At 48.2% G+C, this 143,847-nt stretch overlaps 2 protein-coding genes and 1 long non-coding RNA gene across 5 annotated transcripts; 1 reads left to right on the top strand and 2 right to left on the bottom strand.

Annotated features, from left to right (window-relative positions):
* Window positions 1-10,932: 10,932 nt before the first annotated feature.
* LOC125629406 (uncharacterized) lies at window positions 10,933-53,847 on the bottom strand. Its single transcript, XM_075122200.1, has 4 exons — window positions 53,731-53,847; window positions 46,765-46,882; window positions 17,928-18,033; window positions 10,933-17,556 (listed from the first exon to the last, which is right to left on the bottom strand). Exons 3-4 carry the CDS (start codon window positions 18,010-18,012, stop codon window positions 16,448-16,450), a joined length of 1,194 nt encoding a protein of 397 aa, XP_074978301.1. The 5' UTR covers window positions 18,013-18,033; window positions 46,765-46,882; window positions 53,731-53,847; the 3' UTR covers window positions 10,933-16,447.
* A 207-nt stretch (window positions 53,848-54,054) lies between these two features.
* On the top strand, window positions 54,055-65,758 carry LOC142069784 (uncharacterized). The gene is made up of 2 exons (XR_012665746.1): window positions 54,055-54,441; window positions 65,263-65,758. It is a non-coding gene; the product is annotated as an uncharacterized LOC142069784 (long non-coding RNA).
* Window positions 65,759-73,586: 7,828 nt separating this feature from the next.
* LOC125629405 (uncharacterized) lies at window positions 73,587-118,798 on the bottom strand. Of its 3 annotated transcripts, XM_048834852.2 has the most exons (6): window positions 118,649-118,740; window positions 113,925-114,064; window positions 112,393-112,481; window positions 111,575-111,701; window positions 78,314-78,427; window positions 73,587-75,857 (listed from the first exon to the last, which is right to left on the bottom strand). In XM_048834852.2, exons 2-6 carry the CDS (start codon window positions 113,935-113,937, stop codon window positions 74,896-74,898), a joined length of 1,305 nt encoding a protein of 434 aa, XP_048690809.2. In that variant the 5' UTR covers window positions 113,938-114,064; window positions 118,649-118,740; the 3' UTR covers window positions 73,587-74,895. The 3 variants fall into 3 exon arrangements, with proteins under 3 accessions (XP_048690809.2, XP_048690810.2, XP_074978300.1); XM_048834853.2 differs by lacking the exon at window positions 113,925-114,064 and having other exon boundaries at window positions 118,649-118,737; XM_075122199.1 differs by lacking the exons at window positions 112,393-112,481; window positions 113,925-114,064 and having other exon boundaries at window positions 118,649-118,798.
* Window positions 118,799-143,847: the final 25,049 nt, after the last annotated feature.

Below are 143,847 nucleotides of genomic sequence, written 5' to 3' on the forward strand. Positions count from 1 at the left end.
TGGTAGAATCTCCTTCCTTAGAAGTTTTTAAGGTCAGGCTTGACAAAGCCCTGGCTGGGATGATTTAATTGGGGTTGGTCCTGCTTTGAGCAGGGGGTTGGACTAGATGACCTCCTGAGGTCCCTTCCAACCCTGATATTCTATGATTCTATGACTCTATGATTCTCAGCAATAGAACACCTTGCTGATCCCCCCATATCCAGAGGAAGTCCAGCATGCCATCACCCAGACAAAAACATCACAAGGCTCCAGGCTCAGATGGCAAGCCAGCTGAGGTTTTTAAAGCTGGTAGAAATATGTTCCAGCACAAACTTTGCCAACTCCTCAAAAAATCTGGACCTGCAAAGAAATTCCACCTGACTTTAAGAACGCTAACATTATTACAATATTCAAGAAAGGGGACAAATCTTTGTGCAGGAACTATAGAGATATAGCTCTCCTCTCCATCGCAGGGAAGATTCTTGCCCGGATCCTACAAAACCACCTCCTCCCCCTTGCTGAGGAACTCCTCCCTGAATCACAGGGTGGCTTCAGGCCATCCATGGCACAACGGACATGATCTTTGTGGCGTGACAGATTCAGGAGAAGTGCAGAGAGCAACACCAGGAATTGTTCATGGTATTCATAGACCTAACCAAGGCCTTTGACTCTTATCAATCATGATGTCCTATGGAAGGTGTTGTATCTGTCCACAGAAATTCATTTCCATCATCAGATGACTCCATGATGGGATGACTGCCACCATTTTGTGCAACTGCTCAGAGACAGAATCATTCACCGTTTGAACCAGTGTCAAGCAGGGCTGTGTCACTGCTCCAACACTCTTCTCCATTTACCTTGCCACAACCCTGATTCTCATCCGTGACCGCCTTCCTGACGGAATTGGGATTGAGTGTCATATGGATGGTCAACTCCTCAATCTCCGTCTCTTATGAACAAACTCTAAAACCATGAGAATTAGATCACATTGTCATTCTTGCACACTCAGTGGCCAACCTGCAAAGCCCCCTAAATCTTTGTGCAGATGCCTATCACAGCCTGGGTCTCTCTCGCAACATCAGGAAAACCAAGGTACTCTACAAGCCCTCACCTGCACAAAGTACTCGTCATACTCCACAAATCACTATCAGTGGAGAACCCTTGTAAAATGTGGACCATTTTCCATACCTTGGCAGCCACCTCTCCCAAACAACCAACATTGACACAGAAATTGAATACAGGATCTGCTGTGCCAGGACATCTTTTGGAAGACTACTCAAACAAGTCTTCAATGATAGAGACCTACAAACAGGTATCAAAATTTTGGTTCACAAGGCAGTTGTCATCCCCACCCTTCCCCATGGCTCTGACACCTACAGACGTCATCTCAAGCGGCTGGAGTGGTTCCAGCAGTGCTGCCTTAGGAGGATTCTCAGGATCAGCTGGGGAGACCAATGAACTAACATCCGCATTATCTCTGCAGCCAGCATCAGCAATATAGAAGCGCAGGTCATGAAAGACCAACTCTGCTGGGCTGGCCACTGTGTACATAGGCCTGGCACTCAGCCCCTGAAGCAAGTAGTATTCTCTCAGTTAAGTCAGACTCAGTTAGGTGGAGGTGGGAAGGGAATGAAACATGCCTGGTGGAAAGTTTTACGCTCAGCCTTGAGGATTAAGCCCGAGCCTCCAGCATGGGTGCTGGTTTTCTCACTCTCATGCAGCACACTCTTCAGGCCTTAGCTGAAACCACTGAGTCCAAGGGGGATGGTTTTGAGGTTCTCATCAGGTTCTGAGGAACAAGAGGTTACCACCATCCCTGGGTGGGCTCAAACCACCATCTTTTTGGTTAACAGCCAAATGCACTGACCCATTGCACCACAGAGATACAAGTCCACTGTTACCAAGGCTGCTCCCCAGCAGCCTGGGGCTAGAGCTTGCAAGGCACTAGTGTGGATGCTGGAGACTGGGTGCTGGATGCTGTAGGGGAAGAGCCAGCAGCGTGGTGCAGCAGAAGCATGCTGGGCCCAGAGGTCGGTGGATCGAAACCATCCTCCGCTATTCATGTGATCTTTTCTTTTTGCTTTGGGCCTTCAAGTGAGGCGTCAACCAGCAGAGCACCAAGAGCCTAAGCCAGTCGTTCCCAACGCAGTGCCTGAGGGTGCCTTTTTGTGCGTCTGCAGGACACCCCGCCACCGAAATGCCACCAAGAAGCATTGCTGTTTCTCAGTGGCATTTTGGCAGCAACACTTCTTCCTGCTGCAGCTTTTGGCAGCACTCGGCAGTGGCATTTTGGCAGCAGGGTGTCCAGTGCCCACCACAGTCTTCCGAGAATAGCAATATGCTATTTCCACAGAAAGGTTGGGGACCACTGGCCTAAGCCAAGAGGTGGCTGAGGTGTCAGACTGCCAGAAAGCTCCCCGGGACATCTGGCTGCCTGGGCTGAAGGAAGAGGCAGGCCCATGTGTGATGAGGGCCTCCTGTCCTGGCTTTAGGCAGCAGTGCTTCCTCGTCTCCTTTTCCCACCCACACCAGCAGGCGGCTGCTGCGGGAGAACACGAGGGAGGCTTTCGGGACACTAGGCATCTCTGTGTAGCTGTCAGGGGAAAGAGCCGAGGTTCCCGACTCGACCTGCCGTTGACTTGCGTGGCTCTGCGCTCCATCATCAGGGGCGGGCCAGGCTGCGGACGTGACTCAGGTTTGGGCAGCATGGCCGCACTTCCCTGATGACGCATGAGGCAAGCCAAGAGCTTTGCGCAGCTGTAACGTTGCTGCCTTTGTTGGGACACTTCTGAGAATATCAATTCAGGACAAATTGCTTAAAGCAGGGCAGTTACAGCCCAAGGCTGGGGTTTCTATGCACACCACGGCAAACCAAACCAGCCAAACAGAGAAGACTTTGGTTTTACCCCACTGGCTAACCACAAGTCACACAAGCAATTTCCTTAGACACTCCAGTTTCCCAGTATCACCACCAGTGCCACTCGTTATGGGGATGACTGGTTATGAAAACCAATACCCCAATAAAAGAAAAAAAAAGATTCTCCCAATCCCAAAGGACCAAGCCAGGTCAATGTACAAGTCAGATCTCACCCACAAATCATGCTGATGCCAATCCCTTAGAATCTAAAATCTAAAGGTTTATTCATAAAAGGAAAAAGATATAGAGGAGAGCTAAAATGTGTTAAATGGAATCAATTACATACAGTAATGACAAAGTTCTTGGTTCAGGCTTGTCGCAGTGATGGAATGAACTGCAAGTTCAAATCAAGTCTCTGGAGTACATCCACAGCTGGGATGGGTCATTCAGACCATTGTTTACATGTTAGTTTGAATGTTCCCAGGAAAGCTCAGCTGTGGTTTGGCATCTCCCAAAGTCTAATGTCAGTTAAGTGTTTCTTGATTGGGCACCTACTGAGAATAGTCCTTTCTCAAGAAGCTGAGCAAATGCATCAAGGAGGCTACTTGGAATAAAATAAATTTGAGATACAAGTACATAGCCCATATTCATAACTTCAAATTCAAAAATGGTACACACTTACAGGCAGCATAATTATAACCAGCAAATCATAACCTTGTCATCGACACCTCACACGACAACCTTTGTACAATATTTGCTGCAAATATGGTGGTGTCAACAATGATATATACTGTTCCAGTTCATATTAATAACATCACAGCAGCCTACAGAGACGTCGTATGGAGGCAGTCTTCAAGCCCGTGTGTCTCGTCTGTTTCTCCCTTGTCACTTGGGCAGAGGTGGGAAGGGAGTGAAACGTGCCCAACTGAATATTTTGCACTTGGATTAAGCCGAAGTCCCCAGCGTGACTGCTCAGAAACGGGGTTTTGTGGCACGGCCCCCACACTCTTTCAGCCAGCACATGAACCCACTGGGTCCAAGAGGGAGCCTTTGAGGTGGCAAAAGGTGGACTTCATGGCTCCCAGCAGACCTTGAGGAACCCGCCTTCAGTGGCATCCCTGGGGGAGCATAAACCACCCTCCTTTCGATTAACAGCCAAACTCACTGATCCATGATACCACAGAGACACCTACCAGGGGCTGGTTTGCCAGGGCCACTGCCCAGCACCCTGCACCGCTTCCTGCCAGTGCCAGAGTTCACAAGGCACTAGCCTGGACCCAGGGCTGCTAGGTGCTGCTTACAAAAAGCCAGCAGAGTGACACAGTGGAAGTGTGCTGTGCCCATAACATAGAGGTTAATGAATCAAAACCCTCTTCTGCTAGCACCGGGCCTCCTTCTTCTTACACTGGGCCTTCAAGCGAGGGGGCGGCTGGAAGAACCGCAAGAATCTAACCTGTGAGGCAGGAGGTGGCTGACGCCCGCAGCCTGCTGGGGAGCTCCAGGAAGTTATTAAGGGACAGAGACTCCTAAATGCCCTGAGTAACAAGGGTTTGGGGTTCACCGAGGCAAGTAAGGGGTTCACTATTTCAGCCTTATAACCCTGGGTGTCAGGTTGCTGTGCAGCTTTGATCTAGAGTTCAGATCCCAACAACCAACCAGCAGCCCACAGCCTCACCCTGGGTATGCCCCACATAGTTACTTCTTACAGGCTTACCTTACCTGCCTTCCAGCCCTGGATTCGCCCCCTAATCATCCTACTGCCACTCAGAGCCACAGTCGTGGAGGTGCTGAAGGAGGGAGGTGTGACTCTAGGGTGGGATTCTTTTCTAAAGATGGCTGGCAGAAATGTGGTGCTCAGCTCTGTCAGCGACCTGTCCAGTTGCCTCGCTGACAGGGGATGCAGACAGTTATGTAAAGCACATAAAGGGGGTATTTAGATTCCAAGTGAATGTGAGCAATGTGCAATTATGAGAGGAAATTTCCATCCCTCCACCAGTTGAACAGCAGGGCCCCAGTGGACTAATGGATAAGGCATTGGCTTCCGGATTCTGGGTTCAAGTCCCACCTGGGGTGAAAAACTACTTTCCTCCTGTATATTGAAAGGAAATCGTGGTCTTATTTTCACCAAGGAAGCTGGGAGATGTTTGAACACAAAGTACTGGATCTTGGGAACAATCCCCCAGCAATGTCATCTTCCACTTGAAAAATACTTTCTAAATCCATCAGAATCAAAAAGTTAATACTAGTGTTTGTTTGAGAATAGAGTGAAGGGGAGTGTTTACTCCGACATGTCAATGAGTGAAACAGACAGAAAGAGCAAGGCGGTTCTGAAAGAGAATGGATCTGTCTGGAGACAAAGCAGACCCTGAGAATGAGCAATGGTGTGAAAAGAACAGCTTCAAATGTGTTAGATGTTAGTTAGTTTGGTCTGGCAAATTTAAAGAAAATACCAGTGTCCTTAACATGATGCAAACATTGGCTGTTTTTGATCTTTTATTGAGGATTCATTGAGAAATATTTTCCTTAATTATGTTATGGAATAAAGGGTGGGCTATGAAGGCACCATTCTTCCTGCTTTCACCCTTCGAGACAACATGGCTACATGGCATTGTACACTTCCCAGTCAATTGTACACTTCCCAATGCACACTTCCCAGTCAACCGCTAGAGAAGACAACAGCAACATAGCCAGGGATGGCAGCAGGACAGTTTGGAGCTCCAGGAATACGGTGGTACCAGGTCTCATCAACGGGGAGATGGCCACCCCAGCATGCACAAGGATGAGCCATCAAGTGTGGTGTGTGCTGCAGTGAGCCACTACTCACGTTTGCAACTGTGTTGCCCTGAGGACACTCATATGTCTCCTCGTTCTGTCATCTGCTACCACTGAGAACAGTCTAGATCCATACTCTTTGGAACCCCTTTTCACGTAGTTGAAAGCAGCTATCAAATCCCCCCTCATTCTTCTCTTCTGCAGACTAAACAATCCCAGTTTTCTCAGTCTCTCCTCAAAAGTCATGTGTTCCAGACCCCTAATCATTTTTGTTGCCCCCTGCTGGATGCTTTCCAATTTTTCCACCTCCTTCTTGTAGTGTGGGGCCCAAAAATGGACACAGTACTCCAGATGAGGCCTCACCAATGACAAATAGAGGGGAACGATCACGTCCCTTGATCTGTTGGCAATGCCCCTACTTATACATCCCAAAATGCCATTGGCCTTCTTGGCAACAAGGGCACACTGTTGACTCATATCCAGCTTCTCATCCACTGCAACCCCTAGATCCTTTTCTGCAGAACTGCTGCCTAGCCACTCGGTCCCCAGTCTGTAGCGGTGCATTGGGTTCTTCCGTCCTAGGTGCAGGACTCTGCACTTGTCCTTGTTGATCCACACCAGAATTCTCTTGGCCCAATCCTCCAATTTGTCTAGGTCCCTCTGTATCCTATCCCTACCCTCCAGCGTATCTATCTCTCCTCCCAGTTTAGTGTCATCTGCAAACTTGCTGAGGGTGCAATCCATGCCATCCTCCAGATCATTAATGAAGATGTTGAACAAAACTGGCCCGAGGACCGACCCTTGGGGCACTCCACTTGATGCCGGCTGCCAACTAGACATGGAGCCATTGATCACTACCCATTGAGTCCAACAATCTAGCCAGCTTTCTATCCACCTTATAGTCCATTCATCCAGCCCATACTTCTTTAACTTGCTGGCAAGAATAGTGTGGGAGGCCGTGTCAAAAGCTTTGCTAAAGTCAAGGAACAACACGTCCACTGCTTTCCCACTTAGAGGAGAGGAAAGTGATCAGGAACAGTCAGCATGGATTCACCAAGGGCATCATAGAACCATAGAATCATATTCTATGATTCTATGATTCCGCTCATCCACAGAGCCAGTTATCTCATCATAGAAGGCAATTAGATTAGTCAGGCATGACTTGCCCTTGATGAATCCATGCTGACTGTTCCTGATCACTTTCCTCTCCTCTAAGTGCTTCAGAATTGATTCCTTGGCTGGGATGATTTAGTTGGGGATTGGTTCTGCTTTGAGCAGGGGGTTGGACTAGATGACCTCCTGAGGTCCCTTCCAACCCTGCAGGTCCTCAAGAAATCAATTTAAGTGGTAAAACACTGGAATGCATTATCTAGGGAGGTGGTGGAATCTCCTTCCTTAGAAGTTTTTAAGGTCAGGCTTGACAAAGCCCTGGCTGGGATGGTTTAGTTGGGGATTGGTCCTGCTTTGAGCAGGGGATTGGACTAGATGACCTCCTGAGGTCCCTTCCAACCCTTATAGTTTATGATTCCCAGATCCATGAGGGGGATGCCGTCCTCTGCCAGAAGTCAGGTGACATGCTTCTTAGCCCCCCCCCCACCCCCCTCTTTTTCTCCAGGGCGTAGAAGAAGCAGGAGCCGTGGTCCATCTCCCAAAGGAGGTGGATGCAGGATTGAACAAAGGCACCCCGGACCCAATGGTTCTCAAGGGCCCGGAGCTCCTCCCACTTCTTCCAGCATGCTCCACCAAAGGATGGATCCACAGGGCTGGTGGCCAGATGCCTCTTCTACTCTAAGACCTCCCATTCCAACTGTTCTATCACCGTATCCCTCCACCGGCTGGTGTGCCAGGTGTAGTCATGACAGAAGAGCAGGCGTTCACCTTCCCCACATCCCACCACCACTGCGCCAAGGGAAAGGCACACCTCTGCCCTCACCAGGCCAGCCAGAACTCCTGGAGGGAATCCACAAAGCCCACATCCTCCAACAAGCTGTTATTAAAGTGCCAATAGGCTGGCCCCTGCCTCTCTGCGCTAAGAGAGACCGTCACAGTTGCCAGATGGAGATCTGAGAATGGGGTTGGCTGGATGCTGGAGGAGTGGGCCTGTGAAAGGTGACAGCATGATAAATAAATGTGGTCCCACCAGGAGTGGCATGACTGATGGGCCTCCACCCGGACAAAGGTGAACGTCAACCCGTCATCCAGGTGGTGGTCACGCCAGACATCCACCAGGGAGTGATGGTCCACAATTTCCCAGAAGATGTCCACAACAGCCGGGAACTGCTCGGTCCCCAAGCAGTCCTGTTCCTCGAGGACGGTGTTAAGTCCCTGTCCAGGACCAGGCACTCGTGAGGATCCAAGGAGCTGAGGAGGGCAGACGCCAGTTAAAAAAGGTGTACCTGCACTGGGCCCGATGTTGGGGCATAAACATTGATGAGATTGACCACCAGGCCTTTCATGCAGACCCAGAGGTGCAGCAGGTGGTCCAGCACAGCCTCAGTAACCCCCAGTATCTCGGGCCATAGGTCAGGGGAAAACAGGGTAACCACTCTAGCTGTATGAGCTGTGAGATGGCTAAAATGAACCCTGTCCCCCCACTCCAGCCACCAACTTGCTTCAGCTGTTGGATCCATATGGGTCTCCTGTAGGAAAACCACAGAGTACCCCCCCCCCCAAAAAGGAGAGCATCTGGCACCTGCAGAGACCCACCCTACAGCCCCAGGTGTTTAATGTAGTGAAGGTAATGGGCATCATAGGGAGGGCTGCGGGGGAATCCTTGCTGGCAGGGACACTGTTGGGCCATGCAGTAATAAGTGACCAGAGCCTGCAGAAGAGAAGAATGAGGGGGGATTTGATAGCTGCTTTCAACTACCTGAAAGGGGGTTCCAAAGAGGATGGCTCTAGACTGTTCTCAATGGTAGCAGATGACAGAACGAGGAGTAATGGTCTCAAGTTGCAGTGGGGGAGGTTTAGATTGGATATTAGGAAAAACTTTTTCACTAAGAGGGTGGTGAAACACTGGAATGCGTTACCTAGGGAGGTGGTAGAATCTCCTTCCTTAGAGGTTTTTAAGGTCAGGCTTGACAAAGCCCTGGCTGGGATGATTTAACTGGGAATCGAGCAGGGGGTTGGACTAGATGACCTTCTGGGGTCCCTTCCAACCCTTATATTCTATGATTCTATGATTCTATGACCAATCCCTTATGTAAGCTGGGAGTCACAGAAGCAGTGGGCCCTCTGGTAGGCCGAAGCAGCCAGCCCCTCTGTCCCTTCACTCTCCCCCAAAATGGTCCTCATGGCCTGGAGGATTTGATAAAATTCCCCTCAGAGCTGGAGAGCAAGCTGCACCTTGTTCCAGGACTGACAGGCATCCTGAGAAACTCTTGCAGCTCCTCTCGCAACCTATCAGGGGGTGGGGTCACAGGCCCCTGGCTGTCCTCTGGTGGGGCCCCTGTCAAAGCCCCATGGCCTACCACAATGGGCAGGCAGGGGGAAGACCTCCAGCATGGTGCCCAATGGGCCGGCCCCACACAGCCCTCCTCAGACCCTGGCTCAGTGGGCAGGAGGGAAAATAGTAGCCCTTAGGAGATCAGGACCAGGGAACATGAAGGCCATGCCCTGGGGGTCATCCACTGGTCAACCCCAGGGGCAGCAGCAGCTCGGGAGGTGGAGGGGGACAGGATCAGCATCAGGGGTTGGGGCAGGGATCAGGAACGGGGTCAGGGAGAGGGGTGGAAATGGGACCATGAGCCCCAGCAGCCGGGCAACCCAGGGAGGCATCTCTTGGCTGGGCTCAGGTGTTGGGGAATGGGAATGGGGCCCTCGGTGATGCCAGGCTCTTTCTCCATGGTGGGTGCTGCAGCCATGGCATCGATGGATGGAGAATTGGCAGCGGGGTCCCCACCCAGAAAGGAGGTTGGTTGCCCTGCAACAGCAAGAGGTGCCCCTGGTGACTCAGGGCCTGGCCACATGGCATGGGCTGTTGCCTTGATGGGCTTGGTGGCCTTCAGTGAGGTGTGCGCGACTGGGCAGGTGGAAGGGTCCAGGGGCTCCCCAGAAGTGAGAGTGGGAGCAGTGGTCATGGGGAGGGGAGGGTGGTGTAAAGTTACCAAGAGTGAGGCCTGCTGGCAGAGAATCATTCTTCCCCTGTGTGACCAGGGTCAGACCCTGGGCCTCAATCTCCTTGAATATGGAGGAGACGTCTCCCACCTCCCCAGGGACCTCCCCACCGGCACTTGAAGCGATACTTGCCTTGGAGCTTGCAGGGGGCTTAGGTAGCAAGAGGGTGGGAGGGGGACCACCAGAGGTCCCCTCAAGGAGGGACCCCAAAGGAGGAGCAGCGCTGCCCCCTATTCCTGCCACATCTTCCCCAGCCAGCTCCGGTGGAAGGAGGGCAAGGCAGAAGGTTTGGCATCTATGGCCCCCTTCCTGTTCTTACAGGAGCAGCAGAGGGGAGGAACTGAGCCTGAACCTTCCATTTGCCCTGCTTCCCCTGTACAAGGGCCCCAGCCCTCCATGTGTCATCTGTGGGCTGGCTAGCAGTGGCCAGGCCGGGGACAAGGGCGATGGCACAGGGACTCGGGGAGCTAGCAGTGGGATGGCACGAGGGAGGGAAAACTCTTCCTGGGGCAGGCCCTCTCTCATGCCCAGCTGCACCCTCACCGCACCCTCCTTCATAGGCCCTGCCAGACTGCACGCAGCAGAGGCAGGGCTCTCCCACTCATCTGGCAAGATTTTCCACTCCTCAGCTGGACAAAGACACCCCTCCTGAGGCCCCTCTTTTATGCACTGATATTAACAAGTTACGGATTGCCCTTCTCATGTGGTCAGTTACCACCCTTTACCTTGTACATGTTGGTTCAATCAAAACATCTCTATCCATCACGCTATCATCCTGACCTTTTCTTTAAGAGGGGCCAAATGTGTCTCTGTATCATCTTCGGGGTGTGTGTTTACACCATAACTTTGCATCAGCGTATTCTGATACTACACCTCTGGAATGTTTATGTGAATACTTAGGCTCGGAGTCCTTGTGTTTTTGCAATACCAGCCCTGTTTCTGCTGTAGGCCAAAAGCCTAATGGGAAGAAATTGTCTCATGTAAAATTGTACTCCATTTTGCTAATTTTGCTAAAATAAATTGTCGCCTTGAATTAGTAAGAAGAAATTGTTTTGAGTTTATTTTTTGCTGATTGGGTTAACAGTCAGAACATTGCTGACTGTTCTTAGATGGATAGAAGTTTTATGGCTGTAATTGCCTTATCTATTGTTTGGTGTGAGTAAAAAATGTATGGTAATTAACTAAGAAAGAACAACTGGGTCGGATGATCAAGAAGGGAGTGGAGGAGTCAAGAGACACCATCTTTATTATCAATCACCCGGATGGCAAATTGACAACCCTAAAGGCATACACCCCAAGGACAAGAGAAGGAGTTGAGCCATAAGGACAAGATAAGAAACAATTGTGGATCCTCCTGGTAACAACTCAAAATAATGCTAATTAAGAGCAACCTTGAATACCTCATGATTGACAGCTCTGGTATGACACAGCAAGGTCCAGAGACTTGTATGGGAACTTATCACCATAAAAGAAAGGTGTATTGCTGTGGGACTTTGGGTTCATTCTGCATCAACATCAGAGCTTTGAATGTGTTTGACAGAAGTCCAGCTCCCCTCCCTCGTGTGCAGTTTCAGCTGGCCACTGGAACTGACCAAGCAACACTATGGACTGGTAACTATAAGATCCAGTTGCAGAACCTTTTGGTGTGTGTGCATGTATGAAAGCATATGCTGATTTTAATGCTTAAACTGTACTCTCAATAAATGTAGCATATTGCCTTACCCTCTTTTTAAAAAATTGTGTATGCTTCTTATAAGCATAACACTGCTAGGTCCTGTGAACTTCCACATAAGCATGTTTTGTAACAGGGCCTGACTGCTGCTCATACCTTGACTCTTGCTAACTTTGCTTTCTCTCAGCAGGGCCTGAATTTAGTAGCAGCCTTAGGCCTTACACCAGGCCCCTTTTACCACACCTCATGTCTTAGGCTCTCTTTCTACTACACTTTATAGTGAGCCCTAACACACACACCCCAGTCCCAGATTTTCCCCAGAAATGTATGTCTTGTACTGCCCAGTACTCTCCTGGACACTACAAAATATTTGAAGTCCAATAAACCTTTAAAAGAATAATATACCATCTTATTATTTCAAATAGCTATTCAGAAACTTCAGTTTAAACACACTGTATTTAACACAGAAAACAAGTTTAACAACTACAAAGAGATTTTATGAGAGTACAGGTAATGTGGCTTAAAAGTCATAAATGGTTACAAAAAATAAAGATAAAATGCTTCCTAACACATACTTAAGAAATTCTTAGTTTCAAAGCAAATTTTTCTCAGCATGTGCTTCAGTAGTCTTACTCCTGAAGCACGTGCTGAGTAGAACACCTCAATCAAAGCTTAAGGGCTGTGTCATTTTGTCTTCACAGGTGCAGAGAATCCAATGAGCAGGGAGAGAAAAGGGGTGTTGGGGGGGGTGGGGTCTGCCCCTTTGTTTTATAGTCCTGTTCCCACTTTGAGAAGCATTCCCAGCTGGGAGCAAGACTACAGGTAATCTGTGTGAACAGGAACTCCATGTTTCTTTGCTAAAATGTAGAATTTTTTTGCCCAGCCCCTTTCCTGGCAAAGAATGGTCAATTCGCAGGCAATGGTCCATCACCCTTGTTTACACTTGGGTGAGGCATCAGCTGCCCTTTGCCTCTGAGGAATTGGTTTTGGCTACTCCCCAGCTTTATATGGATAACATACTATTAGTCATGATTGCAGCTTGTGTTTACTACTTCGCATATAACACTGCAGTTGTCAGATGTCTGCATGTGTGTGTTCTCTCTGTGTTGCACTGGCTCTGGCCAGATAGCCCATACATCAGGTTCTGATCAAACTGCCCCATCACCACAGACCTGTTTAGTAGCAAAGGCACCCAGCCAACTTTATTAATGAAGCACAGTCCTAGTATCCTGTAGACTCTACAGGACCACTACCACAAGTATGCTTGTCACAATGGACCAGCTCTGTCAGTGGTGGGACTTTCCACTTCCCCTAGGCTAGCCAAAGACACTTCCTCCAAGACTCTATTTTGTACACTGATACAAACAAATTTCATATTGCCCCTCTGATATGGTCAGTAACCACCCTTTACCTTGTACATGTTGGTACGATCAAAACATCTCTATCCATCACACTGTCATCCTGACCCCATCTTTAAGAGAAGTCAGGGGGTTCTGATACCATCCTTCTGGAATGTGTTTCTGTGAATGTCCTGAGCCTAACACTTCTCAGGAATGTGAATGTTTTTGCAATATGAGCCCTGTTGACAGATTCTGTGAGCCTCCATGCAGGCAGAGCTTGACTTCTGCTCACAGCCTGTCTTTTGCAAGGTTTCACCACTGTGACACTGCACCCCATATTCATCATACTGGTATCATTATGATATGATCATTATATGATGTACTATAATGCATCTTGTACAAATATGTCATGTAAGGTGTCCATTGAAAAGTTATGATTTGCTAAATATGATTATCCTATTTGTATGCCTGTATCATTTTTGTATCTGGAGGTATGAATATTGACTAGGTATCTGTATTTCAAATGTGCTTACTCTGGGTAACATCCAGAACTAGCCTTTCAGGTACAACAATGTAGAAGCTAGACAAGTGGTGATGGCTCATCAACAAAGACAATGGAGCATGGAAGAGCTCAGCCTTCTTGAGAACGCACCAGACAATCTGAGTAATGGCTGCTATGACTCAGCAAGGCAGGCAAGGGCATGTGACCAGACCACATGACACTGAGCTCCAGTTTGGTACCTAGATCTTTCCACAAACTGGGCTGTGAACTTAGTTTGAAACAAAGGGTTCCCATCACATGGAAAAACTACATAAAATGAGGAGTGACATCATCTCTGGGCCTCACTCCCCACCCAAGAGAACTCCTGGAAATATCTGAGGAACAAAGACTGAACTGGGGGAAGTGCTGGTCCCAGGCTAAAGAGATTTCGAACCTGTGTATGGAAACTTGGTGGACTGCTTGTATTATCAGTCAGGGTGAGAAATTGCTAATTCAAATTCTATTTACCTAGTATAGTAGGCTTAGTTTGCAGTTTCTTGTTTATTTGTTAGATCATAGCAGATTACCTGTTTGCTATCACTTAGTCACTTTATTAACTACAGAAAAATTGTGAGTATAAAACAGATCAAAGCAGATTACTAAGCAAATAAAACAAAACACACAAACTAAGCTTGATTCACTAAAGATACAGAATACCGAATGTAGTTTCTTACCCTAAATGTTGAATTAGGCAGAATGAAGAGTTTCTGTTGCTCAAAGTCCCAGTTATTTCTTCTTGCAGACCAGAACCCTGCCTCGGTCTGGACTCTCCCCTGCCTTTCCCTTCAGGTTAGTTCCTCTGTTCCTCCAGGTACTTTCAGCAGTCCTTCTTCTTGGGAAGACAATGGAGGAAAGTCTCGATTGCCCTCCTCCCCACCCTTCCCTAAGATTTACATAAGCTAGGAATCTTTTGCTTCCCAAACTTGACACTCCTTCTCCTTGTAGTGGAAAGTTACAAGAAGTCCAAGATAATGTTTAGTATCAGGAGACAAGACCACCTGATGTAGCTGTGACACTGCTAGATCCCAGGAAGGAGAGAGATTAGTATCTTTCCAGTCTTGTTGTGTCTTTCTGATGGCCCATCAAATCTGATGGCCTATCATCTGGTGGGTATCTTCCCAATACACTCTGAGTTGTAATTGTTACATAGCTGATATTCCAACTTTAGCTAAAGAAATGATACATGCAAATACATTGGATAATCACATTCAGTAAATCATAACCTGTCCAATGATATCTTACATGAGCCATCTTGCAGAAAGGATTTCTATTATGTCATATCCATACCATAAGCATATTTTCATAAAGGATATGGAGTGTAATCTCTCAATGCCTTGCACTAAAATTACTGCAAATGTGTGTAGGGTGTGAACACTGGGATATCGTCTGTCACGAGTCTGGGTCACAATTGCCTTGGGAAACAAACACATGCACCTTTTGCTTAGTTCCTAGTCACTTACTGTGGAATTCTCTCCCTGGATCATGTGATACAATATTGACCTAAACAACTGAACAACACTCTGATTGATTGTATCCAGTTTATTTCAGTTAGTTGTGCAATTTGGGGTGGGCTGCTGTTGACCATTTCAGATGCGAGACGTAAAAACAGTAAGTTTGGAGTATTCTCTCCTGTTTGATTAAACTGCACTTGAAGTTTCTCCATCTCATCATGGAGGGGGCAGGGAAAAGCAAAAATAAAATAAGAAAAGACTAACTAGAACGGGGTCCCCAACGCCCGCAGGACACTATGCTGCTGAAATGCCACCGCCGGGCACAGCCACCTGAGAATGGCCTGCCGAAATGCCATCGAGAAGCGTTGCCATTTCTCGGCGGTGAGGCTTCTTTCCACTGCCACTTCTCAGCAGCATTTCGGAGGTGGGGTGTTTGCTATTCCCAACAGACTGTGGCGGGCGCCAATGTGCTATTCCCACAGAAAGGTTGGGGACCGCTGAACTAGAAATTCCAGAGCAAGTTAAAGGTGATGACTCAGAATCAAAACAAGATATTCTCCCATTATGTTCTCTTCTGACTCATTGAAACCTGCTTCACTCATTACTATTGAGTGGTATCATTTACAAAACTTCCAGCATCATCATAACTGGAAAAAATCCCAGCCTCTCCATCTCCAAACAATCCCATCTCAATAGGAAAAATCCTAGAAAAGGCTTTCCAATTGTTGGAAACTGAGATTTGAACTCCAAATTATTATACTACAGTTGAGATTAATTAAATTCCCCTTCCAGGTATTTGACACTTTCATCTCAGGCCCTGAATTACTATGGTTTAGGATCAAATCCAAGTGTTATTCCCACGCAGAGGGCTGATAACACTGAATCATAAGACAACAGTGAGAGGTGGAGGTGTAGAAAGTGGAAAACTAATTCTACATAAATTCTGGATCAAAGAGAGAAACACTGCTGGAGTAATCCCTGCGACTCACCACTTCTTTTTCAGGTGTCACAGAGGTTGAAAAAACTTGTATTTTCCTATCCCTAATCCTGCTCCTTCTCTTTGTTATCTTTATATGTATTTAAAATGGTATAAAAACATTCAGCAGAACCCAGTGCAATGTGAAAACAACTGGGAATGAGACAATCTGTCCATAGCGAGGGAATGTGGTAACCAACAATTGCTTTGCAGTGGGAGGAAAAGTATAAATGTGATGCTCCGAATTTGTTTACACTAGGAAAAATGATGGATGTTATCTCAGGTCTTCACAAAATTTGATAGTCCATTTATAGTGGCCACGGTAATTTTTTTTTTTAATTGAAAAAAACCTTGTCTTTACATCAAGATTGCTAATTGAAGCTAGGTAAATCCTAGTGGAATCAAGGCTCCAGTACATTAAACTTCTGGAGTTGATGGACATTCTTGTTTGAGAGACACACTTCCATGACATAGAACAAAGCAGTTGATCATAAAGACTCTGGGATTCTCCCTAAGGGAAGATGTGCTACAGAAGGGAAAAGCAGACAACTCATCTAGGGGAACTGAAATATCACAGGGACACAAATGATGCCTTTAATTTCATTATGTGGGAATTAGCAAAAGGAAAACATTCTTTTCTAGACAGGGTTTATATGGTCTCCTACTCCCTTGCAGCATCTCTAATGATAAAGAAAGGCTGAGTTCGGATATAAGAACTTGCCATATTCATAAAATTCATAGGGTCACTCTCTTGTGTGGATCCTCTGATGTCTAATAAGTTTTGAGCTCTGAGCAAAGGTTTTCCCGCACTCACAACATGCATAGGGTTTCTCCCCTGTGTGGATTCTTTGATGTTGAATAAGGGCTGAGCTCTGAGAAAAGGTTTTCCTGCACTCACAGCATTCATAGGGTTTCTCCCCTGTGTGGATTCTCTGATGTTGAATAAGAGCTGAGCTCCAAGAGAAAGTTTTCCCACATTCACAGCATCGATAGGGTTTCTCTCTGGTGTGGATTCTCTGGTGACTAATAAGGGTTGAGCTATCAGTGAATGTTTTCCCACACTCACAGCATTCATAGGGTTTTTCCCCTGTGTGGATTCTCTGATGGCTAATAAGGTTTGAACTACCAGTGAAGGTTTTCCCGCATTCACAGCATTCATAGGGTTTCTCCCCTGTGTGGATCCGCTGATGTCTAATAAGCTGTGAGCTCTGAGCGAAGGTTTGCCCGCATTCACAGCATTCATAGGGTTTCTCCCCTGTGTGGATTCTCTGATGCTGAATAAGGTGTAAGCTCCGAGAGAAGCATTTCCCACAGTCACAGCATTCATAGGGTTTCTCCCCTGTGTGGATTCTCTGGTGACTAATAAGGGTTGAGTGATCAGTGAAGGATTTTTGACACTCACAGCATTCATAGGGTTTCTCTCCTGTGTGGATTCTCTGATGCGTAGTAAGGTTTGATCTCTGAGCGAAGGTTTTCCCACACTCACAGCATTCATAGGGTTTATCCCCTGTGTGGCTTCTCTGATGGATAATAAGGTGTGCTCGCTTACTGAACTTTTTCCCACACTCAATGCATGTTTTATTTCTTTCTCCCATGAGGATAATCTGCTGGGCCATGGTTTTCTTGTTGTCTTTCTGAGTTCCCTGATAATTAACAGATTGACCAGCTTTCTGTGTTGGCTGGTTTCTCTGCTGCTTCTCTGGCCTGTACTGATTCTCACAGGCTTTTTCCTGCTCACTACTCCTGGACACACTCCCTTTGCATCTTTGCAGTAACACCCCATGTGGTTCCACTTCCTCATCACCTTCCTGCTGAGGATCCTGCGCCATGGTCTCATTCACCATCCCATCACCTGGTGGTACAGAGAAAGAAAAACCCTCAGAAACCAGAATGGAAAAGGGGAGAACAAACCAAAAGAAGAGCTGGAGATGGGAAAAAATCAGGGACTGAATTTCCCCAAACTCTTCCCTAAATGGGAGAGAGTAGGGGATCAATTCTGCATCCAGCTCCCATCCAAACACTCAGGGAGAAGGAAGTTCAGGGAGGGAGCTACTGCCATGAGTTAGTCAGGGTGGGTAGGGAGCCATGAGCAATATTTGCCCTGAGCATAGGACACCTGCTGGGGACATTCCTGAATTCAGACAGCTCACAGGTCTTTGTTGGGAATCCCAGCTGTTTCCTTCAGGAACTGACAGTATTTGAATTGGCTTAATGATCACTCACCTGTACAGCAGTCTCTCAGAATCTCACTTTCCTCTGAGATCTGGGGAAAACGGCTCTTCCCTTTGCTCCTTCTGGGAGGTGACATCAGGTTTGGAAACTGGAAACCCTGATCAAGTGAGACAAGTGAGATAAGGTAAATTCATGGGACATTTTGTCACACACACAAAAACTTCTGTTATTTTAACCCCAGCCCATTTTCAAGCAGTAAAATCATGGGGCCAGCTCCCAGTGTTCTCAAAGGTGCAGACACTCTTCTTATGAGGGGTTCAACTGTGCCCATGCCTACTGGGAACACACAGCCAGACAGTCACGATCAAAGAGCACCTAACTCCATGTCACAGAAAGGGAAGACTCCAGGCAGAGGGTAAATCCCCCTGGAACTGCTTTTTTCTGACAGAGAGAAGCCCAGAGACAGTGCAGGAGGAGGAAAGGCACAAGGCCTGACAGCTGAGGGGAGACAGAGAGACAAAGAAGGGCACAGAGAGGGAGCTAGCCCTGCCAATCACTAGGACCTCCACGCACCATTCTCCAATTAATTTTGCCCTTCGCTGCCTCCTGGGACCCAAGGAACAGCCACTCCTTATGTTCTCCTCCCCTCCCATTACGCACAGCCCTCCTTGTTATCAGTACTCCCAAAGTCTCTGCTCCCCAACCATTTTCACCCCATAATCCCACTGTCTCAATTGTTCCATGGTCCTGATTCCCAAGAGATCCTGCCAAAAATGTGTACCATTTCTCCCTCCCGTTGCTAGCACCCCTTTTTCCTGGAGCACCCACTACCCAGCACCCATGCTCCCATTACTCTAATCAGCAGCAACCCTTCCAGATCCTTGAGTTCCATTTCTTCCAGCCCTCCACAGCATCCTAACTCCCTACAGCAGCTGTTCCATGGGATCTCCACCACTACCGCCTCCAGCACTCCTGACTCACAGGAGCTCTTTGCCCAAAGCCTTCCTCTCCCTACTTTCTGACACACACACCACTAACCACAACCTCCCCATTATTATCATTTATGATTTTTATTATCATAATACCTAGTAGTGCAAATAATGGACCAGGATCTTCTGGACATTCTACAAACACAGAACAAAAAACTCTTTGCCCCAAAATATGAGAATCTAAGAACAAGACAAGAGAAGGATGGATACAAATAGACATGGGTTTGACAGTGATGACAATTTTCTGCAATATCCTGGACCATCATTACTGAATTAACTCAAACCTTATTGAATTAAGTTTTCAGTGTCCTAGCAGTTTATTGTATTAAAAATAAGAGTGTGTATGTATTACTGTAGGATGGTCTGTAACATCTCTGGGGAGGGGACCTGGCTAACAAAAGTCCAAGAAAGTGTTATGAGCTTCAAAGGACTCTTTGAAACAATGTGCTAGACAAAGTTAAGTGGGATAGATCCCTAGGAAATACACAGTGGGAGAAGAAGGCAATGTCTCACCTCCACATCAAACCTATGGAAGCTTCACCCTGAGGAGAAACCATTGCCTGCTGATCACCTGTTACATGAACGTAAGTTCTACTCCTGGGAGCATTCTGTGCCAAAAAATTAAAAATTCTGCTCACAATATTTTAGAATTCTTTATATTTTATTTGTCAAAATAACACATTATAATCACACCAGTTTCAATTATTTTGGTAATTTATTTCAAAATACCTGTCAACAAGTATTTCTGTATCAATACAGAGCACAAAAAAGATTAAGGAAATGGTTTTTGACAAAAAGATTCATTACCGGGGATATTAATATAAAACTGAGTAATAATACATTTAAACTACAATACAGAACTGTATTTCCAGCATGCCCAGAAGCAGTGCAAAGGCTTGTGCGAGTCAGGGGTAACGGAGGAGAGGATGGAAGTAATTGCTGGGAAGGGGGCTGGATGTTAATCTGGAGGGTTTTTGGGGGTGGGTGGGAGAAGTATAGAACAGTTGTTGATGGGGAGGGCTGTTAGGGAGCCTCCCCAATGCAGACTCCGGCTGACCCCTAGCCTCTCTCTCATTCAGTCAGGCACATCTGCCTCTGTCCCCATGGGTCTCTGCACCCCCACTCAGCCACCCTCTCCCACACAGCCACCCTCTCCTTTACCCTAGGTGTCCCTGCACTCCCTCCCCCTTCCCCATATAGCCCCACTCAGCAACCCCATCCTCCCATCCCCACGTGTCCCTACACCCCCACTCAGCTACCCCTTCTCCTCCATTCCTATATGTCCCTGCAACCCCTCTGCCCTGTCCCCATGTGTCCCTAAACCCCTTCTCCCATTGAGACCCCACACCAATCTGTCCCTCCCCACTAGCTCTTCTGAACCTCAGTCTGACCACCCAGCAGCCCCATGTGCCCATGCTGTCCATCCCCTCATAGCCAGTGCCTCCTGACCTGGTCCCATGGTTAGGGCAGCATGATGAAACCAGCCTCTTCTCTTCCTTATCTGCAGCAGGAGCCGGTCGTGCCTGAGAGCAGCTGCTCTCTGTTCTGACACCACAACAGACCCAGGTGGGCAAAAGGTACAACTGCAGCACATCTCTGGCAGAATGCATTTTCTGCAGAGAAAAAAAATTCTGCACAGCACATGAATTCTGCACGTCTGCAGAATTCATCCAGGAGTAAAGTTTAGAGGCCCAAACTGGACAAAAGAGTGACTCTTAGATGCATGGGCATGTTTGTTCTGAGCTAAGAATTATTAGCTTGCGACCACAGAAAAAAAAACAACCTCTTGGTGGGGTTTGAAGTCTGTTCACCTGCCTCAGCCCTTGGTGGGGCTGCGGTGATCTCTGGTAAGCTTATTAGCATGCATATAGGTTCTATAATTCTTTTTAAAATATTCGTTCTGTAATCTTTTAACTTGAGAATCATTGTTTGCTGGGAAATGGCTGTGTGGTAAGTTAAGCAAGGGCAGTTACACTGTTCATAGCCTCTGAGGAAGAAAGGCAAAGCAGGCCTGCTGAGGGGATCTGCCTTGCTGGGAAATTCACAGGATAGGCAGGGAGCTGTACAGCCTGGATATACATCTCTCTCCCTCCTGACTGCTGTGGGTTTCTACCCAATAGAGGTACCGGCTGGGCAGCCTGAGAGGACAGCCTTGCTGGACTATAGAGGGGGAATACAGGTCCAATGAATACAGGACCTGAATAGTGATGGGGGAGCACAAGGAAACAATAAGACAGAATTTGTCACCCTGATAAACGGTGGGCTCAGCTCAACAGCAGCCTAACCATTGTCATATGTTTGAAGGCTTCATGGAACAGGGGAGTTGTACGGAGGGATGGGAAGGATGATAACGAGATAGGTCTGGGGATGCTTATGGGGAGTTCCTCCAAAAAGCAAGAAGCAGCATGAAGAAAGCACAGAACCATAGAAATGTCGGGCTGGAAGGGAGCTCAAGAAGTCATCAAGTCCAGACCCATGTACTATGACAGGACCCAGTAAACCTAGACCATCCCTCACAAACATTTATTTGTCCAATCTGTTTTTTAAAATTTTCAATTATTATTAGCCTTATTAAAATAAAGATATGTCACATCTACTGCTTCCCCCCATCCACTAGGCCAGTAACCCATTCAAAGACTGAAGTTAGGTTGGGTTGGCATGATTTCTTCTTGACAAATCCATGTTGACTATAACTTATGACACTATTATTCTCTAGATGCTAACAAACTGATTTTTTAATAATTTGTTTCAGAATCCTTCCAGGTATTGAAGTAAGGGTGGACTAGTTACAAAGTCCTTTTTGTTCCTGTTTTTAAAGACAGGTACTAAGTTTTCCTCCCCCGGGAGTACTTAGAGATAATTGCTAACAATTCCCAGATTGCTTCAGCAAGTTTCTTAAGTATCCTAAGATGAATTTCATCACGTCTGATAAGTTGAATGTATTCAAGTCATCTAAATATTCTTTAATCTGTTCTTTCCCTATTTTGGCTTGTCTTCCTTCCTCTTCATTGTTAATATTCATTGTGTTAAGTATCTGCTCACCATTTACCTTTTTAGTAAAGATGGAAGCAAAACAGGCATGAAATACCTGAGCTTTCTTGATGTTATTAGTTTTTCTTCCCTGCTAAGCAGAGGAGCTACACCTTCCTCCGTCTTTCTCTAGCTCAGTGGTTCTCAAACTTTTGTACTGGTGACCCCTTTCACATAGCAAGCCTCTGAGAGCGACCCCGCCTTATAAATTAAAAACACTTTTTAATATATTTAACACCATTATAAATGCTAGAGGCAACGTGGGGTTTAGGGTGAAGGCTGACAGCTCGTGACTTCCCTGTAATAACTTTGTGACCCCCCTAAAGTGTCCCGACCCCCAGTTTGAGAACCCCTGCTCTAGCTCCTAATGTATTTATAAAACCTTTTCTTGTTGCCTTTTCTATCCCTTGCTAGTTCCTTACCCTTTCTGATTTGTCCCTACATGTTTGTGCCCTCCTCCTATACTCGTCCCCACAATTTGTCCATGTTTCTATTTTTTGTAGGGTTCCATTTTGATATTCAGGTCATTAAAACACTCCTGTGGTACTATCTTGGCCTCTTACTATTCTCCCTTTCTTTCCTTCTGTAACGAGGCTGGTTCTGGTGGGACCCAACTGAGAGTGCCAATTCAGGACAAATTGCATAAAGCAGGGCAGTTACAGCCCAAGGCTGGGGTTTCTATGCACACCAAGGCAAACCAAACCAGCCAAACCAGAGAAGACTTTGGTTTTACCCCACTGGCTAACCACAAGTAACACAAGCAATTCCCTTAGACACTCCAGTTTCCCAGTATCACCACCAGTGCCCCTCATTATGGGGACAAATGGTTATGAAAATCAATACCCCAGTAAAAGAAAAAAGGTACTCTCAATCCCAAAGGACCAAGCCCCAGACCCAGGTCAATATACAAATCAGATCTTACCCACAAATCACGCTGTTGCCAATCCTTTAAAATCTAAACGTTTATTCATAAAAGGAAAGAAATATAGATGAGAGCTAGAATTGGTTAAATGGAATCAATTACACACAGTAAAGGCAAGTTCTTGGTTCAGGCTTGCAGCAGTGATAGAATAAACTGCAGGTTTAAATAAAGTCTCTGGAGTATATCCACAGCTGGGATGGGTCGTTCAGTCCTTTGTTCAAAGCTTCAGTGTAGCAAAGTTCTTCCAGAGGTAGGAAGCAGATTGAAGACAAGATGGAGAAGCTACAGCAGCTTTTTATACTCTCTTGCCAGGTGGTCTGTCTGTCTTTGTTCCAAAGACAAGCTGCCCATCACATGGCCTGGAAAAACCTCAGAGTTCTGTCCCTAGGCATGTCCCTGCATACCTTGCTGAGTCCCAAGGCATGTCTGCCTTCTCTTAATGGGTCAGTTGTATAGCTGATGATCCTTAACGGGCCATCAAGCAGGCTAGGCAGAGCTGACACCAATTTATCTGGCGTGTCCCCCAGAAGCATAGCACAGGTTTGAACTACAGACAGTATAGAGCCAATATTCATAACTTCAACTACAAAATTATACACACATATAGACAGCATAATCATAATCAGCAAACCATCACCTTGTCTTAGACACCTCATTTGACCCCCTTTATATAAAGATTTGGTGCCACTACAGGACTTTGGTTGCAACAATGATCTATACGGTCCTAGATTATGTCAATAACGACACACCTTCATATCAGGTTAGTTTGCAGTTATGCCGTGTTTCCTTGACAAACTGTCAGCTCTCCTGTACTCATTTTTCCCTTAGATTTTCTTCCCATGACTGTAGTTACCAGTTCTCTTAGTTTGTTGAAGTCTGAAGTCCTTATTCTGCTGCTCTCACTTCTTTTTTTCCTCAGAATCACAAAAATTTATCATTTCATGTTCACTTTCACCCAATTGCCTTCCACCTTCAGATTCGCTGCCAATTCCTTCATCTTGGCTATAAACAAATCTGAAATGGCTATCCTTCTAGTTACTTCTGCCATTTTTTGGAATAAAAGGGTTGTCCCCAAATCACTCCAAGAACTTATTGGACATTTTGTGTTTTACTGTATTACTTGTCCAACAGATGTTGGAGTAGTTAAAATCAGGCATGGATACTAGGTCTTGTCTTTTGATAGTTCTTTTATTTGCTCTAGAAATGCCTTGTCCACATTCTCTTCCTGATATCATGATCTATAGTAGACTCTGACCAGGAGCTCACCCCTATTTTTTTCTCCTGTTATCTTTATCTAATGAACTTCATTTGGTCTGCCTCCCACTTTGTTCTGGACCTGAGAACAAGAATATATATATTTTTGATCTAGAATGCAACATCTCCTCCCTTTTTACCCTGCTTGTCCTGCCTGAACAAGCTAGACTCCTCTATACCAATATTCCAGTTATGAGACTTGTTCAACCAAATCTTTGTGATGCTAATTAAGTCATAATTTAGGTTAAGTATTAATTCTTCCATCTTTTCCTCCTTCTTCCCCATACTCCTTGCATTTGTGTACAGATAACCAAGATGTTGAGCAGATTTCCCCATTGATTTTCCTCTTGTTGCTCCTTTGACTTTACTGTAATTTTCCTGTCCATGAAAAGGCTTGTCTGAAAACTTAGCATGATGGGCTGATCAAAAGTGGGATGAGAATGTTGCAGTGGGGGAGGTTTAGATTGGATATTAGGAAAAACTTTTTCACTAAGAGGGTGGTGAAACACTGGAATGCGTTACCTAGGGAGGTGGTAGAATCTCCTTCCTTAGAGGTTTTTAAGGTCAGGCTTGACAAAGCCCTGGCTGGGATGATTTAACTGGGAATTGGTCCTGCTTCGAGCAGGGGGTTGGACTAGATGACCTTCAGGGGTCCCTTCCAACCCTGATATTCTATGAGTCTATGAATGAGAGGTGACTGTGGCATTATCAGATTAAAATATGACCAAAATCATTGTTGCCTCCACTGTTATATAATTGTAACAAATCCTATAAAAAGTATGTCAAGTAAGATGTCATTAGAAAAGTTAATTTGCTGAATATGATCCTGCTATTTGTATACATGTATCATTTTTGTATCTGAAGTTAATATTAACTGTGTACCTGTATTTCAAATGTTTGCTCATGTGGTAACACCCACAAGGTATTTCGCCTGCACATCCTGAAGGGACTATTCACGTTAAATGGCCCATCCAGGAACTCAAAATGGACCATGGGATGTGCCTATCTATACTTAAAGGACTTTCCTGTGAACATTCTAACTAGAGTATGGGTGATGGCCTGTCCTATGACTAAGCAAAGCATGCATAGACATGTGACTTGCTCATGTGACTCCAAACACCATCTTGTTACCTGTAATTTTCCTCAATGAGAACAATGAGTTTCACTTCACTTGGCAAAAGCTATAAAAAGGACCTGGAAATATCTCCATTTGGCCTCTTTCCTGCTCAAACCTCTGCACTATGGACTTATACTAATGGGAGCATTCTAACCAAGGGTCTCAGGCCCTTCCAATGATTTGAAAGCAACCAGAGACTTAACAAGCCAGAAGTTTATTCCATCACTGCTACAAGCCTGATCTAAGAACTTTGCATTTATTGTATGTATTTGATTCCTTTAACCAATTTTAACTCTCACTTGCCTTTCTTTTTATAAATAAACCTTTAGATATTGGATACTAAAGGATTGGCAACAGCATGATTATTGGGTAAGATCTGAGTTATATATTGACCTTGGTATGTGACTGGTCCTTTGGGATCAGAAGAAAGATGAAACTGGTTTTAAATAACCACTCCTCATTAAGTCTAGCATCTGGGTGTTGAATCCAGGACTGGAATACCTAAGGAGGCTGCATTTCTGACTTCTTGTTAGCCAGTGTGGTGAGACAGAAGTTTACTTTTGTTGCTGGATTGGTATATCTCATGGAAGAATAACCACCAGTTTTGGGGTGTGTCTGCACTTTTTCCCAGCAGCTTGTCCTGAATTTGGTATTCTATGTTGTGACGCACGGAGACAGTGACATGTAAGGTAGTGATAGGCCATGAAAGACCTCGACAGTGAAGATAAGCGGCTTACACTTGATATGATGGAGATGGGGGATACAGGCTCTCCTGGCTCCGCTCCCGTTAGAGTATGTCTGCACAACATCAGCCGGGGTCCACAGACTTGTAGGCATGGCCGGCCGAGGTTGGTCACTCTCCGGGCCGGCGGGGAACCAGACCGCCTCGCTACTTCTGTCAGGTGTGTCAGGGAATTAGCCTGTCTGAGCAAAGAGTTCAATAGCAAGGCCCAGGCCCTGAGTCAGGGCAGGGCAACAAACAGTCAGTAGCTCAGGGCCCTCAGGCAGGGGCTGAGCAAAGGCAGAGCTCAATAGCAAACCCAGGCTTCTGGCTCCTAGTAGCCTGGGAGAGGGGGAGACTGCCACCTGCAAGGTGGGTGGCAGGGGGGACGCAGGCCCTCTCACTCCCCTGCATCCCAGCCCGGGGCCCTAGCAGCAGCAGAAGACCCGCTGCTGGGTCAGTGGGGATCCTGGCTTCAACATACTGACATTGGCTCTGGCAGTGTTGCAGCCTGACTACGGTCGGCTGCCCCAGGCTACTTCCTACCTCTCCCTCTAAAGGTACCTTGGTCTGGCCGGCATCCTCCAAGGGGTCACACACCATGGGCTCCTCGGGTAACTGGCACTCGGTTGGCTTGGAGGCTCCTCGGGGTAACTAGTGAACAGCAAGCTTGGCAGCATCTCTGGGCTTGGGCTATCAGGCATTGGCTTGGTCTGACCAGTCCTCGGGTTGGCCGTCGTGGTCTCATGGCTGGGAGCTCTGCCACAGGCGTCTGGCCTCTCCGGTGACTGTGTTTCAACTGAGCTCTGGGGTGGGGCTTTTATACTTCCGGTCCTACACCTTGACCTCTGAGGGGCGGGTGCAGGGTTTGCTGGCTCTGCCCACTTTGGCATCCAGAGAGGCTCGTCCCTCTCCGGGGTGGCGGGAAACCAGACCACCTCGCTACACTTGTGTTAATGATGCTCAGGCTAGCACATTAAAAATAGCTGTGTAGACATTGCAGCTCAGACTGGAGGCTCAGGCTCCCAAGCCTACCCCTGGTTTGAGAGACCAAGCTCAGCCCAACATCTACACAGTTACAAAAAGCCCACAAGCACAAGTGTGCAGACCCAGGCTGGGAGGATCTCCCCCAGAGGCAGTGTAGACATACCCATCATGTGCTACTTCTTAGGCTCTGCTTTTACCAAGGCTGATCCCCACAGCTCCACTACTCTGAGACAGACCTTCTGGAGACAGTACCCCTTTGTGTCATGATGGCACTTCAGTGAATCCAAATGATTTGAGACTCCTCCTAAACACCATCTCCTCTGGGGTGCTGAAGCCATAAAAAATGGTTACCTAGCTTTCGTAACTATTGTTCTTCAAGATGAATTGCTCATGTCCATTCCATTTTAGGTGTGCATGGTTGGAGATTATTGCCTTAGTGGTACCTGTAGAGTCAGCTGTGGTGCCCTCTGGAGTGCCGCACTCATGCAGCGGAATCAGGCGCAATCAGCCCTATGCCCTCTGAGTTCCTTCTTGCCGACAACTCCGACAGAGGGGCAGGAGGGAGGGTAATGGAATGGACATGAGGTACATATCTCGAAGAACAGTTATGAAAGGTAGGTAACCATTTTTCTTCTTTGAGTGCTTATTCAGATCGATTCCACTCTTGGTGACTCATGAGAAGTATCCTCAGAGGCAGGCTTGGAGTTCACAGTCTTGCAGCTTGCAGTATTGCCCTGCCACGCTTGCTGGGTAAGAGCGTAATGAAATGCAAACATGTGGACATACAACCAGGTTGCAGCTAGACAGATTTCTTGGATCAGCACATGCGCCAGGAAGGCTGCTGATGACACCTGTGCCCTAGTAGAGTGAGCTATCATGATAGTCGGCAGGGGCATCTATGCCAGTTCATAAGAGTAGTGGATGCAGGCCGTGATCCAAGACAAGATTCTCTGGGCAGACACTGGGCAACCCTTCATCCTGTCTGTTACAGCAACCAACAACTGTGTTGACTTTCAGAACTGCTTTGTTCTATCTATGTAGAAGGCCTGAGCCCATCTGACGTCCAGGGTATGCAGCCTGCATTCCTCATCCACCGCATGAGGCTTTGGACAAAAGACCGGTAAGTATATGTCTTGACCAGTATGAAACCGGGAGATGACCTTGGGCAGAAAAGCTGGGTGCGGACGCAGCTGGACCTTGTCTTTATAGAAGACTGTATAAGCTGCCTCCCACGTGAGCATGCTGATCTTAGACACCCTATGGGCCAAAGTTATAGCAACCAAGAAGGAGACCTTCCAGGAGAGAACCAGGAGTGAGCAGGAAGCAAAAGGTTCAAAAGCGGACCCACGAGCCTTGACAGCACAAGATTCAGGTCCCAAGGGGAGACCGGATCCCAGACATGAGGGTAGAGGTGCTCCAAACTTTTCAAGAACTGTGCCATTATGGTATGGGCGAAGACCGTCCTGCTTTGAAATGGAGGGTGGAACGATAAAATGGCCACCAGGTGTACCCTGAACAAAAGATAGTGACAGACCCTGGAGCTTAAGATGCAGCAAAAAGTCCAGGATGTGCTGCAGTGAGGCCTCTTCAGCAAAAATGTGTTGATCAAGACCCAACATGTGAACCGCTTCCACTTTGCCACGTAGGTAGCCATGGTGGAGGGTTTCCTGCTGCCCAGCGGGACCTGCTAGACACCAGCAGAGCACTCCCATTCATCCGTACTTAACCACACAGAAGCCAAGCTTTCAGGTGCAGTGTTGCCAGGTACAGATGCAGCAGATTGCCATGGTTCTGGGACAGCAGATCTAGCTGAAGAGGCAGTTGCAGTGGGATGGCTGCCAAAAGAGTCAACAGCATGCCAAAACAGTGTTGGCAAGGCTATGCGGGGGATACGAGGATGACATTCACTTTGTCTTGCCTCCTCTTTAGCAGGACCTTGTGGATTAAAGGCACCAACGTGAAGGCATACATCAGCGCTCCTGACCACTGAATCGAGACGGCGTCTCACAAGGAGCTTTTATCCCTTCCCTGCAGGGAACAGAACACGTGGTACTTTCTGTTCTGCCTGGATGCAAACAGGTCCACCTGCAGCATCCCCCACCTGTGGGGGATTAGGTTGTCCACCTCTGGATGGAGTGACCATTCATGGTGAGATGAGAAGGTCCTGCTGAGGTGATCTGCCAGGACTTTCTTGGTTCCAGGCAGGTGGGCGGCTACCAGATGAATGGCACGCCACACACAAAAGTCCCAGAGGCTGAGTGTCTCCCAACAAAGGGCTGAAGACCTGGCACTTCCCTGCCTGTTGATGTACTATATTGCAATGGTATTGTCCATCAGGACCTGCATGTCTGAGACCAGGATGAGTGACGGGGACAGGGTCATTAAGGGAACTCCTTGCAGCACCAATTTGGGATCCAGTCACCAGTCCAGGGATAAGAGGATGTGGCTCGGCACCATGACCACTCGGTCCAGGGCATGCCTGCTGGGGATATAGACTGAGGCCAGCCACGCTTGCAGAGGCCACAGATGAAATAGAGTATGGCTGACCACGTAAGTGCATGTGGCCATGTGGCCCATCAGTCACAGACATGTGTTGGCCATGGTGAGCAGATGGTTCTTTATGTGGGAAATCAGGTCCAACATGGCCCAAAAATGCACCTCCAGAAGGCAGGCCCTGGCCCACAAGGAATCAAGAACTGCTCCAATAAACTCTATGCATTGGATTGGCATCAACATGACTTTTCTGTTTTTATTAGCAGGCCCAGGTCACTGCAGTATGGAGCTCCACTGCAGGTGGAGCACACCAGATTGAGGCTCCTTTGCACAAGTCCTGGAGACTTGCCTTTGATGAGCCAGTCGTTGAGACACGGGAAGATCTGGGCTGCTCGACGTGTCAGGTAAGCTGCCACTGGCATCACACCAAAGGGCAGCACTGTGAACTGGAAGTGGCGCCTGGCCACCATGAAACATAGGAAATGCCTGTCTCCCAGGAATATGTAGACATGAAAATCTACATACCCACGCATATGTCTAAGACCTTTTATCTAGACCAACAGACAATGGAAGAATGACATACGGGGGTTTTCAATTTGTACCCACAGACTTAACAGGTACACCACAAGGAAACTTATGTGCGAATATACATGTCATCAATACACACAAACATACTAGCCTATGGAGTAAGCATACCCTAACATTTTGTGGGTGAGGAATGAAATTTGGGCATAGAAGGAAAGATTTCCAGCATTTGTGCCCTATAAAAGAGGTAACCCACCTCACTAGGGTATTCTTTTTCTATTCTATCTCTATTCCTCTTCCTCTTCTATCTACTATGACTACTACTATTAGTAGGCTACTCTTGTTCTTCTTAAACTTTAAGTTTCAAGGGAACTAGGCTAAGCCTGGTTTCCCTAAGTTTTATTCTTAGTTTGTTCATTAGGTTCTGATTTTAAGTTTAAGTTAGTCAAGTAAACCCTAAGTTAGTTTTGATAGATCTTAGTATTAGTTTTTCTAAGCATGGCATCCATCACTCAAGAACTGAGAAACCTGAACCACAAGGCTGGTCCTGTATCTGTTACAACCAGGTTATCAAGGAAGGGTGTGAGTATATTAACCAAAGCTTTGTTGCATATAATACGATATTATCATATGTATCTTTTGAATAGCAGTAATGCAATTGTAACTTTGTAACTCTGAGTATTTTACCATTTACTATTATTAATTTTAATAAAAAGTCTTTAAGGCTCTATCTGCCTCAGTGTGAGCTTCCTGTCATACCTCCGAGGGTCCTTTGTTAATTCTGTGGAGCCTGATTCGGGACAAGAACTTTTATCTTCTCAACAGACTGGCAAGCCTAAACCCCATAATATTAATAATTAATTATTAATATTATTAATTAAATTAAAATAACATTAATTTAAATCGATGAATTAAATTAATATTAGTACACCCTAAATCAGGTTACAAAACCCAGGAGACTGCAGAATGCCCCACCTGGGACAAAGTTCCTGCTGGGACCCTAACGACTAACTAACAAACACTTTACTACTACTTAACAACTTAACCACTATTGTATACAAACTATGTACAAAGGCCTTAAGACACAAAGTTCATAAAAGGAAAAAAATGCTAGCTCTTGCTAAGCAAGGAAGGCACTCCAACTAATCACCACGGGTGGTAAGAAAGAACTGAGAGGCCATAGCGCCAGCAGCACCTGATAGACCGCTGCATGAGTGTGGCACTCCAGAGGGCATGACAGACGACCCTACGGGTACCGCTAAGGCAAAAATCTCTGACGACCATGCATGTGGGCACGCACACACCTAGAAAGGAATCGACATGAGCAAGCTCTCGAAGAACACAGGATTTACAGATCCCATGGTTAGTTTGGTAAAGCAAAACTGAACTCCGAATTCATTTTGGCAGTCATCTGCCCAGCTTTTCCAAAGCCTCCTGGACTTCATTTCCTTCCCTCTCAGTCTCCTTGTCTAACTCTTTTTGCCCTTTGTCATAAATATAAAGGGAAGGGTAACCACCTTTCTGTCCACAGTGCTATAAAAATCCCTCCTGGCCAGAGGAAAACCCTTTCACCTGTAAAGGGTTAAGAAGATAACATAACCTCGCTGGCACCTGACCAAAATGACCAATGAGGAGACAAGATACTTTCAAAGCTAGAGGGGGGGAAAAAAAGGGTCTGTCTGTCTGGGTGATGCTTTTGCTGGGAACAGATCAGGAATGCAGCTTAGAACTCCTGTAAAAAGTTAGTAAGTAATCTAGCTAGAAATGTGTTAGATTTCCTTTTGTTTAATGGCTGGTAAAATAGCTGTGCTGAATGGCATGTATATTCCTGTTTGTGTGTCTTTTTGTAATTTAAGGTTTTGCCTAGAGCGATTCTCTATGTTTTGAATCCAATTACCCTGTAAGGTATTTACCATCCTGATTTTTACAGAGGTGATTCTTTTACCTTTTCTTAATTAAAATTCTTCTTTTAAGAACCTGATTGATTTTTCATTGTTCTTAAGATCCAAGGGTTTGGGTCTGTGTTCACCTGTACAAATTGGTGAGGATTTTTATCAAGCCTTCCCCAGGAAAGGGGGTGAAGGGCTTGGGGGAATATTTTGGGGGAAGACATCTCCAAGTGAGCTCTTTCCCTGTTCTTTGTTTAACACACTTGGTGGTGGCAGCATAGGGTTCAAGGACAAGGCAAAGTTTGTACCTTGGGGAAGTTTTTAACCAAAACTGGTAAGAATAAGCTCAGGGGGTCTTTCATGCAGGTCCCCACATCTGTACCTTAGAGTTCAGAGTGGGGAAGGAACCTTAACACCCTTGATGACAGCAAACTTATGGCTGACAGATATTTGTCTAACTAGTTTTTTAAAACCTCCAGTGACTGGGATTCCACAACCTCTCTCATGACCGATTCCAGTACTTATTGATTCTCAAGGTTGGAAAGGTTTTTCTAATATCCAACCTAAGCACCCCTTGCTGTAAATCAAGCCAATTACTTCTCCTACCCCAGTGCACATGGAGAAAAATTTATCACCATCCTCTGTATAGCAGTCTTTAACATAGCTGAAGACCAGCCCCCAAGTCATCTTTTCTCAAAACTAAACATGACCAATTCTTTTAACCTTTCCTCACAGGTCACAATTTAGAATAGTAAGGTAGCTTTGTGGATGTTGATTCTCAATGGATATGAGCAGGGCATGATTGCATTTGTCAAGGGAGAGAAAAGAATGGTGCATTAATTCAGACAGGAGATGATGAGAGCCTGGATAAGGGTTTTAGCTGTGTTGATGGATAGGAAAGCCTGTATCTTAGGGAGGTTATTGCAGAAAGAAAATACAAGATATAAGCTGCATGGGAGGACCTAGAAAGAGTCCTGTGTTGCAGCATATGTGCAGTGTACAGACTAAGTGACAGAAAGGATGGTGGTGGTGTCTGCAGTGATACAGAAAGGAGGTGCGGGGTGGCTTGGGGGAATATCAAGAGCTGTATTCTGGCCATTTTAGCTTTTGAACTTGAGCTGATAGCCAGACATCTCTGAGGAAGTGTCAGAGAGACAGGCTGAGATTTCAGTTTGGGGAGAAAGACAGGTCTGGAGCAGAGAGTTACATCTGTGAGTTGCCAGCAGAGATGGTAGCCAAATTTGTGTTTGTGGATGAGATTACCAGAGATAAAGTACACAGGAAAAAGAGAAGTGGACCAAGGACAGAGCTTGTGTAAGGCCTGTACTGGAGTGGGGATGAGGAGGATTGTCCAAGGACACACTGAAGGAGAGATCAGAGAAGTAGGAGGAGAAGCAGAAGAGGATAAGGGAAGATCATATTTCAAGAAGATGACCATGGTCAATAGTGTCAAAGAGGATGGAGGAGGAGGATGAAGGAGGAGGATGAAGTACTGGCTGAGCTTCATTAGAGACTTTGGCAAAAGCAGCCTCAGTGAAGTGCTGCAATCTCCGGCTCCCTGAAACCTGTAGTTCCTACCCCCACCAGACCTTCCTACTTCCTAGACCAACCACTCTCCAACCCCGTCACTCCCCTGTCCCTCTAACTGCAGTGTTCCCCACTCCCAGTTAACCCACTCCCTACCCAACCCTCCCTCAACAACAGCACCACTGCTGGGCCCTCCACCCCCTTTTCCCCATTCCCAGTCCCCCATTTGCTCAGCTCACATCATTACCAGCTCAAGGGAGCTCCTCTCCCTGACACCCTCCATCCACCTCCTTCCATTGTGTTGGGATATTTTAGGGTTAAGTATAAAAATAAGCTGCTAATGTGCTAACATGACATTGGGGACAAAGGCATATGTAGGCAGTATTTCTTTGTCTAATACATAAGTTGCAGATTCTTCCCTTCTCTGTTGCTTGTAAGCACTGATAAGGATAGGTTTCAGAGTAACAGCCGTGTTAGTCTGTCTTCGCAAAAAGAAAAGGAGTACTTGTGGCACCTTAGAGACTAACCAATTTATTTCAGCATGAGCTTTCGTGAGCTACGAAGTGAGCTGTAGCTCACGAAAGCTCATGCTCAAATAAATTGGTTAGTCTAAGGTGCCACAAGTACTCCTTTTCTTTTTACTGATAAGGATGCAGCTGCAAGAGAAATGTCCTTTGTGTAAATGAAGGTAAAAGGAATGTTATCTTCCCCTCCCCCCCTTTCCCAGCTACATAAACAAGCCCTGGCTCATGGCCTCTTCCTCCCTCCCTCTCCTAAGAACTGTTAATTAAGGAAATTTGTAGCAACAATCACTGCAAAGAAATGTATTTTCAAGGTAAAAATGTGTGTATAATATGCGTAATGCTGTAATCAGTCAATGGGGTGGGTATAATCATAGTATGGGTGTTTCTATTACCCCAAAAACCCGTATTAAGTGTTGTAACAGACGTAGGTGTGTATTTACTAACATAAACAAAAAGAGTGTGTTGTAACTAATTCAGTGCTTACTGGACAATTGGGTATCACAATAAAGGATTCCATCTACTCAATCCACCTCTGGGGCAACCTGCTCTTTTTCTTCTAACACATTGTACCCAAACATCCCTGATTTTCTCTAATGTTAGTCCTCCACACCCCATTCCCCTTCATCCCCTCTGCTCTCAGCCCTCCCACCTACATGTCACTCCATGAACACCAGCTCCCCATCATCTTTCTCCCCTCCTCATCCTCTCCCTTGTCTCAAAGACTCCTGAATGAGACCCTCACACTGTCTCCAGTCCACAGATGGGTGCACCTGATTGCCACATTCTCCATGCATTTAGAAAGTTATCATAACAGACCACCAGCTGCACTAGATTTAAGGTTCAGCATTACTTTCTGTTTAAAGGCCAACTATTCTAATTTCTCTAAAATGTACATGCTTACTCACATTGGCCTGAAATACACTGCTCATCATGTGGGTGCAGGACAGGGTTAGTATTCCAAAGATGGGGTTAATTGCTCCAGAGGTTCCTGAGCTACAGCCCTCTGAAAACAAGGTTTTGACCAAAATCACCTTGCTCTGATAACATTCTCTTGCACACAACTGAGGCTCAGAACTGTGGTTCTGATTATCCCCCAACTGCTAGACAGTTGGCATCTAGCTCAGCTGGTCTATGGTGCACAATGCCTGTTTGGGGGAGCAGTACCAAACAAGTTAATAACTATAGTGCTTGGAGCTTCAGATCAGCAAAAGCCAAATGGATAAGAACGTAAGAGGCCACACTGGGTCAGAACAATTGCCCATCTAGTGCAGTATCCTGTCTTCCGGTAGTAGCCAATGCCAGATGCTTCAGAGGGAATGAACAGAAGGAGCTTTTCAAGTGATCCATCTCCTGTCATCCACTCACAGCACGTGGCAGTTAGAGGCTTAGGGCCACCCAGAGCATAGGGTTGCATCTCTGACCATCTTGGCTAGTAGCAGTCGATGGACCTATCCTGCATGAATTTATCTAACTCTTTTTAACCCAGTTATAATTACAGACTTCACAACATCCCCTGGCAATGAGTTCCACAGGATGACTGTGCACTGTGTGAAGAAATACTTCCTTTTGTTTGTTATCAATCTGCTGCCTATTAACTTCATCACGTGACCCCTGACTCTTGTGCTATGCAAAGGGGTAAATAACACTTCCTTATCCATTTTCTCCACACCATAGTTCCACCCACCACACCCCATCACATGAGAGCAGACAGGAAGCATCAGGGTGAGGGGAGAAAAAAAGCCCCCCCCCCCAAGCAGAGTGAGGGGGCAGGAGTCTTCACATTCATCACTCATCTACCAGCCAGAGGCTGATACAGGAGATGGAGCCCCCAGCAGGGTCCAGGGACAACTCCCTGGTGTGAATCGCAACACCCTCCTCATTGCCAGCAGCTGGATAGGAGGGGATGGGGTGTCTTCCCTGAGCTTCACTGGTGGGTGCCCCTTTATATCTCACAGCAGCCTCTGGCCAGTAGGTTCAGGCTCCAGTATTGAAGCCTAGTAAATTTCCCTAACCCAGTCCAGGGGGTTGTTTCCTGCTTGGCCAATTAGGGAATTCCCACCCACAAACCATAGGGGTCTGTTGCTGAGATCTAGGCATCACAGTAAACAAATCTCTGCAGATTTATCACACCGTGTCCCACTCCCTTTCTCCACCCTGTGTATTTCCTGACCCCTCCCACTTCCAGACTAGCCCCCTCAGAAGTGCCCACCTCTTCTGTATTTACTGCCCTTCTCCCTCCAAAGAGAACCCACCAGCAACTCCCTGACAATCCCTACCTCAAATGGCTCCACTGCAGCCATTTCCTTTCCCTGGCCCCCAGGACAGAATGAGCTGGAGCAAAACATGGATGTTACGCTGCAGCCTGCTAGCGCAAAAAGGGCAATTGGGGACACGTCAGAACAGGAAATAATTTCACAGCACAATTCACTCCAGGCTCTTTCCCTGCACAGGGATGGGGCACAGAGCAGGGGCGGGCAAACATTTTGGCCTGAGGGACGCATCAGGTTTCTGAAATTGTATGGAGGGCCGGTTAGGGGAGGCTGTGCCTCCCCAAACAGCCAGGCATGGCATGGCCCCCACCCCCTATCCCCACCTGCTTCTTGACCCCAGATGCCCCCCCGGAACTCCTGCCCTATCCAACCCTCCTTGTTCCTGATGGCCCCCCGGGGACCCCTGCCCCATCCACCCCCACTGCTCTCAGTTCCCTGACCCCCTGCCCCTAACTGCCCCCCCTCTGCCCCATCCAACCCCCCGCTACTTCCTAATTGCCCCCCCTGGACCCCTGCCCCATCCAACCACCCCTTCTTCCTTACCGCCCCCAGACCCTTCGCCTCTAACTGCACCCCACCCCTAACTGTCCCCCACCATCCCATTCAACCCCACCTCTCCTTCCTGACTGCCCCCCTGGGACCCCTGCCCCCATTCAACCCCCCTGTTCCCCACCCTCCAACCACCCCATCCCATCCATACCCTTGACCACCCCCTAAACTCCCCTGCCCTCTATCCAAACCCCCCCACTCCCTGCCCCTTACCACACTGCTTGGAGCACCAGTGGCTGGCACCGCGGCTGCACCAGGACAGGTGGCGTGGCTTTGTGGGAGGGGGGACAGCAGGGGAGGGGCCGTGGGCTAGCCACCCAGACCAGGAGCTCAGGGCCCAGGCCAGATGTGGCCTGTGGGCTGTAGTTTGTCCACCTCTGGTCTAGAGTGTCATGCAAATAGAACAATTCAAAACACAGTAAGGGGGGGGGGGGGCTGTTATCTACCCAGACATCTGTTACAAAAGGAATTCAACCAGACATAAAGTGTCCAGTAACTTCTTGGAATGTACAGGGGACACCTGTTTTCTTTGAGAGGATGGAAGCAGTAACTGGAGGATGAAGGAATGCGTTAGGAAACTGAAGGGTAAAGTAATATAGGCAAAAGTGATGAGAAAATGATCAATGTCATGGTTCTATGAGAAGGAAGGCATGAGAGCAGCAGAATAAGGACAGTGGACATCCAAAAGGCAGACTACAACTGACACAAAGAACTGGTAGGTGAGGTCCCATGGGAATAAAATCTCAGAGGGAGAAAAGAGTTCAGGAGAGCTGGCTGGCAGTTCCTCAGAGACAATATTAAAGGAGCAGCAGCAAAGGATGTGAAGGAAAGACAGAAAGAGTAAGTGGCCAATATGGTTCTACCATAAGTTCTTTCATGACCAGAAAATAAAAAGGAATCCTATAAAAAGTGGAATCATGGAGAAATTTCTATGGATGAGTACAAAAGAATTGCACAAGCCTGAGGAGACAAAACTGGAAACATTAACTCACAAAATGAGTTAGACCTTGGAAGTGACACAAAGAAAGCAATAAGATAAATGTTCTATGAATATATTAGACAGAGGAAGGAAAATGTAGGTCTTCTACTTACCAGAGAAGAAGAAGAAGAATAGATGACATCAACAAGATGAAGATGTTTAATGCCTTTTTACATTCACTAAAAAAAATGTAATTGTGACTGGACACTTAATTATTTTTAACCAAGAGGGGGAAGGAACAGAAACCACAATGGGGAAATAAGAGGTTGAAAAAATATGTACATAAGTTAAATTTATTAAAGTCAGCAGGGCCTAATACAATTCATCCTGGGGTACCTATGGAATTAGCTGAACTAATCTTGGAACAGTTAACAATGAACTTGAACAACTCCAGGAGGATGGTTAGGTCCCACAAGACTGGAGAAGAGCAAGAATGAAGACCTGGGGAATAAAGGCCAGTCAAGCCTAATTAAGATACCCAGAAAGAAAACTGTATTAAACAATCAATGTATAAGCACCTAGAGGATAGTAAAGTGATAAGTTATAGCCAGCATAGATTATCGAATACAAACAATGCCAAACCAATCTAATTTCCTGTTTTAACAGGGGTAACAGGCCTTATGAATCTGGGACACACTGTAGACATGACATATCTTTATTTTTGTAAGGCTTTTGATAGAAAACCCCATGACATTCTCATCAGCAAACTAGGGAAATGTAGTGTACTTGAAAGTCTGTACTCAAAGAGTAATTACTAATGGCTCACTGACAAACTGGGAGGAAGTACCTAATGCTGTCCCACAGGAGCCAATCCTCCATCTGGTATGTCATAAATATAAAGGGAAGGGTAAACCCCTTTGAAATCCCTCCTGGCCAGGGGAAAGCTCCTCTCACCTGTAAAGGGTTAAGAAGCTAAAGGTAACCTCGCTGGCACCTGACCAAAATGACCAATGAGGAGACAAGATACTTTCAAAAGCTGGGAGGAGGGAGACAAACAAAGGGTTTGTGTCTGTCTGTGTGCTGCTCTTGCCAGGGACAGAACAGGAATGGAGTCTTAGAACTTTTAGTAAGTAATCTAGCTAGGTATGTGTTAGATTATGATTTCTTTAAATGGCTGAGAAAAGAATTGTGCTGAATAGAATAACTATTTCTGTCTGTATATCTTTTTTGTAACTTAAGGTTTTGCCTAGAGGGGTTCTCTATGTTTTTGAATCTAATTACCCTGTAAGATATCTACCATCCTGATTTTACAGGGGGGATTTCTTTATTTCTATTTACTTCTATTTTTACTAAAAGTCTTCTTGTAAAACACTGAATGCTTTTTCATTGTTCTCAGATCCAAGGGTTTGGGTCTGTGGTCACCTATGCAAATTGGTGAGGCTTTTTATCCAACATTTCCCAGGAAAGGGGGGGTGCAAGTGTTGGGAGGATTGTTCATTGTTCTTCAGATCCAAGGGTCTGGGTCTGTAGTCACCTAGGCAAATTGGTGAGGCTTTTACCAAACCTTGTCCAGGAAGTGGGGTGCAAGGTTTTGGGAAGTATTTTGGGGGGAAAGACGCGTCCAAACAGCTCTTCCCCAGTAACCAGTATTAGTTTGGTGGTGGTAGCGGCCATTCCAAGGATAACGGGTGTAATATTTTGTACCTTGGGGAAGTTTTGACCTAAGCTGGTAAAGATAAGCTTAGGAGGTTTTTCATGCAGGTCCCCACATCTGTACCCTAGAGTTCAGAGTGGGGGAGGAACCTTGACATGGTGGCACAGTGGTGGGATTAACCTGAAATCATTTGAGATCCAGTTGAGATTTTTTGAACTAGAAATACAGATTTTAAAAAGGAAATTTTTTTTCTTTGGAAAGAAAGTCCAGAAAGCAGCTTTGAAACTGAAAGCAGATTGGTTTCTCTCTGCTTTGTGGCCAAGCAGAGACAAAAGGGGATTATCTTGTGAATTGCAGGTTTTTTTGCCTGGAGGCAGGGTACTTAACTCCTGCAGGGAAATTCACAGTCTTCCAACCCATTGTTTTTTTTTTTCTTTTCTTCCTAAAAGTAAATAGGGGGTGTGTGTTCTACCCATTTGCTTTTTCTTTGGGCTGGGTAAGCAGGTTTCCAAGCAGTTGGAGGTTTTTTGCTTTAATTTGGGCCCAGAGCAGAGACAAGGGAATTGTCTTTTTCTGTAGGCTGACAATCACTATCAGAGAATAGGTATTCTATTGCAGCACAGCAAAATTTTACAGCCAAGTTTTGTTTGTTTATTTCTAAACCTCAGGTGTAAAGTTAGTTAAAAACAGAGAGGTTAGAATGACCAAATCCTCAGCTCAACTACAGCTGGAATTAGCCAAATTTCAGGCTGAGGAAAGACAAAGGGAACATGAAAGACAGATAGAACTCATGCGGCTGGAGAAGGAGGTACAGGAGGCTGCCCACAAGAGGGAAATGGAGGCAAGGAAGCATGTGGAGGAGGAGAAGGAAAAAGAGAGGAAGCATGTGGAGGAGGAGAAGGAAAAAGAGAGGAAGCATGTGGAGGAGGTGGAGAGGATAAAGGCCCAGCAGAATATACCAACAAACCCTAGCAATCCTTCTCCAGGTACCACTTCCCATCCCAGAAAGTTCCCCACCTACAAGGCAGGTGATGATACTGAGGCCTTCTTAGAGAACTTCGAAAGGGCCTGCCTTGGGTACAACATCTCTACTGACCAATACATGGTAGAGCTGAGGCCGCAGCTCAGTGGACCCTTAGCTGAGGTGGCAGCTGAAATGCCTAAAGAACACATGAACAAGTATGAACTGTTTAAATCCAAGGCGAGAGTCAGAATGGGGATAACACCCGAGCAGTCTCGTCGGAGGTTCAGAGCCCTAAGGTGGAAACCAGACATGTCATTTACCCGACATGCCTACCACATTGTGAAACATTGGGATGCCTGGATATCAGGAGCAAGTGTTGAATCTCCAGTAAATTTGCCCTTCCTAATGCAAATGGAACAATTCTTAGAGGGTGTTCCTGAGGAAATAGAAAGATACATCCTAGACGGGAAGCCCAAAACTGTAATCGAGGCAGGAGAGATTGGAGCCAGATGGGTGGAGGTGGCAGAGAAGAAGAAAACTGGTCGCAGGTGGAGTGGAGACCAGAAGGGACCACCCCAGACCACACCCTATTACCGGGGGCCGCCCAAAGCCCCACCTACCTCCCAAAGAACCCTCCAGACCCCTTATCGTCCCACCACCCCGTTCTCCAGCAACCCTCCTCGCCCCAGTGACCCGTCAGCTGGACGATGTTTTAAGTGTAACGAGCTGGGGCATGTAAAGGCCAACTGCCCCAAGAACCCCAACAGATTACAGTTCATTGCACCGGAATCACACCAGAGGTCCACAGGCCCAGATACCTCCCAGATACCCTTGGAGCGGAGGGAAGCTGTGAGTGTGGGCGGGAAGAAGGTCACCGCGTGGAGGGACACCGGAGCACAAGTGTCAGCTATCCATGCTTCCTTAGTGGACCCCAATTTAATCAACCCAGAGATCCAAGTGACGATTCAACCCTTCAAGTCCAACTCTTTCAATTTGCCTACAGCCAAGTTGCCTGTCCAGTACAAGGGCTGGTCAGGAATGTGGACTTTTGCAGTCTATGATGATTATCCCATCCCCATGCTGTTGGGGGAAGACTTGGCCAATCATGTGAAGCAGGCCAAGAGGGTGGGAATGGTCACCTGCAGCCAGGCTAAACAAGCCGTGAGGCCTAGCTCTGTTCCAGAAACTTCTATCAGGACCCAGTCAGAGGTGATGGACCTGGACCCCAGGCCAATGTCTGCAACAGCAGTAGTAGATCCAGTCCCAGAGACCCAGACGGAACCAGTCCCAGAACCGGAACCAGCCGAACAACCAACACCAGACCCCCTGTCAGCACTGAATCCAGTACTTGCAACCTCAACAACAGAGGGCCCCACCGAACCTGAACTGGCAGCAGCCGATAACCCGACCCAAGAGGCTCAGCCGGAGCCTGAATCCCAACATAGTGCACCAGCGGAGAGCGGTTCACAGTCACCAGAAACAGCTCCATCCCCTATATCGCTTCCAGAGGGACCAAGCCTAAGTCCACAATCCCATGAGGAACTGATGTCTCCAGCATCAAGGGAACAGTTCCAGACCGAACAGGAAGCAGATGAAAGCCTCCAGAGAGCTTGGACGGCGGCACGGAGCAACCCACCGCCTCTCAGCTCTTCTAATCGATCCAGGTTTGTTGTAGAAAGAGGACTTTTATACAAGGAAACTCTTTCTGGTGGACACCAGGAGGACTGGCATCCTCAGAGACAGTTGGTAGTTCCAACTAAATACCGGGCCAAGCTCTTGAGCTTAGCCCACGATCACCCTAGTGGCCATGCTGGGGTGAACAGGACCAAAGACCGTTTGGGGGGGTCATTCCACTGGGAGGGAATGGGCAAGGATGTTTCTACCTATGTCCAGTCTTGTGAGGTGTGCCAAAGAGTGGGAAAACCCCAAGACCAGGTCAAAGCCCCTCTCCAGCCACTCCCCATCATTGAAGTTCCATTTCAGCGAGTAGCTGTGGATATTCTGGGTCCTTTTCCGAAAAAGACACCCAGAGGAAAGCAGTACATACTGACTTTCATGGATTTTGCCACCCGATGGCCGGAAGCAGTAGCTCTGAGCAACACCAGGGCTATAAGTGTGTGCCAGGCACTAGCAGACATTTTTGCAAAGGTAGGTTGGCCCTCCGACATCCTCACAGATGCAGGGACTAATTTCCTGGCAGGAACTATGAAAAACCTTTGGGAAGCTCATGGGGTAAATCACTTGGTTGCCACTCCTTACCACCATCAAACAAATGGCATGGTGGAGAAGTTTAATGGAACTTTGGGGGCCATGATACGTAAATTTGTAAATGAGCACTCCAATGATTGGGATCTAGTGTTGCAGCAGTTGCTCTTTGCCTACAGAGCTGTACCACATCCCAGTTTAGGGTTTTCCCCATTTGAACTTGTATATGGCCGTGAGGTTAAGGGGCCATTGCAGTTGGTGAAGCAGCAATGGGAGGGATTTACACCTTCTCCAGGAACTAATATTCTGGACTTTGTAACCAACCTACAAAACACCCTCCGAACCTCTTTAGCCCTTGCTAAAGAAAACTTACAGGATGCTCAAAAAGAGCAAAAAGCCTGGTATGATAAACATGCCAGAGAGCGTTCCTTCAAAGTAGGAGACCAGGTCATGGTCTTAAAGGCGCTCCAGGCCCATAAAATGGAAGCATCGTGGGAAGGGCCATTCACGGTCCAGGAGCGCCTGGGAGCTGTTAATTATCTCATAGCATTCCCCACCTCCAACCGAAAGCCTAAGGTGTACCATATTAATTCTCTAAAGCCCTTTTATTCCAGAGAATTAAAGGTTTGTCAGTTTACAGCCCAGGGAGGAGACGACGCTGAGTGGCCTGAAGGTGTTTACTACGAAGGGAAATGTGCTGGTGGTGTGGAAGAGGTGAACCTCTCCATGACCCTTGGGCGTATGCAGCGACAGCAGATCCAGGAGCTGTGCACTAGCTACGCGCCAACGTTCTCAGCCACCCCAGGACTGACTGAACGGGCATACCACTCCATTGACACAGGTAATGCTCACCCAATTAGGGTCCAACCTTACCGGGTGTCTCCTCAAGCTAAAACTGCTATAGAACGGGAGATCCAGGATATGTTACAGATGGGGGTAATCCGCCCCTCTGAAAGTGCATGGGCATCTCCAGTGGTTCTAGTTCCCAAACCAGATGGGGAAATACGTTTTTGCGTGGACTACCGTAAGCTAAATGCTGTAACTCGCCCAGACAACTATCCAATGCCACGCACAGATGAACTATTAGAGAAACTGGGACGGGCCCAGTTCATCTCTACCTTGGACTTAACCAAGGGGTACTGGCAGGTACCGCTAGATGAATCTGCCAAGGAAAGGTCAGCCTTCATCACACATCTCGGGCTGTATGAATTTAATGTACTCCCTTTCGGGCTGCGAAATGCACCCGCCACTTTCCAAAGACTTGTAGATGGTCTCCTAGCGGGATTAGGAGAATATGCAGTCGCCTACCTTGACGATGTGGCCATATTTTCGGATTCCTGGGCAGACCACCTGGAACATCTACAAAAAGTCCTTGAGCGCATAAGGGAGGCAGGACTAACTGTTAAGGCTAAGAAGTGTCAAATAGGCCTAAACAGAGTGACTTACCTTGGACACCAGGTGGGTCAAGGAACTATCAGCCCCCTACAGGCCAAAGTGGATGCTATCCAAAAGTGGCCTGTCCCAAAGTCAAAGAAACAGGTTCAATCCTTCTAAGGCTTGGCCGGTTATTACAGACGATTTGTACCGCACTACAGCCAAATCGCTGCCCCACTGACAGACCTAACCAAAAAGAAACAGCCAAATGCTGTTCAGTGGACCGGAAAGTGTCAGAAGGCCTTTAACAAGCTTAAAGCGACACTCATGTCTGACCCTGTACTAAGGGCCCCAGACTTTGACAAACCGTTCCTAGTAACCACAGATGCGTCCGAGCGTGGTGTGGGAGCAGTTTTAATGCAGAAAGGACCTGATCAAGAATTCCACCCTGTAGTGTTTCTCAGCAAAAAACTGTCTGAGAGGGAAAGCAACTGGTCAGTCACTGAAAAAGAATGTTATGCCATTGTCTACGCTCTGGAAAAGCTACGCCCATATGTTTGGGGACGGCGTTTCCACCTGCAAACCGACCATGCTGCACTAAAGTGGCTTCACACCGTCAAAGAAACTAACAAAAAACTTCTTCGGTGGAGTTTAGCTCTCCAAGATTTTGATTTCGACATCCAACACATCTCAGGAGCTTCTAACAAAGTGGCTGATGCACTCTCCCGTGAAAGTTTCCCAGAATCAACTGGTTAAAATCGTCTTTGAGATGTGGAAAATATTGTTAGTCTTTATGTACTTGGTAGTATATTTAGAGATGCATGCGTCTTATTAACTCTGTTTTCCTAGAGCTCCAGGAAGAAATCCCAGCCAGTGTTTCACCCTAGCTGAGATTTGGGGGGCGTGTCATAAATATAAAGGGAAGGGTAAACCCCTTTGAAATCCCTCCTGGCCAGGGGAAAGCTCCTCTCACCTGTAAAGGGTTAAGAAGCTAAAGGTAACCTCGCTGGCACCTGACCAAAATGACCAATGAGGAGACAAGATACTTTCAAAAGCTGGGAGGAGGGAGACAAACAAAGGGTTTGTGTCTGTCTGTGTGCTGCTCTTGCCAGGGATAGAACAGGAATGGAGTCTTAGAACTTTTAGTAAGTAATCTAGCTAGGTATGTGTTAGATTATGATTTCTTTAAATGGCTGAGAAAAGAATTGTGCTGAATAGAATAACTATTTCTGTCTGTATATCTTTTTTGTAACTTAAGGTTTTGCCTAGAGGGGTTCTCTATGTTTTTGAATCTAATTACCCTGTAAGATATCTACCATCCTGATTTTACAGGGGGGATTTCTTTATTTCTATTTACTTCTATTTTTATTAAAAGTCTTCTTGTAAAACACTGAATGCTTTTTCATTGTTCTCAGATCCAAGGGTTTGGGTCTGTGGTCACCTATGCAAATTGGTGAGGCTTTTTATCCAACATTTCCCAGGAAAGGGGGGGTGCAAGTGTTGGGAGGATTGTTCATTGTTCTTCAGATCCAAGGGTCTGGGTCTGTAGTCACCTAGGCAAATTGGTGAGGCTTTTACCAAACCTTGTCCAGGAAGTGGGGTGCAAGGTTTTGGGAAGTATTTTGGGGGGAAAGACGCGTCCAAACAGCTCTTCCCCAGTAACCAGTATTAGTTTGGTGGTGGTAGCGGCCATTCCAAGGATAACGGGTGTAATATTTTGTACCTTGGGGAAGTTTTGACCTAAGCTGGTAAAGATAAGCTTAGGAGGTTTTTCATGCAGGTCCCCACATCTGTACCCTAGAGTTCAGAGTGGGGGAGGAACCTTGACATGGTACTACTCAATATTTTCATTAATGACTTGGATAATGGAGAGGAGAGTGCACTTATTAAATTTGCAGATGACACCAGGCTGGGAAGAGTTGCAAACACTTTGGAGAACAGGATTAGAATTAAAAATGACCTTTATAAATTAGAGAATTGATCTGAATGAAGAAGATGAAATTTAATAAAGACAACTGCAAAGTACTACATTTTAGGGAAGGAAAATCCAATGCATGACTACAAATTGGGGACTAACTGGCTAGGGGGCAATACTACTGAAAAGGATCTGGGGGTTATAATGGATCACAAATTGAATCTGAGCCAGCCATGTGATTCAGTTGTGACAAAGACTAGTTCAGTACTGGAATAGGTTACCGAGGGAGGTTGTGGAATTGCCATCATTGGAGGTTTTTAAGGACAGGTTGATCAAACACCCCAGTGTTGGGGGCTAGAATGGATGATCTCTCATGGTTCATTCCAGCCCTACAGTTCTCTGATTCTATTTCGAGGAAATGTTTGGCCATTTTATTACACCACTGACCCGGCCCACCCCACTAGTACTAAACAGCCAAGACATTTTGAAACCCTCCCAGTAACAAAGTCTAGGAACCAAATACAAGACAAGAGCAGAACAAAAGGAGTGACTTTGGGGGATTTCCTGACATTGTCCCCAGGGCAGCACACTCCCACAGCAGGGGGCACAGGCAGAGTCAGGAATTGGCTTTTCCTCTCCCTGCACTTCACCTTATTCACTGGAAAGTGAATTTGCCCAGGGATGCTGTGCTAAGTCTGTGTGGGCACTTTAGAGATCTGGGAATCTCTCTCCCCAATTATTTCTCCCACTGCCCCTATCAATCTCTCTCTCCTTTTTCTCTTTGTGTTTCACATCTCCTGTCCCTCCCCCTCTTGCAGACAGACAGCCATTCCTGGGTGTTCACTCTCCTATGGCTGGATCGGCTCCTGAAATTGCTAAGGGGAGGAGAGATGTTGGGTAAGGAGGGGCTGTTTGTGCACAGTCACTTTCATGCCTATCCCCAGCACATTCCCTGAGGTCTCTATCAATCACCTGGAGTCTCCGACTCAGATGTTGGTGTGGGCAGAGCCTAGGGCTGGCCCATGGAGCTAATTACAGCTGGAGAAAGTCCTCACCTTACCTAGGCACAGAGGAAGCTTCACTCCAAGTCATTCCCAAGCCCAGACCCCATCAGGAGAACAGCAGCTGCTCAGTCTGGGCTCCCAGATCACAGTGTGTCTGACCCAGGAAGCTCAACCCTGAGAAGAGGGAGAGACACAGTCAGACAGGGCCTGAGGGCTCCCCCCTCCTTTAGCAACAATTGAACCCCCGCCCCCACAGGGACATATCCTGATTTTATTTGCCCCCATGTTAAGCTGGAGTCACTCCATGTTCTTCCTTGAGGTGTCTCTTGATTAACTCTAGTCTCAGTGAGATCAGAAACATGGCTCAGGAGGGATGAGGCCAGAATCCTTTCCTGCTCCCTCATTCCTTCCCCTTCTTCTGAGAAGGATTCATAGCAACAGTTTTCCCTCCAAAACCTGATGTTCCTCCAGTTTTGAAAATGGGGAGAGAAGCAAAGTCTGTCTTGATTTCATATCAGTAATTGATAAATGGATAGGGAGTTATCAGCAGCCCCTGCCAGCCATTCACATGGGGGGGGGGGGGGGAGCCCTGAGTGAGGCTTCTTTAACAGGAGAATGGATGGCATGGAGGAGCCAGATTTTGTAAGAAATTTCCATGCCCGGTGACTGACAGAAAATGGCCAATAGGAACCCACTCCAGAGACAACTACATCTCAGCACTGGGCGAAGCAACCCGTCATGGAGACCATTTGTCATGGGGGTTTGGGATACTGCTGGTGAACATGATAAGGGGAAAGTGAGAGGCTAATACAGTAGCATGGAGATTTTCAGCCACTCTGGGTACAGCCAGGGCAGCAAGGAGGCAGTCCTAGAGTGAGTGCCCATCATGTGCCCCCTGAGGAAAAGAAGAGGTTCCAACCAACTGTCCTGTGAGCAACTGGGAGACACCATTCTCCCAAACAGGGGGAGATCTCTGGCTTTGGTGTATATTAAATATGGGGCGAGTCACTTTCATCAGCAAACACTTTAATGAAGATAAAGAGGAAAAGAAATGAGTCTCAAATGAGAGGAGAAAGTTGACCATTTAACTACCCGCAACTGCCAGTATGGAGAATGACGAAGGCAACAAATTCCCTCCAAAACAGGAGGACTTGATGCAACTAAACATGGGAACGTCTCCAAACACGAGATGCTTTTTAACAGATATTTAATAATTACATGGAAAACGACAATATCTGACAGCTGATGTCTATGTTAAGTCATTAAAGAGAAAAGGGTGGAAATCTGGGGAATTTTGGATCAATTTACACAAAGTAGAGCAGAAAGTGGAAAAAATGTGAAGATTTTATATCGATAGTCAACAGTAGGTAAAGAGGTAAAATGAGAGTGAATTTCATATTGTTACTTGACAAATTGAGAGGAAAATGGGAAACATCTGCAAAACTTTTCTACATAGATTCAAATATTTGAGAAAAGGTCAAAATCTGAGGATATTTTATGTTAATATTTTAATATTAGTGAGACATGGAAAAAATCTCAGGGAATATTAAATTAGAAATAGATAACTAGAGAGAAAGGAGGGCAAGATTTTAGGATATTCTCCAGAAGAGGAGATCTGTGTGTAACTCAGAAATGTATCTCTCTCACCAATTGAAGTGGACCCAATAAAAGATATTACCTCACCCACCTTCTCTTTCTAAATGCAAAGCAATGCACATTGGAGAGAGAAACTAGAGCTACTTATGAACTTGACAGTATCAAATGTAGCCCATATAGCTAGCTTTAGCATTTATTTTATGCAGCAGTAATGCAAGGAACCCACAGACCTGTCTCCTGTACAACATTGGCATCAGCAGTTAGCATAAGGCTTGAGGTCTATGAACTCTGGCACAGATAAATGGCCTAAGGGTCAGCCTTAAGGTTTGGGGAACTGGAAATAAGAGTGTCTAAGGGGCAATTTCATCTGTAAAGACACCAGCAGACCAGAGAAACATGAGCTAACACCAGCTTTAGGACAGAACATCCACAGATGTCTGACCACAGGAGAGCCATGGCAACATACTGACACAAATGACACCAAGATAAGATCATTAATACACTAACCTACAGGAGCACACCCCAACATTAGTAGGGAGAGGAAATACAAATAAGGAAGAGAGGAGAAACCCCTACTGAACATGCATTACACCTAGCGACATCAGTAGAACATATTATAGGCTACACAACCCAAGAAAAGGATCTGCATGTTGGTGTAGACAGGTCAATTAAAAGCTCCATTCAATGCTCAGCTGCCAGCAAAAAAGCTAACAACATGTTAGGATTCATAAGGAATTGGATGGAGAATAACTCCAAACATTTGTATATAAATCAAGGGAATTAAAACCAATAGTAAAAGGTTCTATAGCCATATGAATAAGAAGAAAACAAAGAAAGAAGAAGTGGGACTGCTAAACACTGAGGATGGAGTGCAGGCTAAGGATAATCTAGGCATGGCCCAATATCTAAACAAATACTTTGCCTCAGTCTTTAATGAGACTAATGAGGAGCTTAGGGATAATTGTAGGATGACAACTGGGAAGGAGGATATGGAGGTAGATATTACCACATCCGAGGAGAACCGAAACTCGAACAGCTTAATAGGACTGTCATAAATATAAAGGAAAGGGTAAACACCTTTAAAATCCCTCCTGGCCAGAGGAAAAATCCTCTCACCTGTAAAGAGTTAAGAAGCTAGGATAACCTCGCTGGCACCTGACCAAAATGACCAATGAGGAGACAAGATACTTTCAAAAGCTGGGAGGAGGGAGAAAAACAAAGGGTCTGTGGCTGTCTGGGTGATGCTTTTTGCCGGGGACAGAACAGGAATGGAGTCTTAGAATTTAGTAAGTAATCTAGCTACATATGCATTAGATTATGATTTCTTTAAATGGCTGAGAAAATAAGCTGTGCTGAATAGAATGGATATTCCTGTCTGTGTGTCTTTTTGTAACTTAAGGTTTTGCCTAGAGGGATTCTCTATGTTTTGAATCTAATTACCCTGTAAGGTATTTACCATCCTGATTTTACAGAGGTGATTCCTTTTTACTGTTTCTTCTATTAAAATTCTTCCTTTCAAGAACTGAATGTTTTTTTCATGGTTCTTAAGATCCAAGGGTTTGAGTCTGTGGTCACCTATGCAAATTGGTGAGGATTTTTACCAAACCTTCCCCAGGAAGTGGGGTATAAGGGTTGGGAGGATTTTGGGGGGGAAAAAACGTTTCCAAACAATGCTTTCCTAGTAAAATAAACGCGGACAAACGTTTGGTGGTGGCAGCGGAAGTCCAAGGGCAAAGGGTAAAATAGTTTGTACCTTGGGGAAGTTTTAACCTAAGCTGGTAAAAGTAAGCTTTTAGGAGGTTTTCATGCAGGTCCCCACATCTGTACCCTAGAGTTCAGAGTGGGGAAGGAACCTTGACAGGGACCAAATCCGGGGGCCCAGTAATCTTAATCCAAGAAGATTAAAAGGAACTGGCACATGAAATTGCAAGCCCATTAGCAAAGATTTTTAATGAATCTGTATACTCGGGGGTTGTACAGTATGACTGGAGAATTACTAACATAGTTCCTATTTTTAAGAAAAGGGGGGAAAAGTGATCAGGGTAACTACAGGTCTGTTAATTTGACAAGTAGTATCTGTCTGTAGTATGCAAGGTCTTGGAAAAAATTTTGAAGGAGAAAGTAGTTAAGGACACTGAGGTCAATGGTAATTGGGGGAAAAAATACAACATGGTTTTACAAAAGGTAGATCATGCCAAACCAACCTAATCTCCTTCTTCGAGAAGGTAACAGATTTTTTAGACAAAGGAAACACAATGGACCTAACTTACCTCCTTTTCGGGGGGAATTATTAGCTAAGCTGGAAAAGATGGGGATCGATATGAAAATTGAAAGGTGGATAAGGAACTGGTTAAAGGGAAGACTACAACAGGTCACACTGAAAGGAGGTTACTAGTTCCTCAGGGATCGGTTTTGGGACCAATCTTATTTGATCTTTTTATTACTGACCTTGGCACAAAAAGTGGGAATGTGCTAATAAAGTTTGTGGATGACACAAAGCTGGGAGGTATTGCCAATACAGTGAAGGACTGGGATATCATACAGGAAGATCTGGATAACCCTGTAAACTGGAATAATAGTAACAGTAACAGGATGAAATTTAATAGTGAAAAGTGCAAGGTCATGCATTTAGGGATTAATAACAAGAAGTTTTGTTATAAACTGGGGACACATCACTTGGAAGTAACAGGAGGAGAAGGACCTCAGAGTATTGGTTGATCATAAGATGACTATGAGCTGCCAATGTGAAATGGCTGTGAAAAAAGCGAATGCGGTCTTGGGATGCATCAGGCGAGGTATTTCCAGTAGAGATAAGGAGGTATTAGTACCATTATACAAGGCACAGGTGAGACCTCATCTGGAATATCGTGTGCAGTTCTGGTCTCCCATGTTTAAGAAGGATGAATTCAAACTGGAACAGGTACAGAGAAGGGCTACTAGGATGATCCGAGGAATGGAAAACCTGTCTTATGAAAGGAGACTCAAAAAGCTTGGCTTGTTTAGCCTAACCAAAAGAAGGCTGAGGGGAGATATGATGCTCCCTATAAATATATCAGAGGGATAAATACCACGGACGGAGAAGAATTATTTAAGCTCAGTACCAATGTGGACACAAGATCAAATGGATATAAACTGGCCATCAAGAAGTTTCGACTTGAAATTAGACAAAGGTTTCTAACCATCAGAGGAGCAAAGTTCTGGAACAGCCTTCCAAGGGAAGCAATGTGGGCAAAAGACCCATCTGGCTTCAAGACTAAGCTTGATAAGTTTATGGAAGGGATGATATGATGGGATAGCCTAATTGTGGCAATTAATTGATCTTCAACTATTAGCGGTAGATATGACCAATAGCCTGTGATGGGATGTTAGATGGGGTGGGATCTGAGTTACTACAGAGACTTCTTTCCTGGGTGTCTGGCTGGTGAGTCTTGCCCACATGCTCAGGGTTTAGCCGATCGCCATATTTGGGATCAGGAAGGAATTTTCCTCCAGGGCAAATTGGCAGAGGCCCTGGTGGTTTTTCGCCTTCCTCCGCAGCGTGGGGCACGGGTCACTTGCTGGAGGATTCTCTGCACCTCAAAGTCTTTAAACCACAATTTGAGGACTTCCATAGCTCAGACATAGATTAGAGGTTTGTTACAGGAGTGGGTGGGTGAGATTCTGTGGCCTACATTGTGCAGGAGGTCAGACTAGATGATCATAATGGTCCTTTCTGACCTTAAAGTCTATGATTCTATGATTCAAAGGGGACAGCCTCTAATATCCTGGGACCACCATGGCTACTACAGCACTGCACACAGAATATTTTATATCTATCTTTGAGAACTGGGGAAGAAATAGGTCTGAAAAGAAATATTTGATAATGAGAGAAAAACACCTGGATCTGAAGAGTTTATAGTAAGTGAGTGAGAGTAGTTGGACAGTTTGACTGGATTGTATATGGAAGTTCAATAAACAGACAGTAATAATTTCCCCCACACACCCACACCATTCACATGGCAGCAGGGAGCCCCTTGGGGAGGTGCTTTAAGAGAGTATGTGAGGGTAATATGGAGCAGGAAAACTCCCTGGCAGTAGGTAGGAGGCAGCAGCAGGGGCAGGCAGGTGACTGGCACCTGGGGGGAGCTGTGTTGGGCAGTTGGGGGTAGCAGTAGCCAGAACTGTGTAACCTTGGGCTGGACAGTCTCCACTGGGGACTTTTTCCTCCCATCCCCTTCCTTGCCTTGTTGCTGGCAGAGAATGGCCACCCCATCCCACCCCAGAGGCAGCTGTGCAGCTTGCAGAGCCCTTAAGCCCCTTCTCGTTTGGGGAATGATTCAGGACAATTTCCCAAAGAAAGAAAGAAAGAAAGAAAGAAAGAAAGAAAAAAAATTGCTGCAGGTCAAACAGGTGGGAAAATATCCCAAATCTGAGATTGTTAAATTAACATTGGAGAATTAAAGAGAAAATGGGGCAAACTCTGAAAAGGAGAATAGAGAAAGTGTCGATAATTGCTCCATCAGCACTGACCCTTCATGGAGCCATTGCTGCTTTTACACCTGAAAGGAGACTTCCTTTCTCTGACTCCTGCCCATGGGGCCATGGTCGGACGTGGTGACCCAGAGAAGCTGACTTGAGGCTGATGCAAGGTAAGCAAAACCGAACCAGCCTCCCAGGGAAGGGGTTGGAAGCTGGGGGGGGGGGGGGGGGGGGGGCTGGGTTCCCCTACATGAGTGGTTCTCAACCTGGGGTACATGTACACCTGGGGGTACACAGAGGTCTTCCAGGGGGTCCTTTAACTCCTCTAGATAATTGCCTAATTTTACCACAGGCTCCAGAAAAAGCACCCGTGAAGTCAGTACAAACTACATCCCCACACAGGCAGCGACTTGGGCCCACGGCTCCATGCTGCGGGCCCTGACAGGGACTTGGGGGGTTTCATTCCCCGTTGATGTATTTGCTAATTCTCGGGTATAAGGAGACCGTCCCCAGCCAGGCGCAGTCCCAGGGCGCAGGGACACGCGGCTGTTTCTGGATCGGACCCGCAAGCGGTCCGCTGCCCGGCACCAGCCCCTGAAGTCGCCCTTGGGCACGAGAACCCCCCCCGACCCCTCCCTATTGCCCGAGGCGAGAAGGAGGGGGCTGGTCTGGGTCTCCCTGGTTACGGGGGGGGCAGTCGGACCCGGGGGGCAGTTCCGAGGGACGCTGCCCGGACCGCGGGGAGCAGTAGGGCCGGGCCGAGGCTCCCCCGCAGCGCAGCGGCCCGGCCGAGAGGCGGGGCCCCCAGGGACCAAGCCGCGGCTCCGGGACACGAGAGTTCGCGTTCGGAGCCCTGGAGGCCGGCGCCGGCCGGGGCGGGGCGCAGGGCCTGGGGGGGTCTCTGGGTGGCAGGGGAGAGGGGACGAGAAGTTGCGTGAGTGTGAGGGGGTGTCCGGCTGACCCCTTACCTGAGCTGGAGACGACGGAAGCGCCCCGGGGCAGGCTGGGACTTGTAGTTCCTGACTCTTCTCGGAGCGGAAGGAAGGAGCCGGTTCCTCAGGCAAGGCGCGCGCCCATAGCGCGGGAAGCGGAAGCGGAAGTGGGCCATCTGCCCACGCGCCCCCTGCCTATCCACACCGGGAAGCGCAGTCTCTCTCTCGAGCTCGGCCTTCTATTGGAGGAAGGACCGTAAACGCGTCAATTCGCTGCGCCCTCCCCGCTTCCTGATTGGCGGAGAGACGGCGCGGCAGCGCCGGGCGGGCAGGCCAGAGGTTCCGCCCGGACTCGGGGACTGCAGGCCTCGCCGCCCTTGGGGTCCGCTGCGGGCGGGACAGTCTGCGGGTCCTGTCGCGGCGCGCGCTGCGGCCGTTGGGCTGGAGCCGTTGGGCTCCGCGGCGCAGCTTGGAACCCTGCTGGCACCCGGAGGCGGCCCCGGCCCCCGCCCCCGCCCCGTGGGCCCCGGGGGGGGTGCTGATCAGTCCCCGGCCGGAGGGAGACTCGCGCCCCGGCGCTGCTGCGGGTGGCGGCCGACGGTGAAGGGCGGGTCCCAGCTGCACAGACTCGGTGCCCAGGACAGGGGGGGCAGCCAGCGCCGAGCTCGCAGGGACGCGGCAGGGCCGGGGTCTCGGTGCGTTTGGGATGCTGGTGCTGGCCAGTGGAAATGCTGCGGACAGTGAGCGGTGAGGCAAAGGAGGGGACGGTGAGGGGCAGCTCCGCACAGGCCCGGGGTGTTCAGACACCCAGTTCTAGGCACCCTGGAGCATGTTAGAGACAAAAGGCAAACAAGGACCCAGCCCCCTGCAATGTCCCTCTCCTGGGATCAGACCCCCTGGGCACACAGGAGCCAAGTTGGGCATGGGGTGACGGGTCCCACAAGGCAGAGGCAGCTGAAGTCCCTCCCAGTTTTGGAAACTAGGCAATGCGGAGTGACAGGGCTTCACGCACCACCCAGCTTGGCCTCGGGGGCATCAGCAGCAAGTGGGGTCTGGGACTGAGCTGCATGGGCACCACAAAAGGCAGGCTGTTACCAAGGGGCCTGGGGGATATCTCAGTCCCTCTTTTGTAGATACAGTGAATGCAGCCTCCATTCCTGGGTCTTCCCCAGGGACAGAATATTTATTTGAAAACTAAATCTTTAGTTGTAAGGCAGTGGTCTCCAACCTTTTTATTCAAAAGGCCACTTTTTGAACTTAAGATCAACCCAGGATCTACCTAGCCTCTTCCCCAAGGCCCCGCCCTGCTCACTCCATTCCCCCCTCCCTCTGTCACTTGCTCTCCCGCACCCTCACTCTCTGTCACCAGGCTGGGGCAGAGGGTTGGGGTGCTGGAGTGAGGGGGTGCAGGTGTGACAGATTTTTGTTACCAATCTGCCTGAGGTATCAGGTGATCAGGCTGAGGCCACAGGATCATTGGGGGTGGGGAGAAGATGACGGAGCACATCAAGCAACTGAGTTTTAAAGCTTTATTGATAAAATAATAATAACAGCAGAGAGTGCTGGGCGGGGGGGTTCCCCACGTCACTCAGAGAAAGGAAGAAAGCCCCAAACCCTAACTCACTTTCATACTCACACACGCACTTCCCGAAGCTGGCCAGGCCTGGGTGTAACGTAAGAAGAAGAGGGGGAAGGGTGGATGGGAGTTCTGTCCTGTGTGCACAAGTCATCCAGGGTTCACTGTGATCTCTGAATTATTCCAGCTCTCAGGAGGGTTTTAAGTCCTGGGGTCCTTTGTGGGTATTCCATGCCATGACCTCTGTTTCTGGTGCTCTTTGTGCAGTCCAAACTGTTTTGCCTGTGTTTTTTATTTTTGCAGCCCTGGTTTTCTCTGCCCTGGCTGTGGCTGGGTGAGAGAGAAACTTCTTGTCTGGTGCCGTGACCTTGGACTGGGGCCAGCGTCTTATTGTTGGACTGAGCTTGCTAGCTGCACTGTTGAGTTAACCCGTTCTCTGCTCTCTTTTTCTTCCCCCTTTGGCCTCTTGCAGCCTGCAAAAGTATTTTCCACTCCCCACTCACACCTTTACCCTCCCCAAAATGCTTTGCAATGCTTACAACAGTGTTAGCAACATGCAGTACTGATCTGCCTTCCCCAGAGAAACCCCTGAGGTCATGACATTCCCCTCCTTGACCTCGAATCAACATATTGTTGTGGGGGGTCACCACTTAGATTTCCACCATCCCTCTGACACGGTGGCTAGGGTCACAGTTGGGCACCTACATAAACAGCAATATAGCAGAAACAAGATTGTTAGGGTGGCAACAATTGCATACATAGCCAGTAGTGGCTTCTGGCTGCAGTAGTAACATAACACATCCCCCTGTTGACATAAATGTCCTGTCCGAATGGCTGTGACAAAGGCAGCTTTCTCCAGATTAAACGTGTATTGCAACACCATAAAGGAGGAGGCATCTGTTTGGAATACGGTCAGTTGTTCACGGGTGTACATTAAGGGCAGGAAAACATTGGGTGCAATCCATGAAAACTTAAACACAACATAGTTAGAGATATTAGCCGTGCTTTGCATAACTGCGGGCCAATGCACAGAAAAATTTTGCGCCTGAGTCTGTAACAGCAAGTTAAGGAGCACCTTAGGGTCGGTGGTTCTTTAAACACACGCAGAGGTATTGGTAAACACATGGGCCTTAGTGGGGGCATATCCCGATGCCTCCCTTTCCCAGCAGATGTGTTGACCCACTTCATAAAAGCAGCCTGGCATTACCTTTTTTTAACACATTATTTGAGGGGGCTTCATAGGCCATAATTGTCAGGTGTTGCCCTTTGCAATTTATACATGCTGATGGTTAGTGGCCGTGGTCAGCACATATCGCTTAATTGTGTTATTGGGGGGAGCCACCTCCCACATGTCACGATGGACCACCCAATCCCAGATAATATGGTGATGCCACATTCCCAGGATGCTAAGCCACAATTGCCCCTCCCCCCCTCCAATGAATAATTGACCTTTTATTTTTTTCGCCACTATGGTCAATTCTGAACAGTGGTAAAAGTAACAAAGGAGGCCCAAAACATTGGGAACCCAAGGATTCCCAAAGAGAAACACCACCATACCTACATTGTTTTTCCCTGACAAATTTTGCAGGCTTAAATCAGCAAGAGCGGTCCCACCACTCCTGTTTGGGGTGTCCCTGGGCTGTCGCTATTACTGCCTTGTCCTGTTATCAAAGGAAAAGGGGAAAAAAGCAACAACATAAATGCACCTATTGGGGAAACTGAGGCACATACAAAAACTCTTTAAATTATTAGTTGTCCCATTCCAGCCCTCCCTGGCTTTTGTCATGGATGTTGTTTGCCTGGTTTAGGAGGTTACAACAACAATACTACATCCTGAGATCAGTAATTGCTATTGCTTGCCAAAGGATTTTTCATTTTACTTTTACTCCAGGCCACCACAGGAGGAACAGGGTTTGTCCTGGATTCCGGGGAGGTTCAGGGCCACTCACTGGGTATTTTCCTGTGGCCCTGCTGTGTCTATCCAGACTATGCACTGTCTCCAAGGCACCTCCCCTCCCGCCTCCCACCACATTGTGGCTTGGGCCGCTTTGGCTGCTCGAGCTAGGGAGAGTCTTTGGAGGTATTTTTTTTTCCTTTTAATTATGATTATCCAGAAAATTCCATGGACAGCTGGAAACTCGGATGGTCCAGGCAGGTGGCTGGTCCACAACCGAGGCCCACAACGCCATGACCAGAAACCTAGGGAGATTGGCATGTGCCCATTTTAATTTGCTTGGTAGCTGAAGCTGGTACACTGCCGGAGAGATGTGATTCACAATGGGGTATGGACCCACCCACTTGGCGTCCAGAGTGTGGGCCCCTTTCCCAGCTTTTGCAACATTACCTTGTCTTCAATTTTCCATCCCCGGATGTCTTTAATGATGATCCCCTTGCACTTGGCCTTTTTCTCATTTAAAGCGGCCTCTGAGGCTTTGCGGGTTTTATATAGCTCCTACCTCAACCGGGCAAAGCTTGAGATTTTTTTGATTGTGGCAAATAGTAAATGTGATTATTGGTAAACACAGTAATTACATTACATTTACATGTGTCTACTAGCAGATTGCTAACACTTTTTTTTAAAAAACACTTTTTTCCAGGAATTAACACATACACATTGCCCATTATACAGTACTTTGGTTTTATTATTTAATTTATCCCACATACAGGATTCTAGTGAAATGTCTGTATTACAAGAGTCTGGAGCAACAGGCAAGAACAAGCACACCCACTTTTGAGGAGTTCACTTGGTACAATCTCTGGTGTCCAATAGCTTCCCTCCCTCCCCAGCCCACTGGCTCGAGGTCTGGAGTAGCCAGAAAGATTCCATGTGCCATATGAGCAGTGGGCTAACTTTTTATATCCTTGCTTCCAGAGCTTGTTGGTGTGCATTTTTAACAACAATTTTCCCAATTAAAAGGTCTGGCCTTACTATGCCAGAAACATACTGCATCCATTCATATTAAAAAGTATTGAACAGTGATTTTTTTTTTTTTTTTTTTTTTTTGCTTTAGCAAGTTGTCATAAATATAAAGGGAAGGGTAAACCCATTTAAAATCCCTCCTGGCCAGAGGAAAAATCCTCTCACCAGTAAAGGGTTAAAAAGCTAAAGGTAACCTTGCTGGCACCTAACCAAAATGACCAATGAGGAGACAAGATACTTTCAAAAGCTGGGAGGAGGGAGAAAAACAAAGGGTCTGGGTCTGTCTGGGTGATGCTTTTGCCGGAGACAGATCAGGAATGGAGTATTAGAACTTAGTAAGTAATCTAGCTAGGTATGTGTTAGATTGTAATTTCTTTAAATGGCTGAGAAAATAGCTGCACTGAATAGAATGACTATTCCTGTCTGTGTGTCTTTTTTGTAACGTAAGGTTTTGCCTAGAGGGATTCTCTATGTTTTGAATCTAATTACCCTGTAAGGTATCTACCATCCTGATTTTACAGAGGTGATTCTTTTCCTTTTACTTCTATAAAAAGTCTTCTTGTAAGGAAACTGAATGCTTTTTCATTGTTCTAAGATCCAAGGGTTTGGGTCTGTAATCACCTATGCAAATTGGTGAGGATTTTTACCAAACCTTCCCCAGGAAGTGGGGTGCAAGGGTTGGGAGGATTTTGGGGGGAAAGACGTGTCCAAACCATGTTTCCCAGTAAACCCAGATAAAGTTTGGTGGTGGCAGTGGAAATCCAAGGGCAAAGGGTAAAATTAATTTGTACCTTGGGGAAGTTTTAACCTAAGCTGGTACAAGTAAGCTTAGGAGGTTTTCATGCAGGTCCCCACATCTGTACCCTAGAGTTCAGAGTGGGGAAGGAACCTTGACACAAGTTTATTAAAACTTCAGTGTTTTTTTATATTACCCAAAACATTTTATGTGTGAAGGTGAACAAAGAAAGTATTTGCATTTCAGTACATCCCATAACTATAGCAGTATGTTTTTTTATTTTTATTTGTTTTTGTATTAAGCTGTTCTGTAGCTGGGACAGAGAGCTTAATTTATTCTTAATCACCTCCAGGTCTACAGTATTTATAATTTCTGCTTTAAAACCAATTTCTCCTAATATGGTGTCTGCTACCTGCGGAAGTTTTCCTGCAGTATCTGGTACACAACAGCGCTAGCAACAAGACAAACAACACAAGACAGAACATAGAACACAAAACACAATTTTTATTGTGACAATAAATTTATGGTATTTTGGATTGCTCTTCAGATGGTATTAGCTTTTTTTTATTTTGTGAAAGACAAAAAGAACATATTTCTACCCCTTTGGGGGTGGCAGATTATTGCTTTATATATATATATATATATATATATATATTTACAAATATCCTTGCTGATTTCAGGCAAAACAGAGGAGTTACCCCCATATTTTCCTGTATTTGTTTTATAGGCAGGTTAGGTTTCAATTGCTTCTACCTTTATTAGTTAGGTAATTTGCATTAACACAGGCACTTTCTCATTTGCTTTTGGATTCAAAGCCATTAGCGGCTCAGAGACTCTGTCTGAAAAGGGACACAATTAACTTTTACCAGAGTTTTGATTACTTTTCACTTTTAACTTCTGCTTTTAAGACATACAAAAATTTGAAAAAGAAAACACAATCTATTGTGGCTCCCTTTGGAGCCCTAATAGGATTTTAATTACGTAGCAAGGTATATTTGCATTTTTTTTTACCCCTTCTACAATATACATGGCTTTGTTTTTACATAGCTGTATATAAATTACGTTCCCTTTATACATTTGGGGCAGTTAAGTTTTAATAGAACCCCCTTATATTTTTTTAGCAAATTTCACTAAATTGTCCATAGTTAAATTATTTTGGTTAGATAGGGTTTTTTTCCCTGGATTATTTACAGACATTCCTTTGGAAAAGGGCCCATTTTTCCTTCAGAATGGCTGCAAAGAAACCAAGAATTTTTTTAACACTTTTACAACATTTAACTGCTTAATTTCCCCCAGTCTTTGCAGAGTTAACTTTTTACTTTTTTTTCTTAAATTACTTGCTTATCTCCCAAAATGACACCTTTATTAACTTAGATTTTACCTTTTTAAGTACTATTTTAGGGATTTGAATTTCCCATTCCTGTACTTACTGCTTTTTTTTTTTACTCCTGCTTTACTTTTTAAGGCTTTTAATCTGTTTTTAATGCTTTTATATGCTGCCTGCCTGCTTGTCTGGGCCCAATTCTTTTTTTGTTTTGTTTTGTTTTTGCTGCACTGTCCCTTTTCATGGGCACAGGGTTTGTTCCACTACCAATTTAGCAAGGAAGATGGGCTCCTTAATTAGCCCCCACTCCTCCTAGTCCCTTTCATCTTTATAATCACCCCACGGTGTGCTCTCCTTGTAGTTGGGGGTGCTTTACATATGACCTTTTCCCCCTTCACCATCTGGACTTCTCCTCGGTCTTAATGAGGGGTGCAACAAGATTTCACCCAAAACTGAGGATCCTCACAACGGGAGAGATCAAAGCCCTTACAAGGGTCACCTGAATCATCCCCCGTGAGGCTCGCCACCTGAACCGAATGCACAGTTAACTGACGCATTTAACTGCTCATTTTCCTTTTCGTGGTGGGCACACTGCCGTTGCGGCGTTGCTGAGCATGAATGGTCAAATCTTAGACAAGCCCCTGAAGGACCAGTACTTTCTTAGCCAGTGTTTCCAGGCGGGTGCATTCCACTTTTTCCACCTGGAAGTCCTGTCTCAAGGCTTGCAACTTGTCCTGGGCATAGGTTTGTGTTGCAGCCTGGTTAGTAATCCGCACTTTTAGTTGCTACATTTCCACCAGCTGTTGGGTACACACCTCTTCCCTTTTTCCCAACTCCTCTTTCTGTCCCGACAATATTTGATACTACATGGCTGCTGCAGTCCAAATTAATCCCACAGCTGCCCCTAGGTTCTTACCCTTCTGCTTTTTATACTCGGCATATAGGTTGAACAAATCCTGTCAAGTCTGCACGCTTCTCTGAAGCTCCGCCATGGAACCCCAGGGATTGTATCCCACCTTGGTGAGAGCCCTCTCCAGCCAGGAGAGGTCTTCACCCCCCTCTGAAAGAGGCAGCAGGGTTCCATCCCTCTTGGTTGCCTCCCCTGTGGCTTGGGCATCAGGTTCACCTGCCTCCCGTGACGCCAGCTGACCGGGCAGATGGACTACCATGTCCGCACTCCCTAATGCACATACGTCTGGCCTTGAACCCATCATTGATGCCATCCCCCTTGACTGCGGGACTCCCGAGTCCGCAGCTGTACCCTTCTGGTTTTTGAACATGTTGTTACAATCCCTTAGTATAACCTATAAGATTTTTTTCAATCACTTGAAATTTTATGTTGCCCATGTTGGCACCGAGGCCAGGAGGGAGAGACACTAAGCCTCCCTCTGTATTATTCGGTCCAATGCCACTGAGGGTCCATACACCAAAACCCTTCCTGGGCAGAGTGAGACACCCTATGTCCTCCTCTTCAACTCAGTCATACTATGACTGAAGGCATATACACCGAGGATTATATGTGTGGAGCGAGACTCCCTGAGTCCTACTACTACTACCCCGGACTTCTACAACTGGAAATATACCCACCTGCACCCTACCCAGTTCTCAGACCTACTACGGTTGAGAGTGGGGACACCTTTAATCATAAAATCCTCAACATGTAAAACCAACAGTGCCGGACAGAGCAAACATGAAATACCAAGGGCAAAACAGTTGGTGCACCCCACAGGGCTCCCCCGCTCTGCAATTCTCCACCAAAATTGTGACAGATTTCTGTTACCAATCTGCCTGAGGTGTCAGGTGATCAGGCTGAGGCCACAGGATCGTTGGGGGGGGGGGGGGGAGGTGATGGAGCACATCAAGCAACTGAGTTTTAAAGCTTTATTGATAAAATAATAAAATAACAGCAGAGAGTGCTGGGGGGGGGGGGGGTGTTCCCCACATCACTCAGAGGAAGGAAAAAAGCCCCAAACCCTAACCCACTTTCATACTCACACACGCACTCCCTGAAGCTGGCCAGGTTGGGTATAACGTAAGAAGAAGAGGGGGAAGGGTGGATGGGAGTTCTGTCCTGTGTGCACAAGTCATCCAGGGTTCATTGTGATCTCTGAATTATTCCAGCTCTCAGGAGGGTTTTAAGTCCTGGGGTCCTTTGGGGGTGTTCCATGCCATGACCTCTGTTTCTGGTGCTCTTTGTGCCAGTCCAAACCGGCTTTCTGTGGTCTTCTTCACTTTCCCAAAACACAACAGCTACAGGGACACGAAACTCTGTTCCCCCCTTGTCATTTTGCCTGTGTTTTCCATCTCTGCAGCCCTGGTTTTCTCTACCCTGGCTGTGGCTAGGTGAGAGAGAAACTTCTTGTCTAGCGCTGTGACCTTGGACTGGGGCCAGCATCTTATCATTGGACTGAGCTTGCTAACTGCAATGTTGCGTTAACCTGTTCTCTGCTCTCTTTCTCCTTCCCCCTTTGGCCTCTTGCAGCCTGCAAAAGAATTTTCCACTCCCCACTCACACCTTTGACCCTCCTCAAAATGCTTTGCAATGCTTACAACAGTGTTAGCAACATGCAGTGCTGATCTGCCTTTCCCAGGGGAATCCCTGGGGTTGTGACACAGGCTCTGGGAGGGAGTTTGGGTGCAGGCATCATATGGTCACACTACACCTAATCTCACAGCATCCACTGGACATTTAATGAGTTTTACTTTTTATTAGTGTCATCTGTGATTTATAGATACAAAATCCTTCAGGGATTGTCACAAATCAGTGTAACATTCTCAGCTGTGGGTGTGTATTGGCTGAGCCTGGAACAGGGGGTTGGGGTGCAGGAGTGAGGGGTGCAAGTTCTGGGAAGGCGTTTGGTGCAGAAGGGGGCTCTGGGCTGCTGCAGGGGATTAGGGGTGCAGGCTCTGAGGGGGAATTTGGATGCAAGAAGGGGATCCAAGCTGGGGCAGAGTGTTGGGGTGTGGGAGGGGATGCAGGGTCTGGGAGGGAGCTCCAGGCCGGGGGTTGGAATAGCTCAGTGGTTTGAGCATTGGCCTGTTAAACCCAGGGTTGTGAGTTCAATCCTTGAAGGGGCCATTTAGGGATCGGGGCAAAAATTGGGGTTGGTCCTGCTTTGAGCAGGGGGTTGGACTAGATGACCTCCTGAGGTCCCTTCCAACCCTGATGTTCTATGATTCTATAGGCTCTGGCTGGGAGGTGTTTACTACAGGCAGCTCCCAGTCAATGGCTGGCTGTTGGCACATCTGTGCATGCAGCCCCTGGGAGGGAGAGGGGCAGTGGGGACAGTTCTGTGGGTGGGGGAAATACATGGAGCTGCCTCATGCCCCATCCCTTCCCCCAGGGGCCACAGAGATGTGCCAGCAGCCAGCCGCTTCTCAAGTGGCATGGGGCCATGTGAGGCAGACAACCTCTGAGCCCCACTATGCCACTGGACTTTTAGCAGCCCAGAGATCATGATCAGCTGGCCAAGGCTCCAGGATAGACCAGTGATCGCAATCGACAAGTTGGTGACCACTGTTGTAAGGAGTAAAATTAAATGGCCACACGATTGTGCCAGAGTCTAAGACATGAAAAGCTCCATGATACCTCAGTCCTCATTGACTCTGAAAAGGGATTTATTTCAAATCCATTTATTTCTGTGGCTGGTAAACTATAAGGACCAAGTGATTTCAGTAGTTGTGACACTGGGGTTGTGGATGCTGTAACCATATTTCAGATTGAATAATGATTTTATATCTGATTCAAGGTAGGAGGGCTGTCCCTAGCTATTTTGGTGTCCTCTGCAGCGCCCCCCCCCCCATGGGGGAGCTGTGTGGAGCCCCACCTCAGACCTCCACAGGAGTGGGGGTTGGCCCCAGACCTCCGTGGGGGATGGGGGGGCTGCCCACTTCCTGCAGAAAGTGGAATGACCCAGCCCCAGCCTGCTCTGCTCCCCTGGCTCCCAGGCTTGGGGGAGGGGGGAACCACTCCCCAGCACTCACTGGCAGCGCGGCTGGGAGCAAGGGGAGCAGAGCAGGCTGGGTCCAAGTCGCTCTACTTACCAGTGAGTGCAGGCCCGACCGCTTCTGGAGTCCTCAGGGGAGTGGGGGCAGGGCTGGGGCAGAGCAGGGGTTGAGGCCCTGGGGAAGAGCAGGGGCTGGAGCAGCACACAGCTGTGCAGGGCACCAGGAAATTTGGTGCCAATTTCCTGGTGCCCTACGCAACTGCGTACTTTGCGTATGGGTAAGGACAGCCCTGCAAGGCAATTTCCCAAAAGCAATGGTTCTTCCCTAAAATTGGTGAAAATGGGCAGTAGGGGATCTCCTCAATCTGCTTGGGAACCTCTCTGGGTCACATTGTCAGTTCTCCTCTGTTTTCCATTGCTTCAAGTGCTTCTGACTCCTTGAGGAGGTTTTCCTTGCAAGGTCTGTGTGTGAATCTTTGTGTGGATGTAAGCAGAGACAGGATGAGCTCCATCCTGACATCTGGTGGTGAGGTGTGGCAAGTTGTGGAAAAGAACTTCAGGGGCTGATCTCATTTGCATAGGCACACCCACCCCGCCTAGAATGAGGCCATAACTGTACAAATGGTCACTTTGGCTGTTGTGGGATCCCCAGTGTCTCTGTTATTGGAGCGGGAAGAATAAATTGTTATTACCCTGATTATGGGAACTGTGCTTGGAACTGTACTTATTATGATGGAGGGACTCACCATCAACTTAGTAGCACTCGCTAGGCAAGGGACATGGGTTCCAAAACTCTGTGAATTGAGAGAGGTTTGAGACAGGTATTAGTACCTGGTGGTGTGGGTCTGAAACACCAATTGCACCTCTGTCTCTCTCCACTGTGGAATGTCAGAGCTAATTTTGGGTCTATTAAGAGTCTTGCTACAGGCACTGTGCTGAATTTGCTTTGGCCTTATGGTGCACCAGCACTAAGGCTCCCACTACTATGAGCTGAAATCACTGAGCACTGTGCCAAGTAGTGGGGAGCTGGAAGATCTAGTGTGCAGTGGTGCTGTTTGTGGATAGGCTGGCGGAGCGTTCGTGAGATGGCGAGGTGAGCTGTGCAGAGCGGTGCCATTTGTGAGACAGCAGAGCATTCGTAAGATGGCAAGGCGAGCTGTGCAGAGCCAAGCGGAGCTTTTCGTGAGATGGCGGAGTGGAGCATTTGTGAGACGGCGAGCTGTGCAGAGCGGAGCCCTGTGGGGCAGTCAGCTTCAGGACACGTAAGGTGCCCCTTACCTCTTTCCCCACACACAGCCACGTTTTAGCCAGACTGGGGAGTAACACTCTGCAGATGAACTTTTGAACTCTGGGGCTGGACTTTTTGGACTTTCGGTGATTTGTGGATTGCTGGACTCAAGAGACGTTTGGATTCTGGGACTCAAGAACCCGAGGGAAAGGATGTGACCCACTATGCTGGAGTGGGTCTTTGCTCATGGTTTGGTTAATGAACACTAGTTGTGGTGTTTCCCCAATTTAATGCTGATGTCGTTTACCTCATGTTATTAAAGATTCTCTGCTACACCGAGACTCTGTGCTTGCGAGAGGGGAAGTATTGCCTCTTTGAGGCGCCCAGGAGGTGTGTAAGATTTTCCCAGGTCACTGTGTAGGGGCTCGAGCCAGTTTTGCATTTGCTTTGATGAGAGGGAACCCCTGTGTACTGAACCCGGCCCTTGCTGCTATCAACTTGGCCTGGCAGAAGGGTTACATGTAGAAAGGAAAGGGCTGTCCTGAGCTGAAGGAGTGAAATGGTTTGTTGAGAGAAATGGGGGAAGAATAAAATAGTCCCAGAATCAGGGAGGCAGAGGGGCCTGGCCCCCAACTTTTAAAGATGGGGGGACTATGCCCTCCATCTCTCTACCGGCCCTAAGGGCAAGGGATTGTGGGAGAGGAGCAAGCAGGGGGCAGGTTCTTGAGGAGATGGGGCAGTGCAGGGTTGGGATCTTGGGGGAAGGGTGGAAGGTCAGGGTGGTGTGGTGGGGCAGAGCCTCAGGGGGCAGCATGAGGGGAGGGGCCATAGTTTGGGTGCCTGTGGCCCACAACCTTTTAGGGGGCTTCCATCGCTCCTGCCCACAAGGATGAGAAAAGATTAGCAGGCTATTGTTTTAACTACTTGGCCACTTTGTCTGGTGGGCTTGTTACTTAACCGTTTCTAAGGTCTCTGTTGTCTGTAACCTTTTCCTTAGTTCATTGGCTGACTGAGGATGGTGTGGGGATGGTTTGGCTTTTGAAAAAAACTTTCTCTGTGGTATTATAAAGGAAAAAGTGACAGGTAGAAAACCCCCACATCATTCTTGGTGCAGGGAGCCAGGTTTCCTGTTCAAATTCTGTATTTCACAAATGTCCAGGTCTGGAAATGTCCAACAAGGGCAATTCTAATGGGAAGATGGACACAGGGCACTTAACCTACACAGACATCCTATGGAGGTGGGGTGGGAATTAAGAATATTTTGAGGATCTTTGGGGAAAAGAGACTTTACTGACAAGGTTTGTTTCTGTTCCTGTTTCACCTTGTGGTGTTGTGTCAAGGAATCACTATTTATATTTCTATTATATTAATTAAACCCTAAACATTATTTAAATCAATCATAAACATTAGTGTCTCTTGAATTTCCCCTCTGCTAGCAAGAATGAACTGAATTTTATGACTTTCTGAGAAGGGCAGAGATATTAAATTGGGGGATTTCAATTGCTGCATTTGTGAGTGGATGTTTTACACTCATATCTCTATCTTCAATCACTTCAATGAGAGAACCTGGATTTGTGCAGGAAATGGCCCACCTTGATTATCATACACACTGTGAAGAGAGTGGTCACTTTGGATGGGCTATTACCAGCAGGAGAGTGAGCTTGTGGGGGGGGGGGGGGGCGGAGGGTGAGAAAACCTGGATTTGTGCTGGAAATGGCCCAACTTGATGATCACTTTAGATAAGCTATTACCAGCAGGACAGTGGGGTGGGAGGAGGTATTGTTTCATGGTCTCTGTGTGTATATAATGTCTTCTGCAGTTTCCACGGTATGCATCCGATGAAGTGAGCTGTACCTCACGAAAGCTCATGCTCAAATAAATTGGTTAGTCTCTAAGGTGCCACAAGTACTCCTTTTCTTCTTGAGGGTGAAGAGGCTCTCTCTTTAGCCAGCTGAAGACCAAAATGGAGGGGTCTCCCAGAGGTTTAAATAGACTTTCTCTTATGGGTGGAGACTAGGATTACCACATTCGAACATTCAAAAAAAGAGGACACTCCACAGGGCGGGTATTTGCTCATGCCTCCCCCCCCAGCCCCGGCCCAACTCCACCCCTTCCCCGCCCCCATTGCAAACCCTTCCCCAAAGTCTCCACCCCAACTCTGCCCCCTCCCTGCCCCATTGGACCCCTTCCCCAAATCCCTGCCCCGGCCCCGCCTCCTCCCCTGAGCATGCCATATTTCCCCTCCCCCCTCCTCCCCGCTCCCTCCCAGCCATGCAAAACAGCTGTTTAATGGCGCAAGCGCTGGGAGCTAGGAGGAAAGAGTGAGCACTCTCTCGAGTGATCAACATTCACTTTCATAGAATCATAGAATATCAGGGTTGGAAGGGACCTCAGGAGGTCATCTAGTCCAACCCCCTGCTCAAAAGCAGGACCCATCCCCAATTAAATCATCCCAGCCAGGGCTTTGTCAAGCCTGACCTTAAAAACTTCTAAGGAAGGAGATTCCACCACCTCCCTAGGCCAACGCATTCCAGTGTTTCACCACCCTCCTAGTGAAATAGTTTTTCCTAATATCCAACCTAAACCTCCCCCACTGCAACTTGAGACCATTACTCCTTGTCCTGTCCTCTTCCACCACTGAGAATAGTCTAGAACCATCCTCTCTGGAACCACCTCTCAGGTAGTTGAAAGCAGCTATCAAATCCCCCCTCATTCTTCTCTTCTGCAGACTAAACAATCCCAGTTCCCTCAGCCCCTCCTCATAAGTCATGTGTTCCAGACCCCTAATCATTTTTGTTGCCCTTCGCTGGACTCTCTCCAATTTATCCACATCCTGCTTGTAGTGTGGGGCCCAAAACTGGACACAGTACTCCAGATGAGACCTCACCAATGTTGAATAGAGGGGGACGATCACGTCCCTCGATCTGCTCGCTATGCCCCTACTTATACATCCCAAAATGCCATTGGCCTTCTTGGCAACAAGGGCACACTGCTGACTCATATTCAGCTTCTCGTCCACTGTCACCCCTAGGTCCTTTTCCGCAGAACTGCTGCCTAGCCATTCGGTCCCTAGTCTGTAGCGGTGCATTGGGTTCTTCCGTCCTAAGTGCAGGACCCTGCACTTATCCTTATTGAACCTCATCAGATTTCTTTTGGCCCAATCCTCCAATTTGTCTAGGTCCCTCTGTATCCTATTCCTGCCCTCCAGCGTATCTACCACTCCTCCCAGTTTAGTATCATCCGCAAATTTGCTGAGAGTGCAATCCACACCATCCTCCAGATCATTTATGGAGATATTGAACAAAACCAGCCCCAGGACTGACCCCTGGGGCACTCCACTTGACACCGGCTGCCAACTAGACATGGAGCCATTGATCACTACCTGTTGAGCCCGACAATCTAGCCAACTTTCTACCCACCTTATAGTGCATTCATCCAGCCCATACTTCTTTAACTTGCTGACAAGAATACTGTGGGAGACCGTGACAAAAGCTTTGCTAAAGTCAAGATACAATACATCCACTGCTTTCCCTTCATCCACAGAACCAGTAATCTCGTCATAGAAGGCGATTAGATTAGTCAGACATGACCTTCCCTTGGTGAATCCATGCTGACTGTTCTTGATCACTTTCCTCTCATGTAAGTGCTTCAGGATTGATTCTTTGAGGACCTGCTCCATGATTTTTCCGGGGACTGAAGTGAGGCTGACTGGCCTGTAGTTCCCAGGATCCTCCTTCTTCCCTTTTTTAAAGATTGGCACTACATTAGCCTTTTTCCAGTCATCCGGGACTTCCCCCGTTCACCACGAGTTTTCAAAGATAATGGCCAACGGCTCTGCAATCACAGCCGCCAGTTCCTTTACTTTCTTTCTCAAATGATCAACATTCACTCTCTTTCTTGAATGATCAACTATTCTTTGGAGAAAAATAATAATGGCAAAATCCCAAACATTTTTAGATATTTAAAAATTCCTCCCGGATGGCGATTTAAGAACCAAAAAGCCGGACATGTCCAGGAAAATTTGGATGTATGGTAACCTTAGTGGAGACCCCCTCCTCTCTCCTATGCAAAGCCCAGCTACAAAATGGAGTTCTGGAGTCACTGGGCAGTCCATGCTTGACAGTTCCTTACCAGCCAAGCAACATTCCTGGGAAAGCTCAGATGTGGATTGGCATTTCCAAGTTCATTGTTGGCTTAAGGGCTTCTTGGTTGGGCCCTTACTGAAAATAGTTTTTTCTCAGGAAGCTGACCAACTGTTTCACTAAAACCTACTTAGAATCAGACAAGTATACAGGCAATATTCATAACTTCGAATACAAAAATGATATATGTATGCAAATAGGATGAATAGATTCAGTAGACCATAACCTTTACAGAGATATGTTACATGACACATGTAGCATAAAACATATTCCAGTTATGTCATATGCCCATAAAGCATTATGGGTTACAATGTCACAATGTCATCTGCAAACTTGCTGAGGGTGCAATCCACACCATCCTCCAAATCATTAATGAAGCTATTGAACAAAACTGGCCCCAGGACCGACCCTTGGGACACTCCACTTGATACCGGTTGCCAACTAGACATGGAGCCATTGATCACTACTCGTTGAGCCCAATGATCTAGCCAGATTTCTATTCACCTTATAGCCCATTCATACAGCCCATATTTCTTTAACTTGCTGGCAAGAATACTGTGGGAGACTGTATCAAAAGCTTTGCTAAAGGTAAGGAATAACACATCCACTGTTTTCCCCTCATCTAGAGCCAGTTATTTCATCACAGAAGGCAATTAGGTTAGCCAGGCATAACTTGCCCTTGGTGAATCCATGCTGACTGTTCCTGATCACTTTCCTGTCCTCGAAGTGCTTCAAAATTAATTCCTTGAGGACCTGTTCCATGATTTTTCCAGGGACTGAGGTGAGGCTGACTGGCCTGTAGTTCCCAGGATCCTCCTTCTTCCCTTTTTTAAAGATGGGCACTACATTCACCTTTTTCCAGTCATCCAGGATCTCCCCCAGTCGCCATGAGTTTTCAAAGATAATGGCCAATGGCTCTGCAAACACATTCGTCAACTCCTTTAGTAACCCTCGGATACAGTGCATCCAGCCCCAGAGACTTGTGCTCATCCAGCTTTTCTAAATAGTCCTGAACCACTTCTTTCTCCACAGAGGGCTGGTCACCTCCTCCCCATGCTGTGCTGCCCAGTGCAGTAGACTGGGAGCTGACCTTGTTTGTGAAGACAAAGGCAAAAAAAAAAGCATTGAGTACATTAGCTTTTTCCACATCCTCTGTCAGTAGGTTGCCTCCCTGTAGCGAGGCAGTGTGATGCCCCACCACCCCGCAGAGGGAAAAACCTCCCCAGATACCAAAGTGGGCAGAGCCAGTGGATCCTGTGCCCGCCCCCCCAAAACTCCAGGCTCAGGACAGGAAGTATAAAAGCCCAACCCCAGAGCTCACTTGGGCAGCAGCTGCTGGAGAGGCCAGACGCCTGCGCCTGGTTCTGGCTTGGGAGACCCTGGCAATTAATGGCCAACCAGAGGACTGGCCAGACTGGCCAATGCCTAATGCCGACCGGTGAACGGAGGAGCTGCCAAGCCTACCCGTCGCCACTTACCCAGAGGAGCTGCCAAGCTTACCCCTTGCCAGCTACCAGGAGGAACCCATGGTGCTGGAATCCTCTGAGGACACCACCCTGACCCAGGTATCCTACGAGGGGGAGTCCGGAAGTAGTCTGGGGGCAGCTGACCCTCGTCTGGCTGCAGCACCGCCAGAGCCCATGTCAGTGTGTTGCAGCCGGGATCCCACTGACCCAGCAGTAGGTCTTCTGCTGCTGCTAGGATGCAGTGGAGTGGGTGGGCCTGCATTCCCCCGCCACCCACCTGGCGGATGGCAGTCTCCCCCTCTCCCTGGTTGCTCAAAGCCAGGAGCCTGGGGTTTGCTGTTGAACTATTTGCTCAGTCCCTGCCTGAGCTTCTGATGTTTGCAGGCCTTGCCCTGTCTCAGGGCACAGGCTTCTCTTGAACTATTTGCTCAGTCCCAGTCTCAGGGCCTGAGCCTGTGACTATTTGTTGCTCCCCATTCTGACCCAGGGCATGGTCTTATATTGTACTGCTTTTGGGGCCCTGCCTGAAGGTCTGGGCCAAAGACTGAGTATTCCCCAACTCCGCAGAAAGGGTGTAGTGAGGCAGGGTGGTGCCCCACCACCCTGCAGAGGGCCAAGTCCCCTTACACTCTCCCATTCAGTAAGGGGCCCACACTGTCCTTGACCACCTTCTTGTTGCTAATATACCTGTAGAAACCCTTCTTGTTACTCTTAACATCCCTTGCTAGCTGCAACTCCAAGTGTGATTTGGCCTTCCTGATTTCACTCCTGCATGCCTGAGCAATATTTATACCCCTCCCTGGTCATTTGGTTGACCTGGTGGCTGGCAGGGACTTAAGCCTGGACCCCAGAGGGCCTGAGGGGGCTTGGCAAGGCAGGTCCTGCCACCCCCTTTCCTCTTCCCTCTTTGGGACTCTGGGTTGACCTGGTGACCCGGGTGCCTAGCCAACAGGTCAACCCATTGTACACTATGGGTTGACCAGGTGGCTGGTTTGCTTTCCAGCTCACGTGTCACCCCCCCCCCCCCTCCAAGGGCAGTGCAGTAGTGACTGTGAGGATCACAGAGGGGTCTTAATAGTAGAGATGGAGCAGGTCTCGGGGAGGCTTAATAGTTGTACCCTGGGCAGTCGGGGGGGAGGCTTAATAATTATCCCCTGGGTGATGAGGGGGTCAGTTGTCCCCTGGAAAGTTGGATTGTCAGCGGGAGGGGATCAGGTTTTATAATTAGTGTCCAGAGGGTCCCTGGACCTGCTACTGCCACCGCTGAGAGGCAGCCTCCAAGGCTAGGAACACAGCACTGAGGTCGGGGAGAGAGAAGGAGGAGCAGCTGCTGGGGGGGGCACAGGGGGTCCCTGGACCACATCCTGCCACCGGTTAGAAGCTTGTGTCCCAAGCTGAGAAGGGAGCACCCAGGTTGGGTAGAGAGGAGCAGTAGGAGCACCTTTCCACAGTTCTTGTAGGGTCGAAGGATTGCCTCCAGCGACTTGGTCTGGGGCCCCTGCGGAGGAAGCCAGGGAGTGGTGGGGAGTTAGAACATGACTCTCCAGCCCCGGGTGCCTGTCAGGCTCAGCTAGGCATGAGGGGCCGGGCCCTTATTTTCGATTTAGGTTAGGCCTGGCATCAGGTCAAGATCTGGGGAAAAGGACTAGAAATTTTTCTTAGTCCCCACTTGGCCACCAGGTCAACCCCAGTCTAGCAAACAGGTTGACCTGATGCCCGGTAATATTGTGGTACTATCATGGATGTCCACAGGAGGGAAGAACCCAGGCAGGCCTGGCCCGGCGTAGGTGGCCATGGCTGATTCTGGGGTGGTGTCTGCTCCCAGCACCAAGGTCCAGGGGGGCTGAGCAACACTGGACAAGGCCTCCCCAGGGCTTGGGGCGCCTCCTGCAGTTTTGGGTGCTCTGGGTCCCACATGGAGGAGGCTGCACACTCACTATCCAGGCCAGCCAAGCCAGGCTAGGCCTCACCTGGGTAGCCGCTGGAGGATTTGGGGTGGCTCTGTGGGCCAGCAGCTGGGTGCAGGGGGTTTGAGCAACTCCAGGTGAGTCTGCCCCAGGACAAGAGATGCCTCCTGCAACTTCGGGGGCTATGGGTACCCACTGGAGGAAGCCCAGGGAGCTGGACACCCAGTGCCCAGCCTGCTAGGCCAGGCCTTGCCTGGGTAGGCGCTGGAGGATTTGGGGTGATTCTGTGGGCTGGTGGCTGGGTGCAGGGGGGTCCAAGCAACTGATACTGCTGGATACTGATCAGATCCAGCAGCTCTGAAATGCTCCAAATAGGATAGATTTCCAAGCACGAGGCCCCAATGGTCAACTGGGAGGATATGATGTGAGCACTTCATGCCAAGCAAACAGGAAGAGGAATTTCAACAATTCCTGGGCCTTTAAAGGGAGGGGGTTTACCTAGCTACAGGGTAGTGGAGTTGAAACTGTTGACCAGAGGGGTCAGGATAGGCATTGTGAGACACCTTCCAAAGCCCAATCACAGCACTAAAATCAAGCACAGTGTATACACTAGCACTTCGGTGACAAAACTTTTGCGTAAAAACCCTTAGAACTCTCATAGAAGTGGTTTTATTATGTCGGTGAAACAGAGGAGTTCCATTGCCAAAAGTGCCTTTGCAGCATGTATACCTCTCTAGACAAGGCCTTAGGTACAGCATGGGAGAATGTTTGTTTTCTGGCCAATAGAGGTCTGAGTTTTATTGCCTAAAAAATTCAGACACCAAGCAGTGTGTAGTGTGGAAATTGGGGGAGAGAGGGGGCGGGGGAGAGGGGGTTCTTTTGTTTTGTTTTTCTCATTTTAAATGTCCTTGATCATTTTGATGGGGGAAATGTTTGTACAAAGCCAAGGACACATAAGAAAAATTAAAAATTTCCACAGGAGTGAACAGGTTTCCAAATGCCAAGGCAGGGGCGGAAATTTACATGAAGTGGGTTTAGGGAATAAGTGATAGGCTTTTGTTGCAGCACAGAGGTTTTGCAGTGTCATTTTTCCCAAGTGACAAGTCCCGCACATTGCCCCCTTGTGCTGCTGCCCCAGATCAGCCCCCACTGTCACGCCTAGCTGTCACACCTCCCGCTGACAAACACCCCTGTACATCAGAGACAAACTCTCTTAATCTGCCCCTTCTCCTAGCTAAACCCCCATCCTGCAGAGCCCCAGAACAACTCCCACCTAGTTGGATCTCCTAGGTCTCTGTGCAGGGGAAGCAGCAAGTTCCTTCCACATTAGTATCATGATATGCCCACTTATCACAGGGGAGATTGGGGCATGATTCCCTGATGGGAAAGCTGCAATTTTGACACTAAGGGTATGTATACACTGCAATTAAAATGGGTGTCTGGTCTAGGCCAGCTGACTTGGGGTTACAGGGCTTGTCTGGAATGGTGGCTGAACATCCAAAATATTTAAATAAATGGTATTCTATTATTAACGGTGTGATTAAAAATGCAATTCATTTTTTTTTAATTTCAGGATTAAGTGCAATTAATTTTATTTGATTCACAGCCATAGTTTTTAAAATCAGGACAGTGAACTGAAGCTAGCTAACTCCATGAAAAATCCTAGTAGAGTCAAGGTCCAGGTAAATTTAACTTCCATGTACCTAGTTTAAGTCACTCCTAGTTACCCCACCTGGGGCTGATGGACATTCCTATTGGAGAGACACACACCTCCATGACATAGCACAAAGGAGTTGATAAAAAGAGTGTGGGATTCATCCCAAGGAAAGGTGAGCTGCAAAAGGGAAAAGCAGACAACTCAAGTGGAGGAGTTGAGAGACCACAGTGACACAAATGCTGCTTTAAAGTTCAGTATGTGGAAATTAGCAAATGGAAAACAAAATCTTTTCTTAGCCCTAGACAATGTTTTTATGGTCTTTAACTCCCTTGCAGATTCTCTGATGACAAATAAGGGCTGAGCTCTGACGGAAAAATTTCCCACACTTGGAGCATTCATAGGGTCTCTCTCCTGTGTGTATCCTCTGATGTCTAATAAGATGTGAGCGCCGAGTGAAAGTTTTCCCACACTGGCAGCATTCATAGGGCCGTTCCCCTTTGTGGATTCTCTGATGCTTAATAAGGGTTGAGCACCGAGTGAAGGTTTTCCCACACTCACAACATTCATAGGGTTTCTCCCCTGCATGGATCCTCTGATGTTGAATAAGGTTTGAGCGCTCAGTGAAGGTTTTCCCACACTTACAGCATTCATGAGGTCTCTCCCCTTTGTGGATTCTCTGATGTCTAATAAGATGAGAGCTGTGAGTGAAGGTTTTCCCACATTCACAACATTCATAGGGTTTCTCTCCTGTGTGGATCCTCTGATGTTGAATAAGGTTTGAGCGCTCAGTGAAGGTTTTCCCACACTTACAGCATCCATAGGGTTTCTCCCCTGTGTGGATCCGCTGATGATTATTAAGGGTTGAGATTCGAGCAAAGGTTTTCCTACACTCACAGCATTCATAGGGTCGCTCCCCTGTGTGGATTTTCTGATGTCTAATAAGGTGTGAGCGCCTACTGAACTTTTTCCCACACTCAACACATGTGGTGTTTCTCTCTCCCATGGGGATTCTCTGCAGGGCCGTAGTTTCCTTGAGACATTTGTGAGTTCCCCGATAATAACCAGATTGACCAACTTTCTGTGTTGGCTGGTTTCCCTGCCTCGTCTCTGGAATGTGCTGACTCTCACAGGCTTTTCCCTGATCACAACTCCTGGACACAATCCCTTTGCATCTTTGCAATAATGCACCATGTGATTCCACTTCCTCATCATCTTCCTGCTGAGGATTCTGCTCCACGATCTCACTCCCTAGTCCAGCACCTGTAGGGACAGAGAAAGAAAAACCATCAGAAACAGGAATGGAAAAGGGGAGAAAAAACTGGAAGAACACCTGGAGATGGGGAGGGAAAAAAAAAAAAGGAATAGGCACTGAATTTCCCCAAACTCTTCCCCAAAGGGGAGACAGGAAGGGATGAATTCTTCATCCAGTCCCCACCCAACTACTCAGAGAAGGGAGTGCAGGGAGGGATCTACTGCCAGGAGTTAGTCTGAATGGTAGGAAGTAGGGCTATCAATTCACTGCAGTTAAGTCAAGTGATTAACGCAAAACAAATTAACTAGATTGAAAAAAAAAAAAAAAAGTCACGATTAATGGCAGTTTTAATCCCGTGGTTAAAAAATAATAGAATACCGATTGAAAATTATAAATATTTTTGGATTTTTCTTCTATATTTTCAAATATATTGATTTCAATTACAATACAGAATATTAAGTGTATAGTGTTCACTTCACATTATTTTTTATTTGAACTGTAATAAAGATCAACAAAAAAGTGTGATGTGAATTGAAAAATACTAGTACTGTATTACAAGCTCTTGATCATACAAGTGCACCTTACAAATGTAGAATTATGTGTGTTTATTTTGTTAATTATGTGTATTTATTGAAAACCAAAATAATGTAAAATCTTAGAACCTATAAGTCCACTCAGTCCTACCTCTTGTTCAGCCAACCGCTAAGACAAACAAGTTTGTTCACATTTATAGGAAATAATGCTGCCCACTTCTTATTAACAATGTCACCTGAAAGTGAGAATAGGCATTCACACTTTGTTCACACTTATGTTGTAACTGGTGTTGCAAGGTGTGACAGGTTGTCATCCCCAGGGTGCAGTCTGGTAGCTGTGGGAATCACTTTGCCCCCATAACCATGAAGCTGGGCTGGTCTCTCTCACGCTGCTCTGCTGGTGATTCAGCCAGCCTCTCCAGGCCCTGTTATCGCCCAACATGACAGCAGGTGGTGCCACGCACTCAACTGAGCTACCTGAGTACTTTACCTAAGCCACTCAAGGATAGACAGAAGACAACAGCCAATTCCCCAGCACTGCACCCTTACTGGAGTATAAATGCAGTATTATACTGTCTTGCACTGCACAGGGATCAATAAAATGTAAGCTCATCAATATAGGTCACTTTCCCCTTGACGTTGGAAAGATATGCAACAGCCTTTGTTCACAGAGCTGAGATTTTTCAGACACTTCACTTAAAACACATTGGGTAAGGTAAGACAAACAAGTTTATTCACTATAGAAAGATAGATTTTAAGTGAGTATGTGTGACAGCAAAGAAATCAAAGCATATTAAACAAAAATGCAAACTAAGCCTAATGTGCCAGATATATAGGATGCTAATTAGCAATTTCTCACCCTGACTGATGACACAAGCAGGCTTACAGATTCTTAAGGCACAGACTGCAATTGCTGTGCAGCATGGGTTCCCCCTTCCCCATTTCAAGTCCTTTGTCTTTCAGAGCTTGTTTCAGGAGTTGAGTTCTGGGGGAGTGAAGACCAGTCATAATGTCACTCCCTACCTTATATAGTCACTTTATACGGCGGGAACCCTTTGTTTCAAGCTAAATTCCCAGCCCAGTTTGTGGAAAAATACAGGTAACAAAATGAAGTTCAACTCTCATGTGGTCTGGTCACATGCCCTTGCATGCCTTGCTGAGTCACAGCAGTCATTACTCATAGGCTGGCTGAAACATTCACAGGAAGGCTAAGTTATTCCATGGTCCATCCTCTTTGCTGATGTGCCATCAGCACTGTCTAGCTTCTTCATTGTTGTACCTGAAAAGCTAGTTGTGGATGTTACCCAGAGCAAGCACATTTGAAATACAGATACCTAGTCAGTATTCATAACTCCAGATACAAAATTGATACATGCATACAAATAGGATATTCATATTCAGAAAACCATAACTTTTCCATAGACACCTCACAAGACACATCTTGTACCAGATACACCATAATTATGTCACAATCATATCCTAATTATACCACTACGATGAATATGGGGTGCAGTGTCACACAAGGTATTTAGTGCCAGAGATGCAAAACATTCGTATGTCCCTTCAGGTTTTGACTTTTTATCTTTTTTACCATAATAAAAATATAAAGTGAGCAACTGTACACTGTGTTATCATTGAAATCAAAAAGTAGGAAAATGTACAAAAACATCCAAAATATTTATAATAAATTTAAATTGGTATTCTATTATTGTTTAAATGTGATTAAAACAATTGCAACTTTTTTTTAATCCCGCGATTCATTGCAATTATTTTTTTAATCCTTTGAAAGCCCAAGTAGGAAGTCATGAGCAATATCTGCCCTAAGGATATGACACCTGCTGGGGACAATCCTGAACCCAGAGATCTCACAAGGTCTTTGTTGGGAATCCCAGCAGTTTCCTTCAGGGACTAACAGTTTAACAACCCCTCACCTGTGCAGATGCCTCTCAGGATCTCTTTTTCCTCTGAGCCCTGGAGATCTGGGGACAACAGCTCTTCCCCTTGTTCCAGCTGGGAAGTGAAATCAGGTTTGGAAACTGGAAACCCTGCTCAGGGGAAAGAAGACAAGGAAGATCAGGTGAATTAATGGGACTTATGTCCCACACAAAAACTGTTATTTCAATCCCAGCCCATTTTAAATCAATAAAATCTTGGAGTCAGCTCCCCAGATGCTCAAAAGTGCAGGACACTCTTTTTATGAGGGATGTAACTGATCCCATATCTACTGGGAACGCACACAGCCAGACATTCATGATCAAAGGGACTCCTAAAACCCAGAGCAGCTAACTCCATGTCCCAGAAAGGGAAGACTCTAGACAGAGAGGAAGTCCCCTGGACCTGCTTCTTACTGACAGAGGCAGGCCCACAGACAGTGCAGGAGGGGGAAAGGCATGAGGCCTGACAGCTGAGGGAGTTGGCACTCGAAGAGACGAGGAAGGGCACAGAGAGGCAGCTTGCCCTGCTAATCACTATGACTCCCTACACACCTTCCTCTAGCTGCTCTCACCCTTCCATACCTCTTAGGACCCGAGGAGAAACCACTACTTGTGTTCTCTCCTCCCCTCTCACTGTCCATAGCACTCCTTGCTACCAGTTTCCCCAAATTTCCTGCTCCCCAACCATTTCCACCCCATCATCCCAACATCTCAATTGTTCCTTGGTCCTGATTCCCCAAGAGCTGCTACCAGAAATGTGTCCCTTTGCTCTCTCCCATTGCTAGCACCCCTATTTCCTGGGGTACCTGCTACCCAGCACCCATGCTCCCTTTTCTCTAACCAGCACCAACCCTTCCAGATCCTTGAGTTCCAGTTCTCTCAGCCCTCCACAGCATCCTAACTTCTTATAGCAGCTGTTCAATGGTATCCCAACCCCTTACCACTGCTCTCAGCCGTCCAGGCTCACAGAAGCACTTTGCCCCAAACCTTCCCATGCCCGGCTTTCTAACACCCTCCCTCCGACTGCCCAGAACCTCCCCATTGTTATTTCCTATTACTGTAGCGCCAGTCATGGACCAGTATCCAATTCTGATGGACATTCTACAAACAGAGAACAAAAAACTGTCTCTGTCCCAAAGATCTGACAATCTAGGAAAAAAACAAGGGACAGATGGATACACACAGACACCGGAGCAATTTTCTGGACCATCCTTACTAAATTAAGTCAAACCTTACTGAATAAATTTCACTATCGTAGGAGTTCACTGCATTAACAATATGTGTGCACACTTATTACTGTGGGATAGTCTATAACATCTCCAGGCAGAAGACCTGGCAAACATGAACCCTAGGAAGTGTTATGAGCTTCACAGGACCATTTGAAATAATGTCCTAGACAAGTTAAGTGGGATACCTAGGAAATCCTTGAGGGGAGGGGAAGGCAACTTCTCACCTCCACATCAAACCTATGGAAGCTGCACCCTCAGGAAGACGAGTTCAGAGGCCCAAACTGGAGAAAAGGGTGACTTACAGATGCATGGGCATGCTTGTTCTGAGCTAACAACCAGTACCTTTTGACCACAGAAAACTCTTGGTGAGGTTTGAAGGTCTGTTCACCTGCCTGAGCCATTGATGGGGTTGGGGTGATCTCTGGTAAGCTTATTAGCATGAGTATAGGTTCTTTTATTTTTTTTAATATATTCTCTCTGTAATGACTTTGCCTTGACAATCACTGTTTGCTGGGAAAGGGCTGTTTGATAACTTAACTAGGGGTATTTATGCTGTTCATAGCCTCTGAGGAAGGAAGACAAAGCAGGCCTGCTGAGGAAGAGGATCTGCCTTAGTGGGGAATTCACACTGTAGGCAGGGAGCAGTGCAGCCTGGAGATACAACAGTTAGTAGGCAGAGAGATGTGGGTTTCTACCCAAGAAAGGTGCCAGCTGGGCAGCTTGAGAATGGGTGCCCTTGCTGGATCACAGAGAGGAAATACAGGTGCGATGGCCCTCAATAGTGAGAGCAGAAGCACAAGGAAACAGTAAGACAACATTTGTAATCCTGATAGTGATCTTAGCACACAACCTGCCAAACCTTTGTCATGTGTTTCTAGGCTTCATAGAACAAGGGAGTTGTATGGAGGGATGGGAAGGAGGATAACCAGGTAGGCTTGGGGATGTTTATGAGGAGTTCCTCCAAAGAGCAAGGAACAGCATGTGAGAAAGCCCTGAACCACAGAAATGTAAGGGTGGAAGGGAGCTCAAGAAGTCATCAACTCCAGCCCCCTGGTCTATGACAGGGTTGTTTCAGATTTGAGGGGTGCATGTACCCCAGAACATGATCATAGAATCATAGAATATCAGGGTTGGAAGGGACCTCAGGAGGTCATCTAGTCCAACCCCCTGCTCAAAAGCAGGACCAATCCCCAATTAAATCATCCCAGCCAGGGCTTTGTCAAGCCTGACCTTAAAAACTTCTAAGGAAGGAGATTCCACCACCTCCCTAGGCAACGCATTCCAGTGTTTCACCACCCTCCTAGTGAAAAAGTTTTTCCTAATATCCAACCTAAACCTCCCCCACTGCAACTTGAGACCATTACTCCTTGTCCTGTCCTCTTCTACCACTGAGAATAGTCTAGAACCATCCTCTCTGGAACCACCTCTCAGGTAGTTGAAAGCAGCTATCAAATCCCCCCTCATTCTTCTCTTCTGCAGACTAAACAATACCAGTTCCCTCAGCCTCTCCTCATAAGTCATTTGTTCCAGACCCCTAATCATTTTTGTTGCCCTTCGCTGGACTCTTTCCAATTTATCCACATCCTGCTTGTAGTGTGGGGCCCAAAACTGGACACAGTACTCCAGATGAGGCCTCAGCAATGTCGAATAGGGGGGACGATCACGTCCCTCGATCTGCTCGCTATGTCCCTACTTATACATCCCAAAATGTCATTGGCCTTCTCGGCAACAAGGGCACACTGCTGACTCATATCCAGCTTCTCGTTCACTGTCACCCCTAGGTCCTTTTCCGCAGAACTGCTGCCTAGCCATTCGGTCCCTAGTCTGTAGGTGTGCATTGGGTTCTTCCGTCCTAAGTGCAGGACCCTGCACTTATCCTCATTGAACCTCATCAGATTTCTTTTGGCCCAATCCTCCAATTTGTCTAGGTCCCTCTGTATCCTATCCCTGCCCTCCAGCGTATCTATCACTCCTCCCACTTTAGTATCATCTGCAAATTTGCTGAGAGTGCAATCCACACCATCCTCCAGATCATTTATGAAGATATTGAACAAAACTGGCCCCAGGACCGACCCCTGGGGCACTCCACTTGACACCGGCTGCCAACTAGACATGGAGCCATTGATCACTACCCGTTGAGCCCGACAATCTAGCCAACTTTCTACCCACCTTATAGTGCATTCATCCAGCCCGTACTTCTTTAACTTGCTGGCAAGAATACTGTGGGAGACCGTGACAAAAGCTTTGCTAAAGTCAAGAAACAATACATCCACTGCTTTCCCTTCATCCACAGAACCAGTAATCTCGTCATAGAAGGCGATTAGATTAGTCAGACATGACCTTCCCTTGGTGAATCCATGCTGACTGTTCCTGATCACTTTCCTCTCCTCTAAGTGCTTCAGAATTGATTCCTTGAGGACCTGCTCCATGATTTTTCCGCGGACTGAGGTGAGGCTGACTGGCCTGTAGTTCCCAGGATCCTCCTTCTTCCCTTTTTTAAAGATGGGCACTACATTAGCCTTTTTCCAGTTGTCCGGGACTTCCCCTGATCGCCATGAGTTTTCAAAGACAATGGCCAATGGCTCTGCAATCACATCCACCAACTCCTTTAGCAGTCTCGGATGCAGCGCATCCGGCCCCATGGACTTATGCTTGTCCAGCTTTTCTAAATAGTCCCGAACCACTTCTTTCTCCACAGAGGGCTGGTCACCTCCTCCCCATACTGTGCTGCCCAGTGCAGTAGTCTGGGAGCTGACCTTGTTCGTGAAGACGGAGGCAAAAAAAGCATTGAGTACATTAGCTTTTTCCACATCCTCTGTCACTAGGTTGCCTCCCTCATTCAGTATGGGGCCAACACTTTCCTTGACTTTCTTCTTGTTGCTAACATACCTGAAGAAACCCTTCTTGTTACTTGTAACATCTCTTGCTAGCTGCAACTCCAGTTGTGATATGGCGTTCCTGATTTCACTCCTGCATGCCTGTGCAATATTTTTATACTCTTCCCTGGTCATTTGTCCAATCTTCCACTTCTTGTAAGCCTCTTTTTTGTGTTTAAGATCAGCAAGGATTTCACTATTAAGCCAAGCTGGTCGCCTGCCATATTTACTATTCTTTCTACACATCGAGATGATTTGTTCCTGCAACCTCAATAAGGATTCTTTAAAATACAGCCAGCTCTCCTGGACTCCTTTTTCCCCTCACGTTATTCTCCCAGGGGATCCTGCCCATCAGTTCCCTGAGGGAGTCAAAGTCTGCTTTTCTGAAGTCCAGGGTCCATATTCTGCTGCTCTCCTTTCTTCCCTGTGTCAGGATCCTGAACTCGACCATCTCATGGTCACTGCCTCCCAGGTTCCCATCCACTTTTGCTTCCCCTACTAATTCTTCCCGGTTTGTGAGCAGCAGGTCAAGAAGAGCTCTGCCCCTAGTTGGTTCCTCCAGCACTTGCACCAGGAAATTGTCCCCTACACTTTCCAAAAACTTCCTGGATTGTCTGTGCACCGCTGTATTGCTCTCCCAGCAGATATCAGGGTGATTGAAGTCTCCCATGAGAACCAGGGCCTGCGATCTAGTAACTTCTGTGAGTTGCCGGAAGAAAGCCTCGTCCACCTCATCCCCCTGGTCTGGTGGTCTATAGCAGACTCCCACCACGACATCACCCTTGTTGCTCACACTTCTAAACTTAATCCAGAGACTCTCAGGTTTTTCTGTAGTTTCATACTTGAGCTCTGAGCAGTCATACTGCTCCCTTACATACAATGCAACTCCCCCACCTTTTCTGCCCTGCTTGTCCTTCCTGAACAGTTTATATCCATCCATGACAGTACTCCAGTCATGTGAGTTATCCCACCAAGTCTCTGTTATTCTAATCACATCATCATTCCTTGACTGTGCCAGAACTTCCAGTTCTCCCTGCTTGTTTCCCAGGCTTCTTGCATTTGTGTATAGGCACTTGAGATAACTTGCTGATCGTCCCTCTTTCTCAGTATGAGGCAGGAGCCCTCCCCTCTCACGCGCTCCTGCTCGTGCTTTCTCCCGGTATCCCACTTCCCCACTTAACTCAGGGCTTTGGGCTCCTTCCCCCGGTGAACCTAGTTTAAAGCCCTCCTCACTAGGTTAGCCAGCCTGCTTGCGAAGATGCTCTTCCCTCTCTTTGTTAGGTGGAGCCCGTCTCTGTCTAGCACTCCTCCTTTTCCTGATACCCTTTCTCCCCGGTGGGTGAGCAACTGACCATTGTGAATCTGCTGTTAATTAGTCAATACTGTTCTAGATGTTAGGTGAATATCTGGGATGTTCTAAACTTATTGCTTATGTCTGTGTGTCCTTAAATCTAATAAACTGCAGTGTTAGACAAGAGCATGCTTACTTGCATTTAATTCTTGATCAGATAGAATTGCTGTGTTCCTATTGATTTATTACTGACACCACATAGAGTGAAATAGTTAAGTTGCCCCTGCTGTGGGTTCTGAAAAGCCCGGATAACAACGGGACCAAGTAAACCTAGACCATCCCTCACAGGTGTTTGTGAAACCTGCTTTTTAAAACTTCCAATGATGGGGAATCCACATCTTCACTTGGAAGCCTATTCCACAGCATAACTATCCTTATAGATTTAGGTTAGACATTAGGAAAAAGTTTCAATCCCCATTGCTGCATAGTAAGCTCATTAAGGACCTGGCTGAAGAGACAGGAGAAGTAGTAATGGGTTTGAATTGCAGCAAGGGAGATTTAGGCTAGACATTAGTAAAAACTTCCTCACTAAGAGTAGTTAAGCAGTGGACCAAATTACCCCAGCACAGAGGAATGAACTTGATGACCTTCAAGGTCTCTTTCAGTCCTTCGTTACTATTAGGGCTGTTGATTAATCACCGATAACTTACGTGATTAACTTAAAAAAATTGTGACTAAAATAATCACGATTAATGGCAGTTTTAATCACACGGTTAAAGAACAGAATACCAATTGAAATTTGTTAAATATTTTGATGTTTTTCTACATTTTCAAATACATTGATTTCAATTACAACACAGAATACGAAGTGTACAGTGTTCACTTTATATTATTTTTATTACAAATATTTGCACTGAAAAAAGGATAAACAAAAGTAGTAATATTTTTAATTCACTTTATACAAGTACTGTAGTGCAATCTCTTTATCATGAAAGTGCAACTTACAAATATAGATTCTTTTTATTACGTAACAGCACTCACAAACAAAACAATGTAAAACTTTAGAGCCTACAAGTCCACTCAGTCCTACTTCTTGTTCAGCCAATTGCTAAGAAAAACAAGTTTGTTTACATTTATGGGAGATATTACTGCTGGCTTCTTATTTACAATGTCACCTGAAAGTGAGAACAGGCATTTTTGGCAGTTTTGTAGCCGGCATTGCAAGGTATTTATGTGCCAGATATGCTAAACATTTGCATGCCCTTTCAAGCTTCAGCTATCATTCCAGAGGACATGCTTCCATGCTGATGATGCTCATTAAAAAAAATACGTTAATTAAATTTGTGACTGTATTCTTCAGGGGAGAACTATATGTGTTCTGCTCTGTTTTACCCACATTCTGCCATATATTTCATGTTATAGCGCTCTTGGATTATGACCCAGCACATGTTCAACGTTTTAAGAACATTTTCACTGCAGATTGACAGAACGCAAAGAAGGTACTGTGACAGGGTCAGGCCAGATGGCTACAGGGGAGTGATCCTGTTGGTATCCAGGAGGTGAGCGGGCTTCTGCCCACCCACTACTAAAGGACCTCCCCCACAACCTAAGGAGAGGATCCACAAGTCCGGGATTCCAAATAAGTGCGGGAGACAACTAATGAGATAACAGGAACGGGACTGAAGTCATAGGGCTAAATGAATGGAACCTGATGGGGACACCGAGCAGAGAACCCTGGACAGCGCCCACTGCTCCTTGAAGGCGTCCAGGAAGCCAGCTGACGCCACCTAGAGGAACTCTGCCCAGATGCATGAATGGACTGAGGAACGGAAATAGGTCCCACAGTCGCAGGAAACCGCATTGGCCAACCTCCTCTCCCTGGTTTTGTAGATGGCCATTTTGGCCAGGGCTAGGAGAAGGTTGTCAAGGAGGTCCCGTGACTTTGTGGAGCCACGGATAGGGAGGGCAGAGATGAACAGATGAGGGGAAAAGTGTAGCCAGAAACATAACAAAATATCTAGGAGGAGCCAGAATGGGGGCTGCAAGCTGGAGCACTCCAAGTAAACGTGCACCAGGGTCTCCCTCACACCGCAGAAGGGACAGGTGTCTGGGACAGGGTAAACTGTGCCAAATACATGCCCGTGCTCACGGCCCCGTAAAGGAGCCACCAACTGATATCCCCACCAGGTCTGGGGACCAGGGTAGAGTATAGGCTGGCCCACCAGGGTTCCTCACCCTCTAAAGGTGGCAGGAGGTCCTGCCATTTTGTGTCGGGGCGAGATACGAGGGTGAGGAAGTGAAGGGTGTGGAGCACGAACGTGTATAGATGTTTTCTTGGTGCAGTCTGGAAACAAACCGGCTGCAAGTTGTGCAGCCAGCTCACAGTGAAGGGGCGGGGGGGGGGGGCAGTTGAGTCCATGGGGCTGGGGCCCAATGAAAAGGTCCAGAGGGCCTGGGGTGGAGGGTGGGTGGGAGGTGCCCTTTCGCAGGACCTGGTTGAGGTAGGCCTGAGCAGTGGGCAGTAAAGCGGCCCTCACCTCCTGAAGTATGCGCCGGGGAGTATGAGGTCTGGAGAGCCCCAGGCGCCAAGCGAGCATCAGGGATCCAGCCTTTCTCCCTGGTCGTAATCCAGGAGGTCTCCAACTCTGGGGACTTCTGTCAGGACCAACCTCTGGTGCACCCAGGGGGACTCTGCCACCTGCACACAGAGCTGGGGGTTGTGTAGCAGAGGCTCTGCAAGATCTGCCCCCTCGGTGGCTGCCACAGACCTGGTCACTGAGAAGAGTTTCCAGGCCTGGTAGAAGACCGGCAGCCCAGAGAAGTCTCGCGGAAGAACTCTCGGATTGAGATAAAGGAGCTCCGGTCCTATCGGAGCCCTTGGAAGCGGCGCAGGAAGGCGTGGGCCAGTACTCTCCACACCAGAATACCTGCACCATAAAGGAGCCTCTGCAGGGCCTGGAGGCAGAAGTCATGGACCTGACTGCATAGGAACTTCGGGCTCTGCCCTCCCTCCTCCAGGGGCAAATGGAGGACCCCTGCAGAGACCCAGTGCACTCCTGGCCAAAAGAATTCCAGAATCGATGTCCGGAGGTTGGCCAGAAAGCCCGGGGATGAGACTAGGGTGTTGAGCCGGTACCAGAGCATGGACAGGACTAGTTGATTGAGCACCAATGCCCTCCCTCGAAGGGAAAGGCACCGGAGTAGTCCTGTCCATTTCTGGAGCCGCTCTATCACCCTGCCCTCTAAACCGTGCCAGTTCTCTGGCAGAGACGGATGTGTGGCAGAAAAGTAAATGCCCAGATAGAACAGCAGACTGGCGTTCAGGATGGCCTGAAGCATGGGTGGGAGGGAGCTCGCCTGCCACCCGTCCCCGACCACCCTGACCCAATTGACCAGGGCAGAGGAGGCTGCCAAGTAGACTGCCTGGCAAGCCTCCACCCATGCCAAGTCGCCCAGGTCCTGGACCACGAGGAGCACATTGGCAGCGTATGCCAACAGGACCAGCCACAGCTCCAGCTCTCGCAGCACCAACCCCGTCAACCTCCAATGGAGGAGACAAAGGAAGGGCTCGATCGTCAGAGAGTACAGCTGGCCCGAGAGGGGGCATCCCTGCCATACTCTCTGCCTGAAGCTGACCGGCTCGGTCAGGATCAAGTTGAGCCTGGCCAGACACTCTGCAAAGGCATGCAGCACCTGGAGAAAGCCCACAAACTGGGGTCTGAAGCCTAACGCTTGCAGAGTGCCCAGGAGATACCCGTGGTCCACCCTGTCCAACGCCTTCTCCTGATCCAGGGACAGGAGGGCGAATGACAGACCATCCCTACACCCAAGCTCCAAGAGATCCCGGACCAGATACAGGTTATCAAAGATGGTATGGCCCAGGACAGTGTAGGTCTAGTCTGGGTGGACCATGTTCACCAGCACAGACCCCAGCCGCAGCGAGATGGCCTTCGCTATGACTTTGTAGTCCGTGCTGAGGAGCAAGACGGGATGCCAATTCCGTAAGTCGTGGAGGTCCCTTCTTCGGTAATAAGGTGAGCATGGCTCACCTGCATGAGAGAGGGAGGACCCTTCTCTGCAAGGACTCGGCCCAGACGGTGACTAGGTCCGGGCCAAGGACATCCCAGAACACGTGGTAGAACTCCATGGTCAGCCCATCCATGCCTGGAGATTTATTGGTGGGCATGCGACGGAGGGCTTCCAAGAACTCGGCCTGAGTGAGAAGCAGCTCTAGCCGGTCTCGGTCGCCCGCGCTGACCATCGGAAGCCTATCCCAGAGCACTCTGCAAGCGTTAGGATCGGTCAGATCCGGGGAGAAAAGGCCTGCATCGAAGGATCTGGCCCTCCCACACATCTCTGCCGCATCTGTGAGGGGGGTGCTGTCCTCTACCAGAAGGCAGGTGACATGCTTCTTGACCCCCCTCCTTTTCTCCAAGGCATAGAAGAAGCGGGAGCCGTGATCCATCTCCCAAAGGAGGCAGATGAGGGATCAAACAAAGGCACTCTGGGCCCAATGGTCTTCGAGGGCCTGGAGCTCCTCCTGCTTCTCCCGTCACGCTCCACAGACGGATGGATCCTCGGGGCTGGCAGCCAGACGCCTCTCCAGCTCTAAGACCTCCCGTTCCACCTGCTCTATGGCCGCATCCCTCCGTTGGCTGGCGCCCCGGGTGTAATCGCAGCAGAAGAGCAGGGTGCGCACCTTCCCAATATCCCGCCACTGCCGTGCTGAGGGAAAAGCATGCCTGTGCCCTCACCAGGCCAGCTAGAGCTCCTGGAAGGATGCCACAAAGCCCACATCCTCCAACAAGCCGTTGTTGAAATGCCAATAGGTCGGCCCTGGCCTCTCCACGCAGAGAGAGGCTGTCATGGTGGCTAGTTGGTGATCCAAAAACAGGGCTGGCCGGATACTGGAAGAGTGGGCCCATGAAAGGTGGAAGCGTGACAAGTAGATGCAGTCCAACCGGGAGTGGTACAACTGATGGGCCTCCACCCGGACAAAGGTGAATGTCAAGACGTTGTCCGGGTGGTGGTCACACCAGATGTCCACCAGGGAGTGATGGTTGACAATCTCCTGGAGGACATCCATGATGGCCAGGCACTGCTCACGAGCGGTCCCGCTCCTCGAGGGTGGTGTTAGAGTCCCCACCCAGGACAAGGCACTCGCAAGGATCCAAGGAGCCGAAGAAGGCGGATGCCTGCTAATAGAAACGCAGCCGCTCCAGTCCTGATGTTCGGGCATAAACATTAATGAGGCTGACCATGAGCCCCTCCATGCAGACCTGGAGTTGCAGCAGGTGGCCTGGCACAGCCTCGGTCACCCCCAGCACCTTGGGCCATAGGTCAGGGGAGAACAGGGTAGACACTCCAGCTGTACGAACCATGAGATGGCTAAAGTAGACCCTGTCCCCCCACTCCAGCCGCCAGCTATCTTCAGCAGCCAGATCCGTATAGGTCTCCTGCAGGAAAACCACAGAGTACCCCCCTCCTGAAGGAAGGAGAGCACCTGGCACCTGTGGAGACTCATCCTACAGCCTCAGGTGTTCAATGTTGCAAAGATGATGGGTGCTGTGAGGAGGGCTGGGGGGGATCCTCGCCTGCAGGGACGCTCATGGTCCCCCTTGGGCTGTGCAGCAAACCATGACCTACCCTGTAGGTGAGCCAGGAGTCATGGAAGCTGAAGACCCACTGGTAGGCTGCAGTGGCCTGCTTCCCAGTCCTTTTACCCTCCCCCATAAGGGCCCTTGTGGCCCAAAGGATTTGGTGAAGAGCTGGAGAGCGAGCTGCACCTTGTTGTGGGAGCCACAGACGTCTTCAAGAAACTCCCGCAGCTCTTCTCTCAGTGTATGGGGGGGCCCCGGCCTTTCTCCGGAGGGGCAGCCCTGTGGCCCACCAAGACAGGCAGGCAAGGGGCGGACTCCCGACATGGCACCTGATAGGTTGGTGCCACTTAGCCCACCTCAGACCCAGCTCAATGGGGGGCAGCAGAGGGAAGATAGCAGCCCCTAGTGGGTCAGGACAGGGGAACATGAAGGCTGCTCCCTGGGGGCCATCCTCTGGGAAATGGAAGGAGATGGCCCCAGGGGCGGCAATGGCATCACGGGAAGTGGAGAGGATAGGCACAGGGTTGGCATCAGAGGCAGGGGAGGGGTGAGGAACAAGTCGGGGAGAGGGGCAGAGGCGGGATCCTGGGCCCAAGTAGTTTGGCCGTTGGGAGTTGCCCCTCTCGGTCAGGCTCAGGGGTCTGGGGAGTGTGAAGAGGGTCCCCAGTGATGCTGGACTCAGGCTCTGCGGCGGGTGTGATAGCCATGGCATCACGAGGTGGATGATCTTTGGTGGGGCCCCCAACCGGGAAGGAGGTCAGTTGCCCTGCACCAATGAGGGGTGCCCCGGTGACTTGGGTCCTGGCCGCGAGGCACTAGCCGTCGCCTCAGTAGGCTCGGCAGCCATCAGCAGGGCGCTACCTGTGGCTGGGAAGATGGAAGAATCCAGGGGACCCTTGGAGGTTGGACCAGAAACAGTGGTTAGGAGAAGGGAGCATGGGGAAAGAGAGGGCGGGGTGAGGTTGCCTAGATCGAGGCCTGCTGGCAGATGGTCGTCTTCCCCCTGGGCGACCAGGGTCAGACCCAGGGCCTTGATCTCCTCGTAGATGGAAGGGAGATCAACTTCCACCACCCTAGAGTTCTCCCTGCCAGCGCCTGAAGCGACGCTCGCCTCGAGGCTCCAGGAGTTAAGGGGCAGGAGGGGCTCCATCGGGAGCCTCCGTAGGAAGGGACTCCAGTGGAGGGGTGACGCTTCTCCCCGGTGCTGCCACATCTTCCCCAGCCAGTGCATGGAATACACCCGTGGGCAAGGCAGAAGGCTCGGCATCGGTGCCCCCCTTCCTGGTCTTCCGGGGGGCCTCCGCATCTGATGGAAGGAGCGGAGCTTGAGTCTTCTGCTTGCCCCGCTTCCCCTGTACTAGGGCCCAGCCCTCCATGGCATCATCTAGGGGCTGGCTAACAGGAGTTGGGTCAGGGAGGTAATGGTGAGGCAGCACAAGGGAGGAAAGCTTCCCCCTGGGGTAGGCCCTCTCCTATGCCTGCCAGTATCCCTACCGCACCCTCCTCCACAGGTCCCACCAGATTGCAGGCAGCAGAGGTGGGGCTCTCCCACTCATCTGGGCATACTGGGGGAGGTGCCCCTTGGGCCTGAGGGGGAGCAGCGGTGGGCTGGGAAGGAGATGGGGTGGCTCCAGGCAGCCAGGGGCACTGGCGATGACGGGGCCAGCACCCTGCCAGGGCTCGGGGGTCCTGGACACTCCTCCATTCCGGGCCAAGGGGCAGTCCCTCTGGATGTGCCCCATTGCCCAGCAGAGGTAGCACTGGGCCTCCCCCATTGAATAATGTACCTGGTAGCTGGCCCCCTAGTAGGGGACCAGGAAGGACCCCTCGAGCGCCTCTCCATCATGCGCCAGCAGCGGCAGTTGAAGCTGCACCTGCCCATGGAACATGAGGATGTGATGGAGAGTGGGGTCTTTGCAGCCCAGGGGGAGAGGGCTAACAATGGAGATTGGTTTCCCAGGGTAGAGAGGGCCGGTAACAGGGCAGCATCGGAAAGGAAGGGAAGGACAGAAGTCAGGACTATTCAGATGCCCAGGTCCTCTAGCGGCTGTAGGGGGATGAACACCCCCCTCTACCTACCACCAGGCCCTTTTCCACTGCCTCCTGGGAGGCGGCCTCTGATGCTGGGAAGATGACAACCTTTCAGTACATTTTGGAGGCCACCACGATGGCCGTGGACCCCACCACCTCGCCAATGCCCGTATGTAGGTTTCTACATGGGGTGAAGTGGGTACCAGGAGACAACAGACACCGTGCTTCCTGGTCAAGGTGGGGAAGGGGCCCCGGCCGCTATAGATGGTAGCAGAGGTGGTGGTCAGAGATGACGTAGCGGCAGGTGGCTGCCACCACCTGGGCGTATGCCCTGGGGGCAAGGAGAGGGGCACCCACAGAGCTGGTGGAGGGAGCAGCGGGGAGGGACACCGTGGCCAGTGGCAGGGCTGCGGCAGTGGGGGCAGCCCCTGCTATGGAGGGCTTGGTTTTTTTGGTGGGGCCCTTACCCTTCTTTTTGCCCTGGCCCTTCCCGCCAGTTGGGGGGGCTCCCCTAAGAGTCAGAGGGGGCAAGGGATGTGGCAGCAGCAGAGGTCACCCTGTTGCCCACCAGTGCCCCAGCGGGGGCAATACCAGGAGGTTCGGCAGCTGAGGTAAAGGTTAGGGGGGGTGACAGGGGGGCAGGCGGTGGCTGGGTCTGCTGGAGGGGCCCCACCCACCATAATGAATGGTGAGGGAGAATGGAGGGAGGGAGGGGTGTTAGTCACCGACTCGGAATGGGATTCCAGCTCCTCTAACTGCACTAGGGGATCGGGGAATATAACAGCACGGGGGGAGTGCAGTGAGATAGGGGTCAAACTCAAACAGGGGAGGGGCATAGGAGGGGGCATGGGTGCACAAAGGGAGGGGCTAATCATGGCAAGGGCAGAGCCGCAGGGGGAGGGAAACAACCAGGATGGGAGTGGGACAGAGAAACCAAGGGGTTAGCTTCAGGACTGGGGCGGGGCAAACAAAGGCTGCAGAGGGAAAAGGGTGGGCTGGCAAACAAACTGGAGCTAGCAGGGGGCTGGGGCAAAAAAAAAGGGGGGGAGGAGCAAATGGCTGCAAGGGGAGAGGGGGAGACTACTGCAGGGGTAGCTGTGGGTAGTCCGGGGAGGGTGCACGTGCGCCTGTACAAAAGAGTCTGTTTAGGCTGGCTACTGCTTCTGGCCCACATGGTGGAAGTAGGGTGTGGCAAGCCAAGCAAGCAGTTGAGTCCCAGAGGCAGGAACCGAGGCAGATAGTAAGCAGCCAGTGGGGAGGAACGCAGGTGGGGGAGGGGACAGTGGTGATGGCAGGGGTTGGGGGGACACACAGATGGACCAGGGGCAGGCTCCATGCCACACCCCCGAAAGTCCCCACAAATACAGTCAAAACCCCCACCACAAGAGCACAGTTCAAAAGTTACTCAATCCTTGATGGCCCCCTCCACAGTGGTCTGCAGAGTCTCTGCGTGCTTCCCCAACAGCAGAAGATCCTCTTTGTGTTCCTCCTCTAGGGTCCAGCAGCTCCAGCAACTCCAGGTAGCAGTCCATTGGACAGGCAGGCAGAAAGGACCCCTCACAGGTGGTGGAGTCCACAGCAGTAGCAATGGCTGGGGCAGGGGTCCCTCACTCCCCTCCTCCGGGGAGTGGGCCAGCAGGTCCTCCCAAGGGACTGCAGCAGGAAAAGCAACAGGAAAAGGGGGGGGGGACGCAGGGTCCGCCAGCCAGCAACCAGGTAGCAGAGAAGGGGTGTTGGTGTCTGGCCCAGCCAGGGGAGCAGCTGTAGCAGCAGCTGCAGCAGAGAGAGCTCAGGGTCTAGCAGCATCAAGCCCGAAGGCTACAGGAGAGTGACAGAAGGTAGGTGTATTAGCCCCAGATTAAGCAGGTCCTTTTCTCTGAGTAAGAAAACGGGCTGTTCCAGAACAATCAGGAAGTTGCTAGAATCAATTAGGACAGGCAGGCTAATCAGGGCACCTGGTTTAAAAAGGACCTCACTTCAGTTGGTGAGGTGCGTGCGAGGAACTGGGAGCAAGAGGCGCACAAGGAGCTGAGAGCGGGAACGTGTACTGCTGCAGGACAGAGGAGTATAAGTGTCATCAGGAGGAAGGTCCTGCAGTGAGGACAAAGAATGTGTTCGGAGGCGGCCATGGGGAAGTAGCCCAGGGAGTTGTAGCTGTCACGCAGCTGTTACAGGAAACACTGTAGATAGCTGCGATCCACGGGGCTCTGGGCTGGAACCCGGAGTAGAGGGCGGGCCCGGGTTCCCCCCAACTTCCTATTTGATACAAGAGGAGTTGACCTGGACTGTGGGTCCCACCAGAGGGGAAGGTCCCTGGCCTGTCCCATGACCCACTAGGTGGACCAGTAGAGACTGCAGGGATTGTTCTCCTCCCTTTCCCCATGCTGGCCAGTGATGAGATTAGCTGAGTGAACGGCAGGTTTGAGCCACTAGCAAAAGTGGCCAAACTGAGGGCTGCCATAAATCTCTGAGGCGAGCAAATCCGCCAAAAAGCGCAGGACCCACCAAGGCAGAATAGGAACTTTGTCACAGTACCAATGTGAGATTTCTAAAGATAGCTACAGCACTTGACCCAAGGTTTAAGGATCTGAAGTGCCTTCCAAAATCTGAGAGGGACAAGATGTGGAGCATGCTTTCAGAAGTCTTAAAAGAGCAACACTCCAATGCGGAAACTACAGAACCCAAACCACCAAAAAAAGAAAATCAACCTTCTGCTGGGAGCATCTTACTCAGATAATGGAAATGAACATGCATTGGTCCTGTCATAAATATAAAGGGAAGGGTAAACACCTTTAAAATCCCTCCTGGCCAGAGGAAAACCCTTTCACCTGTAAAGGGTTAAGAAGCTAGGATAACCTCGCTGGCACCTGACCAAAATGATCAATGAGGAGACAAGACACTTTCAAAGCAGGAGGGGGGAGAAACAAATATTCTCTCTGTCTGTGTGATGCTTTTGCCGGGAACAGAACAGGAATGGAGTCTTAGAACTTAGTAAGTAATCTAGCTAGATATGCGTTAGATTCTGTTTGTTTAAATGGCTGAGAAAATAAGCTGTGCTAAATGGAATGTATATTCCTGGTTTTGTGTCTTTTTGTAACGTAAGGTTTTGCCTAGAGGAATTCTCTATGTTTTGAATCTAATTACCGTTAAGGTATTTACCATCCTGATTTTACAGAGGTGATTCTTTTTACTTTTTCTTCTATTAAAATTCTTCTTGTAAGAAACTGAATGCTTCTTTTCATCGTTCTTAAGATCCAAGGGTTTGGGTCTGTGGTCACCTATGCAAATTGGTGAGAATTTTTATCAAGCCTTCCCCAGGAAAGGGGGTGTAGGGTTTGGGAGGATTTTTTGGGGGGAAAGACTTTCCAAGCGGGCTCTTTCCCAGTTATATACCTGTTAGACGCTTGGTAGTGGCAGCAACAAAGTCCAAGGGAAAAAGGAAAATAGTTTGTACCTTGGAAGTTTTAACCTAAGCTGGTAAAAGTAAGCTTAGGAGGTTTTCATGCAGGTCCCCACATCTGTACCCTAGAGTTCAGAGTGGGGAAGGAACCTTGACAGGTCCACACTGCTTTGGATAGTTATTAAGCAGAACACGTCTTCAGCGTGGACGCATGTCCTCTGGAATGGTGGCCGAAGCATGAAGGGACATATGAATCTTCAGCGTTTCTGGTATGTTAATATGTTGCGATGCTGGCTACAACAGTGCCATGTGAATGCCTGTTCTCACTGTCAGGTGACATTGTAAACAAGCAGCAAATGTAAACAAACTTGTTTGTCTGAGCGATTGGCTGAACAAGAAGTAGGACTGAGTGGACTTGTAGGCTCTAAAGTTTTTCATTGTTCTGTACTTGAATGCAGTTATTTTTTGTACATAGTTCTACATTTGTAATTTCAACTTTTATGATAGAGATTGCACTACAGTCAATTAGGTGAATTGAAAAATACTATTTTTGTTTTTTTACAGTGCAAATATTTGTAATAAAAAATATAAAGTGAGCACTTTACACTTTTTATTCTGTCTTGTAATTTAAATCAATATGTTTGAAAATGTAGAAAACATTCAAAAATATTTAAATTGTTTAACAGAGCAATTAATTGTACGATTGCCATTAATTTTTTTAATTGCTTGACAGACCTAATTACTATGATTACTTATTCTACTAACTTCAGTGGACAAAGATCAATTGACCACTGTACTCTTAAGAATTGCCATTAACATATATGAAGACTATTTTCAGGTCCCCCCCTTAATCTTCTTTCCTCAAGACTAAACGTGCCAGGTTTTTTTAACCTTTCCATTTGTGTAAGGTTCTCTAATCCTTTCATCGTTTTTGTTGTTCTCCTTTCGATTATTTTGAATTTCTCCACATCATTCCTAAAGTATGGCACAAAAAATGGACATAGTACTCCAGCTGAGGCCTCACCAGGGTTGAGTAGAGTGGGAAAATTACAGTGTCTTACAAATCAAATTACAGTTAGTAGACCCCAGAAAACTATCTTTTTTGCAGTTGCATCATATTGTTGACTCGTATTCAGATTGTAATCCACTATAAGACCTACATCCTTTTCAGCAGTTCTACTTAACCAGTCAAAGCCTTACTAAAATCAAGATATATCAAATCTACTGCTCCCCCCCCCCATCCACAGACCCACAAAGCACAACCACTAATTGTAACATATAAGTAATGTAATAGAATAGTAAATGTTATGTAATGTTACCACAAAAGTGTAACAGATAACCTCGACCCTATCTTCTTGGGTCCATTATTACAGGGGATCTGAAATACTACTTGAAATATATGTGGTATGTTTGTATGAGGGAAGATGCAGGGCACTTATACTGCACAGGGGGCAGTGGGGCAAATGGAGCACCAACACATTTGCTCTTTATGCCTGGCCCTATCAGGAAATGTGCCACAATATGTCCTATGCTTTTCCAGGATACCAGGACAGGAGGATCCCAAAGAAAAAAAAAGGGGTGGAGTGTTAGTCCTGAAATAGGCAAACAAAACCCAAAATTCTGTTTGAATTTTGAGGTCTTTAACATACAATTGTGTCTTATATCTTTGTTCACATATGTGAACAAAGAACAAAGACGCTGTGTGTTGCTTCTGCCTACAGCCACATACAGTTTTTTAGTATAATGAGAAAAGATAAGAAATAAAATTAAAGTGTTGCTAGATACGGTGGGAGTTTGATATGTGAGTGTGTAATTGACGGCCGCCCAACTCCTCTCCCATGACAAGGTCAAGCAACCAGTTGGGAGGGGCAAGAGGCACTGGGGAGGACAGGGGAACTATAAGACACACAAAAAACCAAAGAAAAGGTAACCCTGGCTGGTACATAACCTCACTCCCTACCCCTCCCACGGGGTACAAAAGAGGTGGTACCAAAGCCCTCAGACTCAAGATCCTTCAAAATGGAACTTGACTGTAGATGGCCAGGGGTGGTGCCAAGGGCGTGCACTACAGGTATAATTAAGCCTACTAAAAAGGAGGGGGGTAGGAAGGGGAAGGAAAATCTCTTCTGGTGTACAGAACTATGGTTATGCTGCTTTTTAACCCCAATAAACATCGCATTGCCTGCACCTTGGACTCTGGCCTTCTGCCTGGGTGACAAGAACCAAGAGGGGGATGGGGGGTGGAGGGGAGCCCTAGCATAACCCATTCAAAGAACAAAGTTAGGTTGGCTTGGCATGATTTGTTCTTGACAAATCCATGCTGGCTATAACTTTTGACACTATTATTCTCTAGGTGCTTACATATGGATTGGTTAATATGTTTCAATAGCTATCCAGGTATTGAAGTAGGAGTTGACTGGTCTTGACTTCACTAAGTCCTTTCTGTTCCTGTTTTTAAAGATACGTGTCCTTCTCCGGGCTTTTGGGACCTCATCCCTTCCCCAGGAGTACTTAGAGATAATTGCTAATGGTTCCAAGATTGCTTCAGCTGGTTTCTTAAGGATCCTAAAATGAATTTAATCAGGCCCTATGACTTGAATACATTCAACTTATCTAAATATTCTTTGACCTGTTCTTTCCCTATTTTGGCTTGTCTTCCTTCCCCTTCACGGTTAATATTGTGTTAAGTATCTGGTCAAAATTTACCCTTTTAGTAAAGACTGGAGTAAAATAGGCATTAAATAACTTATGACATCAAGAAAGCTCAGATATTAGTTTTTGCACCCTCCTAAGTAGAGGAGCTACACCTTCCTTTGTCTTTCTCTAGCTCCTAATGTATTTATAGAAATTTTTCTTATTACCTTTCTGTGCTTGCTAGGCGTAACTCATTTGTGCCTTAGCCTTTCTGATTTTCTCACTACTTACTTGTGCTCTCCTTCTATACTCCTCCACCACATTTTTGTCCACGTTTCCACTTTTTGTAGGATTCCATTTTGATTTTCAAGTCATTGAAGAGCTAATGTGGTGCTATCTTGGCCTCTTACTATTCTTTCTTTCCCTCACATCAGGTTAGTTTGCAGTTATGACTTTAATATTGCCTCCTTGACAAACTGCCAGGCTCCTGAAGACATTTTTCCTTTAGATTTTCTTCCCATAAGATTGTACCTACCAGTTCTCTTAGTTTGTTGAAGTCTGCTTTTTAGAAGTCCTTATTCTGCTGCTCTCACTCCTTTCTTTCCTTGGGATAAAAAAAGCTATCATTTCATGTTCACTGTTAGGATATAGATATTCAGGCCTGTCTGTAAAGGCCTAGACTCTAAGAATTTAGGTGTATTCTTATCCCTTGGCTAGTTAGAGGTATAAAAGGAAGAATCAAAATCACTGTCTGCCGGTGTAAGGTCCTTCTCTTACTGTGACAGTCTGAGGCCCTGTTCTTAGGCTGAGGCCTTTGGCTAAGCAACAGAAGCAGCCATAAGCTGGGAAGCAACCGGTCACATCCTCACATCCCAAACTAGTCACTTTGAAAGAAGGTGCTATTGGGCTGTTAGGAATACAATCCTATCCTGATAATGCCTATCACCGCCAGAGAAAGGGAAGTGCCTAGAAGATGTAAAAGGAAACTTCGTTTGATAGCATCCTGTCTGGCAAGAACTCATTGATCAATAGCTGGGATGTGAAATCCTCACTTCTGTATTGTTCTGTCATTATAGTTCCCACTTTGCTATTGTTTGTCTGTATAATCTCTGCCTGGTTCTGTGATTGTTCCCGTCTGCTGTATAATTAATTTTGCTGGGTGTAAACTAATTAAGGTGGTGGGATATAACTGGTTACATAATCATGTTACAATATGTTAGGATTGGTTACTTAAATTTCAGGAAAATGATCGGTTTCAGAGTAGCAGCCGTGTTAGTCTGTATTCGCAAAAAGAAAAGGAGTGCTTGTGGCACCTAAAGGTGCCACAAGTACTCCTTTTCTTTTTGAGGAAAATGATTGGTTAAGGTATAGCTAAGCAGAACTCAAGTTTTACTATAGTCTGCGGTTAATCAGGAAGTGGGTGGGGGAAATGAGAACAGGGAATGGGGGTGGGGAAATTGGAATCATGTTTGGCTAAGGGCAGGAATGGGAACAGGGACATAGGTGTAAGGCTCTGTGGTGGCTGGGAAGGAGGACACTAAGGAAGGAAACTGGAATCATGGTTGCTGGAAGTTCACCCCAATAAACATCAAATTGTTTGCACCTTTGGACTTCGGGTATTGTTGATCTCTGTTCACGCAATAAGGACCAGGGAAGTAAGTGGGTCAAGGAATGAGCCCCCTAACATTCACTTTCACCCAAATTGCCTTCCACCTTCAGATTTCCTGCCAATTCCTTCCTTCTAGCCCTGAAATAGTCTGAAAAAAGTCTGAAATAGCTGTCCCCATGGTTACTTCTGCCACTCTCTTTCACTTTCACCCAAATTGCCTTCCACCTTCAGATTTCATTCACTTTCACCCAAATTGCCTTCCACCTTCAGATTTCCTGCCAATTCCTTCCTTCTAGCCCTGAAATAGTCTGAAAGAAGTCTGAAATAGCTGTCCCCATGGTTACTTCTGCCACTCTCTTGAGCAAAAAGGCTGTCCCCAGTACACTCCAATAACTTACTAGACATTTTGTTTTTTGCTGTATTACTTTTCCAACAGATATTGGGGTAGTTTTAAGTCCCTGTAGCAAGGCGAGACTCACTGGCACAGAACCTCCTGCTGGTTGTCTCAGGAATTAGCTCTTTCCAGCCTTCAGAGCGCCCTCGGCAGGTCAGCGGCTCGCCTGCTACTGGCCCCCCATGTCCTTCCCGGACCCCAGTGCTCTTTTACCTTGGGGCCCTGCCCCCTGGCAGTGCCCCCACACTCTGGGTCTCCCCTCCCAAGGGAACCCCCAATCCTCTAAACCCACCTTCCCTCAGTGGCTACCGCCCGTCATCATCTAGCCCGCACTTATTGGGGCAGACTGCAGTCCATTAAGACCACTCATCATTGGCAAGGAAGTTAGGACCTGCTGCCTTTACCTATCCTCAGGCTGCCCCTCCGCAGCCCCAGTACCTTTTTAGGCCTTTAACAAGGCCTGCAGGCTGGAGCTCCCTGTGCCCTTCCCCAGCACTTCTCCGCTTCAGGAACCTTGCTCCCAGGCAGCTAGCCCTTCCCACTCCAGGGTTAGAATAAGACTCCTACAGTTTCTAGCCCACAGCCCTCTTATAAGGGCCAGCTGGGCCCCAATTAAGCCAGCCAGGCCCCAATTAAGCCAGCCACACCTGTGGTCAGCTACATTGTCAGCTTCCCCTAGCTGTTCTCACTCCTCTTCCCCTAGCCAGAGCCCTCTCCAGGGCTGCTTTTACTATTGGCTCCCCAGGGCAGCCCTCTCCCAGGGTTGTTTTAACCCCTTCAGAGCCAGAGCGGGGTGACCACCCCGCTACAGTCCCATTTGACTACCCCAGGTCTTGTGTTTTGGATATTTCTATTACTTGCTTTAGAAATGCCTCATCCACCTTCTCATCCTGATTTCATGATCTATAGTAGACCCCGACCATGAGGTCGCCCCTATTTTTTATTCCTGTTATCTTTACCTAGAAAACTCAGCTGGTCTGCTTCTCACCCTTTTCTGGACCTGAGAACAAGCATATATATATTTTAACATATAATACAGCACCTCCTCCCTTTTTACCCAGCTTCTGCTCTCCTGAATAAGCTAGACTCCTCTATACCAGTGGCTCTCAAGCTTTCCAGACTACTGTACCCCTGTGACAGGGTGTGCATACCCCCACTAGGCAGAAAAGGATTAATCCCACATTATGGGCACAGGAAGTCCTGCCCCTCAGACCATGCTGGGCATGGTCCAACTGCTGTGCTAGTATAAAGGACAGCAACCCAGCTCAGTCTGCACTGACTGCTAAGGAGGAAGGACACTTGGTGGAGGCTCCAGCCCAGAAACTGTGATAGCCCTTGTCTGCAGTAGCCAGAGATCTCTAGACAGACTGGAGACCTGCTGCCTACAGCTTAACGTCTGGAGTCAAAGTCCCAGGGAGTTACTTGCTCTGAGGAGCCCAGAGACCCCAACATCATACGGACTGCAGATTCAGGAAACTCGGTAGGAAGTGACCCATGGAGGTAGAGTGATGGTATCTCCCACCCATGTAAGGTCAGCATGTTGCGACTGGATTCCACACTGACCCAATGGTGGACCACACTGCCACTGTTAGGGCTCTGGGCCAGGACCCAGTGCAGTTGGGTGGGCCTGGGTCTCTTCTTTCTCTCTTCCTTCCCCACAAAGCTGCCAGTGCAAGTCTGGGGATTCAGGCTGAGAGGATGTCTCCCAGAAGCAGTGCAGTCATAAACATAATGTGCTACTGCCAAGGCTTTGCCTTTTGTAGTGTGATCCCCACAGCTCCACTTCACTGAAACAGGTCCTGCTGGAGGCAGCATCCCTTGTATTATGATGGCACTTCAGTCAGTCCAAATGATTTCAGACTGCTTGTAAACACCATCTCTTCTGGGGTACTGTAGCCAATTGGTATTTGCAGCAACCCAAGACAGACTTTTTAGAACAAGACCACATTGCTTTGGCAACTGGAACACAGGATTTACAGATCTCGTCAGTCCAGTAGAACAAAACTGAATTCTATATTCATTTTGGCAGAGTCATCTGCCCAGCTTTTCCAAAACCTCCTCGATTTCATCTCTCTCTCTGTATCTCCTTGTCTCAGTCTTTTTGCCCTGGATAGCAGCAAGCTTAAAGCCCAGTTGGTTTGTACACTAGTTCCTGTGACCCAAAAGTGCAGTGCAGTTGTGTTCCCATGTTCTGCTTCCCTTGGATCCCAGGGAATTTGTCATTACAAATTAATGCCCAGTCTGAGACTTCCATTATCCAGTGTGCTTCATTCACATGTGGACTGTTCTTGATTAGTGTATCCATATAAATGGAGTCAGGCCTACCGTGACACATGGCCAGCAAGGGTTAAGCCCCTCACAGGCTAACTGACCCAGATTCAATCTTTTGAAACATGTTAGAAAGGGAATGGCCCTAATTACCATGTTAGATAGGCTAGAACTTTGAAATGCAAACCTGTATTGTTAGAGAATTAGAGGCGATACTAATTGTACGTGTTTACTTTTATCTTGTTAGATGTTAGCCATGCAAACAGACAGTTCCTGTCTATTACCATAACTATAGAGTCAGAGATCAAACAGGAATATTAACATTTAGATGAATCTTGAGTAAAATAATGTCATTGTCTGTATGTCTCAAGTTTGATAAACTACACCTTTAACCTGATATAACGCAGTCCTCGGGAGCCAAAAAAATCTTACCGCGTTATAGGTGAAACCATGTTATACCAAACTTGCTTTGGCCTCAAGCATTTCCGTAAATAGTCACTTCCTGCCCCCTGACTGACCCCTCAGAACCCCCGACCCATCCAACTCCCTCCGCTCCTTGTCCCCTGACCACCCCCTCCAGAGACCCCCCCCTTCCTAACCCACCCCGGACCCCACACCATACCCAACCCACCTGACTGCCCCGACCCCATCCACACCCCCGCCCCGACAGGCCCCCCGGGACTCCCACGCCCTATCCAATGACCCTGTTCCCTATCCCCGACTGCCCTGCCCCCAGAACCTCTGAACAATCCAACCCCCCCTGCTCCCTGTCCCCTGACCACCCCCCCCCCCCGCGAGACCCTCTGCCCCTTATCCAACCCCTTAGCCCTGGCCTGCCACCCTTAACACGCCGCTCAGAGCAGCGTGTCTGAGCCAGACATGCTGACACACTGATCTGCCGGAGCGCGGAGTCCCGCCCCCCAGAGCGCTGCTTTACTGTGTTATAGCTGAATTCATGTTCTATTGGGGCGCATTACCTCAGGGTAGAGGTGTACCTTATGTTAATCCATGTGGTTAGTTACCAGTGATGCTAAGGAAATTGAAGGTTTCTTCAAAGGCCTATTGTTCACCCAGGACTGTATGGTCAAGAGGCTGCCAGAAAACTCTATTTAAAAACTCTTGGGACCTGATATTTTCATCTCAGATCCGCTTGATGCTTTATGTAGGGGAAGCTTGGATCTCCAGTCTTACCTGGATCACCCTGGATATGAACATTGGACTATGGTCTAATTCTGAAAGAACTCTTTGCAACTACAAAGCTCATCATCAAAACTGATCTCAAAACTGTACTCACGTCTTTGTGTATACTGATCTTTTAACCAATAGTCTTTTTCTTTTTTAAATAAATGTGAGTTTACTTCCAAAGAATTGGCTGTGAGTGTGTATTTGGGCCTGTGGCAGAGCCAGGGGTTGAGCAGTGAGCAGCCCGTTATATTGGAAAGTGGGCACCTACAGCTCCAGCCCCGGAGTCGGTGCCTATACAAGGAGCCACATATTAACCTCTGAAGAGCCGCATGTGGCTCTGGAGCCCCAGGCTAGCCACCCCTGCCCTAAAGAAAGGCCTGTGTTGCAGCTTATGTGCAGTGCATAGACGTGAGTCACAGTAAGGGTGGCGTCTGCGATGATACAGAAAGGGGTCGGGGATGGCTTGGGGGAAATATGAAGAGCTGTGTTTGTGACCGGGATCCCAGGGGAGCCAGATGAGGTCACTCAATTAGGGTGAACTGCAAAGAATGGGGCAGGCAATGGTGGATATTCAATACTTAGATTTACCTGGCCAGCACAAAATAGCTTCTATTATACCTCACTGGTTACTCAGAAGTCAACAACACAGTTCCCTTAAAGTAACCCAGCCTCTGGCCTCCACCTAGACACCCAAGTCAAATATGGTGAGGATTAATGATAATCTTATTCATCATATAAAAAAGTTCTACCAATCCCAAAGAATCTGACACCTAACATCCCAGGTTAATGAATATTCCAGATCTTACCCAAATACACACTTACAGCCAATTCTTACTAACTGAACTAAAAAAATTTTAAAAAGAAAGAGTATAGGTTAAAAGATCAGCATACAAACAAACATGAGTACAATCTTGAAATTCAGATTCATAGAGATGGTGAGCTTTGTGGGTGCAAAAAGTTCTTTTATAACTTAGTCAATAGGTTATTGTCAAATATCATATTCAGGGTGTTTCAGCTTAGGACTGGGATCTCAATCCTTATGTTTTAAGCTTCCCCTGAATGAAACCTCAAGCAGATCTGAGATGACAGGATCAGGACCCAAGGGTCTTTTATACAATTTTCTAGCATCCACTTGACCATACAGTCCTGGGTAAACAATAGGCTTTTGATGTAACCTTCTGTTTCCTAATCCACACTGGTAATTAACTACATGGATTAACATAAGAAACTGCTTAATGGATAAGTAGTTATCACAAACTTTAAAAAGACACATCGACAATGACATTATTTCACCCAAGATTCATCTAAACGTTAATATTCCCCTTTGATCTCTGAATCAATAGCTATAGTGATCGACAGGAATTGTCTGTTTACATGGCTAGCATCTATAAGTAAACACACTTAGTATCACTTCTAACAACATAGGTTTGCATTTCAAAGTTCTAGCCTATTTAGCATAGAATGGCCCTAATTACCATTCGCATACTTTCTAACATGTCCTTAAAGGTTGGCTCTGGGTTATTTAACCTGCAGCTGTTTAACCCTTTCCGGCCATGTGTGACACTTTGTATAAGATTGGTTGCAATTATATAACAGTGGTAGCAATAATGATTTGCATGATTATATTTTAATTAGATAATGTCATGTGTTTTGGCCATTTTAGCTGTTGAGCTTGAGCTGATGGCTAGATGACCATGAGTAGTGTCAGGCTGAGATTTCAGTTTGGAAAGGAAAGACAGGTCTGGACCAGAGAGTTAGACGTGTCAGTCGCCAGCATAGAGATAGTAGCTGAATTTGTGTTTGTCGATGAGATTCCCAGTGATAAGGTACAGAGGAAGAAGAGAAGTGGACCAAGGACAGAGCCTGTGTAATCCCCACAGAAAGTTGGAGTGGGGATGAGGAGGATTGTCCAAGGACACACTGAAGGAGAGATTAGAGAAGCAGGAGAGGACAAAAGAACATCAGAATTCAAGAAGACAACCATGGTCAGTGGTGTCAAAGGCAGCTGATAGGTCAAGGAGGAGAATGATAGAGTACTGGCTCTGAGCTTTGCATAGGGAAAGGTCATTAGAGACTTTCACAAAAGCAGCCTCAGTGGAGTGCTCCATATGTCATCTTGAAATCTTCCCACCCCACCAGACCCTTCCTAGAGTAACCACTCCCCTACCCCTTCATTCCACCTGTCCCTCTACCCTAGTATTCCTCACTTCCAGCTAACCCAGATCACCCACCCACCCACCCCTCCCTCCCTCCCTCCACAACAGCACCACTGCTGGGCTCTCCACCCCTTTTTCACCATTCCCAGTCCCCCACTTGCCCAGCTCACACCATTTCCAGTTCCCAGGAGCTCCTCTCCCTGACTCCCGTCATCCTCCTCCTTCCACTGTACTCAACCATCCCTGATTCCCTCTAATCCTCCACACCTCTCCCTGCCTTGTGGCACCCCACAAACTCCAGCTGTCCATCTTCTCCCCTCCTCATGCTCCCTACCCTCCTTTGTCTCAAGGACTCCTGAATGAGACTCTCACACTGTCTCCTAGCCTCAGGTGGCTGCACATGATTGCAACACCCTCCAGGCATTTAGAAATTTATCACAGCAGGCCACCAGCTCCACTAGATTTAGGATTCAGCCAACTATTCTAATTTCTCTAAAATGTACATGCTTACTCACATTACCATGAAATATACTGCTCATCATGTGGGTGCAGGACAGGATTAGTGGCCCAAAGACGGGGTTAATTGCTCCAGAGATTCCTAAAATACAGCCCTTCCAACACAAGCTCTTGACAAAAATCACCTTGTTCTTATAACAGTTTCTTGCACACATCTGAGGCTCAAACTATGGTTTTGATTATCATAGAATCATAGAATATCAGGGTTGGAAGGGACCCCAGAAGGTCATCTAGTCCAACCCCCTGCTTGAAGCAGGACCAATTCCCAGTTAAATCATCCCAGCCAGGGCTTTGTCAAGCCTGACCTTAAAAACCTCTAAGGAAGAAGATTCTACCACCTCCCTAGGTAACGCATTCCAGTGTTTCACCACCCTCTTAGTGAAAAAGTTTTTCCTAATATCCAATCTAAACCTCCCCCATTGCAACTTGAGACCATTACTCCTCGTTCTGTCATCTGCTACCATTGAGAACAGTCTAGAGCCATCCTCTTTGGAACCCCCTTTCAGGTAGTTGAAAGCAGCTATCAAATCCCCCCTCATTCTTCTCTTCTGCAGGCTAAACAATCCCAGCTCCCTCAGCCTCTCCTCATTATCCTTATTGAACCTCATCAGATCATTATCCTTATCCTTATTGAACCTCATCAGATTTCTTTTGGCCCAATCCTCCAATTTGTCTAGGTCCTTCTGTATCCTATCCCTCCCCTCCAGCGTATCTACCACTCCTCCCAGTTTAGTATCATCCGCAAATTTGCTGAGAGTGCAATCCACACCATCCTCCAGATCATTTATGAAGATATTGAACAAAACCGGCCCCAGGACCGACCCTTGGGGCACTCCACTTGATACCGGCTGCCAACTAGACATGGAGCCATTGATCACTACCCGTTGAGCCCGACAATCTAGCCAGCTTTCCCCTGACTAAAGTCAGTCACTTGGTATCTATCTCAGCTGGTGTACAGAGCATACTGCCTCTTTGGGAAAGTGGTATTAAATAAGTTAATTATTGTACAACTTTGAACTTCAGATCAGCAAAAGCCAAACTAATAAGAACAACCACACAGGATCAGCACAATGGTCTGTCTATCCCAGTACTGTATTCTGACAGTAATCAATACCAGATGCCTCAGAGGGAATGAACAGAAGGGGGTAATTATCGAGTAATCAATCTGCTGTTGTCCACACACAGCATGTGGCAATCAGAGGCAGAGCATGGGACTGCATTTTTGACCATCTTGGCTAATAGCAGTTGATGGACCTATCCTCCATGAATTTATCAAACTTTTTTTAACCCAGTTATAATTACAGCCTTCACAACATCCCCTGGCAATGAGTTCCACAGGATGACTGTTCACTGTGTGAAGTAGTATTTCCTTTTGTTTACTATAAATTTGCTGCCTATTAATTTCATCACGTGATCCCTGGTTCTTCTGTTATGTGAAAGGGGTAAATAGCACTTCCTTATCCACTTCCCCACACCATTCATTTTCTATTCCTGTATCATATCCCCACATTGTTCATCTTGGAAAAGAGATAACTGTCTTATTATTCTCTCCTCCTATGGATGGTATTCCATACCCCAATCATGTATGTATTTATGTATGTTTGTTTGTCCTTCTCTGTACTTTTTCCAATTCTAATATTTTTTTTTGGACAGGGTGACTAGAACTGCATATAGTATTTAAGGTGTAGCATATCATGGACTTATATGGTGGCATTATATTTTCTGTCTTATCACCTATTGCTTTCCCAATGGTTCCTAATATTCTGTTATCTTTTTTGATTGCCACTGCACATTTTGTGGATTTTTTTTAATGAACTATCCACAATGATTCCAAGATTGCTTTCTTGAATGGCAACAGCTAATTTACACCCTATCATTTTGTATCTATAGTTGGGATATTTTTTCCAATGTCAGGTTTCAGAGTAACAGCCGTGTTAGTCTGTATTCGCAAAAAGAAAAGGAGTACTTGTGGCACCTTGGAGACTAACCAATTTATTTGATGAAGTGAGCTGTAGTTCACGAAAGCTTATGCTCAGATAAATTGGTTAGTCTCTAAGGTGCCACAAGTACTCCTTTTCTCTTTTCCAGTGTGTTACTTTGCATTTATCGACACTGAAGTTCATCTGCCATTTTGCTGCCATGTCACCCAGTTTCGTGAGATCTCTTTGTAACTCATCACAGTTTGCTTTGGCTTAACTATCTTCAGTAATTTTGCATCATCTCCAAACTTTGCCATCTCGTTTCCATATTTTTCCAGTTCATTTATGAATCTGCTGAACAACACTGTACAGATCCCTTAGGGACCCAACTATTTACCTTTCTCCATTGTGAATACTGACCATATATTCCTACCCGTTGTTTCCTATCTCTTAACCAGTTACTGATCCATGACTTCCCTTTTATCCCATGACTTCTTACTTTCCTTATGAGTAATGCTATGATTTAGTCACGGAATCCATGACTTCCCGAGACCCCCATGACTTCAGTCTGCAGCGGTGGAGAGCTGCGACTGTATGGAGTACCCCACAGCTCCTGGTTGCCGCAAGCAGCGGGAACCCCGGCAGCTCTGACGCAACCCGTGGTGGGGGACCCCTGGAGCTCCTAACCCCCCACCCAGCTGCCTGATGCAGCCTGTGTGGGCACCCACAGATCCTCACAAATATTTTTAGTAAAACTCAGGGACAGGTCACGTTGTCAAAGGCGTTCTGCAAGTCCAAGTACATTATATCTACAGGACTACCCTTGTCCACAAGTTTGTTGATCCCCCCCCCCGAGAATTCTAATAGATGTAGCATGATTTCCTTTAACAAAATCCACGTTAACTTCCACAACAAATTGTGTTCATCTAGGTGTCTGATAATTCTGTGCTTTCCTATAGCTTCAACCAATGTCCCTGGTACTAAAGTTAGGTTTACTGGTTGCTAGTTGCCAGGATTGCTGCTGAAGCTTTTTAAAAATAAATTGGTATTACATTAGCTATCCCAAGTCATCTGGTATAAAGGCCAATTTAAGTGGTAGGTTACATACCGCAGTAAGTAGTTCTGCACTTTTCATATACGGGTTCCTTCAGTACTATTGGGTGAATGCCATCTAGCCCTGGTGACTTATGTTTAAATTTTCAATTTATTTGAAAACCTCCTTTACTGACACTTGTTTAGCACCTCAATCACCGAGCAGCCCCACCAATTGTCTGGCAGGCTCCCTGCTGCTGATGTACTTCAAACAATTGGTGTTCATGTCAGTGACTTTTCCTAGTTGCTCTTCAAAAGTCTTTTTTGGACTGCCTAATTATATTTTTACACTTGACTTGGCAGAATTTTCCTCAGTAGGGTTTGACTTTCAATTTTTAACGGATGCCTTTTTGCCTCTAATTGCCTTATTTACTCTGCTGTTTCATCTTGGTGATATTGTTTTAATCCTCTTACTGTTTGGAGTTTTTCTCCCCTTAGGAGTACACTTATTTTGAGCCTCTGACCGTGTTTTGAGTAAGTTTCCATGCAGCTTGCAGGCATTTCACTTTTGTGAGCGTTCCTTTTAATTTCCATGTCACTAGCTTTCTTTTGTGTAGTTCCCCTTTCTCAAATTAAATGCTACCATGATGTTCTTCATATTCCTACTCCCCCTCCCCGGATGTTAAATTTAATTACATTATGGTCTCTATTACAGAGGTGGGCAAACTACCAGCCCGCGGGACCGTCCTGCCCAGCCCTTGAGCTCCCAGCCAGGAAGGCTAGCCCCTGGCTCCTCCCCTGCAGTCTCAGCTCACTATGCCACCAGTGCTCTGGGCGGTGGGGTTGCGAGCTCCTGCCGGGCAGCACGTTGTTGTAAGCAAGACACGAGAAGTAATTCTTCCACTGTACTCTGCGCTGATTAGGCCTCAAGTACAGTATTGTGTCCAGTTCTGGGTGCCACATTTCAGGGAAGATGTGACCAAATTGGAGAAAGTCCAGAACAGAGCAACAAAAATGATTAAAGGTCTAGAAAACATGACCTATGAAGGAAGATTTGAAAAATTGGGTTTGTTTCTTCTGGAGAAGAGAAGAATGAGAGGGAACATAAGTTTAAGTACATAAAAGATTGTTACAAGGAGGAGGGAGAAAAATTGTTCTTAATCTCAGAGGATAGGACAAGAAGCAATGGGTTTAAATTGCAGCAAGGCAGGCTTAGGTTGGTCAGTAGGAAAAACCTCCTAAGTGTTAGGGTGGTTAAGCACTGGAACAAATTGCCTAGGGGATTGTAGAATCTCCATCATTGGGGATTTTTAAGAGGAGGTTAGACAAACACCTGTTAGGAATGGTCTAGATCAGGGGTCTCAAACTCATGGCCCGCGAACCTCCCCAATGTGGCCTGTGGGGCTCCAGTAGTTTTGGCCCCACCTGCCTCCCCCAGGCAATTTAAAATAGCCTGGGGCCCCAGCAGCACAGCGCAGCTGAGCAGTATCTGCCTGCTCGCCCCACATGTCTGACCCCTCCCACTTCCAGACTAGCCCCCTCCCTGTGGCACCGGGGCAGGGCTATGTTTCCGCGCGCTGCCCCAACCCCAAGCGTCCCTACGGCCAATGGGAAGCTGTGCGGGTCATGCCTGGGGGCAGCAGTGCACGGAGGCCCCCCGGCCCACCCTGTCTTGGGAGCCCCAGGTAAGCACCACACCCCGACCCCTCCTCCCACAGCCTGCACCCCCACCCCCTTCCCAATCCCCTACACTACACCTCCTCCCCCACTCAAACTCGCTCCCAGAGCCTTAGGCAGGTGGGGGGCAGAGTTTTGGGGGATGGGTTCTAGGTGGCATGAGTGACATTATTGGCCCGCTGGGAGGATGAGAAGACTGGCACTGGCCCTAAGGCAAACTGAGTTTAAGACCCCTGGTCTAGAGAATACTTAGTCCTGCCATGAGTGCAGGGGACTGGACAGTCCTGCCATGAGTGCAGGGGACTGGACTAGATGACCTCTCAAGATCCCTTCCAGTCCTATGATTCTATAAACTGTATTAAAGCAGAGTTAAGTGCTGCCTCATGCCCTTCCAGCATGTGGAGAGTGGTGAAAGTTAGTACATCTGAAAACCAGCAAATTAAGAACTACACACCACACCTGCAAAACGAAGCTCTGCTCCTACTCCCTAACCTTGGAGCTAGCAAATGTGACTGGGAATAGGTCAGTAAGGAAGGAGCAAAGGTTTACCAACTAACCAGGGAAGTGGCAAATTTTCCATCGCTTGAAGTCTTCAACTCAACATTGGATGCTTTTCTGGAAGATATTTTCATCAAAACACAAGGTATTCAGCTCACTTCAATGGTAACTCGAAACTGTATGGCTTGTATGATACAGAAGGTCAGACTAGATGACCTAATAGTATCTCCTGGCCTTAAAATGTACTGATCAATAGAAGGAAAGACTAAGAACATGCCATTGTTTGTGCTGTGTTCGACAGATTTGAATACCAACACTTATCTCCATGCACTTCAGCTATGCACACTGTGTCAACTGTAGCTTTACATGAACAGTGGAGGGAACAGTTGGAGCAGCTTGGCAGAACTGTGACTGTGATAAGAAGAGAGGTGCATGTGAATCTTGAAGGAACAGGTATTCCTCACATCAGTGCTAAGTGTTGTAGGTTGTGTCAATGAAGGTGCACGAGGGTGTGTTCTTGCCACGAGGGTTGTCAGCAGTCTGGTGGCATATGTGCTAATGGTCTCCAATGCTCAGTGAGGATAAGTGAAGGAATCCAGAGTGCAAGGGTAAAGGGGTGGTGACAATCTGAAAGTCTAAGATGGATAGTGCGCAGTGGACTCAGTGTTTGAGTACAGGCAAGGGGTAGGTAGCTTCTGTTCCCTACACTGGACCTAACCAAGTTTTGCCTTTGCAAAGAGAAGGTGTTGGACTTTGTGTTATCCTGCTCCCGTCCTCTGTTTCCAAAGTGTTGTGTAGCAGGGGAGGGCAAAGTGCTAATATAAGTGTCATTGGCCTGTTGGAGTGTTGCTGAAACAGGGCACAATTTGAGGTTGCATTGAGGGTGTTGTGAACCTTAGTTGTTCTTTCCCATTCTAATAACCGAGAGGACAGGAATCCTTACCCAGCGAGGTCACATTCTCATAGTTCTCCTGCATAACGTCTCTGTAGAGGGCTCTCTGAGCGGGGTCCAGCAGAGCCCATTCTTCTTCGGTGAAATACACAGCCACCTCCTCGAAAGCCATTGGCCCCTGAAAGAGCAACAGCCCCTCACTCAGTACCTGCTGCCTACTGACAACCCCACTCCTCACAGGGGAGGAGGGCCAATCACTTGGGGTGTGGGTGGAATGCTGCCTGCCTCCCACAGCTTCCATCACATGACAGCAGCCAGAAAGCATCAAAGGGAAGGGAGGAAAAAGAGCACCCCCACTCCTCCCAGCAGAGAGAGGGGGAAGGAGTCTTCACATTCATCACTCATCTACGAGCCAGAGGCTGATACAGGAGATGGAGCCCCCAGCAGGGTCCAGGGACAACCCCCTGATGCAAATTGCAACATCCTCCTCATTGCCAGCAGCTAGAGAGGAGGGGATGGAGTATATTCCCTAGGCCTCACTGGTAGGTGCCCCTTTACTTCTCACAGCAGCCGCTGGCTAGTATTGAAGTCTGGTAAGTTTCCCTAGCCCAGTCTGGGGAGGTGGGCGGTTGTTTTCTGCATGACTAATTAGGGAATTCCCACCCACAAATCATAGGGGTCTGTTGCTGAGATCTAGGCATCACGGTAAACAAATCTTAGCAGCCTGGCCCCCTCCCTTTCTTCACTCTGTGTATTTCCTGACCCCTCCCACTTCCAGACTAGCCCTCTCCAAAGTGCCCACCTCCTCTGTATTTACTGCTCTTCTCCCTCCAAAGAGAACCCACCAGCAACTCCTTGATAATCCCTACCTCAAATGGCTCCACTGCAGCCATTTCCCTTCCCTGGTCCCTGGAAGGACAGAATGAGCTGGAGCAAAACATGGATGTTACGCTGCAGCCTGTTAAGGCAAAAAGGGTAATTGGGGACATGTCAGAACAGGAAATAACTTCACAGCACAATTCCCCCCAGGATCTTTCCCTGCACATGGATGAACAGAACAATTCAAAACAGTGATGGAGGAGGGGGGGCTTTATCTACCTAGATATCCGTTAGAAAAGGAATTCAAGCAAACGCAAAGTGTCCAATAAGTTCTTGGAATGTACAGGGGACACCTGTTTTCTTTGAGAGGATGGAAGCATAATCATAAGTGGTTCACTGACAAACTGGGAGGCTGTATCTAACGTGGTCCCACAGGAACCAATCCTTGATCTGCTACTACTCAATATCTTCCTTAATGACTTGGATAATGGAGGGGAAAGTGTGCTTATTAAATTTTCAGATGACACCCAACTGGGAGAGTTGTAAACATGTTGGAGAACAGGATTAGAATTCAAAATGACCTTTATAAATTAGAGAATTGATCTGAATGAACAAGATGAAATTCAATAAAGGCAAGTGCAAAGTACTACATTTTAGGGAAGGAAAATCCAATGCACGACTACAAAATAGGGGCTAACTGGCTAGGGGGCAGTACTACTCAAAAGGATCTGGAGGTTATAGTGAATCACAAATTGAATCTAAGCCAGCCATGTGACTCAGTTGTGACAAAGGCTAGTTCAGTACTGGAATAGGTTACCGAGGGAGGTTGTGGAATCGCCACCACTGAAGGTTTTTAAGGATTGGTTGGACAAACACCTCAGTGTTGGGGGCTGGACTAGATCATCTCATGGTTCATTTCAGCCCTACAGTTCTCAGATTCTATTCTGAGGAAATGTTTGGTCATTTTACTGACCTGGCCCATCCCACCAGCACTAAACAACAGAGACATTTTGAAATCCTACCAGTAACAAAGTCTGGGAACCAAATACAAGACAAGAGCAGAACAAAAGGAGTGACTTTGGGGGATTTCCCCTGATATTATCCCCAGGGAAGCACACTCCCACAGCCGGTGGCACAGTCAGAGTCAGGAATTGGCTTTTCCTCTCCCTGCATTTCACCTTGTTCACTGGAAAGTGAATCTGCCCAGGGATGCTGCAGTAAGTGTGTGTGGGAAAGTCAGAGATCTGGGAATCTCTCCCTAATTATTTCTCCCACTGCCCCTATCAATCTCTCTCTTTTTCTCCTTGTGTTTCCAATCTCCTGTCCTGCCCCCTCTGGCAGACAGCCAGACAGCCATTCCTGGGTGTTCGCTCTCCTGTGGCTGGATTGGCTCCTGCAATTGCTAAGGGGAGGAGAGATGTGGGGTGAGGTGGGGCTGTTTGTACACAGTCACTTTCATACCCATCCCCAGCAGGTTCCCTGAGGTCTCTATCAATCACCTGGAGTCTCTGCTTCAGATGTTGGTGTGGGCAGAGCCTAGGGCTGGCCCATGGAGCTAATTACAGCTGGAGAAAGTCCTCACCTTGCCTGGGCATAGAGGAAGCTTCACTTCAAGTCACTTCCAAGCCCAGACCCCACCGGGGGAGCAGCAGCTGCTCAGTCTGGGCTCCCAGATCACAATGCAGGCAGCAGTGTCTGACCCAGGAAGCTCAACCCCAATATCTTAAGACGAGAGAGAGACACAGTCAGACAGAGACAGAGGGATCTTCCCCCTCCCATTCCTTTAGAACAACTGATACCCCCACCCCCCAGGGACATATCCTGATTTTATTTGCCCCCATGTTAATCTGGAGTCACTCCATGTTCTTCCTTGAAGTGTCTCTTGATTAACACTGGTCTCAGTGAGACCAGAAACATGGCTCAGGAGGGATGAGGCCAGAGTCCTTTCCTCCTCCCTCATTCCCTCCTCTTCTTCTGAGGACAGCAACAGTTTTCCCTCCAAAACCTGGTCTGTCATGATTTCATATCAGTATTTGATAAATGGATAGGGAGTTATCAGCTGCGCCTCCCAGCCGTTCACACGGGGTGGTGGGAGCCCTGGGCGAGGCTTCTTTAACAGGAAAATGGATGGCATGGAGGAGCCAAATTTTTTAAGAAATTTCCATGCTCAGTGACTGGCAGATAATGGCCAATAGGTACCTACTCCCGAGATGACTACGTCTCAGCGCTGGGCGAAGCAACCCCTCATGGAGACCAACTGTCATGGGGGTTTGGGATACTGCTGGTGAACATGATGAGGGGAAAGTGAGAGGCTAATACAGTAGCATGGAGATTCTCAGCCACTCTGGGTACAGCCTGGACAACAAGGAGCCAGGCACAGACTGAGCCATCGTCCTGTGCCCACTGAGGAAAAGAAAAGGGTCCAGCCAACTGTTCTGTGAGCAGCTGGGAAACCCCATTCCCCCAAACAGGGGGAGGCCTCTGGCTTTGGTGTATATTAAATATGGGATAAGTCACTTTCATCAGCAAACACTGTAATGAAGATAAAGGGGGAAAGAAATGAGTCTCAAATGAGAGGAGAAAGTTGACCATTTAACTCCCTGCAACCGTCAGGATGGAGAATGACTAAGACAGGGGTGGGCAAATTACAGCATGTGGGCCAGATCCGGTCCCTCAAGGCTTTGGATCCGGCCCACAGGATTGCCACCCCCGTGGCGCTGTGGGCCCCACACTGCTCCCAAAGCAGCCGGCACCACGTCCCTGCGACCCCTGGTGGGCGGGGGAGGGGAGAGGCAGGGGGCTCCAGGCACCACCCCCCACAGCTCCCATTGGCCGGGAACAGGGTACCACAGCCAATGGGAGCTTTTGGGGAGGTGCCTGGAGGCACAGCAAGCGCAACGCATGTGGAGCCCTCTGCCACTCCTCCCCCAGAGATGTGGTGTCGGCCGCTTCCGGAGTGGTGCAGGGAGCCTGCTCTGGCCCCGATGCGCACCGCTGCCAGCCGGATCCACTCCAGGTAAGCTGCACCAGGCCAGAGCCTGAACCCCTCCTGCATCCCAACCCCGTGCCCTAAGCCCCCTCCCACACCCCTGCCCTGAGCCCCCTTGTGCACCCCAACCCTGTTCCCTGAGGCCCCTCATATGCCCCAAGCCCCTCCACTGTCCCAACCCCTTGCTCTGAGCCCATTCCTGCACTCCCTCCCTGCACTCCCTCCCACACCCCAACCCCCTGCCCTGCATGCAAATTCCCCACCCAGATGTGGCCCTCAGGACAAAAAGTTTGTCCACCCCTGGACTAAGGCAACAAATTCCCTCCAAAATAGGAGAACTCGCTGCAACTAAACCTCGGAACGTCTCCTAACATGGGAGGTTTTTTAGCAGACATTTAATAATTACATGGAAAACGACAATATCTGACAGCTGATGTCTACGTTAAGTCATTAAAGAGAAAAGGGTGGAAATCTGGAGAATTTTGGATCAATTTTCACAAAGTAGAGCAGAAAGTGGAAAAAATGTGAAGAATTTTATATCGATAGTCAATAGTAGGTAAAGAGGTAAAATGAGAGTGAATTTCATATTGTTATTTGACAAATTGAGAGAAAATGGAAACCTTTTCTAAATATATTCAAAAATTTGAGAAAAGGTCAAAATCTGAGGATATTTTATGTTAATTTATTATTAATGAGACATGGAAAAAATCTCAGGGAATATTAAATTAGAAATAGATAACTAGAGAGAAAGGAGGGCAAGATTTTAGGATATTCTCCGGAAGAAGAGATCTGTGTGTAACTCAGAAATGTATCTCTCTCACCAATTGAAGTGGATCCAATAAAAGATATTACCTCAACCATCTTCTCTTTCTAAATGCAAAGCAATGCACATTGGAGAGAGAAACTAGAGCTACTTATAAACATTATTGCATGGTAAATTAACTATCACCTGTAGCCCATATAGCTAGCTTTAGCATTTATTTTATGCAGCAGTAATGCAAGGAACCCACAGGCCTGTCTCCTGTACAACACTGGCATCAGCAGTTAGCATAAGCCTTGAGGTCTATGAACTCTGGCACAGATAAATGGCCTAAGGGTCAGCCCTAAGGTTTGGGGAACTGGAAATAGAGTGTCTAACGGGGAATTTCATCAGTAAAGACACCAGCCGACCAAAAGAACATGAGCTAACACCGGCTTTCGGATAGAACATCCACAGACGTCTGACCACAGGAGTGCCATGGCAACGTATTGACATATAGGACACTAAAATAAGATCATTAATACACTAACCTACAGGAGCACATCCCAACATTAGTAGGGAGAGGAAATACAAATGAGGAAGAGAGGAGAAACCCCTACTGAACATGCATTACACCTAGCAATGTCAGCATAACATATTCTAGGCTACACAACTCAGGAAAGGGATCTGCATGTTGCTGTAGACAGATCAATTAAAAGGTCCACTTAATGCACAGCTGCCAGCAAAAAAGTTAACATGTTAGGATTCATAAGGAATGGGATGGAGAATACCACCAAACATTTGTATATAAACCAAGGGAGCAACCTCTAATATCCTGGATCACCATGGCTACTACAGCACTGCACACAGGATATTTTATATCAATCTTTCAGAATTGGGGAAGAAATAGGTCTAAAAAGAAACATTTGATAATGAGAAAAACACATGTGGATCTGAAGAGAATTTATATTAAGTAAGTGAAAGTAGTTGGACAGTTTGACTGGATTGTATATGGAAGTTCAATAAACAGAGAGTAATAATTTTCCCCCCACTCACACCATTCACATGGGCAGCAGGGAGCCCTTTGGGGAGGTGCTTTAAGAGGGTACGTGAGGGTAATATGGAGCAGGAAAACTCCCTGGCAGTAGGGAGGAGGCAGCAGCAGGGGCAGGCAGGTGACTGGCACCTGGGGGGAGCTGTGTTGGGCAGTTGGGAGTAGCAGTAACCTGGACTATGTAACCTTGGGCTGGACAGTCTCCACTGGGGATTTTTTCCTCCTGTCCCCTTCCTTGCCTTGTTGTTGGCAGAGAATGGCCACCCCATCCCACCCCAGAGGCAGCTGTGTCTCAGGGCTCTGCAAGCTGCACCCATTAGGCCCCTTCTCATTTGGAGAATGATTCAGGACAATTTCCCGAAGAAAGAAAGAAAATTTGCTGCAGGTCATACGGGTGGGAAAATATCCCAAATCTGAGATTGTTAAATTAACATTGGAGAATTAAAGAGAAAATGGGGCAAACTCTGAAAAGGAGAATAGAGAAAGTGTCGATAATTGCTCCATCAGTACTTCATGGAGCCATTGCTGCTTTTACACCTGAAAGGAGACTTCCTTTCTCTGACTCCTGCCCATGGGGCCATGGTCGGACGTGGTGACCCAGAGAAGCTGACTGGGGGCTGATGCAAGGTAAGCAAAACCGAACCAGCCTCCCAGGGTATTGGGTTGGAAGCCGGTACGGGCAGTGGGCCTGGATTCCCCTACATCAGTGGTTCTCAACAAGGGGTATATGTACACCTGGGAGTACGCAGAGGTCTTCCAAGGGGTATGTCAACTCATCTAGATAATTGTCTAGTTTTACAACAGGCTACACCAGTGGTTCTCAAATTTTTGTACGAGTGACCCCTTTCACATGGAAAGCCTCTGAGTGTGACCCCTTCTTATAAATTAAAAGCACTGTTTATATCTTTAACACCATTATAAATGCTGGCGGAAAGCAGGGTTTGGGGTGGAGGCTGACAGCTCGCGACCCCCCTCCCCTTGTAAGAGCCCTGTGATGCCCTGAGGGGTCCCAGCCCCCAGCTTGAGGACCCCGGGCTACATAAAAGCACTAGGGAAGTCAGTACAAACTAAATGTCCACACAGCCCATGGCCCGTACACACTGCTCTGCACACCCTGCACGAAACGTAAGAGCAGCGTGCGCAGCCCCGGCGATGATAAAAAGGAGAAAGACGCCAGCCGCGTTCCGCCAGAGCGCGCTGCGACAGGCGGCGATTTCCAGACCGGAGACCTGGGGTCTGCAAGTGAACCGCTGCCGCCACCAGCCCCTGGGCTCGCCCCTTCGGCAGCAGACCCCCCGCGCCGACTGCCAGAGGCGGGGCGGGGCGGGGCGGGGCGCGGGCGGGACGCGGCCCCAGACCCCTGGGCGCAGCCGGGCCCGGCCCGGAGATCTCGGGACACGAGAGTTCGCGTTAGCAGCCTGAGGCCGGGCGCCGGCCGGCCGGGACTGGGGGCGGCGGGGGCAGCAGGAGACGCGAGGTTATGGCGGCGGGGGGGGCCAGGCTGATCCCGAGACCCTTCCTTACCTGGGCTCGAGAGGGCGGAAGAGCCCCGGGGCAGGCTGGGAGCTGTAATTCCTGGCTCCTCTCAGAGCGGAAGTGACGAGTCAGTTGCTCAGGCAACGCGCGCGCCCCGTACTGCGGGAAGCGGAAGTGCGCCGTCTGCCCACGCGCCCCCTCCCGATGCACACTGGGAAGCGTAGTTCTCTCGCTCAAGCTCAAGCTCTCAAGGGGTCAGTTTGGATGAGCCATTGCCAGCAGGAGAGTGAGTGGGGGGGCGAGAAAACCTGGATTTGTGCTGGAAATGGCCCACCTTGATTGTCATACGCATTGTAGGGAGAGTGGTCACTTTGGATAAGCTATTACCAGCAGGAGAGTGGGGTGGGAGGAGGTATTGTTTCATGGTCTCTGTCTGTATATAATGTCTTCTCTGTTTTCCACAGTATGCATCCGATGAAGTGAGCTGTAGCTCACGAAAGCTCATGCTCAAATAAATGGGTTAGTCTCTAAGGTGCCACACGTCCTCCTTTTCTTTTTGCGAATACAGACTAACACGCCTGTTACTCTGAAATATCTCAAGCTCGGCCTTCTATGGGAGGAGAGGCCACATGTGCCGGGCGGGCAGGACAGAGGCTGCGCCTCGCGGCCCCCGGGGATCTGCTTCCGGGCGGAGCGCGCACCTGGGCGGGGCCGGAGCCGCTGCCTTCACGCTAGTGCTGCCGCTGGGGTCAGTCTCCGGCGCCTTTCCGCGAGGCTGTCGCGGGCGCGCGCTGCGGCCGTTGGGCTCCACGGCGCAGCTTGGAACCCTGCTGGCACCCGGAGGCAGCCCCAGCCCCGGAGGGGGGGGTGCTGATCAGTCCCCGGCCCGAGGGAGAATCACGCCCCAGCGCTGCTGCGGGTGGCGGCCGACGATGAAGGGAGGGTCCCATCTGCACAGACTCAGTTAATGATTTATTGTTGAGTCCGATTTTGGTGGCTGAAGTGAGGGAGGCAACAGGAGGACTTGTGGCACCTTGCAGACTAACCCATTTATTTGAACATAAGCTTTCGTGACTACGGCTCACTTCATCGGATGCCGTAGCTCAGGAAAGCTCATGCTCAAACAAATGGGTTCGTCTCTAAGGTGCCACAAGTCCTCCTGTTCTTTTTGCGAATACAGACTAACACGGCTGCTCCTCTGAAACCTTTCCTAAAGATAGTGCCCCAGGCCCGGTAAGGTTACAATGAATGATTTATGGGATATTTTTAACTTAGACACTTTAATCCACACTAAGATTTTTAATATATGGTTTTTATATTGGCAACTCCTGGATATTTTTTAAAGAAAATAGAACTATTTTAATCCCAAAAGTGCAAAAGGAGAAAGAATTTATGAAACTATCCTCATGGAAACGGTGAATAGGACCTGTGTGGAGAAGGCTGTATACGAGTATTTTAGCTAAAAGATTGACAATTACAGTTAAAATTTGCAAAAAGGGTGCTCCAGGATGCGAAGAAAATATTTCAATTTTAGATAATTTAATAAGGGGAGCAAAGTGGAATGGAGATGAATTAGCTATAATATTTGTTGGTTTGGCTAAGGCTTTTGATTCAGTGGGACATGGGCATATCATGTCCGGCCTGAAAAGATTTGGGATTGATGAACACTTGATAGAAATTCTAAGGGACCTATATGATAATTACACTGCTGGGGTTTGAGTGGGTGATAAAAGTACTGAGTCCATTTTAATAAGGAGTGGGGTTGAACAAGCTGACTCTTTATCTCCAATTTTATTTAATATAGCCATGGATCCCTTGTTACCTAAATTGGAATCTGAGGGCTCGAGGTTTTATATTCAAGGGAATAGTGTCACGTCATTGGCATTTGCCGATGATGTGGCAATTTTAAGTGGCTCTTATCGGGATGGCTAAAAATCTAGGGATTTTAGACTGCTTTTTAGAAATACTAATCTATGGCTTAATGTGAAAAAGACTAAAGGGTTTCACGTATTAGCAAAATATAAGAACTATGTGATCAACCCCAAGGATAATTGGAAATTGGGTACTGAAATTATTGACTATGTATATCTAGGAAAATTTTAAAAATACTTGGGGGTGAGGATAGACCCTTGAATAGGGTTTGGAGGAATGTCTCTTAAGGGTAAATTGATTGAATGGAGTGAGAGCTTGATGAAGGCTCCTCTTAAACCCACTCAAAAATTGATGATTTTACAAACATATTTTACCAAGGTTGTTTTGTAATTGAGCCTCCTTCTTATATTTTATGCGAACTTGATGTTTTAGTTAGGAAAGTAGTTAAACAGATTTTACACCTCCCACAGAGTACCACTGATGGGTTATTTTATGCAAGGGGAAGAGATGGAGGGCTTGCACTAACTAAGTTTAGTGTACAAATATCTAATATGCTCATTCGTAAATGGAGAAGACATACTGTGTCTAGGGACGATTGGATAGATTTATCCTTTGTGTATACCTGTGAAATTTAATTTGATAAAATATTGATTCTTAGTGCAGCTACAGCAAATCTTAAGAAGCGGAGAGAGGAGGAATGTATTAGATGGTGTAACGAGATGTCAGGGGATAGGTATCATGTATTTTAGAAACGATACAATTAATAATTCAATTTTGAAAAGATCTTGTATGATTAAATCTTCCTCGCTGATTGCCGGATTACAGTTAAGGGCTAATCTTTATCCAACAAGGGAGATATTGGCAAAAGGTAGAGAGGGACTAAATGCCATGTGCAGATGGTGCAGAAAGGTTAGGAAAACAGTACCACATATATCTGGGCAATATTTTAAAACTAAGGATGCTCGGATAAGAAGACACAATAGGGTAGTCTCTGTGGTAATTGATAACATTTGCAAATTAGGGTGGAAATCAATAGTAGAACCTCATTGGAGAAATAGAGAAGGAAATTTGCAAAAGCCAGATATTGTTTTCGTAGAAGGGGATACTGCAGTGGTGGTTGATGTAACAGTTCATTAGGAAGATAATGCCAGGAGTTTGGAAAGAGCCCACAGGGAGAAGGTTGCCTATTACTCCGAGTTGGAGGACGTCATTAAGAAGATATTGGGAGTCAGAAATTTCCACTTCTTTGGCCTTGTAATTGGGGCTCATGGCCAGTGGAGCAAACTAAATGACTTTTATAGATTCATAGATATTAAGGTCAGAAGGGACCATTATGATCATCTATTTTGACCTCCTGCACAATGCAGGCCACAGAATCTCACCCACCCACTCCTGTGATAAACCTCTCACCTATGTCTGAGCTATTGAAGTCCTCAAATCGTGGTTTAAAGACTTCAAGGAGCAGAGAATCCTCCAGCAAGTGGCCCGTGCCCCATGCTACAGAAGGAGGCGAAAAACCTCCAGGGCCTCTGCCAATCTGCCCTGGAGGAAAATTCCTTCCCCACCCCAAATATGGTGATCAACTGAACCCTGAGCATATGGGCAAGATTCAACAGCCAGATACCCAGGAAATAATTAATAAATAAGTGGGAGGCCTCTGGTGAAATACCACTACTCTTATCGTTTTTTCACTTACCCAGGGCAGCGAGCCCCAAGGGGCTCTTGCTTCTGGCTCCAAGTGCCCGGCATGTGCCAGTTGCGACCTGCTCCGGGGACAGTGTCAGGTGGGGAGTTTGACTGGGGTGGTACAACTCCATCAAGCTGTAACAACTGGGGTGGTACAACTCCATCAAGCTCCATCTAGCTGCAACACCAGAGTACAGTGTTGCCAATTTAGTGATTGTTTGGACAGTTGAATTGAAATTGAAACATTAATACACACTTTAAAAGCATATAAAGTGTGTGATAAAATACTTGTATCTGAAAAAATATAATAGATTTGAAAAGTATGAACATAGACTAGCTTCCTTAAACAGCTTTTGTTCTTACGACCATGTCAGTTCATTCATGTCGGTGATGTTGGCCAACCTAATAAGTTCAAATGATGATTTGTAAGCAAAGTCTAAATGAGCTCTCCCTGACAGCTAGTGATGAGCTGCGGACTGGGGGGAAAGGCTCTGGACCAGATTGTATTTACATTCATACCTAATCTACCTAGGTATCCAGCAAACAAAGCTCTGTTGCCCAAGTGATAGATTTTGGCTGGGGTTGGGTTACAACTCACTGGAATGTGGAGGGTTGCGGGGGGTAATGAAATGTTGTTCTTATTGTCTGAGTAAAGGGCAGTAGAACTGTCCTTAGCCTGTGCTGACTGAGGGCATCAGGAGAGAGGGTGGGGACAGGTGTTTAGCATGATGGTCTGCCTGAGTCACAACTACTAGTTGACCTGCCCCCTCCACTGTCTAAAGACAGAGCTGATTAGGCTCCATAGAGAGTCTTTGTTCTGTTAAGTGACCACTACAGCTGAAATCACTGAGAATCAGGTCTAAGTGCTTAGACCTGCAGTGGGACAGTGTTTCTGTGGCAGAGACGGCCCAGTCTGCACTAGCAGCGAGGTTCCCGCACTGAGAGCTCGGCTGAAATCACTGAGAGCCGGTGGAACCTCAAGAGACCCACTGGCAGAGGTCACAGTGGCAGGTGGCAGCAGAAGGTGACAGCGCAGGGCCATTGGCTACAGAGCGATGGAGTGGACGGTGGCACAACAAACAACAGTGGCCAGAGCGAACCGTGAGCAGCTGGAGGAACGAGCAAGGTGCCTTTTTGCCCCTCACCTGGGAGGTGAACTCATGTGAAAGCACCTTTGAACTCTGAGTCTCCACTGACCCAGGACAACACCGGTGAGTGTTCACGGGGCTGGTAAGAATGCTGGAGACACAGCACAGTTCATGCGAACAAACAAGCATCATACAGTACTTCCTATTTAAGCAAGAGATACCACACACTACAAACTGGAGGCCAATGTTAAGGGCATTGTCACTTGTTCATCCTGAAGTTGAACACTGGTTCCGAACAAGACCAGCAAATGCTCACTGCCTTTCTGCAAGAAACTCCACTGACTGGCTCGAAGCACATGGTGCAACAGTGAAAGTCTCATCAGTTGAAAAGTGAAGAACTCTCTCCCCACATTCAAAACATTTGCATACATGGCTGATGAATGCGCAGATGCAAATGGGCATCAAGCATTAAGTCATTGTGTACATTATCTTGATGTCAGTGGTAGGCCAGTAGATGCATTTCTAGATCATAGAATCATAGAATATCAGGGTTGGAAGGGACCTCAGGAGGTCATCTAGTCCAACCCCCTGCTCAAAAGCAGGACCCATCCCCAATTAAATCATCCCAGCCAGGGCTTTGTCAAGCCTGACCTTAAAAACTTCTAAGGAAGGAGATTCCACCACCTCCCTAGGTAACACATTCCAGTGTTTCACCACCCTCCTAGTGAAAAAGTTTTTCCTAATATCCAACCTAAACCTCCCCCACTGAAACTTGAGACCATTACTCCTTGTCCTGTCCTCTTCCACCACTGAGAATAGTCTAGAACCATCCTCTCTGGAACCACCTCTCAGGTAGTTGAAAGCAGCTATCAAATCCCCCCTCATTCTTCTCTTCTGCAGACTAAACAATCTCAGTTCCCTCAGCCTCTCCTCATAAGTCATGTGTTCCAGACCCCTAATCATTTTTGTTGCCCTTCACTGGACTCTCTCCAATTTATCCACATCCTTCTTGTAGTGTGGGGCCCAAAACTAGACACAGTACTCCAGATGAGGCCTCACCAATGTCGAATAGAGGGGGACGATCACGTCCCTCGATCTGCTCGCTATGCCCCTACTTATACATCCCAAAATGCCATTGGCCTTCTTGGCAACAAGGGCACACTGCTGACTCATATCCAGCTTCTCGTCCACTGTCACCCCTAGGTCCTTTTCCGCAGAACTGCTGCCTAGCCATTCGGTCCCTAGTCTGTAGCTGTGCATTGGGTTCTTCCGTCCTAAGTGCAGGACCCTGCACTTATCCTTATTGAACCTCATCAGATTTCTTTTGGCCCAATCCTCCAATTTGTCTAGGTCCCTCTGTATCCTATCCCTGCCCTCCAGCGTATCTACCACTCCTCCCAGTTTAGTATCATCTGTAAATTTGCTGACAGTGCAATCCACACCATCCTCCAGATCATTTATTAAGATATTGAACAAAACCGGCCCCACGACCGACCCCTGGGGCACTCCACTTGACACCGGCTGTCAACTAGACATGGAGCCATTGATCACTACCCATTGAGCCCGACAATCTAGCCAACTTTCTACCCACCTTATAGTGCATTCATCCAGCCCATACTTCTTTAACTTGCTGACAAGAATACTGTGGGAGACCGTGTCAAAAGCTTTGCTAAAGTCAAGATACAATACATTCACTGCTTTCCCTTCATCCACAGAACCAGTAATCTCATCATAGAAGGCGATTAGATTAGTCAGGTTGTTCAAGCGATTAGATTAGTCAGATGTTCAAGTTGTAGAAGACACATCGGCTGCATCTGTGATAACCCACATCTTAGAAGAGTTAAATGCTTGTCAATTGGAGACCAAACAGATGGCTGCTTGTGCATTTGATGGAGCTGCAAACTTCTCTGGAAGACACGGTGGAGTATAAGCTTTGCTCAGAGAAAAGTGTAACCCTAATCTCTCCTATACACACTGCAGAGGCCATCTACTCCAACTAGCGCTAGTACGAGCTGCAGACTCTTCAAAAGACATTTAAAAAGCTATAAATTTAATGTCTTCATTATATTCTTTTTTCAGCAAGAGTCCAAAAAGACTGAATATCTTGGAAAATATAGACGATACACTAGGACTGAAGTTCAGATTAGTCCAACCTGGGAAAACCCTCTGGCTTTCCCATGAGCAATCCTTGGCTGTTGTCTTAGAATTACTCCAGCCATTATTACTGGCTTTGGAAAGTATCTATGAAGATGGGATGGATCTAAGTAGTGAGGCAGTTGGATTACTTTTGCTAGTATGTTCAGAGAAGACTATTGCCATTCTCTCTCTTGTAAGTCTACTGCTGAAACCACTTGGGTCGTGAAACAATGTCATCCAGGCATCTGCTACAACAGTAGTAAATCTTTGTCCAGCTATAGAAGCTACATTTGGATCAATCAGAGAGCTATCCATTGAAAAAGTACTGGAAGAAGCAAAGACTTCAGTCCAGAAGTTGACTAATGAAGGCATTTATATTGAGTCCTTAAGTGAAGAGGACAAGTGTTTGTTAAGACAACTGAAAAACTACACAGCCTTGATTCTTAAAAATCTGCAACAGCGACTTCTAGATTCTACTCAACCTCTACGTAGCTTTTACAGATCCCTGTCCTATAAAACACCAACAGCTGAGTGGAGCGAGGCACTACCAGCAACGGGGCTTCCATGTGCTCAGGACAGAATCGAGAATTTGAACACAGAGTGGAATATCATACAATGAATGAATGAAGATTTGACTTCAACTTCTTTTTTATCGTCACTAGTGGCTCTTTATGCTCTGTTTCCTGGGATGAAAGAAGTAGGAATTCATCTCTTGATACTCCCAGTCACAACAGCTACATTTGAGTGTTCTTTTTCATCATTGAATAGAATTTTGTGTTCTGAAAGAAGTCGCCTTCTGCCTGATCATGTGAATGAACTAATGAGCATATCAATTGAAGGAATGGAAGTACCGGACACAAGATAAGCCACCAAAGATGAATGCACTGCATTCAAGAAGTTCATTAACAGAGTTGTGCAAAATTGTAACAAGAAACCAAGAAGGATGTAGACGTAGTGCTCCAAAGAAGGTTTCTGTAGCCAACTTTAATTTATGTGATGATTTTAAAACATGAGTTAAATCTAATAAAATGGTCATGAAACATTTTTCAGTTTTTACTATGGTGCCATACAGCCTACCTTCACTGTCACGGTCTCACCCCTCATCAGTCCAGACCATGCCCCCCCAAAATTTCAATTCCTGGGGAAAACACTGCATCCTTGACATATTTCACGCCCAAATCTGGGCACTGCAGACCTTAGGTTCTGACCAAGACAGCTGCTCAAACCTGCTAGCACAAAGCAGGAGGAGGGTAAAAGTGGGGGATGAGGGGACCCCAGGTCTTGGCACTTTCTCCCCAAGCAGATGCTGAGTCTCAGGATCCTGCTCCCTTCCCAAAGCTGGGGCGAGAACCCAGCCCCCCTGCTTTAACCCACAAGACCCCTCTCCCCTCCCATAGCCGGGGAGAGAACCCAGAGGTCCTGGCTCCCAGCCCTGCTGCTCTAACCACTAGACCCCACTCCTGTCCCAGAGCAGGGAAGAGAACCTAGGATTTCTGGTTCCTAGCCCTTCCTAGTGGGGATGATGCCCAGTCAGTGTGGGGTCGCAGATGCCCAGGCCCCAGGGCCACAGCACCACGGCACACATGGGGCTCAGTGGCCTGGGGAGCAGTGCGGGGTGACGCCACAGTGAATGGGCAGGATGGCAGCTGGCCACAGCCCATGGCACAAGGCCAGGTGTGCCGGAGCTTAGGCCACACCTGTTATGGGTGCCCGCAAGGACAGGGCCTTAGTCACTGGATGGGTAATTGGCAGTAGGCCGGAGGCAGAGGTGGCATGGCCAAGAGGTTAGAGCCGGGGGGACTGGGATGGGAGCCAGGACTCCTGGGTTCTCTCCCCGGATCTGCGAGTGGAGTGGGGTCTGGTGGGTTACAACAGGGGGAGCTGGGAGCTAGGACTCCTGGTTTCTCTTCCTGGCTCTGTTGCTCACTTACTCTGTGCCCATGGGTGCACCCTGTGCCTCGTTTTCTCCCGGGTTGAAGGGACGAAGGCTGCCTGCCCAACTCCCAGGGCAGGGGGTGCCTGGGCTGAGTACCAGCTCTCCTGTGCCCCTGCCGGCAGAGCGCCAATGCCCAGGGCCCCCTTGGCTTTGGCCCTGGGGCTGTGGTGAGAGAAGGGGCCAGCCACTGTCCCAGTGTGTGTCCCCAGCCCTCTCCCTCCTGCTCACACAGGCTGCAGGGCTAGTTCAGCCGGTTCCCCTGTCCTGTCCCATCATGCTCTGGGCCCTTGCCCTGAGGACTCCTTTCCCTCATGCTAGCTATGGGGTCTATGCCACTGCACCCCACGATGCACTGTGAGATTACCCAGCAGCCTTTGCTCCCTGGGGCACCATGCCTCTGGGTGGAGCCAGGAGCCCTCCCCCTGCAGCTCGTATTGTAACCCCAAGGCTCTTTCTCTGCAGGGTTTGTTGGGCATTGGAGTCTGACTCATGCACGCTGCGTGTGCTTCTGGGGGTCACCCCAGCTCCCTGGACACTGAAGAGTGGACCCGGGCCTGGGTAATTTCCAACTGCCACCCAACAAGGATTCATCGCCTGGGCCATTGGCGTCGCTTATACTCCACGCCCCTCCCAGAGCTGGACTATTTAGAAAAGCTGGATGAGCACAAATCCATGGGGCCGGATGCGCTGCATCCGAGAGTGCTAAAGGAGTTGGCGGATGTGATTACAGAGCCATTGGCTATTATCTTTGAAAACTCATGGCGATCCGGGGAAGTCCCGGACAACTGGAAAAAGGCTAATGTAGTGCCCATCTTTAAAAAAAGGGAAGAAGGATGATCCTGGGAACTACAGACCAGTCAGCCTCACCACAGTCTCTGGAAAAATCATGGAGCAGGTCCTCAAGGAATCAATTCTGAAGCACTTAGAGGAGTGGAAAGTGATCAGGAACGGTCAGCATGGATTCACCAAGGGCAAGTCATGCCTGACTAATCTAATTGCCTTGCATGACGAGATAACTGGCTCTGTGGATGAGGGGAAAGCAGTGGACGTGTTGTTCCTTGACTTTAGCAAAGCTTTTGACACAGTCTCCCGCAGTATTCTTGCCAGCAAGTTAAAGAAGTATGGGCTGGATGAATGGACTATAAGGTGGATAGAAAGTTGGGCTAGATTGTCTGGCTCAACAGGTAGTGATCAATGGCTCCATGTCTAGTTGGCAGCCGGTATCAAGTGGAGTGCCCCAAAGGTCAGTCCTCGGGCCGGTTTTGTTCAATATCTTAATAAATGATCTGGAGGATGGTATGGATTGCACCCTCAGCAAATTTGCAGATGACACTAAACTGGGAGGAGAGGTAGATATGCTGGAGGGTAGGGATAGGATACAGAGGGTCCTAGACAAATTAGAGGATTGGACCAAAAGAAATCTGATGAGGTTCAACAAGGACAAGTGCAGAGTCCTGCACTTAGGACGGAAGAATCCCATGCACCGCAACTGACTAGGGACCGAATGGCTCGGCAGCAGTTCTGCAGAAAAGGACCTAGGGGTTACAGTGGATAAGAAGCTGGATATGAGTCAGCAGTGTGCCCTTGTTGCCAAGAAGGCCAATGGTATTTTGGGATGTATAAGTAGGGGCCTTGCCAGCAGATTGAGGGACGTGATCATTCCCCCTCTATTCGACATTGGTGAGGCCTCATCTGGAGTACTGTGTCCAGTTTTGGGCCCCACACTACAAGAAGGATGTGGAAAAATTGGAAAGAGTCCAGCGGAGGGCAACAAAAATGATTAGGGGAATGGAACACATGACTTATGAGGAGAGGCGGAGGGAACTGGGATTGTTTAGTCTGCAGTTTAGTCTGCAGAAGAGAAGAATGAGGGGGGATTTGATAGCTGCTTTCAACTACCTGAAAGGGGGTTCCAAAGAGGATGGCTCTAGACTGTTCTCAGCGGTAGCTGATGACAGAACAAGAAGTAATGGTCTCAAGTTGCAGTGGGGGAGGTTTAGGTTGGATATTAGGAAAAACTTTTTCACTAGGAGGGTGGTGAAACACTGGACTGCGTTACCTAGGGAGGTGGTGGAATCTCCTTCCTTAGATATTTTTAAGGACAGGCTTGACAACGCCCTGGCTGGGATGATTTAGTTGGGGATTAGTCCTGCTTTGAGCAGGGGGTTGGACTAGATGACCTCCGGAGGTCCTTTCCAACCCTGATATTCTATTATTCTATGAGTCCTGGGTTTTGCAGCATCCTCACTTGCCAGTCCAGGCCGGCCCAGTGATCACACCCACGTTACCCCCAATATCATCCGGGCCAGATTTCGGCCCGGAACAGCCTCCTGCTTGCGCCAGAGCCGCTCGCTGAGCAAATGGGCCCATCTGCCTATCACCTTGGCCAGCCCTGGGGATTAATTCGTCCAGCTTCAACTTCCAGCCATTGGAGGGTGCTTCTCTACTAGACCAAAAAGCCCGTTATCAAATGTGTTTCCCCAGATAGGTACTGACTGATGGGGATCAAGTCACCCCAGAACCGTCTGACCCCCCGTGTCTCTCCCTCTGCAGGTTTTCTGATCCTTTCCCTGGTTCTTCTCTGACCCCTCTGCCCTCCTCGCACCATGCCCTGCCTGGTAGGGACCCAGGAGTAGCTGCTGGGGCTGGAGTATATGCGTCCATGGGGATGTGGGGCTGGTGAGGGTGGGTTCCCCTGGGGGGACAGCACGGATTCTCTGGGACACGAGCGGGTTGGGCTGCTAGATCAGGGATTCAGGACTCCTGGGTTCTGCCCCTGGAGACTGCTCCATAAGGAGGGCTCAGAACCGGTTTCAGCCTGACACCCCGTCCCACAGCAAAATGGAGCCAGGACCCGGCCCCCCACACCCACAGAGATTCCTCCAGGAGCTGGGTTTCTCGTGGGCGCCCTCTGGGCTAGGCTGGCTACATCCACCCCAGTGGAGGAGCCAGCCCTGCTGAGCTCCCAGGCAGCACCCCGACCATGCGAAGCCAACGGCTCAGCTGGATTATGGAGGCCACGCACCTCCTGAGCCCCCTCCCTGCAGCATGGTGCCTCCCATTGCCCCTCCACCGCACACCCTGCAGCACAGCGCCCCTTGCTAGCCCCCTCCCCACCCCACTCCCTGCAGCAGAGTGGCCTTGCTGCTCCTGCCCCATTCCCTGCAGCACAGTGCCCCCTAGCGCCACCATGGGGCCAGCCCTGCCTGCCAGTGGAGAGCACCCCCTCCTGAGTCCTCCACCCCATTCCCTGCAGCATGGCACCCCCTGCTGAGCTCCCCATCAGGCAGAAAAGGGAAGTGGGAAAGCCCTTGAGATGGAGGAGAATTGCTGGTCTGGGTGCAGTGTGGGGCCTGGGACAGATGGGTGAGCGGTTCAGCAGCAGCAGGACCTGATGTGCATTGATACACCCAGCCGCACGCAGCTGTGCAGCAGTAACCGGGCTGCTTTCCCTGCCAGCCGCACCTGGAGGGCAAAGGCCGGCCTGGGAGCAGAGGGCCCAGGGTGTGGTTGGCGGCTCAATAGAAATGACAGGGTGGAGCACAGTGCCAGGCTGTGGGGTGCTTTGCACGTCTAATGATGCAGTGCCAGGCTGGAGATGGCACAGTGCCAGGCTGGGGGTTGCAGTGCGAGGCATGGGTGTGGTGCCAGGTGGGGGGTGTAGTGCCAAGCTGGTGGATATAGTGCCCGGGTGGGGGCGAGGCAGGGGCTCAGCAGGGGCGCTGGGCTGCAGGGAGTGGGGTGTGGGCTTTGGCAGGGGCCACTGTGCTGCAGGGAGCGGGGCGGGAGCTCAGCAGGGGGTGTTGCGCTTCAGAGGCGAGGTGGGGGTCAACAGGGGGTGCTCTCTGGCAGTCAGTGCTGGCCCCAATACCCCGGCACTAGGGGGCGCTGTGCTGCTGTCATTAGGGGTCCCCAGACCTTCTCTGTGCATACTCTGGGGGAGCACACAGGCATGCAGGCTCCTAACGGGATGGGGCTCGTCCGAGCCAGCCCCTCAGCTTGAGTGGGGGGCTGGCAACTGGGGTCACCAGAGCAGGTGAAGGAGGAAGTGAGAAACATGAAATGAGTCAAGATCCCAGTGTTCGGGAGGGAAGGAGTGTTTTCGGAAGGCAGGTACCTCTGCATGAAGCGGGGCTGGGACCCAGGACTCCTGGGTTCTCTTCCCAGCTCAGGAAGGGAAATGGATCTAGTGGTTAGAGCAGAGGGGGCTGGGAGACAGGACTCCTGGGTTCTAGCCCCACACATTCCCCTTCCAGCCATTGTGTCTTAGTCAGTTCCTGGGTCTCTGCCCCCAAGGGCCAGGCCTCCCCCCTTCTCCTGACAGTGTCCCCCTGAACCCTTAGGCACAGATCCCTGCAGGAAGTAAGTGAAACCGTCCCCTTGGGCCCTGCCCCACAGGGCAGCAGGAGTGGCAGCCCCGATTGGTAGGGGGGAAATTTTATGCCAGCCAGGAATAGAACCCAGGCTACCAGCCCTTCTTCCCCTGCTCTAATCAGGAGTCCTGGCTCCCAGACCACTCTGACTCTAACCACTAGACCTCACTCATTCTCTGGCCCACAGGAGCCTATATTGTCTGACTGAGCTTCCTGGTAGGGCTGATTTAGCTCCCCGGCCAGCTCTGTCTCTGCAGAGTGACCCCCCCCCATCCTCTCTCACCCCCCCACCCACTCCACACATGGAGCTTTGAGTCCCTCCTCAGCTCCTTCAGAAACCTCCGCAGTCAGTGCTGCCCCCCTGTTGGCCACGTTCGGTGCAGCATGGTGTGTATCTTAGATCCCATAATGCTTGAGGGGGATTCTCTGCTAGAGACAGAGTGGCTCCGGCGTTAAATCGGTCCCGCCAGGAAGCTCAGTTAGACACCAGAACCCCCTGGGGGTCAGAGAATGAGTGAGGTCTAGTGCTTAGAGCTGCGGGGAGGGGCAGCTGGGAGCCGGGACTCCTGGGTTCTACTCCTGGCTCTGGGAGGGGACTGGGGCCTAGTGATTAGAGCCAGAGGGTGGGGGGCAGCTGGGAGCCGGGACTCCTGGGTTCTATCCCCAGCTCTGTGTACTTAGCTCCGTCCCATCCCCTCCCTCTGCCTCAGTTCCCCGGTCTGGGTTCCTAAGTGCTGGTACAATGTGGAGCTGGGAGAGACCTGGGCAACTCCCCCCCCGCCCCCACATTCCTGCCCTTCCTCTGCTCAGGGCTGAGGATTTTCCATTTCCTGCCTGAGGAAAGATGCACTTCCCCTCCCCTCCCCACCGGGCGAGGGCCTTGGGGTGGAGGGTGTCCCTGCATCCCCCGCCCACCCCAGCTGGGGCTCTGCAGGAGGCCAGCACCCCCCCCCCCACAGGATCTCCCGCTCCTCCCTGCATGGGGGACCCCAGTCCCCTACTTGGGGCTGAGGCTTTGCTTTGGGCTTCAGCGGGGAGAACCCAGGAGTCGTGACCCCTCCCCCACACTCGAACCCCATAGACCCCACTCCCCTCCCAGAGCTGGGGAGGGAACCCAGGAGTCCTGGCTCCCGTCAGCCCTTGGCTGTCCTGCCGGGCTGGCTCTGGGGCTGTGTGGGCCCGTGGCCCCGTACTGCCCCGGGCGGAGGGCGATTCTCCACGTGCTCGGTTGCTGAGGGCAGGCCGGGCGGCCGTGCCCCCCAGGCTCCCTGCCCCGCGCTCGGACGCCACGGCACGTCTCCGGCCGCCGCGAGCAGCGAACCGGAAGCAGGGACCCGAAGTTTTGTTACCTCGGTCCGCTCTCCTTTAGAGCCCAACCGGGAACAGTGACCGGAAGTGACGTTATCTCAGTGCTCGCTCCTTTAGAGTCCAACTGGGAACAAGAACGGGAGGACTTGTGGCACCTTAGAGAGGAACACATTTATTTCCAACCGGGAACACTCACTGGAAGTTACGTGGCTCTGGTGCGCGCTCCTGTAGAGGCCAAGCGGGAGCAGTGACCGGAAGTTATGTTGCCCCGCTGAGCCTTTAGGATGAGGGCCCGGGGAGAGTTGCGCCGGCAATGTTCGTTTTCAAGCCGTCCCAGTGTCTGTCCTGAGCTTTTGGGTTAAAACGTTTGGTGAAAATAAGAAACAAAGAGAAAGTCAGTACTGATCAGCTCTTGTGACAAATTTTTAGCGCAGTCTTCATCTCACACCCACTAGGATGGTCTCCTGACCATTTGGAAGAGATCGGATCACGAAAATTAAAAACAAACCAAAGTTCATGACTGTGTAACCGTTCTGCCAGGTGGAGCCAGCAGCAGCAAGGGCCGGGTTCAGCATCTAGGGGTTCATTTTCAACAATAAATCACAAAACTGGCTCGAGCCCCCACCCAGTGACCGGGGACAATTACACACCACCCCCTGCGCACCTAACTTTTAATAAAAGGAGGGAATTAACTGAGCATTAATTTGGGAAAACACCGGAACTAGGGTTCATAAACACTAGAGTGACCAGATGAAAATGTGAAAAAATCAGCACAGGGGTGGTGGTGGTGGTGGTGGTGGTCGTGTGGTAATAAGTGCCCCTATAAGAAAAAGCCCCAATTATCAGGACTGTCTGTATAAAATTGGAACATCTGGTCACCCGAATAAACACAAACCATGAGCAAAAGACCCCTCCCCACCAAGTAAGTTGGGCAGTGTCCTATTCCCCTCAGGGTCTTTGGTCCAGCAACCCCAAAGTCCCTTTAATGTGCCTGTCCCTTTGCTGTACCCCACTCACAGTTGCTGTCCTTTGCCATTTCAGCCCCAGAGTTCAAGGAGGCACCTTACATGCTGCATTGATAGGGCACTCACTCGTCGCCCCAAACATCGCCGATTCCTATGCCTCTGCGGGGCTCTGCTCAGGCTGCTCGCCGCGCATCTCCACCAACCTCCCTGCTGGCAGCACCGCTTCGCCAGCTGGCCACTCTTCCAGATGTCTTCAGCGCCCCGACACGGAAGTAAAACAGCTTTCCATGGTTTCAGCTGTTAGGGTGCAGAAGGAACTTCACTACTGCTGCACACTGGGCAGTATCTTGCAATAGAAACACTCTCCCAAAGCAGATCTAATACTTAAAACTAAATATCAGTAATTTCACTTCTAAATAGACTCTAAATTAATTCTTTTATTATATCCTGGAGCAAGAGAAAGAACAACCAAAACAATGTCTACAATCCAATACTTCCACGTTTTCTCAACTTAATGAGCTTTGGAACCCATGTTCCCTGCCTAGTGAGTGCCATTAAGTGGAGGTATGCCAGGTACAGTTCTGCTGCCCTCACTTCACACAACAAGGATAACAACCCTTATTAATTCTGCCCCAATAACAAGGAGATGGGGGAATCAAACACAAGGGATAAGTGATCATTTGGGCAACAATCCCATCACGCTGAGCACCTTGGCAGGGTGGGTGTGTTCACGCAAACGAGATCAGCTTCAGTAGTCTTTTTCCACAGCTTATATCTGGTTCATAGAATATCAGGTTTGGAAGGGACCTCAGGAGGTCATCTAGTCCAACCCCGTGCTCAAATCAGGACCAATCCCAAATTTTTGCCCTGACTCCTAAATGGCCCCCTCAAGGATTGAACTCACAACCCTGGGTTTAGCAGGCCAATGCTCAAACCACTGAGCTATCCCTCCCCCGAAAGATCTGTTCAAGAAAAGTACTCCTAATGAGACATACATTATTGACAAGTACTAGTCATCGATTTCTCCTCGAATGATTCACCAAAACGCTTTTCGATCCCCTGCTGGTGATTGGAAGAAATCGTTTCTTGAAATATACTAAACTAGAGAAATTCATCTTTGACCTGTGCGACAGATAAATTTGAGAGGGAATCTTCCTGAAAGCCCCGAGGATTCACTTCTCGTCAGACGGTACAGAGCAGTTTGCGAAAATTACTCAGAATGAGAACGTCATTCGTAATCAGGTATCCTGAGGTCTTTCTCATGGAACCATCCACCAAAAAGCAAGTCTATTCTCTCTGCGGCATTTGGCAGAGATTTATCGTGAAAATTGCTAAAGAAGAGAACGTTATAACTGATCAATGCTAATAATCAATGACAAATGGAATCATCCTCCAAAAGCCTTTCAGATTGGCTCCCTGTGATTAGGTAGATATCAGTTGACGATTTGGTAGAAATTACTAAAAAGGAGGCAGTTCTTTCTGATCAATGTTAGCAATTAATTACACATGGAATCATCCTCCGGACTATATTCATAATTAGCTCCTGGAGATTTGGACTAAAATCGGTTCGTGAAAATGACTAGGAATGAGACAATTCATTCCTCATCCGTCTTCTGATAAATTTCCCACGGAATCATCCAGCAGAAAAGCAAAGGCATTCCCCCTTGGTGCGTTGGAACAGATCGGTTCGTGCAAATCACTCAAGGTAGAAAATCATTCTTTACAAGTCCCTAGTGGTAAAGACTCCAGCAATCCAGCTTCTCTCCTGGTGAGTTCGTAGCGATTGGTTCAAGAAAATTACTCCGAAGGAGACTTAAATTATTGACAAGTACTAGTGCTAAAGCTCTCCTCGAATGATTAACCAAAATGCTTTTCGATACGATGACACAGAAGGGCACAGAACACGACACACCAAAATAACACACGAGAAAGACACACACACACCGCGACACGGAAAGCATCACCCACAAAACATCACACACACGACCCACAACCTCTCACAAACACACACTCACTCAACACAAGACGACCCACAACATGTCGAGCGCTGTGGAGCGAGGGCTCCGGCTCGGCTTTCGCAGCGGCTCTGGCGAGGAATGGTGCCGGAGCTCTCGCCGGAGGGGAAGACGGCAGGAGGGGGCCTGAGCCGCTTGGGCCTCTTTCCAAGGAGGCGGAACCAGGCCTCCGCTCTCTGCCCTCTGCAGACCTGGCTGCCAGGTCAGTGCTTCCAGTTCCTCGTCCGCACTCGCTGTCGTCGTCCTCCTCAGCGGCCGTGGGCGTCCTCGCTGGGGACGGGGCTCGGGGGGATGAAGGTGGGGAGGGGCCAGAGTCTCTTGAGCAGAGTGACTCTGTGGGGTGCCGTTAGAAAAGGAGATTTTGGTTGGGATGCTCCAGGTGGAATGGGAGGAGAGTGGAGGGCGGATCCCCGCCGTGTGGGAGAGGCAAAGAGAGGAGCCTCCGAGACGTTGCCGACTGAGAATGGTAACTTACTTGTTTTTTTCCCCTTGGGCTGGGTTTAGTAGCAAGGAAAAAGAAGTCAAGCCTCAGAGTCTACTGCCCTCATGCGACGGAATGTGAGTGAGAGCAGCGAGCCTGTGACCGTTGGGGACACCAGGCAAGAGCCCTCCATCTGGGAGCCGAGCTCTCGCCAGTCTCGGTGAGAGAAGTGTCTGGTTTGGTGAGGACTCTGCTCACGCCCCACCTGAGTCCGGGTCGGGAAGCCCCGTCCATTAGGGTTCGGTGTGTAAGAAAAGGTTCCTGATCAGCTGTGGTTACGAGGGAGAAAAGGTCCCATTTTCAGAGGCTGCTCGTTTCTCTGGTCAGGAACGGTGTCTTCTCCACAACTGAAGCTTGGATCCAAGAGGATGACTCCAGGTGGTGAGTTGCCCGCCTTGCTCTCATGTTTCTCTGTTTTCTCTCCTGTGTTCGCCAACTCGCTCTTTCTCTTCTCTCCTCTTCTCTCCTCGTGCCGTGTCCCTTCACAGGACACGGGTAGGTGTGCATTCCCACAAGGGAGGTCTCGGGAGCCATGGAAAAGTCGGAGCAGACGAAAATCATGCAGGGCAGTAGAAAGGCTGCTGAAAGTACCTGAAGTGACAAAGAAAATGAGAAGGGGGAAGTCCAGCCTGAAACAGGAGTGTAGTCTGTAAAGAGAAACAACGGGAAGTCTAAGCTACAGAAACTCCTCAAGTTGCCGAAAGACATGTAGGATGGGAAATTACTTCTTGAATCCAGTCTGTTGAAGATCTTAGGCTCAGTATGCGTGCGTATTTGTAGTTGCTTAGCAATCTGCCTTCTTCTGTTTGCTATCCCTTCTAATCACTGGAAATCTAGCTATCTATTTTTTGTTTAGTTTTATTATTATTATTATTATTATTATTATTATTATTTATTATTAAACTCAGTTTGTGCAACTGGTGCTCCGTGAGGAAATGATTTGTGTGTATTACTCCAAGGGGCTGCCCGGTGTCACTGTTGCTCCAGGAGGGAAATGATTTGAGCACTACCTGAATTGGCCACGCAGTGTCACCATTGCTCCGTGAGGGAAATGCTTTCTGCATTACTCCAAGTGGCCACCCAGTGTCACTGTTGCTCCAGGAGGGAAATGCTTTCTGCATGACCTGAATTGGCCACACACATCACTGTTGCTCCGGGGTGGGGGGTGGGGGGTGGGGGGGGAGGCGGGGGATTGTTTGTGTGTTACTCCTGAGTGGCCACGTCGTGTCACTCTTCCTCCAGGAGGGGAATGCTTTGTGCATTACCCTGTGTGGCCACCCAAGACAACACACACAGCACGACAGCGACGCACACACACACAGAACACGTCACACATACAGATGGGTAGTGTAAATTGCTAAAAGTGAGACATTCATTACTAATCAGATGTAGCCGTTGATGTCTCATGCACTCTTCCTCGAAAAGCCATACGTAGTCTTGCCTGATCATTTGGTAGAGATCTGTTCAAGAAAAGTACTCCTAATGAGACATACATTATTGACAAGTACTAGTCATCAATTTCTCCTCGAATGATTCACCAAAACGCTTTTCGATCCCCTGCTGGTGATTTGGAAGAAATCGTTTCTTGAAATATACTAAACTAGAGAAATTCATCTTTGACCTGTGCGACAGATAAATTTGAGAGGGAATCTTCCTGAAAGCCCCGAGGATTCACTTCTCGTCAGACGGTACAGAGCAGTTTGCGAAAATTACTCAGAATGAGAACGTCATTCGTAATCAGGTATCCTGAGGTCTTTCTCATGGAACCATCCACCAAAAAGCAAGTCTATTCTCTCTGCGGCATTTGGCAGAGATTTATCGTGAAAATTGCTAAAGAAGAGAACGTTATAACTGATCAATGCTAATAATCAATGACAAATGGAATCATCCTCCAAAAGCCTTTCAGATTGGCTCCCTGTGATTAGGTAGATATCAGTTGACGATTTGGTAGAAATTACTAAAAAGGAGGCAGTTCTTTCTGATCAATGTTAGCAATTAATTACACATGGAATCATCCTCCGGACTATATTCATAATTAGCTCCTGGAGATTTGGACTAAAATCGGTTCGTGAAAATGACTAGGAATGAGACAATTCATTCCTCATCCGTCTTCTGATAAATTTCCCACGGAATCATCCAGCAGAAAAGCAAAGGCATTCCCCCTTGGTGCGTTGGAACAGATCGGTTCGTGCAAATCACTCAAGGTAGAAAATCATTCTTTACAAGTCCCTAGTGGTAAAGACTCCAGCAATCCAGCTTCTCTCCTGGTGAGTTCGTAGCGATTGGTTCAAGAAAATTACTCCGAAGGAGACTTAAATTATTGACAAGTACTAGTGCTAAAGCTCTCCTCGAATGATTAACCAAAATGCTTTTCGATACGATGACACAGAGGGGCACAGAACACGACACACCAAAATAACACACGAGAAAGACACACACACACCGCGACACGGAAAGCATCACCCACAAAACATCACACACACGACCCACAACCTCTCACAAACACACACTCACTCAACACAAGACGACCCACAACATGTCGAGCGCTGTGGAGCGAGGGCTCCGGCTCGGCTTTCGCAGCGGCTCTGGCGAGGAATGGTGCCGGAGCTCTCGCCGGAGGGGAAGACGGCAGGAGGGGGCCTGAGCCGCTTGGGCCTCTTTCCAAGGAGGCGGAACCAGGCCTCCGCTCTCTGCCCTCTGCAGACCTGGCTGCCAGGTCAGTGCTTCCAGTTCCTCGTCCGCACTCGCTGTCGTCGTCCTCCTCAGCGGCCGTGGGCGTCCTCGCTGGGGACGGGGCTCGGGGGGATGAAGGTGGGGAGGGGCCAGAGTCTCTTGAGCAGAGTGACTCTGTGGGGTGCCGTTAGAAAAGGAGATTTTGGTTGGGATGCTCCAGGTGGAATGGGAGGAGAGTGGAGGGCGGATCCCCGCCGTGTGGGAGAGGCAAAGAGAGGAGCCTCCGAGACGTTGCCGACTGAGAATGGTAACTTACTTGTTTTTTTCCCCTTGGGCTGGGTTTAGTAGCAAGGAAAAAGAAGTCAAGCCTCAGAGTCTACTGCCCTCAAGCGACGGAATGTGAGTGAGAGCAGCGAGCCTGTGACCGTTGGGGACACCAGGCAAGAGCCCTCCATCTGGGAGCCGAGCTCTCGCCAGTCTCGGTGAGAGAAGTGTCTGGTTTGGTGAGGACTCTGCTCACGCCCCACCTGAGTCCGGGTCGGGAAGCCCCGTCCATTAGGGTTCGGTGTGTAAGAAAAGGTTCCTGATCAGCTGTGGTTACGAGGGAGAAAAGGTCCCATTTTCAGAGGCTGCTCGTTTCTCTGGTCAGGAACGGTGTCTTCTCCACAACTGAAGCTTGGATCCAAGAGGATGACTCCAGGTGGTGAGTTGCCCGCCTTGCTCTCATGTTTCTCTGTTTTCTCTCCTGTGTTCGCCAACTCGCTCTTTCTCTTCTCTCCTCTTCTCTCCTCGTGCCGTGTCCCTTCACAGGACACGGGTAGGTGTGCATTCCCACAAGGGAGGTCTCGGGAGCCATGGAAAAGTCGGAGCAGACGAAAATCATGCAGGGCAGTAGAAAGGCTGCTGAAAGTACCTGAAGTGACAAAGAAAATGAGAAGGGGGAAGTCCAGCCTGAAACAGGAGTGTAGTCTGTAAAGAGAAACAACGGGAAGTCTAAGCTACAGAAACTCTTCAAGTTGCCGAAAGACATGTAGGATGGGAAATTACTTCTTGAATCCAGTCTGTTGAAGATCTTAGGCTCAGTATGCGTGCGTATTTGTAGTTGCTTAGCAATCTGCCTTCTTCTGTTTGCTATCCCTTCTAATCACTGGAAATCTAGCTATCTATTTTTTGTTTAGTTTTATTATTATTATTATTATTTATTGTTAAACTCAGTTTGTGCAACTGGTGCTCCGTGAGGAAATGATTTGTGTGTATTACTCCAAGGGGCTGCCCGGTGTCACTGTTGCTCCAGGAGGGAAATGATTTGAGCACTACCTGAATTGGCCACGCAGTGTCACCATTGCTCCGTGAGGGAAATGCTTTCTGCATTACTCCAAGTGGCCACCCAGTGTCACTGTTGCTCCAGGAGGGAAATGCTTTCTGCATGACCTGAATTGGCCACACACATCACTGTTGCTCCGGGGTGGGGGGTGGGGGGTGGGGGGGGAGGCGGGGGATTGTTTGTGTGTTACTCCTGAGTGGCCACGTCGTGTCACTCTTCCTCCAGGAGGGGAATGCTTTGTGCATTACCCTGTGTGGCCACCCAAGACAACACACACAGCACGACAGCGACGCACACACACACAGAACACGTCACACATACAGATGGGTAGTGTAAATTGCTAAAAGTGAGACATTCATTACTAATCAGATGTAGCCGTTGATGTCTCATGCACTCTTCCTCGAAAAGCCATACGTAGTCTCGCCTGATCATTTGGTAGAGATCTGTTCAAGAAAAGTACTCCTAATGAGACATACATTATTGACAAGTACTAGTCATCAATTTCTCCTCGAATGATTCACCAAAACGCTTTTCGATCCCCTGCTGGTGATTTGGAAGAAATCGTTTCTTGAAATATACTAAACTAGAGAAATTCATCTTTGACCTGTGCGACAGATAAATTTGAGAGGGAATCTTCCTGAAAGCCCCGAGGATTCACTTCTCGTCAGACGGTACAGAGCAGTTTGCGAAAATTACTCAGAATGAGAACGTCATTCGTAATCAGGTATCCTGAGGTCTTTCTCATGGAACCATCCACCAAAAAGCAAGTCTATTCTCTCTGCGGCATTTGGCAGAGATTTATCGTGAAAATTGCTAAAGAAGAGAACGTTATAACTGATCAATGCTAATAATCAATGACAAATGGAATCATCCTCCAAAAGCCTTTCAGATTGGCTCCCTGTGATTAGGTAGATATCAGTTGACGATTTGGTAGAAATTACTAAAAAGGAGGCAGTTCTTTCTGATCAATGTTAGCAATTAATTACACATGGAATCATCCTCCGGACTATATTCATAATTAGCTCCTGGAGATTTGGACTAAAATCGGTTCGTGAAAATGACTAGGAATGAGACAATTCATTCCTCATCCGTCTTCTGATAAATTTCCCACGGAATCATCCAGCAGAAAAGCAAAGGCATTCCCCCTTGGTGCGTTGGAACAGATCGGTTCGTGCAAATCACTCAAGGTAGAAAATCATTCTTTACAAGTCCCTAGTGGTAAAGACTCCAGCAATCCAGCTTCTCTCCTGGTGAGTTCGTAGCGATTGGTTCAAGAAAATTACTCCGAAGGAGACTTAAATTATTGACAAGTACTAGTGCTAAAGCTCTCCTCGAATGATTAACCAAAATGCTTTTCGATACGATGACACAGAAGGGCACAGAACACGACACACCAAAATAACACACGAGAAAGACACACACACACCGCGACACGGAAAGCATCACCCACAAAACATCACACACACGACCCACAACCTCTCACAAACACACACTCACTCAACACAAGACGACCCACAACATGTCGAGCGCTGTGGAGCGAGGGCTCCGGCTCGGCTTTCGCAGCGGCTCTGGCGAGGAATGGTGCCGGAGCTCTCGCCGGAGGGGAAGACGGCAGGAGGGGGCCTGAGCCGCTTGGGCCTCTTTCCAAGGAGGCGGAACCAGGCCTCCGCTCTCTGCCCTCTGCAGACCTGGCTGCCAGGTCAGTGCTTCCAGTTCCTCGTCCGCACTCGCTGTCGTCGTCCTCCTCAGCGGCCGTGGGCGTCCTCGCTGGGGACGGGGCTCGGGGGGATGAAGGTGGGGAGGGGCCAGAGTCTCTTGAGCAGAGTGACTCTGTGGGGTGCCGTTAGAAAAGGAGATTTTGGTTGGGATGCTCCAGGTGGAATGGGAGGAGAGTGGAGGGCGGATCCCCGCCGTGTGGGAGAGGCAAAGAGAGGAGCCTCCGAGACGTTGCCGACTGAGAATGGTAACTTACTTGTTTTTTTCCCCTTGGGCTGGGTTTAGTAGCAAGGAAAAAGAAGTCAAGCCTCAGAGTCTACTGCCCTCAAGCGACGGAATGTGAGTGAGAGCAGCGAGCCTGTGACCGTTGGGGACACCAGGCAAGAGCCCTCCATCTGGGAGCCGAGCTCTCGCCAGTCTCGGTGAGAGAAGTGTCTGGTTTGGTGAGGACTCTGCTCACGCCCCACCTGAGTCCGGGTCGGGAAGCCCCGTCCATTAGGGTTCGGTGTGTAAGAAAAGGTTCCTGATCAGCTGTGGTTACGAGGGAGAAAAGGTCCCATTTTCAGAGGCTGCTCGTTTCTCTGGTCAGGAACGGTGTCTTCTCCACAACTGAAGCTTGGATCCAAGAGGATGACTCCAGGTGGTGAGTTGCCCGCCTTGCTCTCATGTTTCTCTGTTTTCTCTCCTGTGTTCGCCAACTCGCTCTTTCTCTTCTCTCCTCTTCTCTCCTCGTGCCGTGTCCCTTCACAGGACACGGGTAGGTGTGCATTCCCACAAGGGAGGTCTCGGGAGCCATGGAAAAGTCGGAGCAGACGAAAATCATGCAGGGCAGTAGAAAGGCTGCTGAAAGTACCTGAAGTGACAAAGAAAATGAGAAGGGGGAAGTCCAGCCTGAAACAGGAGTGTAGTCTGTAAAGAGAAACAACGGGAAGTCTAAGCTACAGAAACTCCTCAAGTTGCCGAAAGACATGTAGGATGGGAAATTACTTCTTGAATCCAGTCTGTTGAAGATCTTAGGCTCAGTATGCGTGCGTATTTGTAGTTGCTTAGCAATCTGCCTTCTTCTGTTTGCTATCCCTTCTAATCACTGAAAATCTAGCTATCTATTTTTTTGTTTAGTTTTATTATTATTATTATTATTATTATTATTATTATTTATTATTAAACTCAGTTTGTGCAACTGGTGCTCCGTGAGGAAATGATTTGTGTGTATTACTCCAAGGGGCTGCCCGGTGTCACTGTTGCTCCAGGAGGGAAATGATTTGAGCACTACCTGAATTGGCCACGCAGTGTCACCATTGCTCCGTGAGGGAAATGCTTTCTGCATTACTCCAAGTGGCCACCCAGTGTCACTGTTGCTCCAGGAGGGAAATGCTTTCTGCATGACCTGAATTGGCCACACACATCACTGTTGCTCCGGGGTGGGGGGTGGGGGGTGGGGGGGGAGGCGGGGGATTGTTTGTGTGTTACTCCTGAGTGGCCACGTCGTGTCACTCTTCCTCCAGGAGGGGAATGCTTTGTGCATTACCCTGTGTGGCCACCCAAGACAACACACACAGCACGACAGCGACGCACACACACACAGAACACGTCACACATACAGATGGGTAGTGTAAATTGCTAAAAGTGAGACATTCATTACTAATCAGATGTAGCCGTTGATGTCTCATGCAC

This window comes from Caretta caretta, chromosome 22 (assembly GCF_965140235.1).
Source record: "Caretta caretta isolate rCarCar2 chromosome 22, rCarCar1.hap1, whole genome shotgun sequence".
NCBI lineage: Eukaryota > Metazoa > Chordata > Testudines > Cheloniidae > Caretta > Caretta caretta.

What these genes read in the sequence shown, in the direction of transcription:
- LOC125629405 (XM_048834852.2), bottom strand. An exon ending in CTGCAGTGGAGCCATTTGAG is followed by an intron (nt 111,702 to 112,392) that starts GTAGGGATTATC and finishes TTGCTCTTTCAG; the next exon opens with GGGCCAATGGCTTTCGAGGA. An exon ending in TGAGAATGTGACCTCGCTGG is followed by an intron (nt 78,428 to 111,574) that starts GTAAGGATTCCT and finishes TCCCCTGAGCAG; the next exon opens with GGTTTCCAGTTTCCAAACCT.
- LOC125629406 (XM_075122200.1), bottom strand. Translation starts at nt 18,012, where the DNA reads ATGTCACCTCCCAGAAGGAGCAAAGGGAAGAGCCGTTTTCCCCAGATC. An exon ending in TCTGAGAGACTGCTGTACAG is followed by an intron (nt 17,557 to 17,927) that starts GTGAGTGATCAT and finishes CTGTACCACCAG; the next exon opens with GTGATGGGATGGTGAATGAG.